The sequence below is a fragment of the Schistocerca cancellata genome, chromosome 3, assembly GCF_023864275.1.
Source record: "Schistocerca cancellata isolate TAMUIC-IGC-003103 chromosome 3, iqSchCanc2.1, whole genome shotgun sequence".
NCBI lineage: Eukaryota > Metazoa > Arthropoda > Insecta > Orthoptera > Acrididae > Schistocerca > Schistocerca cancellata.
Genome location: NC_064628.1, coordinates 128,236,909 through 128,381,087, shown reverse-complemented (window position 1 = coordinate 128,381,087; position 144,179 = coordinate 128,236,909). Strand labels below are relative to the sequence as shown.

At 41.3% G+C, this 144,179-nt stretch overlaps 1 protein-coding gene and 1 non-coding gene across 2 annotated transcripts; both read right to left on the bottom strand.

Moving 5' to 3' along the window:
- Positions 1 to 23,779: 23,779 nt before the first annotated feature.
- Positions 23,780 to 70,970, bottom strand: LOC126174744 (nuclear hormone receptor HR96). Its single transcript, XM_049921064.1, has 8 exons — positions 70,883 to 70,970; positions 70,588 to 70,768; positions 70,211 to 70,389; positions 69,095 to 69,951; positions 68,747 to 68,984; positions 63,235 to 63,441; positions 54,974 to 55,183; positions 23,780 to 26,777 (listed from the first exon to the last, which is right to left on the bottom strand). The coding sequence occupies exons 3-8, from the start codon at positions 70,370 to 70,372 to the stop codon at positions 26,577 to 26,579; spliced, it is 1,875 nt and encodes a 624-aa protein (XP_049777021.1). The 5' UTR covers positions 70,373 to 70,389; positions 70,588 to 70,768; positions 70,883 to 70,970; the 3' UTR covers positions 23,780 to 26,576.
- Trnas-cga (transfer RNA serine (anticodon CGA)) lies at positions 66,053 to 66,127 on the bottom strand. The gene has a single exon. It is a non-coding gene; the product is annotated as a tRNA-Ser (tRNA).
- Positions 70,971 to 144,179: the final 73,209 nt, after the last annotated feature.

The following is a 144,179-nucleotide window of genomic DNA, read 5'->3' as shown; positions in this document are numbered from 1 at the left end:
CACCTCTAAAAATGTCTCAAATGGTTCAAATGGCTCTGAGCACTATGAGACTTAACTTCTAAGGTCATCAGTCCCCTAGAACTTCGAACTACTTAAAACTAACTAACCTAAGGACATCACACACATTCATGCCCGAGGCAGGAGTCAAACCTGCGACCGTAGCGGTCATGCGGTTCCAGACTATAGTGCCTAGAACCGCTCAACCACTCCGGCCAGCAAAAATGTCTCACACATATTCACAAAACAGAAGGCGAATGGCTGAAACAAAAGAACACCCAAGCACCCACACTGAACAGCCTACTAAAGCTCCACAAGGAGGGCATTCTGATACACCCCATTGTCAATTTCAGAAGTGCACCCACATATCACTTAGCCAGAGAAATGCAAACATACTTACAGAAACATTACATATATACAAATAACAGAAGCATACACAACACCAAAGAGCTGATACAAAAAAATCAAGGACATCAATGTGCCCACAACAGCCACACTCACACTATTTGACATCTCATCCATGTACACCAATATCCCCACCACATAAACCATCAACATCATCAAAGAACAATTAGAAGTACAAGCAGAAATTCCCAAACCCCTCATAAAAGAAACAGCATTCTAAAACTAATCACCGAGCAAAACTATTTCTCATTTGACAATCAGTTCTATTCACAAGCAGACAGCCTTCAGTGGGATCACCAAGCAGTGGACTTATAGCCAACATTTTTGTTAATCACATTGAAAATAAAATATTTGAATCAATAGTAGGGCCCAAACAATACCTGATAATATATTGGTATCATTATGTAGATGACATCTTATACCTTCTAGATGAAACACCTAGTCGCATCCAACAACGCCATAGTGATATGTACGAAGTCCATCCAACAATAAAATTCACCTTAGAAACAGAAAACAACAAAATGTAAAATTTCCTTGACCTCACAATACATAGACACAACAACCAACACCAATTCTCCATATTCAGAAAAGCAACCACCACCAGCACAGCCATTCACAAATATTCCAGTCATCTGCCTACAAACAAACTAGCTGGTTTCCAATATACACTACACAGACTGAACAAAAATTCCACTCACTGAAAGCAACTATAACAATGAATTACAGACAATCAGGCAAATAGCTGTGGAGAATGGATATGACACAAACACTACAGATAAACTGAACCACAAAACCAAAAAAGACACCCAACACACAAAACCACCGACTTACAAACACACAGAACATACAAACGAACACACGTGAACAAGAAACACCCACAACAACAAACAGGTGGTTCACTCTAACCTAGAACAATAAAGCAGAATGCTGAATGGGCAACATACTCAAAAAACAAGGGCTGAAAATAGCCTAAAGGACAGACAACACAACATATAGGAAACTAAGGGCTACCAACACCAGCACAGGCAAACACAACACATCTGGTATTTAACAACTAATGTGTCAGGACTGAAAATCAGTTTATATAGGACAGACAAGTAGAAACTTTAATACCAGTTGCACAGAACACAGAAGAGCATTAAAAAGTAACAGCTGTCATTCCACATTTGTTGAACACCTGAAGGACAAAAAACATAGCCCAACACACATCAACACTGATCTGAAAATTCTCAAATGCAGCAACACAAACATTAATAATTGAAGAAAATCATCAAATCCAAAAAGCCATGATAAATCCGCAAACATACTCTCTCTCTCTCTCTCTCTCTCTCTCTCTCTCTCTCTCTCTCTCTGTCTCTCCCTCCCCCCCCCCCCCCACCCTTTCTCTTTTCGCTCATGCACTCGCTCACGCTCACACACACACACACACACACACACACACACACACACACACACACACACACACAGTGGTGAGTACAGGGCATAAGTCGTGCTTGGATAGCTCAGTTAGTTAGAGCACTTGCCCGCGAAAGGCAAAGGTCTAGGTCCGGCAGAGTTTTGATCTGCCAGGAAGTTTCATATCAGTGCACACTCCGCTGCAGAGTGAAAATCTCATTCTGGAAACATTCCTTACGTTTAACAGCCATAATAATCAAAAAACCACTGATGATGCTGCAATTGCAGTGAAACATGTCTGGGACCAAAAACAAAATTGTGTTTTGCTAAAGGTGGACTCCACTCAAAACATATGTTACTTTACACAAATTGAAGCTCTGTTGTTGTGTATTAGTTGCCAATGGCAACAAATTAATTTTTCTTAATATCTTGTCGAAATACTTGAAATTTTTTATTTTATTTTATCCAGTAAACGGTGGTCTTCTCAGTGTCATTCTTTCGTTTCACTGGTCAGCTGTCACATATAGTGAAAACAATGGGTTTGCAGTGGTGTACTGCACCTTCTGACTTCTGGTTGGTTGGTTTGGGGTATAAAGGGGCCAAACTACAACGTTATCAGTCCCTTTTTCTACAGGCAAACAGGTCTTAAGGTAAAACAACTCCCAAAAGGAGTTGGGGAGAGTAAGAGGGCGTAAAACAAATGGGGAACCACACCAAACGAGGAAACAAAGGAAATGAAACAAAAGGGGTAAATGTACACTAAAAGGAAAAATAGAGGAAAGTATTAAAATCATATAGCAGATGGCCTGGGCTGACTGATCACAAGAATAAAAGAGGATTAGCCAGCCACTCTGTAACACACTAAAATCTCCAGCCTCAAAGATAAGGCAAGATGAGCACCAAGGTAAAAAAAGTGCAAAGAATGAGTGACAAAGAGGTAAAATGGAGGGAGGGTGGAGGTCTGGGAGAGAAGGCCAGATGCTCACCCTTAGATAGTATGATAAAAATCCCCCTCACAGATAAAACTTAAAACTATGTCAGCTATTGAGGCATTGTTGCCCAACATAGTAGGTAAGGTGCTGTGAAGGTTAAAAGCCCTCCGTACAGTGGCTAAAAGTGGGCAGTCCAACAAGATGTGGACGAAAGTCATATGGGGCCACACCGAGGTGGGTCCTTGTGATGGAGGAGATGACCATAGCAAAGTATGGCCAATGTGGCACCGGCAAGAAACAACAGAAGTCCTGCGAGTGTTTTTCATTGATGACCACCACACATTTGTTGTCTCCTCGATAACATGGAGTTTATTTGGGGTACTGAGGGTGTGCCATTCTGTATCCCAAATCACGAAAACTTTATGCAAGGCTTTTGAGAGTTTGTAAGAGTCACTACAGACGATGAAGGACTCACTGGCACAGGAGTGGATATGCTCAAGAGCGTAATAGATGGCTATCTACTCTGCAGGGAAAACACTGCAGCCTTCCAGCAAGGAGTGCTGATGGGGAAACCAAGTTAAGCAGGCATCAAAGACCAGTCCCCAAAACCAGTAAGTCTTCAGTTCTTCAACTAATTGGTCATTGAGGCAAAGTTCTGGATGGGGGTGGACAGTACAATGACAACAGAAGTGCACAACTGAAAACAAAGCTGTGAGTGAGGGCCAACAACTGAGACATCCATATGGTGCTGCAGCCAGTGTTCAGCCACACCAATAGAAGAGGATCAGAAGGAAATACAAAACTCGTCAGCATATAGGAGGGGAAATACTGAGAACCCTACTGTTATTGCGAGACAGTTGACGGCAATTAAAGAGTGTTGGACACTCAGGATTAAGCCCTGCAGGACCCCATTCTCTGTTATATGGGGGTGCACTGTGGGAAGCACTGAGACGAACTTGGAAAGCGGGGAGCAACAATACGTTCCATACCAAAATCAGGAGCAGGCCCTGAAGATCCTATTCCCACAGAGTAGTGAGGATATGGTGTCACCAAGTGGTATCGTAGGCCTTCATCAGGTCAAAAAAAAAAAAAAAAAAAAGCAATATAGTGTTGCCGCTGCAAAAAAGGCCAATCAAATGGCAGACTCCAGGTGAACCAAATTGTCGATGGTGGAGCGCCCTGACGAAAACCGCCCTGGAACAGAGCCAGAAGGCTGTGAGACTCAAGGAGGCAACACAGCCACCAGCTCACCATACGTTCGAGCATCTTGCACAGAACACTGGCGAGGCTCATAGGATGATAGCTATCCACATATAGTGGGTTGTTCCCAGGCCTTAGCATTGTACCAAAAATAATTTTCCGCCATTGTGACAGGAATTCACCATCGCTCCAGATGCGGTTGAAGGCAGCAAGGAGATGGTGGTGGTGGGAATCTCCTGACAGATGTTTAAGCATTTGGGAATGGATCCAGTCTAGGCTAGAGTATGTTTCAGGACAGTCGGCAAGGGCAATGAGAAATCCCCACTCACTGAAGGGAGCATTATATGGCTCAGGGTGGTGTGGAGCAAAAGGCAGGTGTTGTCATTCCACCCATTGTTTGAGGAGACAAAAGGCAGGGCTGTAATTCTCAGACACAGAGGTGCAAGCATAATGCTCAGCAAGACACTCTGCGATTCCATCTGGATCGGCATATACAGCTCCATGTGTAGAAATTCCAGGTACAGCTGTAGGGGTCTGATAGCTGTTAAGTCATTGGGGTACCTGTATTTAGGAGGTAAAGGTCGAGTTGAGTTAATAGGTCCTCAACATCTTTACCATGCCGAGTAACCATGGTTCCACCCCATAAAGGGTTATGGTCTTTAAAATCATCCAGAAATAGAAAAGGTGACAGAGTTGGGAAACTGATGCAGACAATACACAGGGCAGTGCTTCACCATCTGGAGAGAAGTAGATGTTACAGATGGTAATTTCCTGTGTTGTCATCACCCTGACAGCCACAGCTTCTAAAGGTGTTTAAAGGGGCACAGCTTTGCTACAGACACAGGTAAGGACATAGATACAAACTCACCTGACAGACAGTATGGTTTTTTTTAGTACCCCTGATAGCCATGAAGATCTGGGTTCCACATTGTCAAGAAAACAGGTATCCTGAAGGGCAATGAAAAAGCAGCTGTAACACTTAAGAATTGTTGTAACTCAGCCAGGTGGGAGAAAAAACCACCGCATTCCCAGTGGAAAATGATGCTTTCTGGAGTCAGAGAAGGCATGTAGTGACCAAAGAGGCAGGCTGCACCTCAGCATCACCTGCTGCCACCAGTTGCGTATTTGTATCCATTGCCACCGTGGATGAGGCGTCAGCGAGATCCAGGTCCCGGGGATGCTAAAATCTCCACCCTATCCTCAGGAGCAGAACCAGTATGGAGTGCTGGTGTTGGGGCCACCTGAGAGTCCTGTTTCTTAGCAGGCTTCTTCTCCATTTGCTTGCCCTCTCGCTTCTCTTTCAGGGTTTTCTGGGTGGGCTTCTCTGAAGTAGCTTCAGGCACAGAATAAGACTGTGAAGCCCTTTGTCCAGCAGCTTGTGGCTCCTTCCGCCACTGGCAAGTGTCCACTGTGGCATTAGTGAAGACCTAGGAAGGGAGAGTCCCAAGGGACTCCTTCTGAGAGAGAGTGAGAGAGAGGAGCCAGAGGAAGCTGTGGCCTCTCTGGCTTTGGGGAGGGGACTGATGTCCCCGAAGTAGGTGCTTTGGGAGCAACAGAAGAAGACGTGCACCAACCACCAAGGGAGCGGGTGTATTCAGGTGGCCTGGAGGGCCCAGAGCATGCAGCAGAGATTGTGGAACTTCCGTCACAAGTGAGGGTGATGTTAACGTAGGTGCAGTATATGTAGATGTCAAGTGAATGGGGTGCAACTGTACAAATTTACGTCTAGCCTCTTGGTAAGTCAGCCAGTCCAGTCTTGTACTCCATAATTTTCTGCTCCTTTTGGAGTACTGTGCAGTCTGGGGAGCAGGGGTAGTGGTGCTCTACACAGCTGACACAAGTGAGAGAAGGTGCACATGGAATATTTGGATGCAGTGGGCGTTTGTAGTCTGGACATGTGGCACTGGAACTGCACAGGGGAGGCATGTCTGAATTTCCAGCAATTAATGCACCGCAGAGGGAGAGGGATGTATGGTTTTAGGTCGCATCGATAAACCATCACCCTGACATTTTCGGGCAATCAATCACCCTCAAAGACCAAGGTGAAGGCACCAGTGGAAATCCTATTGTCTTTGGGTCCCCTATAAATGAGCCAGATGAAGTGAACACCCCGCCGTTCTAAATTGGCACGGAGCTCCCCGTCAGACTGTAAGAGGTCACAATGGAAAATAATCCCCCGAGCCATGTTGAGGCTTTTATGGGGAGTGACAGAAATGGGAATATCACCCCATTGGTTACAGGCAAGCAAAGCCCGGGAGTGACCTGGGGACACTGAAATGGACTGCCCACTTCTCATTTTCAACAGCACAGCCACTTCCCCAGACTTCTCCTCCAGGTTTTGACAAAAAATTGAGGCTTTGCAGCCAGAAAGGAGCCCCCATCCATCCCACTGCAGACCAAATACCTTGATGAATAACTCTCTGTCTTGTTGATGGATCTATATTCCCCCAGTGGTGTGGCTAGGGAAGGGAATGATTTGGAGTCGTGTCTCTCAATATTAATGTCAACTTTTCCTGTTTTAGAAACTCCGGGGGCCATTCGGTCACCAGAAAAAATGACGTGGTCCTCTTCATTGTGGGTCATCCACCCGATCCCACCCACTCCCATCAGGGGCTCTCCCCACAGACTCCAACCAGCCACAGCAAAGGGCCACCTAGCGCAATGGCCATTGCCGGGAGTCCCGATGCCCCAAGAAGATGGGCATCTACTCCTTGGCATACATAGGGCGTTTGCAGCTCAGGCATCCGTAGTCTGATCCGTGTGTTGTTAGGGGGCTACCACCAAATGGGTACATGTTGGCTCCACCACAACAGATGCTGGATGCTGAGAAATCCAATATTGTTGTGGGGGCAAAAGAGGGCAGCAAATTATGGAAGTAGATGATGTACCCTGTAAGGCGTCCTTGCCCAGATGACTGGATGGCAGGTGGAGTAGCAGATCCAGGACAATATGTGGTGCAGAAGGTCTAATTGCACACTGGATATATGGCACACCATGTAAGCTGTCCTCCTCCAAACAGTCCACACTTCGAATAATTTGGAAAGAAGTGTAAGTCAAACCCTAAAAAGAGGACCATAACTGATTAGTCCGAAAAGTGAGAGACTCCTTTTAGTCAGCTCTTATGACAGGCAGGAATACCTCGGGACTCTTCTAGCCCCCAGACCCACAGGGGGACCTTCCGATTGCGCTTGGTATGTTTTCACCATGTCAAATCTGTCAGTTACATGTTATAAATCTTTTTGATGAATGGTCGCATTCAGAAATAGTTCTGATGGCCAAGCTACTCCATCGCACTATCGTGTATGAACTTCCTTCTCGTCCGGACTTTGATCCTTGCTAGGTGATGCCGAAATGTTAGATCTCCACAACTATGTTGAGCCACTAAATAAACTCCAAACTCTCATTTTAATTCTCTGTATTGAAAGTCTTCCTGTCTAACAACGACAAATCCCAATGACTGCAATGCAAAACAGATTAACCAAACATTAACCCATCCTGATACATAATGTCTGACCCACGGGCCGTACATGAAAGGTTTTTTTATGTTAAGGTGATTGACTTGTTTTGGGTCCCCATTGACATTATTGACTTACTCCAAGCCATCCATGACACTGCCAACTCTGAGTACCAAGCATGCATATAGCCTTGTACAGCAAGGGAACGTCAAGCATCACACAACTGCTCACCACTGCTCCTGTTATGGTGCATGCATCCTCTGTATGGACACAGACCAGAGTGCACAATGTCTGCTCCTTCCTTACACTCTACTTAACAAATATCCATTATCGTCATGATCTTTAAGTGGTACGAATACCCATAGTGGACCAGGCTACTTGATAACTCGCACTGTTATTATCTATAAAGGTACTGCAATAGACTGAAACAGAGCTCACAAATGTGTTTTATAGATAATAATGGCATGTCACCTCTAGTGCTTTTTAAGTTTAAAAATGGAATTTGGTCCAAAGCTTTTGTATAATGAGTCAATATATAACACTTATCATAACTTAGATCATGACTTAGAGGACAGACTTAATACACTGGACCATAACCTAGACCTCCAGCTGCCCGGCACACATCAGCTGATCACTGAAGATACTTCAATATACGAGACCCTACACTCGCAAGTAGTAAAGACACACAACACCGTTTCCATGTTTTAATCACTATATACCAAGAATTTATAATTGTAACGTTACTAGTTTACCAATTATGCACCTGATAACAATGACCATAACACTGATGTACAGTATTCTAATAATATTTTTATGTTTGGAAAATCATATAATCCTTTCACTTTTATGAATTACAGACATAATGAATACAAAAAAATTAAAAATATTAAATTCTTTACACTGTATTTTGAAGGTATAATTGTATGTTGTGAAAGACTGCTGCCACTTCAAAATACAATGTATACCGCTGAATGGCTCGTAACAGTTTCCTACTGGATGTCAACAATGATACAACATGAAAACATTTTGTACACATCTTATGTACTTTATTTGTAACAACTGCGCACTTTTGCACAGCTACTCTCTTACTGTATGACAAGACATGGCACTGTCAAGTGACATCCTCTATAAGATATTTTTACTTTGAATTTTTATGCACATATGTTGGTCTGACATTAGAATTTTCCATAACTCTACCTTCATGTATGTTACAGCAATGACCATTCATGTGAACAGTTGAGAAAATGGATTAGTCCTGTAAAAATTTGTTCTATACAATAGATCTAAAGATGGTGATTTAATTTCACCAAAACTAGTAATCATTTTGTATTTACATGCAATCTGGGTGAATAAACTTCTGTCATAAGAATAATCACCACGTACAGAAAATAATTTTATTGCAATAATGAAATTTGATGCAAAAAGACCGCTCTGTGTCGTACTACCAAACACAAAGTTCACCTTGAGTTCTTATGTGATTTTGCAAGATCATGTTGAAATGAGAAGCTTTTTTCTTTATGGTCACTGCACTCCTAGAAAGAAAATAATATGGCATAGTTGTACCCTTAATCATAATACAGGGGATGGGTTTTTGAAGGCAAAAATGAAAATATGATATTCTACATCTACAGCCATACTCCGCAAGCCACCCGACGGTGTGTGGCGGAGGGTACTTTGTGTATCTCTGTCGGTTCTCCCTTCTATTCCAGTCTCGTATTGTTCGCAGAAAGAAAGATTGTTGGTATGCCTCTGTGTGGGCTCTAATCTCTCTTGATTTTATCCTCATGGTCTCTTCACAAGATATATGTAGGAGGGAGCAATATACTGCTTGACTCCTCGGTGAAAGTATGTTCACGAAACTTTAACAAAAGCCCATACCGAACTACTGAGTGTTTCTCTTGCAGAGTCTTCCACTGCAGTTTATCTATCATCTCCGTAATGCTTTCGCGATTACTAAATGATCCAGTAACGAAGCGCGCTACTCTCCGTTGGATCTTCTCCATCTCTTCTATCGACCCAATCTGGTACGGATCTCACACCCGTGAGCAGTATTCAAGCAGTGGGCGAACAAGTGTACTGTAACCAACTTCCTTTGTTTTCGGACGGATTTCCTTAGGATTCTTCCAATGAATCTCATTCTGGCATCTGCTTTACCGATGATTAATTTTATATGGTCATTCCATTTTAAATCACTCCTAATGTCTACTCCCAGATAATTTATGGAATTAACTGCTTCCAGTTGCTGACCTATATTGTAGCTAAATGATAAAGGATCTTTCTTTCTATGTATTCGCAGTACATTACACTTGTCTACATTGAGATTCAATTGCCATTCCCTGCACATTTGTCAAGTCGTTGCAGATCCTCCTCCATTTCAGTACAATTTTCCACTGTTACAACCTTTCGATATACTACAGCATCATCAGCAAAAAGCTTCAGTGAACTTCCAATGTTATCCACAAGGTCATTTGTATATACTGTGAATGTCCTATGACACTCCGCTGTGGCTCACCTGAAATCACTCTTACTTCGTAAGACTTCTCTCCATTGAGAATGATATGCTGCGTTCTGTTATCTAGGAACTCATCACTCCAATCACACAATTGGTCTGATAGTCCGTATGCTCTTACTTTGTTCATTAAATGACTGTGGGGAACTGTATTGAATGCCTTGCAGAAGTCAAGAAACACGGCATCTACCCGAGAACCCATGTCTATGACCCTCTGAGTCTCGTGGACGTATAGCGTGACCTGGGTTTCACGCAATCGTCTTTTTCGAAATCCATGCTGATTCCTACAGAGTACATTTCTAGTCTCCAGAAAAGTCATTATACTCTAACATAAGTGTTCCAAAATTCTACAACTGATCGACATTAGAGATATAGGTCTATAGTTCTGTACATCTGTTCGACGTCCCTTCTTGAAAACGGGGATGACCTGTGCCCTTTTCCAATCCTTTGGAACGCTATGATCTTCTAGAGACCTACGGTACACTGCTGCAAGAAGGGGGAAAGTTCCTTCGCGTACTCTGTGTAAAATCGAACTGGTATCCCATCATGTCCAGCGACCTTTCCTCTTTTGAGCGATTTTAATTGTTTCTCTATCCCTCTGTCACCTATTTCGGTATCTACCATTTTGTCATCTGTGCGACAATCTAGAGAAGGAACTACAGTGCAGTCTTCCTCTGTGAAACAGCTTTGGAAAAGACATTTAGTATTTCGGCCTTTAGTCTGTCATCCTCTGCTTCAGTACCATTTTGGTCACAGAGTGTCTGGGCATTTTGTTTTGATCCACCTACCGCTTTGACATAAGACCAAACTTTCTTAGGATTTTCTGCCAAGTCAGTACATAGAACTTTACTTTCGAATTCATTGAAAGCCTCTTGCATAGCCCTCCTCACACTACATTTTGCTTCGCGTAATTTTTGTTTGTCTGCAAGGCTTTGGCTATGTTTATGTTTGCTGTGAAGTTCCCTTTGCTTCTGCAGCAGTTTTCTAACTCAGTTGTTGTAACACGGTGGCTCTTTTCCATCTCTTATGATCTTGCTTGGCACATACTCATCTAATGCATACTGTACGATGGTTTTGAACTTTTTCCACTGATCCTCAACACCATCTGTACTTGAGACAAAACTTGTGTGTTGTGCCGTCAAGTACTCTGAAATCTGCTTTTTGTCACTTGGGATAAACAGAAAAATCTTCCTACCTTTTTTAATATTTATATTTACGTCTGAAATCATCGATGCAGTAACCGCTTTACAATCGCCGATTCCTTGTTCTGTGTTAACTGTTTCAAATAGTCTGAGTCTGTTTGTCACCAGGTCTAATATGTTATTGCCACAAGTCGGTTCTCTGGTTAACTGCTCAAGGTAGTTTTCAGATAATGCACTTAACCTTTCTATAGACACTCCTGCAGTTTACTATTAGCACATTAATATTGTTATTCCCCGTTGCGTTTAGCCTACTACTACCTCGTCGCATCTCAAGAGGGGTCTTGTCGGGACCACATGTGCACTCCACACGTACTCCGCTACCCTTGTAGCCGCTTCCTGCGTGTAGTGCACACTTCACCTATTCAGGGGGACCTTACATTTCTCCACCAGATAGCGGAGGTCGAGAAATTTGCACCCCAGATCTCCGCAGAATTGTCTGAGCCTCTGGTTTAAGCCTTCCACTCGGCTCCAAACCAGAAGACCGCGATCAGTTCTGGGAACGATACTACAAATAGTTAGCTCAGATTCCACCCCGCAAGCAAGGCTTTCCGCCTTCACCAACTCCACCAACAGCCTGTACGAACTGAGGATGACCTCTGAAGCCAGATGGCAGGAGTCATTGGTGCTGACATGAGCAACTATTTGCAGTAGAGTGCACCCAGTGCTCTCTATCGCCACTGGCAGGGCCTCCTCCACATCTCGGATGAGACCCCCCAGCAAGCAGACAGAGTGAACACTGGCCTTCTTCCCTGACCTTTCCGCTATCTCCCTAGGGGGCTCCATCACCCGCCTAATGTTGGAGCTCCCAATCACTAACAAACCCCTACCCCCTTTGTACCTGCTCGGTCCTTGCTGAAGGAGCGGCCACATGTCCATTCACAGGCAGAGCGGGATGCCACACGGCCAGCCTCCACGTTGACCCTCTGCCTCGTGCGCCGCGAACCCACCAGTCCCCTTGGGAAGAGGGTGGCCCAACCGCAGCCGGTACCCGCGAAGATATCTCAACAGCAGGGACCATGAGCGAAGCATGTAACACCTGGGGTGTACCATGCGACGCACCGGACTCCTCACTGCCGCTACACTCCAAGGCAGCAGCGTGAACACGGGTTCAGCTGTTCGCGAACAGTGGCTAGCTCCTCCTGCGTCTGTACACAGCAGTCACACATCCTATCCATCCTAAGAAATCAATTTACTGTATAGAGTTAATCAACTTATAACTACACTGCTAATTCACTAAAGGCGGCTGATAGCTGACTGAACTGTGGTTACTAGACACTTCTTGTTGAAAACAATGAAAATAAGCACTACCTGTCTCTAGACTGTATTCAAAACAAACGTTAGCACTACTGGCATTACAGCTGACTAAAGGGACTCTCTGACTGTATTCAAAACAAACACGAAATCTAAGGAACACTATTACTAGTAATTGAAAATTAAAGCTTCCTAAAAAAAAATTTAAAAAAATAAAAAACACCGAAGATGAAGTGACAAGTGAGAAAAATACAGTTAATACTTAAATTAACGTAGCTCACTGCACAGCGGATGTGAAGCAGACGGCAGTTTACCAATGTATTTCAAAGTCTGGAGAATGTTACAACATGGTCACTTCTCAAAAAACTCATCACAAAGTTATGTCAAGAACACTAGTTTCAAGTCATGGAAATGCTTGAAAATATCTGTCCAAGCCGAGAACTGGTTAGGTGTTCTTTCATAATGACAGTGATTCAGCATATCAACAAATATTTTTGGTGCTTTCTTAACAGTTGTGTCCTTTAAAATTTTTTGTGTACCATTGCTTTATAGTATCCTTTGGAACTTTTAATGAAAGTTCCTTGTCAGCTCCAATTTATTCAAAGTATCCATTTATGTTAAATTTTTGACGTGGCATGTGCACATTTGGAGTTATCTTGCACCAGAATTCTACATTTTCGAAATAATTATGAGAGCTAATACATTATCTTTTCAGGGATAAGATGACTCATTCTTACAATTAACACAAAATGGCCAAGAATGATATTGCATGTAATGGATGTGAGTAAATTATCACAAAATATGCTGCAGTTAAAATGTTTCTGCAAAGATCCATTGTGCCACAAAGCAATTATGGCATTGTTTGCAGAATACCTTGTTTTTGGATGGTACAAGTGGGGTTGAAACCTATTATTTTTTAATGTAAGTCCAGTATCTTAGCCACTGTCACACCTGTTTCCACATTCCAACCTCAAAACATATGAATTTGATAATGAAAACAATCAATTATTGATAAAATTATTTATGAAAAAGCTACTCAAGAAGTGACGGCAGAACACATATAGAAAAAGATTGTTGTGATTGGCAAGCTTTCGGAGCCAGTCGCTCCTTCTTCAGGCAGAAGGGTCAAAGGGGAAGGAAGAAGGGTGAAGAATAAGGATTGGAGAGGTCTAGGAAAAGCTTTTTTCACTGTAACTACTCTTTGCTTCACTCCATTTTAGTTCTCTACATCTTTCACCGTCTTTCCCATCTATTTTTCACCACCCTCTCCCACTTCAGTTAAGTGCAATGCACTTAGCTTCTCATTCTTATTAACTTGTGCACAATGTTTTAGTAGTAATATCTGTCTTGCATATTACCCAGTCCTCCACTTTTATGCTCTCAGGTTTTCAAATCTCATCCAATGCAGTCCCCAATGACCAGTCTTTCCTTCTCGTCTCATACGATAAGTCTCCCCTGATCCCTCAGTTCTGGGTGACTTTCCCAAAATTTACCCTTTCTCCTTCACCCTTCTTCCTTCCTCTTCAACCCTTCTGCCTGAAGAAGGAGCCACTCGTTCCAAAAGCTTGCCAATCACAAGAGTCTTTTATGAGTGTTCTGCTGCAGGTTGGTGAGTGAATTTTATACATTGAAACTGCACATACCAGTACATACTCTCACACGCATGCACTGTCATCATGCAGAGTGCATTTAGTGGGAAGTCTATATATTTCAAGCAACTTAGTGTGGAAGGGGCAGTCAAATTAAAATGAGACAGGTGGAAAAATAGTAAGTTAACTGTTTATTATTTCAAAAGTAATTGCCAAAACTGTTCACTCATTTATCTCACTGTGAACAAGATTGCCAATGACTTCATGGGAAAATGTTTCGCAGTTGGCTGCACAGTCAAAATTGTACCCAGACATGCACCTCCTCACCTGAAGCAAATCAACTGCCATGAGTGTTTCTCCACGGCTCCTCAAATAAGGAAATTGCATGGGGAGAGATCAGGACTGTATGGAGGACATGCAAGAGCTCCTCAGAAAAAACTTCTGCACTTCAGTCAAATGAAACTTTGACAAAATGTGGATGAGCATTAGCCTGCAACAGAATGATGCCGTCTGTCAACAGTCTGCAGCATTTGGACTGTGTTGCAGAAGTTCCACTGGGAAGCCTTTACACAACCCCCGCAGAGTCCCTATCTCTTACCATGTAATTTCCGTTTTTTTTTAGCCCTCATAAATGAAATCTGTGGCCATCAATTTGCTTTGGACGAAGAGGCGCACGAGTAGGTACAATCACGGTTACACAGGACACCACAAATATTTTTCCCTGAAGCTAATGACCATCTCATCTCACAATGGGATAAATGTATTAACAGTTATGGTGATTACTTCTGAAAGAATAAACAATTTACTTAAACAATGGAAAATTGAGGACGGAATGTACAAATGTTGTTTTGCACTGCAAGGATTACCTCGCAGAACAACTCCACCAGCTGTCGTCAATTAATCCATCTACATGCCCTGCCACAGTGGCCCCATTCCAGAAAGCCAACAGAATCTCCAGTCTTTCCTCAAATCCTTAGGCCTATCCCAAAATCTCTCCCTTGAGTCCATCTCTCTCCTAACTGCTATCACTCCCAGCACTCCTACCTTCTACATGCTTCCTAAGATCCATAAACCCAACCACCCAGGACACCCCATTGTGGCTGGTTTCTGTGCCCTCACTGAGAGAAGCTCTGTTTTCGTAGACCGACACCTTCATCCTATCACCCCAACCTACCCTCCTACATAAAAGATACAACCATTTCATTCACCTACTCTCCACAGTTCCTGTTCCTTTATGACACGGTGCCTTGCTCATCACTATAGATGCCACCTCCCTTTACACTAACATCCCTAATGCTCATGGTCTTACCGCTATTGAACACTACCTTTCTCAGTGGCCAATGGATTCCAAACCTACAACCTCCTTTCTAGTCACCATGACAACTATATCCTCACCCACAATTACTTCTCCTTTGAAGGCATTGCCTACAAACAGATCCAAGGTACAGCTAATGGGCACCCACATGGCACCATCCTATGCGAAACTATTCATGGGCCATCTAGAGGAATCCTTCCTAAACACCCAGGATTCCAAACCCCACATCTGGTTCAGATTCACTGCTGACATCTTCATGATCTGGATAGGGGGTTAGGACACACTACCCACATTCCTCCAGAACCTCAACACCTTCTCCCCCATTTGCTTCACATAGTCCTGCTCAGCCCAGCAAGCCACCCTCTTTGAAGTTGATATCCACTTCAAAGATGGTTACATCAGTCCCTCCAACCATATCAAACCTACCAGCCATCAGCAATACCTACACTTTGACAGCTACCATTCATTCCACACCAATAAGTCCCTTCCACACAGCCAAGCCATACGTGGCCTTCACATCTGTAGTGACAAGCAGTTCCTCTCAAAATATACCAAGTGTCTCACTGAGGCCTTCACAGACTGTAATTACCTTCCCAATCTTGTACAAAAATAGATCTCCCATGCCTTATCATTCCAGTCACCTACCACCTCCCGAAGTCCCACCATCCGGCCACAGAGGAGCATTCCCCTAATGATCCAATACCACCCAGAACTGGAGCAACCGATCACATTCTCCACCAGAGCTTTGGCTAGCTCTCATCATGCCCTGAAATGAGGAATGTCCGACCCACTATCCTTCCTAATCCCGTGCACTCTGTGGTATTATGCTACCCGCTGAAACCTACACAATATCCTCCTCCATCCCTACACAACCCCTGCTCCCAACCCCTTCTGTCTTGGCTCATATTCCCTTAATATGACTTAGATGCAAGACCTGTCCCTTACACCTCTCACCACCACCTACTCCAGTCCGGTCACAAGTGAGACCTACCCTTTCAAAGGCAGAGCTACCTGTTAAACCAGTCATATTCTCAAGCTAAGCTGCTACCACTGAGCTTCATTTTACAGGGGCATGGCAACCAACAAGCTGTTTGCATGAATGGACACTGACAAACTGTAGCCAAAAAACAGATGAACCAAACCATTACTGATCACACCACACTACACAGTGTTCTCCATTTCAATGGCTGCTTCAAAGTCTATGCCATCCGGATCCTTCCCCCTAACACCAGTTTTTCTGAATTGCAGAGGTGGGAACTCTCCCTTCAATATATCCTACGTTGCTATATCACTCCTGGCCTCAACCTTTGTTACTTCTTACCCTTATCTATCTAGCCCCTTCCCTTTTCCCATTCCAACACTACACAGCCCTCAATCCCACCAACTCACCCAGTCTTTTTTTACTTCTTTTCCACTAACTCCACTCCTCTGCTCTCCGTCTAACCTCCCAACTGCACCTAGCTGCCCTTTCCTCTATCCACCTCACACACTCCCACAAGCAGCACTTCACCATCGCCCACCCCTATCCTGCTATCCCTACTCCTCCCCCCCCCCCCCCAATCACCCAGTTGCTTCTCCCATCACGCACAGCTGCTCACAGGCTGGCTTCAGCAGAGAGAGAGACTGTGGTCATGTGTGTATGAGTTGCGTGTGTGTGTGTGTGTGTGTGTGTGTGTGTGTGTGTGTGTGTGTGTGTGTGTATGTGGCATCTATATTTCCGATGAAGGCCTAGTTGGCTGAAAGCTCACTTTCTACATAAACTTTTCTGTGAATTACCTAGTTTGTTATTACCAAATAGAAAGTCACTTCTCCAGTGTACAGCTTGTCAGTTTATAAATCACACTGTTCGACATGGGTTCTATTTCTTATATTAAAGTATGTGCTTCTAGACGATATTATCGTGGGAAATTCAAATATGTAAACAAAATATTGTTGCCAGGGATACTTTTTATGTAATATGTATATACATATGTATATTCACAATTCATGGCAAACACAGAGACGTTATAGAGAAATACGGGTATGTTGCCGCATCCAGTAGTGATAGAATGCGATAATTTCTTGTGCAACAGCAGGTGGGAAGAATCTGACATCATTAGGTTATCCCCCGCCACACCTATGTCATTAAGACCACCTCAAACATCTCATTAACTCTAACAGCGACAGGCGGTCGCTGCCTCGGCAGTAAACCTTCACGCCTCCTAGGGGCAGGTGCATCAAGTTTACAACAGTGGTGTTAGCCGCAATTTGTGTCAGTCTTAACGAGTGGGTGTTTTGGCTGACAAGTAACTGTCTGTCATATTTCCGAGCACGGTTGAATTTTTTAGTTCCTGTGTGTAAACTGATTGAGCCTGGTGCTGAAGGTAAAACAACTGCTTGTTTTTACACATCAGCGTTCCTCTAGTTCCCTACTATTAATTTAATACAGGTGTATTACCAAAGTGGTATTTTTAAATTTGCAGAAATGCCACGTCGTCGTGGATGTCGATATAAGCCGGACAACTTCTGCTACATCTGTGGGAAGTTCACTTTTGCCAGAAATAGGAAGAAAATTTCTTCAGTCATAAAGAAAGCATACAAACATTACTTTGGAGTAGAGGTAGGAGACCAAGATAAAGAATGGGCACCACATTTCTGTTGTGCTATACGTTACTGCAAACTAATTCAGTGGTGGAAAGGTAAAGAGAATGTGGTGTTGTTTGCTGTTCCCATGGTGTGGAGGGAGCCTAAGGACCATGTTACTGATTGTTATTTCTGTCTAACAAAAATTCAGGGTTCTACAAACAAAAAGTCGAAGAGGCACATTGTTTACCCAGATCTGCCTTCAGCGAGAATGCTAGTGCAGCATTCCGACAACCTTTCAGTACCTTCAAGAGCTCGAGGTCAAATTCTGAGTGATAGTGAAATAAGTAGTACTGAAGAAATCACAGATGATGATTCTTTATATCACCGCACAAGTGAGTCATCACCACATTTGTTAACACAGGAAGATTTAAATGATTTAGTATGTGATCTAGGACTAAGTAAACAAAAGGCGCAGCTGCTTGGTTCAAGATTACTGCACCAAAGTACTAAAATCAGTGTGTTCAGGCACAGAGAACATGCCTTCATTTCTTATTTTTCAACTGATGAAGCACTGACATTTTGCAATGACATTGCTGGCCTGATGAAAGTGCTGAACTTCACTTATATTTCACAGGAGTGGAGACTTTTCATAGATGCATCAAAAACAAGTCCAAAGGGTGTTTTGCTTCATAACGGAAATAAAATACCCTCTGTTCCAGTAGCTTACGCTAGTTTGACAAAAGAGAATTACGAATTCGTACAAAGGATGCTAAATTAATTAAAATACAATGAACACAAATGGAAAATATGTGCAGATTTCAAGGTAATTGCTATGGTACTGGGAATGCAACAAGGCTACACAAAGTTTTGACTAAAGTTCAGTCTTGATCACTCATGTATGTTTTAATGATACAGGTAACCGGTTTCGGTTCTTTCTACAGAACCATCATCAGACCTGTGGATAAATTTTAAGAAATACTAGATACCAATCTTTAAATAAAATGAAAGTGTCTAATGATGTCAAAATTTAACAAGATAAAATTAATTATACCCATGGCTCCCTTAGGATGGTAGGCGGAGCTCTCCTCGCTGCTACGCAGTCAACTGATGGTTTGAGTGCTAAGCACGAGCTTAAATATACAGAGGCTCCGCCTACTTCCTATCACATTACTTCACAACTGCCGATCAGCGTTCGTAATATGACGCCATCGTCAAAGTATAAAAGTAGGAAGTACACTAATAACATAAAATAGATTCATTTAAATGTCTGATTAAAAGATAGTTAGTATATCTACAGCTTATTTATATTTTAGATAATACTTTACAACAAAAATTAAGACATACAGTAAGTAAAGACAATGGAAAATCTACCAGATCAGGAGGGTACAAGATCCAATGTAGAGACTGTGAGAAAATATATATCGGCCAAACAGGTCGAAATTTTGCAGTAAGGTACAAAGAACATACGTCGGGTACCTCACGAACAAAGTCTGTATTTGGCCATCATATAGCATTCAATAATCATGCTGAGGGGACAGTAGAACAGAATTTACAAGTTCTGCATTATGCAAATAAAGGATTACTTATGAATATCCTAGAAGAAATCGAGATATATGCTCATTTGAAAACCAAACCATCAGTGCTGCTCAATGAACAATTAGATTTTCGCGAAAAATATTATTACGACCTTTTTGACGAAATTTTATAGTAAAAGCATCTACTCTTTTGTTCTTTATAAAATATAAGACTAGTTATACCCATGGCAAAAGTAATGTATGTAAAATATACAGCATAACATAAAAATATATATATATATATATATATATTAAATTGACATTGATTATTATAAGAACTTTTAGATCGATGTTTAAAAAAAAAATTTTTAATCAGCAGTCTCATCAGTTATTTAGATATACATAATGTGGAATGTACTCTTGGCTGCTACCCTACAACTATAAAGAATATTGCTATAAAAACTGCAGTTAAAGTAAGACGATTATGCAACATCCAACAAAGATGTAATTATGATGCAGGCAACTCGGTATAATCGATATATACCACAACGCCAAAGACTTTCACATCTTTGATGTAACCGGCACTGTAATAGTACTAAGGTGGCCCATAGAGGGCACAACTATTACACATCATAGTTCACTGTTTTTATCTAAAATATAAATAAGCTGTAGATATACTAACTATCTTTTAATCAGACATTTAAATGAATCTATTTTATGTTATTAGTGTACTTCCTACTTTTATACTTTGACGATGGCGTCATATTACGAACGCTGATCGGCAGTTGTGAAGTAATGTGATAGGAAGTAGGCGGAGCCTCTGTATATTTAAGCTCGTGCTTAGCACTCAAACCATCAGTTGACTGCGTAGCAGCGAGGAGAGCTCCGCCTACCATCCTAAGGGAGCCATGGGTATAATTAATTTTATCTTATCTTGTTAAATTTTGACATCATTAGACACTTTCATTTTATTTAAAGATTGGTATCTAGTATTTCTTAAAATTTATCCACAGGTCTGATGATGGTTCTGTAGAAAGAACCGAATCCGGTTACCTGTATCATTAAAACATAAATGAGTGATCAAGACTGAACTTTAGTCAAAACATAATAATTAATTGATCACTGTTTCCAAAAATGTTTACCAAAATTGTACACAAAGTATGCCTGTTTTCTTTGCGAGTGGGATAGTCGAGACCAAAATTCTCACTACGTGAAAAAGAAATGGCCTAGGCGAAGATGGGAAGTTGGTGAAAAGAATGTACAACGTGAAAGTCTGGTAGCTCCTGAATATATACTACTTCCACCGCTTCACATCAAACTTGGACTGATGAAACAGTTCGTGAAGGCCATGGATACAACAGGCTGTGGGTTTGCATATCTAGCTACCCAATTCCCCCGTCTTTCAGCTGCAAAAATAAAGGAAGGGGTATTTGTGGGCCCACAGATCAGGGAGCTGCAGAAAGATGCAGCATGTTTAACTGATAAAGAAAAAACTACATGGGACTGTTTCAAGATGGTGTCGGAAAATTTCCTCGGAAGAAGAAGAGCTACTAACTACAAAGCAATGGTGAAGGATATGATCAAAGCATATCAGGATTTGGGGTGCAATATGTCTTTGAAGAGTTGTAGTGACGTATCGGGTGAACATGGGGAAAGATTCCATAAAGACATTTCTACCATAGAAAGGCACTATGAAGGGAAGTGGGTACCTCTTATGTTAGCATATTATTGCTGGAATATCATTCGAGAGAAGAAAGATTCACAATACAAGAGAAAAACGTGATGTGCATTACAAGGCAGTGACTCTTTGTTTGTCAATTACTGTAATTTCTCATGTCAAATAAATGCTTCAAAGTGTATACACAAAGGTTACTGTGTTATATGTTAGATCCCACCCTCCATTAATGTGATGAACTTATAACATCATAAAGATGTGTATTTGTTTGTCGAATTTCACCTCACGTTTGCTGCACTATATCAGAAACTGAAAAAAGAAATAAAGTTGCGATTACTCATAAACTATCCCCGACAGAAAAAAACCAAAAACAGTTTTCAATTCAGCACTCAAAATACAACTAGGATCACAATATTTTTTATCAGAAATAGAAAAAAAGGTTTTTTTTGTAGAACAGTGTCATTTCACATATTCTTTGTGGGCAATATATCATGATCACAAGAATGTGTGTAGTACAGCAGCGTACAAAGGAAAAACATAGTCTCTACCATAACTATACTATGAATGTATGTATGATTACCAGCAGAAGTAGAATGAAACTATGGATATTCATTTCCGAACTACTGGCAACTGAGTAATTTTAATACAAACTATACTTAGTGAGGAGTTCTTTCAGTTATTATTTACATTGTGTGACCCAGTAAGCAGCCACGCCAACTGCACCAGGAGGTGGCTTGCTGAGTAGTAGAATTGCAGGTGACTTCATTTATTCTCCTTCCTTAAATAAAATTGTGAATTTAGGACCTCAAATGATTGCAGTGTGAATGTACTAATTTGAAAGTTGTCGTCAAGCTAGGTGCAGTTGGGAGGTTAGACGGAGAGCAGAGGAGTGGGGGTAGTGGAAAAGATGTAAAAAAGACCGGGTGAGTTGGTCCGATAGAGGGCTGTGTAGTGTTGGAATGGGAAAAGGGAAGGGGCTAGATAGATAAGGATAATAAGTAATAACAGGATGGTCCGCAGTATGCTGTCCAAGATGTTACTGTGCATCTGTTGAAAATGATCTTAAATTTATCATCCAGAGCTGTCACTAATACATAGGAGGTGACAAAAATCATGAGATAGCAATATGCACATGTGAAGATGGCAATAGTATCGCACACACAAGGTATAACAAAGGGCGGTGCATTGGCAGAGCTGTCGTTTGTATTCAGGGGACTTGTGTCAAAAGGTTTCCAATATGATTACGGTCACATGATGCGAATTAACAGGCTTGAAACTAGATGCATGGGACATTCCATTTTGGAAATTGTTAGGTAATTCATTATTCCCAGATCCACAGTGTCAAGAGTGTGATGTGAGTACCAAATATATAGCATTACCTCTCACCATCAACAACGGAGTGGCCGATAGCCTTCACTTAATTACCGAGAGCTGCAATGTTCGTATAGAATTGTCAGTGCTGACAGACAAGCAACACTGCCTGAAATAAGTGTAGGAATCAACATGGGATATACAACAAATGTTAATCGGAGAAGGAACTTACCAGCAACATCAGTCTGTAAATAAGGAAACGTATCATGAAAGGTGTTGTTTGGAGTGTGGCCGTATATGGATGTGAAACTTTGAATGCTAGAGGCCCTGGAGATGTGGTTTTATAGAAGGATGATGAAGATCAGCTGGAGAGACAAAGTAACAAATGAAGAGGTGCTTAGAAGAGTACGGGATACCAGATCTCTGTGGAGGCATATCCAGACAAGAAGAGACAAACATGTAGGGCATATCCTATGACACAACAACATCACTGGAACAATAGCAGAAGGAGCTACCAAGGGAAGGAATCGGCAGGGGAGACCAAGGATATCATACACGCAACAAATCATGAATGACGCTGGATGTAACACGTACATGGAAATGAAGAGGAAGGCATACAGGAGAGAGGAATGGCGCTCTGCTGCAAATCAACCTCAGGGTTGAACACTAAAAGAAGAAAAGAATACAACAAATGTATCCGCTAGGACAGTGCGGTGAAATCTGGAGTAAAGGTGCTACAACATCAGACGACTGACACAGGTGGCTTTGGTAACAGAATTACATTAACTTCAGCACCTCTCCTGGGCTCGTGACATCAGTTGGATACTGTATGACTGGAAAATTGTGGCCTGATCAGATGAGCCCAAATTTCAGTTGGTAAGAGCTCACGGTAGGTTACGAGTGCGGTGCAGACCCCACGAAGCCATGGAGCTAAGTTGTCAACAAAGCACTGTGCAAGCTGGTGGTGTCTCCCTAACGGTGTGGACTGTGCTTATATGGAATGAACTGGATCCTCTGGTCCAACTGAACCGGTCACTGACTGGTAACAGTTCAGCTACCTGGAGACCGTTTGCTGACACTCATGAACTTCATGTTCCCAAACACGTCACCGGACCACAACTGTTCGTAATCAGTTTGAAGAACATTTTGGACAATTCAAGTGAATGATTTGGCCATCCAGATCTTGTCACATAAATCCCATTGAATACTTATGGGATGAAATCGAGAGGTCAGTTCACACACAAAATCTTGTACCCCTAACACTTTCACAATTATGGATGGCTACAGAGGCAGCATGGTTCAGTATTTCTGCAGGGGACTTCCAACGATTTGTAGAGTCCATGCCACAGAGTTGCTGCACTATGTCGGGCAAAAAGAGGTCCACACAATATTACGAAGAATCCTGTGATTTTTGCCACCTCAGTGTACTTTCACTAAAATTCTCTTTCTGAAGACAACAGTACATGAACAAGAAATGTATATTTGTTTTTCATTACTACATGAGCCAGTTTTAACTTCACTAGCATACTTGCAAAATATTTAAAGGCAATATCCATAGTTACATTGATGAATATGATTCAAGCCACAAATATGTAACTGAGACATGTTTAATTAACTCAAACACAATCTGTGATGATAATGTGGACATACATGCTAGTCATAAAACTGTGAAGATAATCTTCATTTAACGTGATCACTTAAACACACAAACTTAACACAATCACACAATATACACTTCATTTATACCTCTTAGATTGTCGTCACCTATAAATCTCATGAATTTTTCTGTAGATATTGTACATGAAACTGTGATACATTAGAACACCAGCACTGTAATGTGATACATTCCCACAGCGAAAAATTGAGAAAATATGAAAGAAAGAACTCAGAATGCTATCACTTTTTTTTAGTTTTGTGAAATTGCACATTGTAGGTGCTACAAAACTTAACTAGGTAGTCAAAGAAATAATTAAGTGTGTTAACTATGAAAAATTATTTCTCAATTTTCTTCTCAAGGTCTGTGGGATGGTCTGACACATATAAAATGCACTACTTCAAGGTACGTTTAACTATTTTTTTCTTTTTAATACAAAGCAGAATATGATTCAATAAGAAATAATTGTACTTGCACTGTTGCAGGTTAAGAAGATTGTGGTGGAGGCACAATTGAAACTGAACCACCATAAATTGATGGGAGTCCATAATGTAGTTTAACAGATTAAAAACTGTAGCACTTGTACCTGACAGTAAAAATTTAAATCTTAAAAGGCTATAAAGGCATGGTACACGATGAACAAAATAATCTTTCAAAATATTTATCATGATCAAAATGGTGCCATCGTGAAGTTCTTTGCAGTTTTCTAATACCTACGATAGAGATTATTTTCATAAAGAAACAGTAAGCGAGCAGCTAGGAAAGCAACTTCCATGATAATGGAAAAGCTAGAAAGTTTCAACTTATCAAGGCATTCCAAACAAAGAAGCTGTAATTCACAATTAGAACAATGTGCTAGGGTTCACACTCTCACCTGTGGAAATCTTTCCACAATTCTGTTCACAAACTACGTAAATCTATATATATATACAGTAAATAACTTTATAAAAATACCAGGTACAATGAATCAAGAACATTAGAAACATATTACTATTTCTATGTAGATATGTACACAGTCACATGATTGATACATTAGAAAAAACTAGATGGCACATACTGATCACCGATATCTTTCAAAAAGATAACTATCAAAAAGATAACTATCTATTAAATAACAAATATTCATAGCTACCTTTCTAGTAACATTATATACAAACATTGGCATTCTAAGAAAATATTTTGCAAAGCATTCTAAATATTGCTCTTCATATACAAGATCAACTTTTATTCCATAAAAATAGTGCACTCTATAATGTCAGATTTCATGTTTGGCATATGTATAGGCTCCAGGAGAAAAATGCTTTCTTCAAGCCTAAAACCCTTTCAATTATAAAAATGTGTACATTCTTAATGTTTTATCAAAATATGTTACACATCATTTTTAAAACAAGTTCATAAAGTATGTTCTAATGTCAACAGCACAAAAAGCACACACATTCAGTTATAAAGTGTCAAACTTTCATTTGCAGGTATGTGGAACACCACATACACTGAACAGTTTGCAAAATACCTTTCTACAAAATTGCCAAACTTTATAAAAGAAAAATATTCTTATACAGCTACAGAGTGAGTATGAATCTGTCCCCTTTAGCCAGAGTCCACAGAAACAGACACTGCAAACCCACAATTTACTCACAGTAATGTTCATGCTGCTCCACATCATGCTAAGATGCTAACACCACTGCCTGCAATGGCTTAACATCTGCAGTCAAGGAGTGTCGTCACTTTTACTCACAAAAGCTGTGTGCAATGTCCAATGCAGTAGGGTGATGTGGTTATCGAGTTTCATATGAGAAGAGAGAGAGAGAGAGAGAGAGAGAGAGAGAGAGAGAGAGAGAGAGAGAGACAATCCACTGAAATTGAGGGGAATTGCAACTGACATGAAAATATGAAGGGCAGGAGAGATCAGTACCAATGATGTCAGATGGATGAGGCAGGAATGTGTCACGGAACCATCATCAGGCTGTGGTCCTCACAAGAGTTTCATACATACAATGGATAGTGTAAATCGAACTTTGTTCTGAATTTAGCAATCCTTCAACAGAGTTTGGAGTCCAACAACATCGTCATGTGAGTTGGGCATAAACTTGTCAGGAAAAATCAATACTTTCCCAATGAAGTGATATAATTATTTATATAATTCACACTCTGTTTAGGATCTCTTGTGTTCAGTAATTAAAGCTCGAGTCTTGCCACTTAATCCAGAGTTCGCTAGGTGCTTGGAATGTGGCAAAATGTTCGAGACAGATTATAAATAAAATTTTCATACATACATAACAAAAACAAATACAAACAATATATAACAAATTCCACAAAATTCTCTATACACACATTTTCAAATGTTCAGCTCATACATTTCATTTCATGTGCTAAATCTTTTAATATATCTTAAGTGAAAGCTAATCACTGAGTAACAATACCTGTTTTGACTTCAATATATTAAAAATTGTACTGTATCCACAAAGGCAACATCTATTTATAATATAGGAACTACATAATATTATCATGTGATATTATGTCAATGACATTAGCCTGCAAAATAAAAAAAGTGTACCATCTGAGTAGACTATTAGCAGTAACAAGAAGAATCTTCCCACAAATTTGTATTCAGTGTGGTTTCAGATCAAATATCTCTATCAGCAGTGGCTCAACATCACGTGGATTTACATCCAAGTACACTCTAACTAATTCATCATTTAGTCTATGCAACTCAGCAATCTTTTGTATGAGCTTCAGAAATGTAGATCGGGCTTCACATCCTGGATACTGGCTCTCTAGATACCGCCGCAACAAGTAATAGTATGAATTCTGTAAATAAGAGAAAACAGAAATTTTCAACAAACAATATTTTCACATGAAATAAACAAATACAAAGGAGTTAGTTTACAACCACATGTTCCATATAAGATTAATGCCACCTGAAAATTGGAATTATTAGAAGAAGGGCAATAGAACCATCTGTATTCAAAAATCTGATTCAGAATGATTAAAATAGGATTTCAGCCACAATTCTCTCACAATGGAATGGTCCAATTCGACATGTTGAAACCTGCCCTGACATTTTTCACACAGCCCAAACAACACTTATAAACAGCAGTTTGTATTGCCTATCCTGCCTAGTATGCAATCAAATAAGCAGACACAGCTGTGATGAGAATGTGGTGCCACATAACATGAAGTTCAAAGTGCATCCAAGCGAATTTTAAGCACTTAAACCATACCAAAATTGTCTCAAATCATTAATTTTTTCGAATAACTTGCAGTTCATATTGGCACTTAAACTGCTGCAGATGCACTTGTTACACAAGTGACTGGCAGAGGAAACAAAATCAAGAAGTCTACTATGTTACATTACAAACATCTTCCATCAGTCGGGGCTTCAATTTGTTGACAAGAAATATTTTGTAAAAATTCCAGTAGTACACTTCTTATGACAATTTTTTAAATGAATAAGGTATATTTTACAACAATGAAACAGTTCCTTTTTTAATCACTGCAGTTGTGACAATCTGTGAAGTATGTACTGCATGACAAAAACAAACATTTTCCTTACAAGACACACTTAATAAAAGAAAAATTAATGCATTCAGGCAGTTCACAGTAATTAACAGTTTTATTTAGACAGAAACAGGATGGATAAGAACTGGTCACAACCATTATTCTGCATTCTGTGCTGCATACCAGGAATACTTGCTCAAATCCACAACACATGATGATGCAAACTGACAATGCACAAATGACTGAAGTTTAACAACACTGTTACGCTAATAAATGTGAAATCACAAAGAGCTATTGGACATTACACCATCCATCAATTTTCTGAAAACTGCTTTATACTGTCAATTTTTTATTTTTTATTGAGGGGCTGAATCACATTATTAGTCCCACGTGGAACCCAAATTATATTGACCGTCCTTTCATCATCCTAAAGACAGACAGGTGGTGTACGTTGAGGCCAAGAGTCCAACAAAAGCAATAAATTACTTTCTGCAACTGGTAAGAAGATATTTTGGATGTGGTATTTGGTACTGAAGGTTATTCCATTCCATTTTTTCCAGATTTTGCTACATCAACTGCAAGAATTTTGTAATTAAACAGTGCTTTTTGTAATTTTTTGCCCTAATTTGCCTTGAGGTTTCTGAAGACAGATATAACGCTGTGGAAACAGTAATCCACTGATACTTCTCACTAGCACTGTTATATATGAATGTTTCCTAGCATTCATCAACTGCACAAGCAACTCGTCTTTTCTTGCTCGAAATGATAAAGTGCAGTTTGCATGCAATTCTTGCATGAAATCTGACTGACTGTCTCTATTCACAGCATTTTAGGGAAGCTTTGAATTTGTCTTTAGTGCTACCTATCAGTGACATCTCCTGTACACATTTACTTGAAGTATACTTCACAGTTTTGCAATTTCCTTTTCCATATAGTTATCTGACTGCTTAATTAGATCAAGGTAACCTGGTAATCAGTAATTTTCATCTCACAATTCAGAGGGCCCAATCTCATAGATTTCTCTCAGTAATGGTGCACTGACTCTCACAGTTTTCCAACAGTTTTTCCTTCACACTTTTGAGTGTCTAATTTTGGCACATATTTCATACTCCGTGTAAATCTTTCTTGCAATTATACAATTCACATTCAGATTTTACAAATAGAAACTAGCTTCACAGACACTTTAAATTTATGCATTTTCTCTTGTCACTGAAAGCTATTACCCTGCATGTCTTCTTTTGTCTTGGAAGGAACTGTACTTTAGGTCTGGACTTTAATTAGCACAGTAATCATTGTATCATCAGAGTTACTTCCTCTTTTTTCTAACGTATCCACAATTTCTAATGAAATATTGACACCATTTGAATGAATGTCCAAGAAATTAACTAACAAATAACACTTATGCAGGACTTCAGGAGAAGTAGGTGATTTTGATTGTATACCACATTTTCATATTTCATCTTCCCATGGTTAAAAACATCAACTGGATGTCATATTACTATGAAACTCTGGAACCTGCACCTAGACAGATGCTATTAGCATGAATTTATGAAGAAAACAAAGGTAATTAATTCAGTTTCATCTCCACCGTTAACACTTAGCAATATTGCAAAGGCAACTGCTAATTATTACAGATATTACATGACTTGCAAATAATATCTGTGAATAATTATGTCACAGAAACAATCAACAGATACTAAAATTCACTTTACTAATTATGACTGCATCGTGCTGTGTGATCTATTTACAATTTCAGGGTGGATTTAGATGATTCCCTTGTCAGTCACGAGATTGCTGTCTGATACAACTGGGAGACTGGAATTCTTTAGCAGAGGAGGGAAGCTACAAAGAATTACTGAAGAATTTCACCAAAGTGAAAGAAATAAGGATTCTGCAATAGGTTTTAAATGGTTGCAGTGAACACGGTTCTTCAAACTCAAGAAAATGTAAAATAAGACAGCATGTTCTTGCAGTGACATAAATTTATAAAATCTTCCTTGGCCTCCATCCACATCGTTGTTAAATTTCCACTTTATTCTGGCAAAACTATCAATAACAACAACAAAATTGGGAAACCCATTAAAGGTGGAAACAGCTAACATAACAGGGCATTTAAGGGTGACAGGGCCACAATGCTGCAATCACAAGTAATAGTCATCACTTACAATGCCAGTCACATAAGGCAAGGGTTACAGATATTCCTGACTTGAGTGTGTTGATTAATTTATCCATGATGTAATCGTGCCAAAAAATATTTATCAGGCAGTTCAGTATGAAACTAACCAACCACCAACAGAGAAAGTACTAAATGTAGCTCAGGAATTGAACTTAGAAAATGCATTAGTCAGTCAGCTAGAACAACAAATCAAAATTGCAGCAGTGAACTCAGTGAGAACCCACTAAGATTTGCTACCATCAGAATCCAGTGAAACTCTGTTAAGATATCTTGCAGCCTCAAAACTGTCAATATCAGTGGTGGTGGTGGTGGTGGTTAGTGTTTAACGTCCCGTCGACAACGAGGTCATTAGAGACGGAGCGCAAGCTCGGGGTAGGGAAGGATTGGGAAGGAAATCGGCCGTGCCCTTTCAAAGGAACCATCCCGGCATTTGCCTGAAACGATTTAGGGAAATCACGGAAAACCTAAATCAGGATGGCCGGAGACGGGATTGAACCGTCGTCCTCCCGAATGCGAGTCCAGTGTGCTAACCACTGCGCCACCTCGCTCGGTGTCAATATCAGTGGCCACCACCTTGCCAACTAGGGACATATTATGGAAATTGTGAGCCCTCTCGACAGCAATCAACAGACACATTCCACAACTTTAAGCATCAAGCAAACATCTGATATCATTCAGCAAGCAAAGCATTGAAATAAAATGCAAGTTTGTTTCCAAAGCAACATACAGACAAGTATCACACACAATCTTAATCTCAGTAGTGGCACAACTAGCACACAGGACATTTTATCAATTTTCAGATTTAAAATCCAAGATACAATATTTCTGATTTCAACAGCAACACCTTTCAAAACCTTTAGGCAGCTCATGCAGTGAATTTTCCACACTTTTCACATCGGCCCTGGGATGTACTAACAAGACTGGCACCTGCATGTTTTTAAACCAACAGCAGTACCTAAATTTCACAAAGCCAAACAGATAATACATCTGCATCTATGAATACATCTACCTATATATTCTGAAAGCCAAAGCTACATCATATTCCATAACCATGTAATTGTGTGTGACAGAGGCAGTGCTTTCTGGTACTAACATTCCTCCTGTCCAGTTTCACTTGTTAATGGTGTGTGGAAAGAACAATTGTCACTAAGCCTATGTACTGTCTCCAATTTCTTGAATTTTCTTGTTGGGGTCATTACGCTATATGTGGGAGGAAGTAATATGTTGCCATCTCTTCCCAGAAAGTGCTTCCTCGAAATTTCAATAGCAAATCACTCCATGAAGCACACCATCTCTGCTGTAACATTTGTCAATGGAGTTCGTTGGGGATCTCAGTAATGCTCTTGTGCCATCTAGATGATCCCCTGATGAAAAAAGTCTCTCTCTCTCTCTCTCTCTCTCTCTCTCTCTCTCTCTCTCTCTCTCTCTCCCTCCCACAACAGTCCTACCTTTTAAAGATCCCATTTTGATGTTCACCACTTGCAAATCTATCGAAAAGGCACATTATAAACCACTTCCTTTGTGGATGAATTACGATTCCTTAAGATTCTTCCAATTAATCACAGTCTGGCATCTGTTTTTCATACTATTTGTTATATGTGGTCATTCCACTTAAGGCTGCTCTGGATAGTTTCTCCTACATATTTGACAGTAAATACTGGTTCCAGAAGTTCCTCATCAATAATTTAAATTGTACAGTGGTGACTTTCTTTTCCTAAGTATGCACAATATGTTATATATATTTACTTTCAGGGTCAACCGGAAGAGCCTGCACCATTCATCAATCCTCTGCAAGTCATTCTGTAAATCAATAGTGTCTTCTGGTGTTGCTATTTTGTTAAGACAAACGCATCATCTACAAACAGTCTTAAGAAGCATCCAACTATTTCTACTAGATCATTTACATACCCAGTAACCAATGAAGATTCTACACTCTTCTTTGGGGTACTCCAGAAATTACCTTCACATCTGTCAATTTTGAACTGTTAAGAGCGAAGTGTTGAGCTCTATCTGCAGTAACGTCTATAATTCAGTCGCAAATCTCGTCTGATACACAATAAGCTCATTTTTTTCACTAAACGGCAGTGCAAGATGGTGTCAAATGCCTTCTTGAGGTCAAGTAACACGGCATCAATCTGAGCACTGTTGTCTACAGCACTAAGGACCTCATAAAGGAACAGAGCAAGCCAAGTTTCACAAAATCTTTGTTTGCAGAATCCATGTTTGCTTTTATAGGAGACTTTCGTTCTTGTACATCATAATTCTTGAGCATAAAACATGTTCCTTGATTCTACAACAGACTGATGAGGCCTGTACTTGGGTTAACCTGTCCTGTGGCCCTTCTAGAAACAAGGGATGACTTGCACTTTTTTCCACTTGCTGGATACTCTCTGTTGCTCCAGTGATCTACAATAAACTGCTGTAGAAGGGGACCAAGTTCTTTTGTACAATCTTTGTAAAATCTTATAGCTATTTCATCTAGTCCTGATGCCTTTCCACTACTACGGAAATGTAGTTGTTTTTCAGTTTCATGACGGTTATCTCAATACCTGCCATTTTAACACTTGTAGGATGGTTGAAAGATGGGTCTCAGTTATAATCTTCCGCAGTGAAACAATTCTGGATGACCGAATACAGTATTTTAGCCTTCTCTCTGTTCTCTTCCATTTTGGTGTCAGAATGGTCTCCAAGTGAATGAAAAGATTATTTTGAATCACTTTTTGCTTTACAGTTTTTGCTCAAATCAGTTGGCAATATTTTACTTTCAAAGTCGCTGAATGCTTCTCTCATTGCTCTCTTACTGTTCACTTTCATTTCATTCAGCTTTTGCTTGTCAGCTAAGTTTTGACTTCTCCTGAATCTGACATGAAGCTCTCGCTGTTTATGGAGCAGTTTTCTAACAACCCTACCAAATCACAGTAGGTCTTTCTCACCCTTTAAGACTTTGTTCAGAAAATACTTATCTATAGGACGAGGAATTCTGCCTTATGCAAGACACCTTTCCAATTTCGTTTTACCCATTGAAAAGGTGTCTTGCATAAGGCGGAATTGCTAGTCCTATTTTCATAGCAAGCATGGACAATAGGATTATACTTATCTAATACATACTGAATGATGCTTTTGACCTTTTTTTCATTTGTGCTCCTCACCATCAACATTGAATATTTGATGCTGACAACTCAGTCTGCAATTTGTAGCCTGTCACTCTTGCGAAGCAAAAAATATCTTCCTACCTTTCTTAACATCCCTTGCAAAACCTGTAGTTTTAGTTGCTATCACAGCCTTATCATCACCGATACCTTCCTCTACATTAACTGATTCAATAAATTCAGCTCTGTTTGCTGCTAGGTGGTCCAAGATATTATCTTTACGAGTTGGCTCTGTATCTGCCCAAAGTTAATTTTCAAACGAGACATTCAGAATAATGTCACATGAATCCCCATCTCTGGCACTAGTTTTGAACGCATGACTCTCCCAATCTATTACTGCCAAGTTGAAATCATTCTCAAGATAACAGCATGAACAGGAAAATTATAACAATATTCTGTAGGTTCTCCATGGGCTGCTCTACCACTACAGCTCCTGACCCAGGCGATCTAATTACCATTTTTGACCAATTTGATGCTTAACTGCTCCCTGATTAATTCAATTCAGGATCTGTGATAATATTGCTAGATATTATCAAGTTCTTTATTGCACCAAATTTGCCATCACCAATGGCAACTAGCCTATCATTATGACAAATATTCCAAACTGAAAATTCGCTTTTCATTTCAACCAACTTTCTTTCCCTGCTACTATCTCAGCATTATAACCTTCAAAAAGCAATATTAATTCTAGGACCTTCCCTCAGATACTCCTGCTATTTATTAATATCATACTAACCTTTTCTATAGCCCATCTGCAAAGACAAGTATCACCTGAGAACACTGCGGCTGATGTAACTTTGATTTTGGCAGGTAATTCATCTCTCATTGTAAGGGGGGGGGGGGGTGTTCTCTAACCTAAAACACCCATATGCAAGTCACATGTGTCCTGCTATCCTAGTAGCTGCTTCCTGCATGTAGTGCATGGCTGACCTTTTAAGGGGAACCCTAAAATTTTCCATCCGATAGCAGAGGTCAAGAAATTCCTGTGTAATACAATTGCAGAATCACCTGAGCCTCTGGTTTAGACCATCCACTCTGGTCCAAACCAGATCACAATAAACCCTGAGTTTGATGCTACAAATAGACAGCTTAGCCTGCACCCAATGCTTGTTGCCTTCTCCAAATCAGCCATTCACTGAAATAAGCTGACAATGACATCAGAAGCCAAGTGGCAGGCATCATTCATGCTGACATGTGCCATTATTTGCAGCGGTTACACCCAGCACTCTCAACAGCTGCAGGCAGAACAGCCTCCATGTCATGGAGATGACCCGCAGAAATTACCGAGTGCACACTGGCATTCTCTCCTGCCCTGCATGCTATTTCCCTGGGATTCTATCACCCACCTATCAATGTAACTCCCAACAGCTAACATACCCATCCTCTACATTTGTCCAGATTAGATAGGAGAATCAGCCGCTGGCCCAACAGGAGAGGGCAACCTATTCTCCCTGTGTCCACTCATTACAAGCACACTCCCTATCCATATCGTACTGTCTAAAAAAAATTATATACAATCTCAAAATATACAAACAAAGCGGTAAAGAGTAACTTTGAAATTACTGTCTGACCCTGCAAAAGAGTAAATTACCCGACTGGTGCCACCGAGGTTGAAATGTACACAAAATCTAATGAGGAGAATAAACACTAAACTCTGTTCTTCAGGGTTCTCACTATAGCCTAGGACGACAAGATCCGCAAACTCTTAAAACAGATAAAAATTTGTCTACTGAAAATGGATGTATCAACAGTTAATTTTTACTAGACACTCTGCTTACCCGAAAGCTACTGCAGGAACTAAATATATAAACTCCAGTGCACCAATCTAAACTATATGCTTTGTGCTAACATGAGATTTAAACAGAGACATGGCATGGTGCTTCTGGCAGCACAAAATTGCACAAAGAATCAACTCACATAAAGATATGCACCAATACAGGGCTTAACACCTCACTGATTTTGAGCTTAAGCACTCAAGCCCGCTCACACTCTTGCTCACTAGCAAAGCAGTTGCGGCATGGTGGGGAGCGAGGAAAATGTGCACAAATCACATGGTCATGACAACACAGCAGCAGCACCAGCTATGGAATAGACGAGGATCAGTTTTCACAGTGGAGCCATCTAATAAGCAATGGCGAGTTGGCATTGTGTAGCACCGACGATGTCTTCGCACGTCAGTCCACTGTGTGAGGAGTCTTTATGATTTCCCACAAAAAGATGGGTTTGCAAAATTTTTTGTGTATCATAAGATGCTGTATACTTTCAGGATGTCCAATTTACAAAGGTGCTACATACCTTGGCATGTCACAGAGTACGGAAACAGAAAATGTGAGGGAGCTGAACATGTGTAAGAGATACTGAAACTTAAAAGAAGGCCCTCTGAACAGAGAGAAGAAGAGAAAGAAACTTCAAGTCAGTGTGATGTTCCAATGAGCTACAAAATTGCACTACTTTTGGCAAAGTCCATGCACCCTTTCACAAATGATAATTTAATAAAAGAATACTTTGCTACTGCAGCTGAAGATTTATGTCCATTTCAGGCAGAACAATTTCATGTGATGCCATTATTAAACATGACACTCATGCATCCCACACAGATTATGGCAGAAGTTGTTCAGAGCCAGCTTCAAAAATATTTGTAAACGATTTTTTTTCCATTGCCTTTAGCACTCTATGAAAGTGTAGTTACCACAGACACATAGTTAACATGACATTCTTAGCTGTATTCAAGAAAGCATAGAACATGCAGTTTTGTGTGTGTGTGTGTGTGTGTGTGTGTGTGTGACCTCAGGGAGTCACACCTAGTGATACGTGGCTGGCAACCACGGGGCCCCGAGCTGAGTCCTGGCATTGCTTCCACTTACTTATGCCAGGCTCCTCACTTTTATCTTTCCTATCTGGCCACCCTCGGCCAGCTCTTGTTCTTTTCCGACCCTGACACTATTAGGTTTCGAGGGCTAGGGGTCTTTCATTTTCCAACCTATACTTCTCAAGCAGCGGCTGACCCGGAGCGGGCGGCTGCAAAAGGCGTCTGTATCCCATGTTAGGGGCGGCCTCCAGAACTGCGGAAGGCAACGGAATACCACCGCAGATTATCTTCCCTGCATAATGCAGTCTCCATTTTATGCACAAAAAAAATGGCTTCCTCTCATGTTAAATCAGTGTCCGGAGGTAAAATGGTTCCCCATTCGGATCTCCGGGGGGAGGACAACTTGAAAGGAGGCAAAAAATCAAAACGAGAATTGGTACCTGGAATGTCAGAACTCTGCTACAAGCAGGAAAACTAGAAAACCTTAAAAGAGAGATGGAAAAGAATCATATGGACCTCTTAGGAGTTGCTGAGTTAAGATGGAATGGACAGGGAGAGTTGCAGTCAGATGAATATGTATTCTACTACTCAGGAGGAGAAGTAAAAGGAATTAATGGAGTAGGAATGATTATGACAAAGGAATTGGCTAAATGTGTGGAATATGTAGACTATGCAAATGACCGGGTTATTGGTGTAAGGCTGAAAGGAGCACAAAAAGATTTACTGATTGTCCAGGTGTATATGCCAACTTCAGAACATGATGACCAAAATTGTAGAGGAAACGTACAATGTAATAGAGAGAATAATGGACAAAAATAAAAAATGCTGCAAAATAGTAATGGGAGACTGGAACGCCATTGTGGGAGAAGGGAAAGAGGGAAACATAGTAGGCAGTCATGGTCTTGGAAAGAGAAATGACAGAGGTGAATGGTTAATTGACTTCTGCAGGGAAAGGCAGCTGATAGCGGCAAACACATGGTTCAAGAACCACAAGAGGAGGCTCTACACTTGGAAATCACCAGGGGATAAATACAGAAACCAAATCGATTTTATACTGGTAGAAGAAAGATACAGGTGCAGATATTAATAGTTACCACAACTTACTTATGGCAGAAATAGAAATAAGAATGAAAAAACTGAAAAAGGCGACAATGGTGAAGAAGTGGGATCTAGAGAAGATAATGTTCAACAAAGAACAAATTACAGAAATGCTGTCTCGGGACTTTCTAAACACATTACGAGACAAAGAAGCACCTGATAATGCCAACGAGTACTGGAATATGCTGAAAGAAGGAATCATTAAAGCAGGACAGCAAAATATAGGATATGTAAAAGGGAAAAGGTCAAAAAAAAAAAAAAAAAAAAAAAAAAAAAAAAAAACCATGGGTCACACAAGAAATGATTTCCAAGATGGAAGAGAGAAGAAAATTGAAAAACAAGAACACTGAAGATGCAAGAAAGATATACTGAAGGTTAAATAACGAACTGCGAAGAGAAACAGAGCAGGCTAGGAAAAAATGGCTAAAAGAGGAATGTGATGAAATTGAAGAACTGGACAGGAAGGGAAGATACGACTTACTATACAACAGAGTAAAGACTATGACATGGGAACAAAACAGAGCAGGAAGTGCTACTATGGAAATTTTGAGTAAAGACGAAGAGGTAGTGTACAAAGATCGTGTCGATGACCTCCAGAGATGGGAAGAATATATAAAAGCGCTATATGACACAAATAGCAAACCAGAAACTCTGGAACTTGAATCACACAACAGTGTAAGTGATGAAGAGAAAGGATCGACCATCATAATGGAAGAAGTAAAGTCTGCCATTGCTGCAATGAAAAATAGCAAAGCAGTAGGTACAGATACAATACCGGGAGAAATACTAAAATGCTTGAACCACAATGGAATAAGAGAAATATTGAGGTTATGTAATAAAATATATGACAGTGGTGAATGGCCTGAGGACTTTTTGACACCAGTACTGACTCCATTACCGAAAAAACAAGGAACCAAGAAATGCAGCGAGCACAGGACAATCAGCCTCATTTCACATGCAGCCAAAGTGATGTTAAGAATAATTAATAAAAGACTTGAAAAAGTAATAGACGAGAATCTCGGCGAGGAGCAGTTTGGCTTTAGACGGAATACGGGCACCAGAGATGCAATAGGGCTCCTACGAATCTTGGGAGAAAGGTTTATTGAAAAAGGAAGAGACCTATATATGTGCTTCATCGATTTAGAAAAGGCATTTGACAATGTGGTTTGGGACAAGCTGGCGACTATTATGAGGGAAAAGATTGGACTGGAAAACCAGAAGACTTATAAACTCATTATACCTTAATCAAAAATTTTCAGTTAAAGTGAGAGGAGAAAGTACAAACTGGATCAGGCTAGGGAAAGGAGTAAGACAAGGATGGTGTTTATCACCCACTCTTTTCAACCTGTACTTGGAAAATATGACTGACCAATGCTCATTAGATGACAAAGGAGTAGAAATTGGAGGAAGAAGAGTAGGGTGCTTGAGATTTGCTGATGACATGGTCCTTCTAGCCACAGGGGAAAAAGAATTACAGGATTTGGTGGACACCATTGCAACTAACGGAAAAAAATATGGAATGAAAATTAACACAAATAAAACAAAAGTATTGGCAATAGGAGGAAATAAGGAAATAAAAATTGTGCTGAATGGAGAAACACTAGAACAGGTGCAAAATTTTAAGTATCTTGGAAGCAGGATAGACACCGACTGGAAGTGCACCACAGAAATTAAAACAAGGACAGCAATGGCAAAAGAGGCGTTTTATAAGAAAAGGAGAATCTTCTGCAGCGGTCTGGACAGAGAACTCAGAAAGAGACTCATAAAATGTCTTGTATGGAGTGTTCTTCTATATGGCGCTGAAACATGGACTATGAGGAAAAAAGACAGAGAAAGGCTGGAGGCTTTTGACATCTGGACATGGCGGAAGATGGAAAGAATAAGTTGGATGGACAGAGTAAAAAATGAAGAGGTACTGAGAAGAGTGGGAGAGAAAAGACAGTTACTAGATGTAATAAAGAGAAGAAAAAGAAACTGGATTGGGCATATATTAAGAAAGAATGACGGACTGATAAAAACAGTTTTAGAAGGTTATGTAGAAGGGAAAAGGAAGCGAGGAAGGAAGAGATTCCAGATACTGGATGACATGATGGACGGTACAACATACAGCAGCCTTAAGAAGTAAGCAATGGATCGCATAAAATGGAGAGGCAAAGGACCTGCTAATATAGCAGATAACGGATGATGATGATGATGATGATGATGATGCTGTGTGTGTGTGTGTGTGTGTGTGTGTGTGTGTGTGTGGGCGCGCGCGCGTTGTGGGAGGGGGGAGGGGCGGGGGGGATCAGGATTCCCAACACAGCAGAATGGGAAAATGAAAAGGCTTCCAACACACCATTTGCACTGATCTGCAGCTTGAAGTAGCTGATCTGTAATGTGACACGGAATATAAATACAATCTATATTTCTTCAGCATTTCCTTCACAGGTCTTCACTTGGCTCCCCACCCCATTCGTTGTGACAATGCAGAGGGCACAGCGCTCACTGCTCACAGGCCTGTGTGCACCATCTGCTCACAGAGCACAGTTTCTCTGAGGTCCTACACTAAGATTTATGCAAAAACAAAAACCTAAGAGTGATTTGCTAAATGTTATCTAAACACTAAAATATACAGATATAGTTCACTTCTTACCAGAAGTACGTGCAAAAAAATCACAAACTAAACTGAACTGCTACTGTTGCTGCTGCTACCACTACTCCAGGCACATCCACTTGTCTCAACGTCTCCTACTGGACTTACTGTCAGTGCCCTGTAGTCAACGGTCACTCTGCAGTGCATGGTTGAAGATACTTGATACCTGTATTACATATTTCATGTCCTATTTTATTGGTGCAATGAGTGAGGAAAACCTGACAGTCTATTTGCCTCTCCACGCACCCTTGTCTACTTATTTTCTTCTCATTATCCCTACCTGATATATACAATGGTGGCAGCATAAGTGCTGCACAGTCTATTTCAAACACAGGTTTAATAATTGCTTCTAACATTAATTAATTTCAAAGAAACTGGACAGATTTCCTTCCACAATTCACAAATTCACTCTTGAGCCCAGACTGGGACTTAGCTCAATACAGCACAACAGGTGTCATTGCAGAAGAGGGGCAAATCGAAAAATTTTAACTTTGCATCGGTGCCACACAGGAAAAATAATAAGTAATCTGTAAAATAATAAATGGTGTTTCTAAGATCACCCCATCATGATATAATGGTCACATTTTATATGGTCTCTGTATTTTCACGTGTTCCCATCAAAGATTAGTCCTTTGACAGAGCAATTCCAGACAGTTAAGCACATACTGACATCACTGTATTTATTACATGACACACAGTATTTCGACAAGATGGACAGTGACATGATGGGAAGCTATTTAGTATATCCATAGGAAACCTTTATAAGAAGCAGATTAAACATGAAACCAATATAGACTAATTATTTTTATCGTTATATCAATAACATCTTTGTTATCTCACTCCATGTGTAAAAAAGTGGTTGAGACTTCGAACACCTGAACCACATTCATGAATACTTGTCGAATTCACAACGGAGGGCTAGAGAGAACACATTCTTGTTCCTTGATGTTGTCAGCCACTTGAACATAACTGGTTGTCTCAGACAGAGCATTTATAAGTAACTCCCTTCCCAATCACACAAAATATAATCTGCATGTTTCCTGCCATCAGCAACTGGTACAGAAAAGCACTGTTCTGAAGACACTAATGCACCACGAAAAAGCTGTCTCAAATATTAAAAGTCTGTGACAAGAAATGAGGCTCCTTTCTGGTTTTCTGTTAGTGGTAGGCCTAAGTTTGTCAATTCAAACCACTGATACAGTTTTGGCATGAATAATCCATTTGCTTCACACAGCTAGAAGCCCAAGAAGATTTTATAAAGAGAACAGTGTTTGACAAAGAGGCAAACAGTTTCAGTAGACTTCCAAAAAGCCTTGAATAGTGTATAAAGGGGATTAACATGCATAATATCCTGAACTAAAACATGCACATGACCTTCAATAGCTACAAATCCAACATTTTAGAAATAAAAATGAAATATCAAGCAATCTTGGTTACAGTGAAGGGAAGTGTAGTAGGCAGTTGCACTATGTTGTCATTGTACTGCAACTTTCATGACATGAAGCAATAACTCAAGTGAAATTGTTGTAGAAAGTAAGGCATGATTATGCACAGTAAATTTAGCAAAGAAAACAACAGGAGACTAGTCCAAGCAAAATAGAATTTTCTTCAACAAAACAACTCGCACAAAAATGAATAATTTTTCTTAAACACTTAGTGTGGAACACAATAACGCATAGGAAGTGTAACAAGCAGCATTGGAAGGACCATACGTGTGCTCAACAGTGAGGTTATCAGTGCTGCAGCACGGGATCTCCAGAGAAGCTTACTAGGTGTTCCAGAAGTATAATGAGAATTGAGTTGACAGACAAAGTAGTAAATGTTGGGTTACTGGAAGGAGGAGGCAAAGAACGAAATCTTTGGAAGAAATCAGATAAGCCACCCATGAATATTTATTTTGGCACTGGGAAGAGGAGCAGAATGGTACAGTTGTAGCAGCAGACAAAAAATAGAGTATGCTAAACAGTTAATTGATGACTTTGGTCATAGAATGAATGCAAAGTAAAAATATTACCAGAAGACAACATGACATTATGATGAAGCAAGCTGAGATCCTTTTTACTTCCCCTCTTCTTTAGCCATCTGCCTCCTTAATTTTTTTTTTTTTTTCATTTTTAACTAATTACCATTAACATACATGAGTATAATCTGCATTTTCATAAAAGAGAAAGGTTGGCCCTCAGTTTTAAAGAATATAATACCAGATCTAATTTTGTGCTTAGTTTTATGTGTGTAATTGATTTTCTAATTTATTTTGACTATTCCTAGTTAGTATCTTTTCTTCTAGGATGAAATCAGTAATTGTTTTGTAACTTAAATTCTATTGTTGAATTATAAACAAATATAAATTCTGTACTAATTATAAACATTTGGAGGAGAAACTAATATCATTCTTTAAGTATTTATTTGGCTCTATTCAAAAACATGTTAGTGAAGCCAGCTCTTAATTAATTACAAGTAATTACTAGTTTTGTCCAAAGTATTGTTTGCGTAACTATATCTGTTTATTTCACCATTTAAACAAATAATTCAGCCTAATTCTTGAAGCAGAAGAAACTGTTAAAAAGACGGAATTTTTCGATGTATTCAGTTAATTTAATTTGTGATTTCTGTAAATTATACATCAAACAATGTGTAATTTCAGTGCCTATTATTGTGATGATATATAAGGGCTCAATTTTTGGTGCTGAGACAGGCAGTCCACAGCTGAGTTTCAGACGAGGACCCCGTCTTGGTTAGATCAACAAAAATGCATCAACTTAACTGTGAAATAAGTGTAAGACAAATAGGCTGTGTGTTAAAACAATGATAGTGTCTGTTCAATATGTATCGTATTATTCTGCAAGAACTGTGAACTCTGTGGTTAGGTTTTTTCTGCTCATGGATATTCCAACAGTAAACTATTGTAGCAGTAAATTGATTCCAACCCCCCCCCCCCCCCCCCCCATTTTTCAGCCAGTATAGCAATGCAATATGTCGACACCGAGGACAATCAATGAGGAAATAAAGCAGGCGAATGTCAAAACATGGAGGAGACCATCGAGCTATAAAAAAAGTAAACCAACAGACTATTATGCTATGTTTTGGCTTTCCAAATAACATTGTCCTTCAAAACCAGAGTGGAAAAGAGTTTATCACAAAAAAGTTAGGGAATGTAGTAAGGAAAGCTCTGGCAGAATGTAAATACTTTAACAGTCCTGGAACCCATTCATACATGGCTAGCAAAGTTTTTATTCTTTTCTGTATGCCTGCTGGCAATTCTGTGCTTCTACTATTCAGTGAGTAAATGGTAAAACAGAATAATTTGTCCAAAATAATGTACCAAAATGTACAAAGCATCCATAGAATAAAACAGGGGTCTCCTAATTATTACACCATGAGGGTCACATATCAAGTTCTGAAACTCAGTGTGACCAGGTAAAACATTTTCTCAGAAGTTCAAGAAGATAATTATAATGAAATTTACTGTAATTAATGCAAACTCACTATTCAGTGAAAATCTCAAGTACACTTTATTACTCTTTAGTAAACTTAATGAGATATATGCAGTTTATCTTTTCAATCCAAAATTTTCTCAGACTGTAGCTCTAACGCACTCTGTTGTGTAAATAAAATAGTCTGTAAATATTCAACGGTATTTAGATTCTGTGAATTTCAGCAATGAAAATGTTTGTTCACATTTGTAGGTCACGGAAAACCCAGGTAACAAACTTTGTGCAAAGTCTTTGATCTAGGTGTAGTTGTCTTCTAAATTTGTACTTCATTGTGTCATAAGCTTGCACAGCAATGAGTTCCATTTGCTGTACTGCCTGAACATCTACTAGTCCACAAGAAAAGAGGTCCTGGAAAATTTGTAGTTTCTTGGAAATAGTATCTAAATCTGAGAACCATGACAGCAACTCTTTCTTCAGATAACCAAGATGTTCCATTGCAAATAAAAGCGGAAAACTTGAACCACACCCACCATTCAGTGACTGACAAATGGTGATGTGTAAGAAAATTTTCTGTCTGACATTGTGTCTAAAATGCATCTGTTTCTGTTTGAAAGCTTTAACATGTGTGTAAAGATCACAAGTAATACTGTCCTCCCCTTGGAGTTTTTTATTCATTTCATTCAAATGGAAAGAAACATTAGCCAAGAAAGCTAATTTCCATAGCCATTCTTTGTCTGACAGGACTTCCATAGGATTGTTCTTCTCACATATAAATATTTCAAACTCTGTTCTCAAAGAAGAGAAGCTCGACAAAATTTTACCACAGTTAACCACCTTACAGCTGTGTGGTATGAGAGATCAATTGACAAAGATTCTACATCTTCTAGCAAAGACTTGAATTGGATTCCATGACATCGAATGAAATTGACATCATATATTATGGGCTTCATTACGCAGGACACATCCACTGACTTTGCACAAAGTGTTTCCTGATGAACTACACAGTACATTCTGAAGTGTTTGGTAACATCATTGGCTTCATATTCTGAGTTTAGTCTTCCAGTGAAACCTGAATATTTGCCACACACGTGGGGATGGATGAAAATATAAAACACAAAAAGAAAACAACACAATGCCATGACTAATACAATGAAGGAAAACTGTTAGCATTCAAAACAGTTTCCAGTCATCTCAGAATGGATAAATACAGGTCCTGTACGGTTGTCAAGGTTATCTTATACCATTCATCTTACAAAATACTGCCACATTCAGGTAAGAGTGATGGAGGGGCATAGCGACCACGCATCTTCTCTCCATAACAGACCACAAAGGCTCAATAATATTGAGATCTTGTGACTGTGGTGGCCCACAGAGATGTTCACAAAACCAGTCCTGTACAATGTGAGCTGTCTGAAAAGGGGCCGTGTCATCTTGGAACACAACATCCCCACTGTGGAACAAACACTGTAGGATGCGATGGATCTGAGCAGCCAAAATGCTCACACGATCGTCGGCTGTAATGTGACCTTGCAGAGCAAGAATGGGGGTCATGAAACACCACAATATGACTGCTCAAATCATCAGCAAACCAAACCCCCGCACCCTCACCATGTTTCATTCTTGGTACATAAAATCACCCAGAAATTGGGAACCGTGTGAAAGAAGTCACATGCAATCAAATGACTTTGTTCCATTACACCACAGTCTAGGGCTTATGGCTTCATTCTCCTGTTACCGGCATTTGCATCACTGATGAGTGATTTTGGAATTCCAGCTTGTCCTACAAGTCTCTGCTTCGGGAGCTCCCTTCATAATTTTTTTTTTTTTTTTTTTTTTTTTTTTTTTGTGCTGACAGAATGTGCGAGTGCAACATTCAGTTTTCCAGTGACTTGTAGCTGTTGTCTTCTTATTTTTTCGTCACAGTCATCTTCAGTGATCATCTACCATGCTCACTTAACACACACTTCCATCCACATTGTGACTTAGCCTCTTGAATCACCAAACTGTTTGGCTACTTTGGTTACATAAGCATCCATCATACGAGCATCAAAAATTTTCCCATGTTTGAAATCATGTATCTCTGACATGAGGTGCTCACAACTATGCAAAACACTTATGATCACAACTGACATAACATACTGAGGACATTGCAAATGTGCCGTTTGTGGTCAAAGAACAGCACAACCTGCAGGCTTGGCTAGCAGAAACAATTCTACAGCTGTAATTGAAAGGCAGCTTTTAATCAAACTGTGTAACTTGTGTTTCTTTGTAGTGGTGTTAAGTATTGTATTCCTTCAAAACATCAATAACTTTGTTGTACATAACACATACTGGTTTGTTGTCTTCCTCTATAATGAAATATTAAATGGCCCATGTTGTGTTTAAGATAAGGCCACCACCTATTCATTGTTCTATTTTGAGTTTATACATACTTAAAAGAAAGATAACTGGAAATAAGAAAAGATACAAACGAGCTGGAGGAATTGCATTTTATTTTTTAAAAAAAATTGCTTTGTGAGCCAAATCTGGCCTGCAGGTCATATTTTGGAGACCCCTGGAATGAACTATGGATACTATTAACAAGGCAAAATTTTTGTCTCATCTAAATATTCACACTTGAAATGATTGCCGTCTGATATATTTCAACGTTTCGATTCCATGAACAACAATCACTCGTCTGTTAATCAAAATCCCATACTTCAAACAGGAAAAAGGTTATTGACAACCAAAAAATTTGCTTCAAAAAATGTATCTGGGAAATGTATAATGTTAACACTGTTGAAAGTTTTGAAGATCCTATATTATTGTATGCAAAAGAAAAGAATCAATTAAACAGCAAATAGTAGTCAAAGAAAAAACAGTATGTACACATGGTACTGAGGATAAAAAATTACATGATTAAAGTAAATGTGTACTGAACAGGGTCAAAAATATACAAAAACAAAAACCTTCACATTTTTCAATAGCAAAAATGCACTGTTAAAAATGTTTTCAGAACATTTGTCAACTTTCTTAATTTTGACTGAAACATTATAACCTTACTTTTTTCCTAGGCATACAGTACAATACTCTGAAATGACTTTGCACACAGTTTCATTATGAATATTCTACAATGAACCTTGGTTTTAAGAACTTCAGACAAAATCTCGAATTCATCCGATAAACCTGATTGATGATAAACAGAAATAAATGTCATACAGTTGTAGATACACAGGGTGAGTGACGTAAGACGTAACGCCAGTTTTACTTCGCAAGTGATTCCAGATATCGAAACAAGGTTGTTGGCATGATTGTATACTAAGAGGAATAGACTTTTCTTATGCGATAAATAGTTAATTATTGTATCAATCAAATTAGTGAAGCTAGCATGATTTTTTAAAGAGAACAATACACTTTTTAACAGCATCTGAAAGTGCTCAAATAGACAGGTGTACCAACATAATCTTGTTGATTTTGAGGCTGAACTCTTCACAAAAGAATCTGAAAAATATTCTAAAACTGAAAGGCAGGTCAGCCAGAATCACCTATTGTGTTTTAAACATGCTCATGCCATGCTGTGTTGCATCACATGCCTGTTACATGCCTGAACTGCAGAACTAGCAGAAATGGTGTTGTCTATCAGGGTGTTGTCTATCAGCAGGTCATTTCTGCTTCAACATTACTTGCATGCCAAAATATACACCAATGACAAGAAGTTAGACATGCTATTTTTATATGATGAATGTCAAAGAAATGCTGTACAAATGGTACAGTGGTAAATAGACATCTATCCTGAACACTGCTCTCCGTCGCACCAGGCACTTGCGTGAATTATTAGGTCACTAGTGCAAACAAGCAGCTTCAATGTCTGACAGAGCAAATGAAGAAGCTTTTCTGGCTACATTGCTTACCAATCTGCATGACAGTGAGAGATGTACTGCCAAGGAATGTGTGATCAGCCAGAGAAGTGTCATTCGCATTTTGTGTTGACATAAATTCCATCCTTATAATCTGTCACTACATCAGGCACTCAGAGGATGTGAATTTTGAATGTCCACATGCTCTGCATCAACTGGGAGTTGACACTACATTTTTCCAACATGTGCTCTTTACTGGAACAGCTACGTTTACAAATCATGATAATGTAAATTTTCAACAATAGCTTTGTTGAACATCAATGACTATAGAGCAAAACAATATGGTGCAGCATTATACAAAATTCCATTGTGGGACCTTACTTTACCCCAGAGATTTTAAATGCAAATAAGACTGCACAGTTGCTTATGAACATTATACCTGTTCTCCTACAAAAGGTACCACTGGAAAAGCAACAGTGTATGTGGTTCCAACACAATGGCTGTCCAGTGCAGTCTTCCTGTGCTACAATGCAAATACTGAATGAAGAGTTTCCTGGATGTTGGTTAGAACAGAAAACAGCAGTACAATAGCCAAGCAGGTGCCCTGATTTGACTCCTCTCGATTTCTTTTTCAGTGAGTGCTGAAAGCTGCAGTCTTCTCTTGATTTCTTTGAAAGCTGCAGTCTATCATGAAGCTCCATCTACATTACACAGCATACAACATGCGCTGTCGAACTACCACAACATGCAATGGTTTAACATAAAGAGATATCCACCTGTGAAATCACACATGCCATATACCAGCTGTTAGGTAATCATTGTTCAACCTTTTATATCATGCCAAGTTATCAGTTAGGATGAATGGATATCCTTTGAGTCAATGTTCGCCAAGTTATCAGTTAGGATGAATGGATATCCTTTGAGTCAATGTTAAACTGCTTCAGCACAGGTTTAAGTGACTTGTAAAACTATATTTCATAAACAAAAATATTTATTTTGTGGGTAAAATGTCAGTCATTCTGAATAAAATGATAGTTAAAAAAGTGTATTCCATCTAATTACAATGCCGAGTAGTATCTACAGATATCTGTCTGAAAGCAGGTGTTTTACATTTGAGAAGCACTCAGGAATTTCCACGTAAAGACAGGTGTATTATTATTATCATCATCATCATCAAATCTAAGGAATTAAAACAGTACTTTCTTCCTATCATCTATCATTATGAAGTACAAATAACCAACACTTGTTCCAGCTTTGACAAGTAAGCAGCAAAAGCTGAGGGTTTAAATGGGAAACTACCTGACTAATTGCTTCCACAAAAACCTGAAAGCCCCATCTGATGCTCCAGAAGCTAGCATGTGCTATAGATCATGTAGTTGGATAGGTAATCTACTCACCAAGTGGCAGCAAGGGAACACACATGTAAGAGGTATTAAAGTTTGCAAACTTTCAAAGCCAGTGGCTCTTTCTTCTGACAGAAGGGTTCAAGGGTAAGGAAGAAGAGTGAAGGAAAAGAACTGGTGAGGTTTAGGACAAGGATCAGAGTTTGGGAAAGTTGCACAGAAACCCAGTTTGGGAAGACTTACCAGACAGGATGAGAAAGAAAGGCTGATTGTTGGGGACTGCACTGGACGAGATTTAAAAACCTTAGAGCTTAAAGGTGGGAGATAGGATAAGATGCAAGATAGAGATTACTGTGTGAACATCATGTGTAAGTTAATAAGAGCCAAAAGCTAAGAGCATTTTATGTACAAAGGTGGGAGATGGTGGCGAAAAATAGACAGTCAGAAAATAAAAGATGTAGAAAACTAAAAGGAAGTGAACAAAGGAATCATTACTGTGAAGAAATGCTAAATGGTAGAAATTAATGTAAATTAAGGCCAGATGGATGGCAAGAACCGAGGAGTTGTAGCACCAGTCCCTACCTACGGAGTTCTGAGAAACTAGTGTCTGGGGGAAGTATCCAGATGGCAAGTGTGATGAAACAGGTGCCGAGGTCACAACTGTCACGTGAGAGCACACACTGCAATGGGATATTGTGTGTTGCTTACACCCAATCATCCTTACTGATAACTTGGTGGTAGTCATGCCAATATAAAAGGCTGAACAGTGTTTACCTAACATCTGGTACACGACATATGGCATTTTACAAGTGAATCTCCCTTTGGTACTATTATGTTTTGGCACTTACAGGGTTGGTATAGGTGGTGGTAGGACGATGTATAGTGTAAGTCTTACAGCGGGGTTATCATGGGGGGGGGGGGGGGGGGGTAGGAGCCATAGGATAGGGAGATGGGTGAAGAAGGGACATATGGTCTGACGATGCTACTGCAGAGATTGGAAGTGCAATCAGAAGGGAGCTGCAGAGGAGCAGGAAGGGAAATGTCACTGTTGAGTTAGGTTTAGGAAGAGGTGGGATAGCTTTTGAGGTGAAGCAGTAGTTTAGGAGAAGGTGGGATAGCTAGGTAGTTTATGACAGTAGTGTTTCCCTTCCTGTCCCTCTACAGTTTCCTAAACAGTTTCACCATCAGCCACCACTCCTCTCCTACAACAGAGCTTGGCCAAGCTCCGTAACATCCACCAGCCTTCACCATTGCCTCCCAGACCAATAATAACTCGTGATCACAAGAACCAGCCACAACTGTACAGTGTTCTCAACCTCTCATCTAAAGCACTCACCCCTCCTGAATTATCTGTATTATCTGAGGGTCTCACTTTCAGCCCTAAACTTTCATTTAATCATGCTGCTTTGGTGAAGAATCTACTTTCCTTCACACACAATGTCAACAGTAAATATGACTTTACAACTCAATCTCAAAATCATTCCAATGGCAAACCTGACATTGAACCCTGCCTTTAACAGTCCCAACCACGATCCCAACTAGATCCATCACCACTACCTCAAAATCGTCCCTTACAAGCCTTCCAACAATTCCTCACATCCATAATTGCTTCACAACCCTTCCTCAGGTTCTTACAAAATGACCCTCCAGGCTCTTCAGTCCCTAAAAGCTGATGACTCCATCATTATGCTCCCAGCACCCAAAGGATCTAACACTATTGTGATACTTGACTAATGGGAGTATGTATGTGAAAGTCTACACCAGCTGTCAGACAACTGCTATCAAGATCCCATCCCTGCGGTTCAAACCCACCTGCAGTCACTCATTAAAATCTCAGTCCTTTTGAGGGACCTAATACCTCAGTCCACAGAACTTCTTATCCCACACAAACCATGCACTTCCACCTTTCACCTTCTTCCTAAGATCCAAACACCCAATCGTCCTAACCATCCCACAGTTGCTGGCTTCAAAGCACTACCAAATGTATATCTGCCTTAGTTGATTAGCACCTGCAACCCTCCTATAATCAAAGACATCAACCATTTCCTAGATCGTCTGAAATCTCTGTCCGTCCCACTCCCATCACACACTTGCTTGTCACCATTGATGCCACACCACTTACATCTCCGTGTACATGTTCTGTCTCCTGTTGAAAATTTCCTCAATCAGCACGCACCTGATTTCAGTCCTATGACACCCTTCCTGCTCACCTTAATCAACTTTGATGGCTTCTTCCTATGTTAATATTTCCATGGGCTGCAGTGGGGGCTCTACTGAGATCCATAAGCCTTTGGCCTCTGGTTTAGATACACTGATGACACCTTTGCTGAAGGGACTCAAGGTGAGGCTGACCTATTAAAATTCTTGGAATCTCTAAATACATTCTCCTAATTAAATTTCACATGGTCGTATTCCAAATCTCAAGCCACTTTCCTTGACGTTGATCTCATCCTTAATGGAGGTCAAATACACACTACTGTTCACATTGAACCTACAAACATATGACAAAACTTACATCTTGACAGTTGCCATCCTCTCCATGTCAGCGTGCCCTCCCATACAGTCTTGGCATTCGAGGCAAATTATCTGTTCAGATGCAGACACGTTTCAGCAATGCAACACCATTCTCACCTCAGCGTTCACTGGATGTAATTGCCCCAGAAGCCTAGTTCAAAAGCAGATTTCCCAGCCCATCACATCCAATCTTGGTACTACTGAGCCCTTCAAAAAACATCTTAGGCATACACTTCCTGTCACTCAGTATTATCCTGGCCTTGCAAGTATTAAACAGCTGCTTTGACAAGGCTATGACTTCCTAAAATCCTATCTTGAAATGAGGTCCATTCTGTCCCGACATTTTGCCCACTACACTTAGAATACTTTTTTGTCCCCTTCCAATCTTCACAACATCCTTGTCAAACACTATGCCCCTTCTTCACCCAACTCCATACCTTACCTCTATGATCATCCTACTGTAAGACTTGCCCTATGCCCCCTCTCATCACCAGCTATACCAGCCCTGTAACTGGTAAAACACATGCTATCAAAAGGCGAGCCACCTTGAAATTAAACGTGTCGTATACAGCTGTTGGGTAAACACTGTTCGGCCTTTTACATTGGCAAGACTACCACTAAGTTATCAGTTAGGATGAATGGGCACAGGCAGAGAGTGTATACTGGCAACACACAACATCGTCTTGCAGAGTATGTTCTGCAACATGACCTCATGGCCCATTTCACCACACATGCCATCTGGTTTCTTCCCCCTGGCACTAGTTTCACAGAACTCCGTGGGTGGGAACTAGCAATACAACATATACTTGGTTCTTGCCACCGACCTGGCCTTAATTTATGTTGATTTCTTCAGTCTCAGTATTTCCTCCACACTAACTATTCCTTTCTTCACTCCCATTTAGTTTTCTACAACTTTCATTTTCTTACCTGTCCATTTTTTGCCACTCTCTCCAACCTCTTCTCACATACAATGCACTTAGTTTTTTGCTTTTACTAACTTGTGAACAATATTTTGGCAGTAATCCCTGTCTTGCTTATTAGTGTATCTTCCACCTTTAAGCTTTCAGATTTTCAAATCTCATCCAGTGCAGTTCCCAACAATCAGTTTTTCCTTCTATCTCCATCCAGTTAAGTCTCCCCTGATGTGGGGTTCTGGACGACTTTTCCAAACTCTAATCCTTTTCCTAAATCTCAGCAACCCTTGTCTTTCACCCCTCTTGCTTCCCCATGGACCCTTCTATCAGATAAAGGAACCACTGGCTCGAAAAGCTTGCAAACTTTAATACCTTTTATATGTGTGCTTAACGAGTACATTTTCAAGCTATCAAATTACATTACATGGTCAAAAAATGATTATTTTCATTGATATATGCCACAGAGCCCTCCACACACATCATCATAGCTGACCCTGTATCCATGTCACACAGGAACTGAGGTTTTATCTATGTAGTGTAGGCCTGGCTTGCTGACTATAGCAATATAGCTTTGCAAAAGAGCTCTGCTTGGAGTGTTTACACTGCAGTGGCTAACTCTGGCCACATCACTTTCCAATTATAGTACATTTCTTGGAGTCTTTCCAAGAGCTATTGAGTTGTTCCAATACCTCAGTTGATACAAGAGTTCCAGTCAAAACATTACATGCTCCACAGCAAACTATTAACTGCAGAAAACCTGGAACTATTCTATTCACAAAATGAAAGGGGTGTTATGTCTTACATGACTCACCTGGTATTGTTGCTTTACAGGAAATTATCTTTACTGTGGTCTAATAACAAAGCATTGTCTTATTCAAAGCATAATTTTTGCGGCCATTCCAAGTCTCATTGTGGAGTAGAGCTCTTTTGGCAGTATTATCTACAGAGATGAAATGGAATAGTGCCCCCCCCCCCCCAATCCCAAAATCCTCCTTTACACACACACACACACACACACACACACACACACACACACACACACACACACACACACACACACACACACACACACAGTCTCTCCCCAAAACTTGTGAATTAATTAACTCAATGATTTGTTTGTAATCAAACAGAAAGAAAGAACAATAATGTTACGTGAAAAAGATTATTGGTATGATGAATGATAGACAAATATTTGAAGTGAGATGTGAACAGAGAAAATCGACTGGGTGCTTTTAATTCTACTGTACAGCTGCAAACCATACCACCGCTGTGAATTTCATTCAATCATTCATTCAGGAGAATCAAACCACCCATTAATTAGTAAACAAATAACTTCTAACAATCCTTTCCCTGTGTGTCAACTCTTGTATTTGAATACAACAACTCAGAGTTAATCATGAAACATTAATTTTTCATTTGAATAATAAATAAATAAAGGTAATTTTATGCCTTCTGTTTACTGATAAATGTTTTAATCTCAGATCACCCAATATAGACCTACTGATATTCCTTACAATGCTTTCTCTTCGGTGTTCATGACTAATTCTGGAATGTGCTTTTCAAAGAAACTGATCAGAGTCCACTCGTGGGTTTGCTAGTAACTGGATTATATCGGGCATTAAGATTTCCTGTATGAATATAAAAAGGTTTAGTTCTCAAATGAGAAGACTTTTAAGAAAATATATCAGCATCTAACTGCAAAGGCAAAACTGCCTGAAAATGATAGCATAATAGATTAAAATTGGTATGGGAAATTACAAAAAGTTAACCTGGTAAAGACTTGATGAGAAGGAAATCACATTTACAAATATTGATAACATCAATATTGGCAAAAAAGGCCTACCAAAATCATAAATGATTACTTTATAAATGCTTCCAAAACACTAATCTCACATTTTACACAGTATGATAACCTAAGGATTAGGTTAGTTTCACCATGAGGTAGTTTCAGTTTCAACATGAGGTAGTAAATGCAATTAAAAGCCACAAATGCAAAATGTTAGAAGGTGTAGATGACACACCAATGACAGCCCTTGGCTCACATTGCAAATTTTTCATTGACTGAGGGTGTTTTCCATCAAAGATCTAAAATTTTGGAAGTGGTGCCTTTATTCAAGAGTGGTAATAGGCATAAATTTGAAAATTATTTATCACTTATTTGACATCCATTTTGGAAGTTAGTGTGATGACTGTGTCACTGTGGATGGCCTGAGGATGCTTAATGTGTACTAAAACTGGCAGCCATTACATAAAATAAATATAATGTGACTAAAGAGTAAAACAAATACTTTTTATCTCACATTCCTAAATTGTTGTGTTGAATGGCCAAAGGACAAATTAAGAAATACAAGGGAATGAAAACTTACACCAAATAAAAATACAAGAACATATTATACATAAAGCCTCGTACAATGCTTTACCACAAATATATTACTTCTCCAATTCATGAAAGATGAACTATTAATTTATACAGGCCGACTTTATAATTTGCCTCATTATAGAAACATTGCCATAAATTTCTGGAAAATTGTGTTAATTTTAAACTACTACCCTATCTATAAGCTGCAATTTTGTGTAAGTGAATTACAGTACTCATTTTCAAGATGTCTGTACATTAAACATGTGATTATTGAGTGTTGTGTTATGAGCTGAATAAGACAATTAACTATTCACTCCTTCTATGCCCATCACAGTTTTTATGTCTTCAAGTCTACCATCTATTGTCGATTATATTAATTTTGTAATTTCCTACAGGGATCTTGAAGGTGAATAAATGCTGCAGTACATGCAGGATGCTAACATTTTCATGTTTTCTTTGCTGTGTGTATCCTTACAGAGGTGCTAACAAAAAAAGCATATGCACTTCAACGAACAGCAATAATCAGCTTTACTCGATCACTGAAGTCAGAAAACTGGCAATAATTAAGATTTTAAGATTATAACAGTTGCTAGCACTGTCAATTTTACATACAATTTGCATCAAATTTACTAAGACTTAATTTAATCATTTCCCTCATTATGTAATTATTTTCAATGAGGTACTTCGAAAGTGCCATAAGAGCAAACTGGTATGATAATACAGAAAAATTGATGGTTGCAGACAGTGGAGACATTAAAAAAAGGAAGTTTGGACAACAGCACACATGTCACAATATCCACTTTACATTTTCACTAGTCTGTTAATAAAAACCATTGAGGATGCCTCAAAAATAAAAGAAACAAAACATGTACAGCAGAAAAGAGAGCTTTATATACTTTGAAGATAATAAAAAAATAGTTTATGAAATTCTGTTAGAATCCTTACACCAAGAATTTCAACTTTCAGGAGAATCTGATGGGAAGTAAGGTAGATTAGGGTTTAATGTCATATAAATGATGAAGTGATTTGTGGTGTACAGAAATATGGATGGAAGTTTGCGATGTCTCTTCCAAAACAATTATCCCAGCATTCACCTTAACTTTTTATTTCCAGAAACCCTGGAAAACTGGGATCTGGTTGAGTTGATATGGATTTGAATCCCTGGCCTCCAAAATGCAATACCAGTGTCTTAACCCCTGCATCACCTCATCTGTTCTAAGAAAACAAGTCTTACTATACCTGTTCCAGTCGGATAACATCATCATGAACAACCCTTGGCCGGTCAGGTGTGAACAGTGTAATTGCACTCAAAATAAGCATTATATTTTCATCTGTGCGCCATTCTGGGTCAAATGTTCGAAGAAATCTCTGATGCTCCTCATATATGTTTCCATTTGCTTCTTTCAGCACATCAACTTTAACATTAAAAGCCTCTTTTGAGTGTGGTATCTGCAAACCAAATTAAAATATATCTGTTAAATTAAATTAATTATTTAAATTACATAATTTGTGAAATTCTTTTTACAAATACCTGTCTCATAATATTTCTATTTTCAAAACTGCATACAGAGAACATACACAATGGTTCATGAGACATTGAAGATACTGGGTGATCAAAAAGTCAGTATAAATTTGAAAACTTAATAAACCACGGAATAATGTAGACAGAGAGGTAAAAATTGACACACATGCTTGGAATGGCATGGGGTTTAATATCTCTTGCGCGCATCGTTTGGTGTGCTCAAGCCGCCACTTTCATCATGCTTGGCCTCCCAGGTCCCCAGACCTCAGTCCGTGCAATTATTGGCTTTGGAGTTACCTGAAGTCACAAGTGTATCATGATCATCTCTAGGGATGCTGAAAGACAACATCTGCCCATGCCTCACCATAACTCCGGACATGCTTTACAGTGCTGCTCACAACATTATTCCTCGACTACAGCTATTGTTGAGGAATGATGGTGGACATATTGACCATTTCCTGTAAAGAACATTATCTTTGCTTTGTCTTACTTTGTTATGCTAATTATTGCTATTCTGATCAGATGAAGCGCCATCTGTAGGACATTTTTTGAACGTTTGTACTTTTTTTGGTTCTAATAAAACCTCATGTCATTCCAAGCATGTGTGTCAATTTGTACCTCTCTGTCAACATTATTCCGTGATTTATTCAGTTTTCAAATTTATACTGACTTTTTGATCACCCAGTATATTAAACAATACATTGTCCGTAACTGAAACAAAAGAATGGTGAAAATATTGCCATCACTATGTTACTCATGTGTAGATTTCTATTGCTGTATCTCTGAAACTCAAAATTTTGGCTGTGATGTTTTGCTACATATGAAATACACAGGTTTCCCAAAAGCACTAACAATGTTTTGCATCTTGTGGTTGCTTCTGCACAGATTTTTTTTCATCATCAGTCTTCTCACTGTTCTGATGTGGCCTGCCACAAATTCCTCTCTTGTGCCAACCTCGAGGTCTCAGAGTAGCACCTGCAATGTACGTCCTCAATTATTTCCTGGATGTATTCCAATCTCTGTCTTCCTCTACAGTTTTTACCCTCCACAGCTCCCTCTATGCCACTGAAGTTATTCTGTGATGTCTTAAAAAAGATGGCCTATCTTCTGTCCCTTCTTGTCAGTGTTTTCAATATCTGAAAATGCATATTACTCACAGATAACTATCAACTTCTGAACTACAGTGTTTACTAAAATTATAGAAGTTATTGCGAACATCAATATAAAAGAATTAGTAGCAGAAGATGGACTCAGAATTTCCTCATTATATATTTCAGAGAGAAAAGAAAGAATCTGAAAGATTTGCAAATTTAAAAACTGTGCAACAAGTATACCAATCTAAAACTATGCGGGTAACTTATTTTCTCCCTTCACAGTATCTTGGGGCTTCCTTTTTTAGCAATGCACAACACTACTTGTAACTTTTCCAATGTGCATCAGCATGAGTACAAGTCTCCATATTTTACTCTGAAATTATCAGCTGTTGTTGTTGTCGTCGTCGTCGTCTTCAGTCCTGACACTGGTTTGATGCAGCTCTCCATGCTACTCTATCCTGTGCAAGATTCTTGATCTCCCAGTAATTACTGCAACCTACATCCTTCTGAATCTGCTTAGTGTATTCACCTCTTGGTCTCCCTCTATGATTTTTACCCTCCACTCTATCCTCCAAAGCTAAATTTGTGATCCCTTGATGCCTCAGACCATGTCCTACCAACCAGTCCCTTCTTCTTGTCAAGTTTTGCCACAAACTCCTCTTCCTCCCATTTCTTATCAATATCTCCTCATTAGTTATGTGATCTAACAATCTAATCTTCAGCATTCTTCTGTAGCACCACATTTCAAAAGCTTCTATTCTCTTTTTGTCCAAACTATTGATCGTCCATGTTACACTTTTCTTTTGTTTCCTTTACTGCTTGCTCAATATACAGATTGAATAACATCGGGGAGATGCTACAACCCTATCTCACTCCCTTCCCAACCGCTGGCTTCCCTTTCATGCCCCTCGACTATTATAACTGCCATCTGGTTTCTGTACAAATTGTAAATATCCTTTCGCTCCCTGTATTTTACCCCTGCCACCTTTAGAATTTGAAAGAGAGTATTCCAGTCAACATTGCCAAAAGCTTTCTCTAAGTCTACAAATGCTAGAAAAGTTGGTTTGACTTTCCTTAATCTATTTTCTAAGATAAGTCGTAGGGTCAGTATTGCCTCACGTGTTCCAACATTTCTACGGAATCCAAACTGATCTTCACAGAGGTCGGCTTCTACCAGTTTTTCCATTCGTCTGTAAATAATTTGCATTAGTATTTTGCAGATGTAACTTATTAAACTGATAGTTCGGTAATTTTCACATCTGTCAACACCTGCTTTCTTTGGGATTGGAATTATTATATTCTTCTTGAAGTCTGAGGGTATTCGCCTGTCTCATACATCTTGCTCACCAGATGGTAGAGTTTTGTCAGGACTGGCTCTCCCAAGGCCGTCAGTAGTTCCAATGGAATGTTGTCTACTCCCGAAGCCTTGTTTCGACTCAGGTCTTTCAGTGCTCAGTCAAACTCTTCACACAGTATCATAACTCCCATTTCATCTTCATCTACATCCTCTTCCATTTCCATAATATTGTCCTCAATTACATCGCCCTTGTATAGACCCTCTATATACTCCTTCCACCTTTCTCCTTTCCCTTGTTTGCTGAGAACTGGGTTCCCATCTGAGCTCTTGATATTCATACAAGCAGCTCTCTTTTCTCCAAAGGTCTCTTTAATTTTTCTGTAGGCAGTATCTATCTTACCCCTAGTGAGATAAGCCTCTACATCCTAACATTTGTCCTCTAGCCATCTCTGCTTAGCCGTTTTGCACTTCCTGTCGACCTCATTTTTGAGATGTTTGTATTCCTTTTTGCCTGCTTCATTTATTGCATTTTTATATTTTCTCCTTTCATCAATTAAATTCAATATTTCTTCTGTTACCCAAGGATTTCTACTAGCCCTCGTCTTTTTACCTACTTGATCCTCTGCTGCCTTCACTACTTTATCCCTCAGAGCTACCCATTCTTCTTCTACTGTATTTCTTTCCCCCATTCCTGTCAATTGTTCCCTTATGCTCTCCCTGTAACTCTGTATAACCTCTGGTTTAGTCAGTTTATCCAGGTCCCATCTCCTTAAATTCCCACCTTTTAGCAGTTTCTTCAGTTTTAATCTACAGTTCATAACCAATAGATTGTGCCCCTGGAAATGTCTTACAATTTAAAACCTGGTTCCTAAATCTCTGTCTTACCATTATATAATCTATCTGATACCTGTTAGTATCTCCAGGCTTCTTCCATGTATACAGCCTTCTTTTATGATTTTTGAACCAAGTGTTAGCTATGATTAAGTAATGCTCTGTGCAAAATTCTACCAGACGGCTTCCTCTTTCATTTCTTAGCCCCAATCTATATTCACCTACTATGATTCTTTCTCACCCTTTTCCTACTCTCGAATTCCAGTCACCTATGACTATTAAATTTTCGTCTCCCTTCACTACCTGAATAATTATCAGCTAAAATGTTCTAAATTAGTATTAAGCTGGAAGTCCAGTCCCTTCTAATTGGCTATAACCATGAAAAGTAATAATGTGTATAACAGATCCTATTAATACACAGTTTAGGATCTTCCATGATAGGTATAAAAATGACTAAGGGATTGGGATCTCTGCACAACTGAATGGTGAACACAAATTTTACTATAGTCAAAAACTTGGCACATTCACTGCCATTCCTTCACTGTTCTTTCGACTGTTACCTTTCCAAAACCGATCAATTTTTCTTTCATAATCAGAACTCACTCACATTATGTCATGAATACAAAAGCATTATCTCCAGAAGATGAATCCAGATAGACATATGTATCAATAAATATGGAGACAATTTCACTTTCCCTACAAAATCTTGATCTCTACCTACTGCTGCCCTCAGTAACATGATGATAATCATTTACAGCATGTGCCTTAAGGTATGATTTTCTTCCTCCTTTCTCATTATTTAATTGACCAAGGAGGAAACATAAAAAGGCAACAAATGAAGCAGACAAATGAGAATAAAGCTACATAAAAAAAGAGATAGACAGTACCAAGCAAATAAGGGTAAGGTGGGAACAATATATAGAAGGGCTATACAGCACACATGAACTTTAAGCCAATATTATAGGAAAGGAACAAGGAGCAACTGAAAATGAGATGGGAGATATGGTACTGGGAGAATAATTTGAAGAGCACTGAAAGACCTACACAGAAACAAGGTCCCTGGAATAGATGACATTCGCCCAGAATTATTGAGTACCTTGAGAGAGGTATTCCAACTGTTGTGCAAGATATATGGGACACGTAAAATACCCTTACACTTCAAGAGTTAGACAGTCTCATGTTCCATGGATCATTTTCCACAATAAATCGTAATGATGTGAAATGAGTCATTTTAAATTCACATCGCAAATTAATTTGTAAATATGGCTACATGTTGAACATTCATAAGATGTTTTTTTTATTTTTTATTTACAGTTGTGAGTTAGTAAATTCTACTCACCATCTTTTACACATTACAATAGCAGAAATTCTCCTTTGCAACAGGAGTTGTCACAGAGAACCTTTGTTTTCAAATTTTACTTGCTGTCTGCCCAAGATTTTATATCACTGGGTACGTGATAAAAAATTTTAGTTGCAGCATTGTGCACCTCTTCTTGCGACAACATTAATGTGGAGTAATGAAAGTCTTTTTCCCTTCTGGCATTGTAATTATGTACATTACTGTTCATTTTGAATTGTGGTGGATTATTTACAGCAAACTTCAAGATGGAATAAATATACTGTGAAGCACTAGTCAGAATGCCAAACTCTTTAAACAGTTGTTTACAACATTATCAAGCATGAGCACCACATATTATTTCTTACAGTGCTTTTCTGCATGGACTTTGAACAGAGTGCTTCCTGATGAATGAGAATTTCTCTATCAGAGCATCTGTGAATAGGAGATTTTTATAAGAAAGAGGTAGAGCACTGTGAAACAGTTATAACTGGTGCATTCTCACCACATCTACTTGTAGTATTTCATAACCCTTTGATAGCATAATTTACGGGAATAAGTGTTTGAACAAGCTGTGTATGTTATACGTATTACTCTGTTTCATTAAAAGTACAAAAAGACTGACATTAAGTTCAAACATCAAGTTCAATAATCACGCAGCAGAACACATATACGACATTCTCTCTATGTGAATTGTATGCAACACTGCTGGACAGACCAGCAGAAAGTACAGTTTTTATTATTTCGTTTGGCATCAAGGATACATTACTTGAATTGAACAGCAATGATGTTACTGGTAACACAATATGCATATACTACAAATAAAATAGATTACATTCATTTATGGTAATAAAAGTCTTAGATTAGATCAATAAATCAATAATATACATATGGATAAAAACACTAGGATGCGTTTCATGTAAAAGAGAAAATGTGGTTTTTATAAACAGTAATATTGACAAACAGAGCTTCAAGTTGTAATAAAAACTATAGGTTAATATCTAAAGTATCCAGCCAGGAGATTGCTTCCTCAGAGACCTCATGTATGCTGGACAGAGTTCCAGCATATTTCCGTAGGGGACACTCTGTGACTATGTGGTGTATTGTTTGTCACTGGTGTCCGCAGTCACACTTGGCACTTTCAGCGATTCCCCACTTATGCTTCAAGTCCTGGCATCTTCCGTGCTTGGTGCGTATGCAATTTAGGGTGGTCCACGACCTCCTAGGTAGGTGGAATCAAGGAGGGACTCGCGTAGGATCAGCAATGAGACCTGCAGAATCGGGATTGGCTGCGAACCATTCTTCCCGCCATGCTGTTTCTAGTTGGAATCCTTCAGAAGTAAGCCTTTTTCCAAGTCTCCAGGAGGGTTTCCTGGACTTAAGACGTTGCCTTTGAGTGGCATCACAGTCCTGGTGTAGCAGTAACTCGGGATTCTTGGAGCATTTCTCCCATTCCCTTTTCAACGCTGCTTGACGTCGTAACTTTGGTGGTGCAATATTATACAGAACAGGTAGCCATTCTGTGGGTGTGGATTTTATTGTCCCGGATACGCTTCTCATGGCTACATTCAGCTGCGTGTCTACCATGGCTGTATGAGCGCTGTTCAGCCATACTGGGCTGCAATATTCCCTAACAGAGTATACAAGTGAGAGGGCAGTTGTTTTGAGTACTGGTGCCTTAGCTCCCCAGCTTGTTCCAGAGAGTTTGTGTAATATATTGTTTCTGGTTCTCATTTTTAAAGCTGTTTCAGTTAGGTGTTTTCTATATGTTAGCGAACGATCCAAGGTCACGCCGAGATATTTTGGGAATGGGTTATATAACAGCAACTGATTTTTAAAGGAAATTTGCAGTTTATAGCGAGCATGCCTATTATTCAGATGGAAGGTGGAGGATTCAGTTTTATTTCTGTTTACTTTGAGTCGCCATCCATTAAAAAATTCATCTAGAAACAAAGGAGACTAGCCTCCAAGTGGTGTACCCCGGGCAACGTAACTAAGTTACGGCTAAATAGTCTACAGATATAGGCTGCTGGACCTCTGGTGGTTGTAAATTACCTTAGGATATCCCAGCTGTTAGAGGATACATAGCAATGAAGGAAGTACAGTGTTTGTACAGATACAATCTTCTTTCTTTTGTGTCTTTCATAACTTAAATATGTCATATATTTTATGAATAATGATTCTTGATTTAACAGTGCCTCTCCATTAATCAGTTACAATAAAATCAGTTTATGCATGTCCTATTTAGTTTTCCCACCTTACACTTTGTGCAATTCAGAAAATGTGTTAAATATTTGTTGCCTAAAGCAGTTTAGGGAAAACGAAGAAAAACCTACTTTTGAATGGTTGGATGGGGATTTGAACCACCTGTCTTTTCAAATTTGAGTCGTGTCTTTGATGAAGACACTGAACATCTAACTTGCTGTTTCATTGAACAATGAAGTTTCAACAAGATTTTCAATGCAGAGTATATGTAATAATAATGTTTTGGTATGGTAAACTTCCTGGCAGATTAAAACTATGTGCCAGACCGAGACCCTAACTCAAGAGCTTTGTCCTTCATAGGCCAGTGCTCTACCAACTGAGCTACCCAAATATGATTCATGACCCACCTCACTTTACTTTGCCAGTACTTCAACTCTTACCTTCCAAACTTCACAGAAGTTCTGCAAAACCTGTGGGTCTAGCACCCCTGGAAGAAAGGATATAGCAGAGATATGGCTTAGCCACAGCCTGGGGGATGTTTCCAGATTGAAATTTTCACCCTGCAGCAGACTGTGCGCTGATATGAAACTAAAACTGTAAGCTGGAACGAGACTCAAACTCAAGACCTTTGCCTTTCACGGGCAAGTGCTCTAGCAACTGCGTTACCCAAGCATGACTCACAACCAATCCTCACAATTTTACTTCCATCACTACCTCTGTTGGTAGAGCACTTGCTCATGAAAGGCAAAGGTCCGGAATTCAAGTCTCGGTCCAGCACACAGTTTCAAACTGCCAGGCAAAGGTCCGGAATTCAAGTCTCGGTCCAGCACACAGTTTCAATCTGCCAGGAAGTTTCATATCAGTGCACATGTTTTGGTATGTGTTCTCAAATAACTCTTTAAGAAAAAACACTGCAATAAACCTGTTATTCTGGAGTAAGATGCACTTAAAGAAATTGAAAATATTTAATACTCGAGAAAGGAAGAAGAAGCAATATATGATCTGCTAAACATAGCTGACAGAGGTACCATGCACATTTGTTTACTTTTGGCACATCTAAATGTAACTGTACCAGTTACATGCTTGTAAATTCAAATTTTAACCTGTAGCCTGTTTAAGATAACCGTCTTTTTGTAATCTAATGCTACAATAGATATCAATTGTCTATGTAAAAATATGTTTTATGGATTCCTACTAACTTAAGAAAGTACTTACCTTCCAAATATGATTGTCTGGATCATAAGACATGGCACTACGTAGCATTAGTATTTCTGTGCAGCCTCCTTTCAGCAGAGCCACTTGATCTTCCTGACACATATTTTTAAATGCATTTATTTTCTTTGCCGTTTTTATCAGTCGACGTATGGCAACAGCAGTTAAATTTATCACATCAAGTAAAACTGGGGCTTCATTCACACTGGCCTTTAAAATAACAGAGAATGTTTAGTTGTACTCTCTCCACATGGCAGTGACTAAATTTCAGCATCTTTGAAATGCCATAATATTAAATAAAAGTAAAAATACTGAATTTGATATTGCTAAATTGTTTTAATACAGCAGACCATAATATCATTCCTCCCTCCAATCATTGTACAAATTTCGAAATTGAAAATTGACAATGGTGATAGCAGAATAACAAATCAACTAAAATTTTTCAAAAGTGGAAAAGCATCTGGATCGGATGAAATACCTATATGATCATACAGAGATTACATGAAAGAACTTGCTCCCTTTCTAGCAGTAGTTTGTTGTAAGTAGCTGGAATACTAAAGGATACCTAGCAACTGGAAAAAAAATCACACCATTCCCATTTTCAAGAGGATCATAGGTCATACACATACAGTTAAAGACATGTAGCACTGAGGTGTGACTTGTTAAATTATGGAACATGTTCTATGCTCACATAATATGACATTTTTGAAGAATGAAAATCTTGTGCAAATCCACATGAATTCTGCAATGGATTCTGCAAACTGTGATAACTGTGCAACTCGGCTCAAATTGCTTGTCAATGAGGTCCAAAGTGCCATAGGCAAAGATGCCCAGGTTGTGTTGTGTTGTGTTGTATTCCTCAAATTCTAAAAGGCATTCAGTATAGTTTTGCACTGTTGTTTAGTGAACAAAATACAAGCGTACCTAGTATAACCAGATTTGTGATCGATAGATGTAATTTCTGTGGTACCCCAAGGGAAAGTTACAGGACCATTACCGTTTCGAAAATATATAAATGATCTAGTGCATAATTTTGGAAGCTCCATGAGGCTTTTTGTAGATGATCCTGCTGTCTACAGGTAGGGTAAAACAATAGACGATTTTACCAAAATGCAGGAAGATCTTTGGAAGATTGATCACTGGTGCGGCAACTGGCAGTTAACCCTGAAACATAAATAAATATAACATACTGCACGTAAATAGATGAAGAAATCCAATGTCACTAAATAACATTATTGGCAACAAATCACTGTTAACAGTCATTAACTGTAAAATACATAGACATAACCACCTGGAGTCACCTAAAGTGGAATGACCCTACAAAACAAATTGTAGGAAAAGCAAATACCATGCTCAGATTTAACTGGAAGAATGTAATTCATCCATGAAAGAAGTGTCATACAAAGCAGTTGCCCGATGTGTTCTTGAGTACTGCTTATCAGTCGGGGACTTTCACCAGGTTAAGTTAATAGAGGAGGCAGAGAAACTCAAACAGAGAATGGTGCATTTTCTCAGATCAACAAAGTCCAGTATCAGATGCTACAAGAGACGTGTTGCACATCACAGATAAGAGGTTCATTACTGACATTCCGAGAAAGCATTTTCAAGAAAAAGGCAGGCAACATATCACTTCTGCCCACAATTTCTTACAACATGACAACAATGAGAAAAATCAGAGAAATTACAGATCATAGTAACTGTTCTTCCCACACATCATCTGAGAATGGTGTAAGCAAGAGGAGCACAGATAGTGGCACCAGAAGTACCTTCCACCACAGACCGTATGGTGGTTTGCGGAGTACAGATGCAGGGGTTTCCTTTTAAATCTATAAATCAGAAGCACTTTCCACAAAATTAAGGAATAGAAAGCACAAATTGGGCAAAGCACAAATTCAATGATGATCCAACATGAAATTGTTTGTGATGTTACACTGACTTCTGTTCCACTTTATCAGCTCTCCATTCTCAAAGAAACTGTTCTCTCAGCAGTGATATACACTTAGGAAAACATTTGAAGCAACCTTCTCTTTTATTACATGAGAAAGAAGAAAACTTGCTTCTGGCTCCAGCCACAAATCACTGTCCATTTGACACTTCAGATTACAAAATATTTCTTTTACACAGGAAAATAAATCGGGCAATTTTAACTGAACTATTTAATTGTCAACCCTGGTTTCACTCTCTGTTCTCAAAGTGTGCACAGATAGCATACAAGCCCCATTAACAAATATAATAAACAAGCTCTTTAATGCATTACTTTTCCAGAGTACCTAAAGCACACACAAGTTGTGCCCTTACTAAAGAAAGTGGAGAGTATTGAAAACTAACACCAGTTTCACTACTGCTTACATTCTCAAAAACAACTGAATAGGTTGTTGAAGGTAGACTAATGAGTTACACAGATAAACATAATCTTTTTAATGAAGCAAAGCTTGGTTCCTGAAGTGGGAGGAATACAATATCACTATTACATAGTTCACAAAAGGTCATAACAACAATGACTATGTGTTACAGCCTTGTTCTTAGACTTGTCCAAGGCTGCTACGTGTCAGAGGAATAGCAAGCACGTAATTTTTAGTAAGTCAACTGTCAGACAATAAACATATAAAAATAGGTCTTCCTCAGGGTACTGTTTTGGGTGTAGTTCTGTTTTTAACATGTATCACTTATTTTCCAGACAGTATAAGATATGAAGAAAAAGTTTTCTTTGCTGATGGCAGCAATGTCACATTCATTGATAAAACATCAGAACTCCTGAATGAGATTTCCACTCTGCAGCAGAGTGTGTGCTGATATGAAACTTCCTGGCAGATTAAAACAGTGTGCCGGACCGAGACTCGAACTCGGGACCTTTGCCTTTCGAGGGCAAGTGCTCTACCAACTGAGCTACCCAGTCACGACTCGCACCCCATCCTCACAGCACACAATCCACTGCAGAGTGGAAATCCCATTCTGGAAACATTCCCAAGGCTGTGGCTAAGCCATGTCTCCGCAATATCCTTTCTTTCAGGAGCGCTAGTTCTGCAAGGTTCGCAGGAGAGCTTCTGTTAAGTTTGGAAGGTAGGAGACGAGGTACTGGCAGAATTAAAGCTGTGAGGATGGGGCGTGAGTCGTGCTTGGGTAGCTCAGTTGGTAGAGCACTTGCCTGCGAAAGGTAAAGGTCCCGAGTTCGAGTCTCGGTCCGGCACACTGTTTTAATCTGCCAGGAACTCTCATCAGAATTCCTGTTAAAGGAAGCCAATAGATAACTCTCAAGGACATGGACAGTGTGTGATAAATAATTATTAACACTGAACATAAAAAAAAAAAAAAAAAAAAAAAAAAAAAAAAAAAAAAACGCACAGCATGTACTTCAGCTTAAAGAAGGAACAAAGTTGTCGCTTGGCACAAGTGATAAATTTATAGATTGAGCAACACAATTTTTAGGAATGAATACTGATTGTGAGTTAACATGGAATAAATGCACAAATATTCTGGCAAGAGGAACCTAATCAGCATGTTTTTCTCATAAGGTTCTAGTATATGTTTGCAACAGCCAATGTCATGTGGTGACATACTATTGCTTCATACACTAAATTCTAAGCAATGGGATTCTTTTCTGGGGAGTGAAGACACAAAATATGGATACAATGTTTACACTGCAGAAAAGAGCCATACGAATAAGAACTAGAAGGGTATTAATTGCCAGGCACATTGTAAAGAACTGTTTAAAAAACTGGTTATCTTTACAGCACCAAGTGAGTTGTACATATCGGGGAAAACATTATTAAGTACTTCACTAATAATTCTGTACATAATCACTGACTAGAGCCAGTTTGGATTGACAGTTAGCAGGGAAAAACAACCAAAAAGCTCTAAACAGCATTTTCTATGAGGGAACAAAATTGTATTGTAAATTGCTTGAGGAGATGGAAGAAATTACTAAAACACATTGCTCACAATTAATGCATACCACACAATCAAGGACAGCTTAGAGGATTCAGAATAGTGGTTAATAATGTAAGGGGATGACTACAACACCTTATCACACGACATTAGTGTGGGGCTTTTGCAAGAGTATCATGTCCAAACATCTATAGTGCATGATAATAATATCGTATCATTCTTCCGAATTCAACATCTCACTGATCATGAGGGTATGCTAGCTCAGTTTTCCAGGGAGACTGAAACAAGGACATGGTGATGTGCATGACACATGATAGCATGTTGTGATCCTGGAATCAATTTTATGATCATATTGAAAGGAGTGCAAAGAGGCATAGCAGCACTTTTGGTCCGGAAGTCGGCAGCAGGTGCCTGCAGTGTGTGCAATGACAGTGTAGCGATTATTTTGTCTCGGGCTTGCGGCATGATGGATGTCTTGTAATGATACTGTAATAATAGTGTTGCACCAAAATGATTTTTGTGAAAGGAAAAATTGTTTAAGGCAGTGACATCAAGTAAATAAAATAAGATAATTTTCCATCCACCATCTCAGATTTGGGTGAAACTTGGCTTATTTATTTTTCCCTACAGATATAAGTAACCATACCGAATTTTAACATTTTATCCCTCTCCATTTTAATTTTATGATCTGTTAAAGCTTGAAAGTTATGACACTTTTACTGCAATGTTACAAAATGACACTGCCAACACTTTAAAATAAATTGCAGTATTTTGATCATCCAGTCTCTGGAGTATTTGGGGATTAAGTACCTACTCTGAAGTATAATGAATAAACAGATTCATCTAACATCTTTGAGTAAACCCGCCAAGGCACAAAAAAACATACTTATTAATTTGATATTTACTTTGGGAAAAAATAAAATAAAAAATAAGCACTTTAGCATTACACTGAACATCACGTAAAGGAAATGGTTTGGTCCCAGTAATACATTTTTTTTCAAAATAATTCTCTAAGCTTCGACTATCTCATGGGAAAATAAAATTAGGTCTTTTGGTTCCTTTGGAATATTTTTCCTGCTACACTGGATATTTTAAATCTTTTTTTAGTCATCTCCAAAATCTATTATTGTTCACTCAACTGTAAAATCCAATTTTTGAGAATTTTTAGTAATTGTTTCGGTGTAATTCAAACATCTACATTTTCTGGTCTCCTTTCATTATGTGGATGAAGATAAAGCAATAATTGTTTGCAGTAAATTGTTGCAACAGTATCTGAAGCACCGATTGGTTTACTTTGTAGGCTTTGATATTTAATTTTGATTATCTTATTTCCAAGTGTGCAAAACCCCACCAATAACATACAAACACATAAGTAAAATCTTAATTTTAAGAAGTTAGTCACCTGTTGTGGAACAAGATATTGAACAAATATCAGAATGTTATTGATGTCTGTGAAGTCATCTTTATGTGTAAGTAACAGTTATTAAACAGGTGCTTCCATCTTTTACAGGCAGCAGAAAATTCCATGTGAAATACCAAAGGTACTAACATGCTTGCAGTAATAAAACAACAAAAAATACTTGTAGAATTTATGTAAGTTACTTGGTGATACAAAAAACTTCAAACTAACCTTAAATCGGCAATCATCTCCCACCAGAGCAGAAATATCATCATCCAGTGGATCATGCAGTGCCTTGTTGGCAACTATGAGCTCATTTAGCTTGGCTCTTTCAGCATCATTAAGTTCACGAGAATTTTGGTGGGTCTTTGCCAGTGAACTATAGGCTTCAAATTCCAATTTAATCGCTTCACTGAGTATTGATGCATATGAATTTGAGGATGGATAAGAATTTGGGATACCTGGTACTCTGAAATATAGAGTTTTCAACTGAATTACATGACTGCTTAGAACGCTAAAAAGAACTACTTACTTAACACTAAAATTGTCAATATTTGTTTTAGGTACAAGAAATATTACCTCTGTACATCCTGTAAGATTTCTTTAGCAGCTTCTGATATTGATGAGGCTCCACTCGCTTTCCAGATTTTTTCATGTTCACGGTAATGATCTTGTTCTCGATCTCTCCACTCACCCGACTCACGTCTCTTCACATTTTCGCTGTTTGGTGTAACTGTGGTTGGAGCGGAAGCTGCATATTGTTTTGACAGTAGTTCATCCACCTTGTGGTTATTTATAAGAGAGGATAACAATGGCATTTCCTTATTTCTTCCAATATTTTTCAAAGAGTTTTTGTACACTGCTTGTGATGACGAAAGTCTGTGAGATTGAGGGGACTGATGCACTACACCACTATTGCTATCTGCATGTCTGCTCTCTGAGTCACAAAGCATGTCAGGTGTTCTTGAACCATTAATAGTAGTATTTTCTGGAGGTGATGTGGGGCTAGATGCACTTGTTGCTGAACTTGGGGATGGATAAGGTTCAGCTACATGCTGGCTCCTCAAAGGTGAAAGTTGTAGCCTCTCATCAGATGGGCTGCCAATCCACATCTTTGCGGGAGGTGGGCTTCCCTCAGGTCCACCGTCTTTCGAATGCGACGAACTCTCTGGAGACAGCAGTGACACACCATGATCAACATACTCGAACGAGTCTTGAGAAGGTTCTGGTTTGAATTTATTTTGATTTGAGGTGAATGGACGTTTCCGGGCTCTATTTTGTTCTATCTTCTGTCGTTTCATTACTTTATCTTCCTCTGACATTATATAATCTTTCCTCATTCCAACTGCAAAACATTTCTTTAATCTACAGCGCTGACAGAACCTTCTTGTGACTATTGTTATTTCGCAGTTCTCATTAAAGGGGCATCTAAATTCCTGAAAATGAGTGGCAATGAAATTTCTATTTATGTAGCATTATAATTTACTATTCTATACATCGAATTTTGCAGATACATTACGTTATTCGCTCTGTTTACATGATAATCACATTACGCTTTGCAACACAGACCTAAGAAGCATTAACTATTTTTTCTGTACTTACAGTCATTTATTATACACGGATACTGACATAGGCTTCATACTGTGTTACAGTAGTTGTACTACATAGCAATAAAGGAATGACTCGCTAATTTACCTTATTTTTCGGAGCGTTTCTCCTGAAAAATGCTTTGCACGATTCACAGGTAACTGCACCAAAATTGTATCCTAAGGCTTTGTCACCACAAACACCGCAAATCTTTGTATCAGACTTCGTTGTAGCATTTTCTATGGCTACTTCTTTCGGTTCAGTAGCCATTGGGATGGTCTGTAAAACTACATAGACAAAGACCACATATCAATTAATGGAACATCAAACAATGTCTCCATAATTGTACATTAAACTGGTTAACAATACGTGTACAAATCATCATAGTGAAAATTAACAGTAGGTGATTAGTAACAATTAGCACTGTGTTAGCAAATAACGTACAAATCTTGGGCAACGCGCTATTTACACTTAAATATACTTACGTGAAACACGGTGGCACAGAAAACCCGCTTCAGTTACGCCCCCGTGACGTAGTGACACATTATTCCATCAACAGAAAGCGAACGCTTCTGGGCCTCTTCACTGTCACTTTATCAGCTGCCTGCGTTCGCCATGTTACTGACGCATAATAAACACAAGCAGGTTCAAGTTCACACACGGAATCTGAAAATAGGAGTACTCGTTACGTGCAGCATTGGCTGTGGCAGTTCTTACTAACAGTAACATTTATGTGAAATTTGTTTCCACTAGGACATCAGCCTAAAGCCCAATTCATACATTTTACGAGTAAATATCGTGATAACTGTTTCTTTTTATGGGTGGCGTAGTTACGTCACACGGTGACTGGAGTTGCCGACTGCCTATTGCTCATTGAATACTGTTGTACGTGATTGGAGTAAAAATGATTAAAGAAAGAGTGAACGCCTCCTAAAGTAATTATAAACAGGCAGTTACCTTCGGCTGCCATTACATTCATTTTAATGACATACTTTAATTGCAAACGATGAATGAGGCGCATTTCGCGGTGAATGACATAAAGAGTCGAAATCGTTTAATTTACTGAATTTTTCTGACGTACATGAAATGGTTCATATTGCAACCATGTGGTTTCGAAGCAAACGTACCAGAGTTGTTTCAAGCCAGTGCGTTAGCGGTAACAACCCTCAATAGTTTATAAAAATAAGTTAACATTCATAAAACAATTGTATAGAATAACGTTGGTTTTCTTTCTTTTTTCCCCCGCCACGAATTCCTCTCCTGTGCCAATGTGCCAACATCTTCATCTCAGAGTAGCACATGTAGCCTACGTCCTCAATTATGTGCTGGATGTATTCCAATCTCTGTCTTCCTCAACAGTTTTTGCCTTCTACAGCTCTCTCTAGTACCATAGATGTCTTAACAGATGTCTTATAATCCTATCCTTTGTCAGTGTTTTCCACATATTCCTTTCCTCTCCAATTCTCTGTAGAACCTCCTCATTCCTTACCTTAACAGTCCACCTAATTTTCAACATTCGTAAGTAGCATCACGTCTCAGATGCTTCGATTCTCTTCTGTTCTGGTTTTTCCATAGTCCATATTTCACTACCATGCAACGCTGTCCTCCAAACGTACTTTCTTAGAAATTTCTTTCTCAGATTAAGGCCTATGTTTGATACTAATAGACTTCTGCCCATTTTTGCAGTGCTAGTCTGCATTTGATGTCCTCCTTACCCCATCTGTCATGACAATTAATCCTGATATTAAGTTTCTCACTGTTCTCATTTCTGCTACTTCTCATTACTTTCGTCTTTCTTCGATTTTCTCTCAGTCCATACTCTGTACTCATTAGATTGCTCATTCCACTCAGCAGATCATGTAATTCTTCTTCACATTCACTCAGGATAGCAATGTCATCAGTGAATTGTATCACTGGGACAACAGTAGGTAGTGTCATGTGTCTCCTCTCTCCTGTCTCAAGGCAGACTCCAATGGATTCTCAGTCAGGTAACAGCACTAATAGAATGAAAAAGCAAGAGGAAGGCATCTCTTTCTTTCATCAAAACATAAGAGGCCTCTTAAACAAAACAGATCAACTCCTTATTAACATTAGTGAAAAGGACAGTATAAATAATGCCCAGATTTTGTGCCTAACTGAGCACCATGTTACTGATAAATGTGCCTTGCCATCTATAGTAAGTTATACTTTAGTAACATACTACTGTAGGGAAAGTAAAGATAAAGGTGGAGTAGCAATTTATGTTAAGGATAGTGTAGCATACAAAGCTATGGATATTAAGAAATATTGTGTGGAACAACAATTTGAGGCATGTGCCACAGAAATAACAACTAAATTCTACCCAATAATAGTGTTGGCTGTCTACAGGGCTCCTTCAGGTGACATAAAAACTTTTCTGCATTCAATGGAACTCCTACTGTCAAGGTTACTTTCAAAAGCGAAGGATATTGTAGTATTAGGTGATTTCAATATAAACTTTTTGACAGAAAATAAGAATAAAATAGACTTTGAGATTGTGATGACCTTACACCATCTGACATCAGTAATAAACTTCCCAACAAGAATTACATCCGAGTGCCAAACTATGATAGACAACATTTTTTTAGATGTAAATAGACATCAGAATTATATTGTCAGGCAGGTTATAAGTGGGCTTTCAGATCATGATGGACAAATTCTCACTATTTATGACGTTAATCTGTTCAAAAAAGAATTTCCTCGATGGAAATTCATAAGAGTAATTAATGAAGAGGCGAAAGGAACTTTCAACCACAGGTTGCAGCAAATGGATTGGTCTTTAGTATATAGCCATGATGATGTTGATATTAAATTTAACTGTTTTATAAATGAATTCTGTGCTCTTTTTGAAGAAATATTTCCCGAGAAATGGGTCAGAAACAGGGCTTCCAATTCTGTAAGCAAGCCTTGGATTACAAAAGGTATAAAACAATCATGTAAAACCAAAAGGGAAACTTATGCTGCAATAAGATTCTGTAAAGATGTAGAAAAATGGGAACACTATAGAATATACTATAAAATTTTGAAGAAACTAATACAGAAATCAAAAGCCCTTTATTATGAGAAGAAAATAGATAATTCTAATAATAAAATAAAAGCAATTTGGAGCATTGTAAAAAAAGAAACAGGAAGAGATACAACAAGTAAAGAAGATATAAATAATATCAGATATGAAGGTATCCTAGTAGATAACCCCAAAACGGTGGCTGAGATTTTTAATAAACACTTCCTATCAGTAACTCAACAGATTGGTTGCAAGCCCGATGTTGATGAAGCTGTAACTCTTTGTCAAGCCGTATATTCAAACACAATTTCAGAAATGCACTTTAATCCTGTCACTGTAGAAGAAATTCAAAAAATCATCATGTCTCTAAAAAGTACGAATTCTGCAGGGGTTGATAATATATCTAGTAATTTATTGAAATATTCTTGTGTGTGGATAAGGGACATTCTCTGTCATATTTTCAATGCCTCCCTTCAGAAAGGTGTTGTTTCCAGTAGACTTAAGTATGCCATTGTGAAGCCCCTGTACAAAAAGGGTGATAAAGCTGAACTAACTAACTATCGACCTATCTCTTTGCTGACAGCTTTCTCCAAAATTCTAGAAAAGCTAATACATGTAAGAATTACTGATCATCTCATGAAGAACGAAGTTCTCAGTAAGAGCCAGTTTGGCTTTCAAAAGGGCCGTTCAACAGAAGATGCAGTCTACGCACTTGCAAATGAAGTCCTAGAAACTCTTAATGAAAAAATGCTAGCACTTGGTGTCTTCTGTGATTTATCCAAAGCGTTTGACTGCGTTGATCACCAGATTCTCTTGCAAAAAGCAAAATTAGTAGGAATAAGTGGTGTTGCAGGCAATTGGCTACAGTCGTACCTCCAAGACAGAAAACAAAAAGTTGTGTTGAACAGCTCGGGTGGAGTATGTGACACTTCCTCAGATTCTGAATGGAGTTCCATTACATGTGGAGTGCCCCAGGGCTCAATTCTTGGGCCACTATTATTCCTGATTTTTATAAATGATCTACCATCATGTACAAGCCTGCCGTGTAAATTTACATTATTTGCTGATGATACCACAATTTTTATGAGCAGTAGAACAGACAACACTCTTGAGGAACTCATTAATCACATACTCTCAGATATGGTTAATTGGTTCAAGGTGAATGGTCTCTCATTAAATTCCAGTAAGACCAGCTTTATTCAGTTCTGTACAAAAACAGAAAAAGAGAGAGAGATAAGTGTGACATGTGGTAATCAACCAATAGTTAGAATGGAAACAACAAAATTTCTTGGAGTGCACATTGACAAGAAAATGAACTGGTCTTCACATATTATTGATCTCTGTAAGAGGCTTAGCTCTGCTACCTATGCTTTACGGGTTGTCACTACATGTGTTGAACCTAACACTGCAAAAGTGGCACATTATGGCTATTTTCATTGTCTCATTGAGTACGGAATTATTTTTTGGGGCAACCAGCCATTAGCAAGGAAAGTGTTCATTGCACAGAAGCGAGCTTTAAGAATTATATGTGGATTGCGCCCAAGAGACTCTTGTAGAAATAGTTTTCGAAATCTTAAAATATACACAACTACATGCCAATATATTTTTTCTCTCGTGTGTTTTGTTTGTAAAAATATAGATATATTTCAACCAAACAGTAATTATCATGAGCATAACACACGGAGGAAGAATGACATACACAGTGAACTCAGAAATTTGAGCTTGGCACAAAAGGGTGTCCACTACACTGGAGCAAAACTCTTCAAATGCTCTTCCTCCCGAAATAAAGACAAAGATTCATAACAATAGTGAGTTTAAGAAAGCTCTAAAAATATTTTTGCTAGAAAAAGCTTTTTACAGTCTAGATGAATTTTCACTAAATAAATTTTAATATTTTAATACTATATAATACAAGTTGACATAATGCCACTATGAATTTTATTTAACCTGAGCTCTGTAACTGTGTGTGCTCCATATCTGCTTTCTGTAGTGTTTTAATGATTCTAAGAAAATATGTATTTTCTTTTTCTGTATTGCTGCCCAAAGAATTTACTGTATAAATGTTTATATAATTATGTACTCAAATTTCTGTATATGCTATAAGATTATCAGATTGTATTTGTAAAAAACTGACTCGTTCCACGTCGTCGTGTGCCCAACACAGTTGGACCTATGGAACACGAAATAAATCAAATCAAATCAACTCACTGATATCCTTTCACCTTGAATTTTAATCCCACTCCTGAACCTTTCTTTTCTTTCCATCATTGCTTCTTCGATGTACATTTTGAACAGTAGGGGTGAAAGAGTACATCCCTGCCTTACAACCTTTTTAATCTGAGCACCTCATTCTTGGTCATCCATTCTTATTATTTTCTCTTGGCTCTTGTACATATTGTATATTGCCTGTTTATCCCTGTAGCTTACCCCTAGTTTTCTCAAAATTTAAGTATCTTTCTTCATTTTACATTGTCGAACACTTTTTCCAGGTTGACAAATCTTATGAACGTGTCTTGATTTTTCATTAGCCTTGTTTCCATTATCAAACACAATATCAGAATTGCCTTTACCTTCCCGGGCAAACTGATCATCATCTAACTGGTGAAGAATTAATTTTACAAAGCTAAGGAATTGGCCTACTATGATGTCAGAGATGTAATAGAGGAGTGTTGTAACAAATAAAGGATGTTGTGTGCGTCCAACAAAATGTGATTTTTAGGAAAACTGCTAAAGTGCAGCCTCATCATATTTACAATTAAACTTTTTCTTGTGTACATAAAAAAAAAAAAAATTAGAGAAGGTCTCTCTAAAGAAGTGTATTTTTGAAGCATGTGTGCTTCCAGTCTGCTCTCATTGTCACTTAATGTACACAGTATACTACATCTGCTTCATTTATCAGTCGCAACTGAATGGAGTGTGTCAAAATTACATACACACGTGGGCTGTTTACAGTTTTCATATAATATATAAAAAACTGTATACAATAAGGACAAATGTAACAAATGAAAACAACGTTGTGTTGTCCAGTCACTGTTGAAAAATTCTCCAATAGAGTAGAAAGGGTACAATTTCAAGTCCTTTGTAATTTTCCTTTTGAATAACAACATACTTCTCAAGGCTGTGTGTAGAACATTCCAGACTGTTGACTGCTGATACTTCAATGTTCCTCTTGTCCCTTCTGTATTTCCTGCCTCATACTGAAAGCCTCCTGCTTGTCTTTGACATTAATGAGGCATACAAATACATATTGGTTGAAAACTAATTACTCCTAACCAAGTGAATATGGGCTTGTAGTGCTCCAACCTTTTTCTAGGAGTGATGATTCTGAAAGTGTCTGTTTTGTTTTAGCATTAACACATACTTGCAACCTGAAGTGTCCCCCCATAAGAGCAGGCTGAAATTAATGTAGCTATGAAATAGTGCATACTACACTGTTATAAGGTATTGGTCAATTAATACACCTTCTAATCTCCTCAAAAGGTGTATTACACATGGGAGCTTGGAGCGCGCACGTCAATCATGAAACCTAGTAGTCTGACAGCCACCATATTATCCTGGCATCTAATGTTACTGAGGCTGCATACCACATGACAGGTCGTTTTATTTGTTAATTTTAATTTTATTTTTTTATGACCACCTGTGATGTTTTCAGAGAATACATCTGTTGCTTGTATAGCAGTTTTCCCTTTGGATAAAGGATGATGTCATCACCAAACTTTAACATGGGGTTGTTAAAACCTACATCATTGACATAAAAGAGGAACATAAAAGGTCTTATGATAGATCCCTGTGGTACATCATGTTCCAGTGTTTGTTTATGGAAGATTGCTCCAGAGGCTGACACTACTTCCTTTTGATTTTGAAGATACAATTGAAGAGCTGCCGGAACACCACCTCCAATACCATAACATTTTAGCTTACCAAGGAGTATCTTGTGTGAGATGCAGCCAAATGCCTTGCTGAGATCACAGAGTGTATGTATTACACTTTCTCTGTCCTGAAACCCATGTCTTTTCTTTATAATTAAGTCCTGTGCTTTTGTAACGACTGACTTTCCTTTGTGAAAGCCATACTGTGTCCTGGAAGAGTTTATTGTCTTCAAAGTAACTTTGTATCTGGTTATCACAGACTCCATAACTTTTAGCCAAAACTGGGGTTATTGAAATTGGTCTAAAACTGGACACGTCAGATAGGTCACCTTTTTTGTAGACTGGTAATGTCCGTGCCAGTTCCAGGAACTCTGGGAAGAGACCAAAGGTGCCCCCCAACCAACTTCTCCCCCTAAGTATTTCACAGTTGAGGTACAGTTTATGTATGTACACAGTATGCACCAAAATTCTTGTTGAGGATTTTACAAAATGAAAGAACATAGTACCCTATGACTACAATATCAAGCAACAGCAGACTGATTCAGTCCATGCAAATATGAGGGTGTAACAGTTTGTTGGGATAATGGAATGATCACATAGTTTGTCATAAATCAGGTAGGTGGCAGACTGCAGTTCATTGCAGAGAAAGCAAATGAAGCTCTCAACGAAGTTTACGATTGGTCAATAAGCAACAAAGTGACATTGAACATAAAGAAAACTAATGTAATGAATTTCAGTTTGAAGAGGGAACATGACAATCTTAAATTAGATGTAGATGGCACCTATAGAGGCTGCGTAACAAATGCAAAATTTCTAGGAATGAATATTGATTCTCAGTTGAAGTGGTGTGAACACACAAAGGTATTTGCAAACAGAATGTCATCAGCATGTTATGCCCTTAGAATTCTATCATCAGTGTGTAACATTCAGTATATTTTAGCTACATACTATGCATATGTGCACTCAGTTTTTAGCTATGGCATTCTTTTTGGGGGAACAAATGCACAAAACATGAACACAGTTTTCAAACTCCAGAAAATAACCATAAGAATCATAATCAAAAACGGTATTTGAGCTCATTATAAAGATCTGTTCAAAAAACTGGGGTTTTAACTGCTCTGTGTGAAGACATTTACCAGTCAATTGTAAACATCAAAAATAACATTGGTAATTACTGCATAAACAGTTCTGTCCATGACCACGGAACAAGAGCTAGACTCAACTTATATTTGCCAAGAAAAAATAAACATAAAACAGCATTTTCTACCAAGGAATAGAACTGTACAGTAAATTACCAAAGGCAATTAAAGAAATTGTAAAAATACACTTATTTAAAAAGGCAACTAAAAATACCTGTTATGCAATACATTTTATACATGGAAGGATTACTTAGATAAAACAGTAGGGTTTGGTAAAAAAATGTTATACAAATAAATAATAATAATGATTATAAAACATCCAAAATTCCACACAACACCTTCACACTGTTTTTCCCCCTTGTTTTTTCCTTTTCTAGAAAAAATTACCCCCAAGATATGCATTGTACAATACTAATACCTCTTCCTGTTTCTGAGCTCAACATCTCACTCATTATAAAGAGATGCTGACTCAGTTTTTCAGGATAGCAAATGGGAAGTTGTGGTACAGAAAATGGCCCAGAGATCACCAGTGTGTGTGTGTGTGTGTGTGTGTGTGTGTGTGTGTGTGTGTGTGTAGTGAGTGAAGTGTTATGAAACAATGTGTGTATAGTGTGTGCAGCGAATGATAGTGAGATATGACTGAATAGTGTGGCATTACATTATTTAATAAGTTATTTGGGGAAAAAGTATTGTATACCAGGAGTAAATTAATGACTGTCTCTAACTAGAGGTCTGTAAATGTATGTGTGTATGAATTAGCTTATTTTAAATTGGTCTAAACTTGTAAATACTTTGACATGCCTTACATTCTTGTAAAAAGGGATCTGTGGATGAATAAAGCTACTACTACTACTACTAATACTACTACTGAACATAACAAATATGTGGTTAGACAAATGAGAAATAGACAGTTGAAAAAAATGACCTGTCAGAGGACAGAATAAACTACAAAAACAATATCAATTTTGAGATGCTAAAGATGATAGCACAGTACTTGACATTTAGACTACATGTGATATGAGCACTAAGATGTCACACATTAGCAACCAGTGACAGTAAAAATGTCCCTTTTAATGACCGCATGACCTTCACAGCAGAATACGTTGTAATCAGAACAACCGATGCTCAAAGCGACCTCCCTGTAAACTCAAACATTGTGCAACCCGCTGTATCATACAGCACTGGACCCTTCACAGCAAAGCTGTATCCAAAATAACAAGAGTAGCATGAACACTTGCTACCAATTCCTTCACATTTGTCTGCGGAGTAGAGTACAAGTGTTCCTTCAGGTGTCCCCACAGGAAGAAATCCCGGGATTTACTTCCGGTGAAGCCGGTGGTCATACAACTTGACCTCCACGTCCAAGCCATTTCCCTGGAAATATTTTGTCCAACCACTGTTGCACATTAAATCCAGAGTGTGAAGGTGCACCATCATGTTGGAACCATATCCTCTGCCGAACATGTAGTGGAACATCTTCCAGCACATCAGGCAGATAGTTTGAGAGGAACACATGATACTTTCGTGCAGTCAACCGGTCAGGCAACATGTAGGGGCCCAAACACCTGTCGTCCAATATTCTGGCCCAGATGTTGATACCAAAGCAAACTTGATATCCACAGTTGCAGGTGACGTGCAGGTTAACCTCACACCAATAGTGGGCATTCTGAATTTTGAAGACACCCTCACGAGTGAATGTTGCTTCATCTGACCATATTACAGTGTTCGTGAAGTCATCGTTGGCTTCCTGTTGTTTTTGGAACCAATCACAGAATTGCATCCACTGATGGAAATCTGCAGGATGCAGGTGTTGCATGAAAGCATAATGATATGGTGTAGCCCATGCTCATGCAGCACGTTAATGACCATGCCTTGCCTGATACGCAGCTGCCCTGCTACGCTACGTGTACTTCGCTGAGGTTCTTGGCATATGACCTCCAGAATAGCTTCCTCAGTAGCAGGAGTAGGGCAAGTCTGTGGACGACCACTGTCACATGATGCTGGAAGGAGAGAACCTGACTCCCAAAGGTGCAGCTCCAGACAACGAAATACATTTTTATCCGGATGACGTCGACGAGAATATTTAGCAGCATATTCTTGCGTGGCAACACCAGCCTGGTTATCAGATACACCAAGGACCAGAAGCATGTCCACATATTCATAGTTTGCGTATGCCATATATCTGCCACACTAGTTTGGAGGTTTACAATGAGAAAATTTGATACATGTACACTGGAGACTGTCACAGGCATGTTACTCCACTTGCAACTAGTCCCTGTCTGATGGACAGTGCATACAGTAGAAACATGCTGTCAGTCCTGCACACTGTTCCACCTAAAGCGCATTACCGTTCTGACACATATTGCTCTGCTTGATTCATCCCAACACTGCTAATTGTGAAATGTTCGGTTTTGAATTACATGTTTTCCTAACGGTAATAGACATGATGTTTCCACAATCCCATTGATTAATAATAATAATAATAATAATAATAATAATAATAATAATAACAATGCATCAAGATACATACTAAACAGCATGCAGTTACCAGATTCAATGTCAAAAGGCGTAATTAGTGGGATCATGGTGATAACACATACAAATAATAACCGAGTTTGGACATGATTCACAAAGTACATTGCTAGTCCTACTGTTAACGTAAGGCCCTAACGAAATGTAATGGACCTGAACAAGGCAAGAATAATAGTTCTAATCCATGGGACCATTGGAGGAGTGCACAGAGAAAACAGATTTTGCATCTGGTAAATGAAGTGGTGTGAATAAATTCACTCCCACAATGTGGAAAGGGCATCTTTCAAAGCTGACCAATCCTCCATTTCTCCGATTGTAGTATGTAAGTGCAAATGTTTTCTAGAAGACCAGCTGCAATCACTGTTGACAATTAAGATGCCAGATACCCTACCACCTGGACTACATTTACCAAATAAAAAACATACACCTCAGCCCAGGATCGAACGATCGACCTCCTGCGTGCTATCACAAAACTCTATCCACTGCACCAACTGTACAGCACAACTGTCCGCAGCTCGTGATCGTGCGGTAGTGTTCTCGCTTCCCACACCCGGGTTCGATTCCTGGCGGGGTCAGGGACTTTCTCTGCCTCGTGATGACTGGGTGTTGTGTGACGTCCTTAGGTTAGTTAGGTTTAAGTAGTTCTAAGTTCTAGGGGACTGATGACCATAGATGTTAAGTCCCATAGTGCTCAGAGCCATTTTTTTGTACAGCACAACTAATATGTATTGACAGAGGTAGCTACCATGCATGTGGTTATAGTGTTGCCAGATTGCCATTCTTTAATGTCCTTTTTCTGCTGGATGTACTCGCTGGACGCAAATTTTTGTGAGAGACATTTTTTTATTGCTAGCATGTGGGGAGCTGCGCTATGAAGCCTGAGTGCACAAATTTCGCTTCATTATATATATTTTTAAAATATAAAAAACAAACTACAGATCAGGGAGGTATTGAATGTCGTGTGACGAGGGCCTCCCGTTGGGTAGACCGCTCGTCTGGTGCAAGTCTTTCGATTTGACGCCACTTTGGCGACCTGCACGTCAATGAGGATGAAATGATGATGATTAGGACAACACAACACCCAGTCCCTGAGCGGAGAAAATCTCCGACCCAGCCGGGAATCGAACCCAGGCCCTTAGGATTGACAGTCTGTCGCGCTGACCACTCAGCTACCGGGGGCGGACATCAGGGAGGTTAGAAAATTTAAAAAGGAAAATGGATACATTAAAGTTAAATATAGTGGGAATTAGTGAAGTTGGGTGGAGGTGCACCTTACTTCTAGTAAGATGAGTACAGGATTATAAATCCAAAATAAAATAGGGGTAAGACAGAAGTAGGTTTAATAATGAACAAGAAAGTAGGAATGTGGGTAAGTTACTGGAGTGAACACCTTATTGTAGCCAAGAGAGGCATGGGGCCCACAGCTACCACAGTAGTACCAGTTTATATGACAACTAGTTCTGCAGATGATGAAATGACTGGAGAAATGTATGATGAGATAAAAGAAATTATTCAGATGTTAAGGGAGATGAACATTTAATAGTGATAGTGGACTGGAATTCAATAGTAGCTAAGGGAAATGAAGGAAAAGTAGTGGTGAATATGGACTGGGGGAAAGTGGAAGCCACCTGGTAGAATTTTGCACAGGGCATAGCATTGCTAACACTTTGTTTAAGAATCATGAAAGAAGGCTGTATACTCTAAGAGACCTGGAGACACTGGAAGGTTTCAGAATGTTTACACAGGGTGTCTACACCAAAATTCCCTATTTTGTGAGGTCATTTAAAAATAGTAAATCTTTCTTCATTTCAGGTCTGACTTGTCCTTTGGGTGCAGAAGAACTTAAAGTTGCTACCTAAATTTTTCAACATCTGGTGCAGAAGTGGAAATGGTGTCAGTTCAGGAGAAGGCACAAACAGTGCTTTGGTATGCAGAATTTAAATCCCTTGTGATGGTGCAAAGGCAGTTTCATGGTGTTTACAGGAAAGCAGCACCAGATGCCAAGGGCACAAAAGCATGACACAGTTGGTTTCTGAAAACTGGCAGCATTACAAAGGGACATGGACGAAGTTGGTGGGTCTCTGAAGAATAAGCTGAGAATATCCGGCAAACATTCTTGCGAACTTCATGAAAATCAGTTTGTCAAGCTTCATAAGAACTTCAGATGCCTCATGCAACTGTTCATAAAATCCTCAGAAAGCTGTTGCATCTGTATTCATATGAGGTGCAGATACAGCAGACCATAAAAGCCTGATAACAAGCAGTGATGATACAAATTTGCATGTGAAATGCTTAACCGAATCAACCAGAATTATGTATTCCTGTCAAGTGTAATGTTTTCTGATGAGGCCACATTCCATGTCTCTAGACTGTGAACAAGCATAACACTCGAATTTGGGGGTTGCAGAATCCACACAGTGTCAAGGAAAAACTACAAGATAGCCCAAAAGTGAATGTTTGGTACGGCCTCAGGTGTGACAAGATAATTGGACCATTCTTCTTTGCTGAAACAACTGTCACAGGAATGATATACCTACAGATGCTAGAGATCATTGTCTTTCTCCAGGTTGAAGACTTGCAACCAAACGTTTGGTTTCAGCAAGATGGTGCTCCACCTCACTGGTCACATGGATGTTCAAAAAACTCTAAATACAACATTTCCAGTTTTCTGGATTGGATGAAGTGCACCTATGAATTGGTCTCCACATTCCCCTGACATCACATCGTTGGATATTTTCTATGGGGTAACATCAAGGACAGGGTAGCCGTTAGAATAGAAGATGAAGTCTGCTATTTGGGCAGCAACATAAATGATGATGGCTGAAATAGAGAAAATATAAAATGTAGTCTGGCAATGCAAGAAAAATGTTTCTGAATAAAAGAAATCTGTTAACACAGAATATACAGGGTGTCAGTTATTGAATTATATGAAAAGACATAAATTAGTTACAAATTATGACAGGCACACACTTTATCCAGAATGTAAACATCACTATAGAGACTCAGATTTAATTTATGACATGTTCAATATGCTTGCCATCATTGGCAATGATGTGGCACAGACGAGTAGTGAAATTCTGCATGAACCACTGAAGTTTTGGAACATTGATGCTATCAGTGACCTCCTGAATGGCTGTTTTCATCTCAGCAATGATTTTAGGGTTGTTTCTGTACACCTTGTCTTTAACACTGCTCCACAAAAAGGAGACGCATGTTTTCAGATCCGGAGAATATTGTGCCAATCAAGGCTCATGCCAGTGATGTCTGGGTCCATGAAGTGCTCCCCCAGGATATCAAACATTCTCCTGCTTTGATGGGGTCAAACTCCATCTTGCATGATTCACATCTTGTCAAAATCATGGTTACTTTGGATAATGGGGATGAAATCATCTCTCAAACCTTCACGTACCATTCAGTAGTCACCATCCATCAAGGAATATTGCACCAATTATTCTGTGACTGGAAATTGCACACCACACAGTCACCCGTTGAGGGTGAAGAGACTTCCCAATCATGAAATGTGGATTCTCAGTCCCCCAAATGTGATAGTTTTGCTCATTGACGAACCTATCCAAATGAAAGAGGGCTTCATTGCTAAATTAAACCAAACCATGTGCATACTAATTCCCATCATGCCCTGCAGCCAACCATGCAGTTTGAACATCCTAACACAGACTGTTCAGAAGTCATGATGATTTTATTTCTTATAGTTCAATAACTGTCACCCTGTAAATTTAAGAGTTAGGAAATCTTGTCTGAAACTATTTGTATAGAGTATAGCCATGTCTGGAAGTGAAACATAGGCAATAAACAGTATTGGAGGGAAGTGTGGATGGGGAGGGGGAAAGAGGGGGAGGTGGGGAATCATAGAGGGAGACCGAGAAATGAGTACAGCAAGAGTAGTTTCAGAAGAATGTTGGTTGCAGTAGTTACTTGGAGATGAAGAGGATTGCACAGGATAGAGTAGCATGGAGAACTGCATCAAACCAGTCTTTGGGCTAAAGACTACAACAAAAACATGGTATATAAATGTATATACCTACACTACTATACAGGGTGTTACAAAAAGGTATGGCCAAACTTTCAGGAAACATTCCTCACACACAAATAAAGAAAAGATGTTATGTGGACATGTGTCCGGAAACGCTTAATTTCCATGTTAGAGCTCATTTTAGTTTTGTCAGTATGTACTGTACTTCCTCGATTCACCGCCATGATTTGATACGGGATACACTACCTGTGCTGCTAGAACATGTGCCTTTACAAGTAATTTTTTCAATACTATGTTTGAGATCAGAATTTGTTCTAAGATTCTACAGCAAATCAGTGTCAAGGATATTGGACAGTAGTTTTGTGGACCACTTCTACTACCCTTTCTTGTAGATGGGTGTGACCTCTGCTTTTTTCCAAGAACTGGGCACAGTTCTCTGTTTGAGGGATCTATGATACACTATGTGATCAAAAGTATCTGGACACTTGGCTGAAAATGACTTACAAGTTTGTGGCACACTCCATCGATAATGCTGGAATTCAGTATGGTGTTGGCCCACTCTCAGCCTTGATGACAGCTTCCACTCTCACAGGCATACATTCAATCAGGTGCTGGAAAGTTTTTTGAGGAATGGCAGCCCATTCTTAAAGGAGTGCTGCACTGAGGAGAGGTATTGATGTCAGTTGGTGAGGCTTGGCATGAAGTCGGAGTTCCAAAACATGCCAAAGGTGTCCTATAGGATTGTGATCAGAACTCTATGCAGTACCATCCGTTACAGGGATGTTATTGTCATGTAACCAACCCACCACAGGCCACGCATTACGAATCATGTTGAAAGATGCAATCACCATCCCCAAATTGCTCTATAACAGTGGGAAGCAAAAAAGTGCTTAAAACATCAATTTAGGCTTGTGCTGTGCAAGTGCCATGCGAAACAATAGGGGGTGCAAGCCCTCTCCATGAAAAACGTGACCACACTATAACACCACCACCTCCAAATTTTACTGTTGGCACTACACTCGCTGGCAAATGACATGTCCCTTCACATTCCCACTTCAGTATCACATTAGAAAAAATGGACCTAGGGATGTTTAGGAGTGTGGAAATCTCATGTACAGACCTGTGACACAAGTGACATCCAATTACCTGACCACGTTCGAAGTCCATGAGTTCTGCGGAGTGCCCCATTCTGCTCTCCCATGATGTCTAATGACTACTGAGGTCGCTGATATGGAGAACCTGGCAGTAGGTGGCAGCACAATGCACCTAATATGAAAAACGTATGTTTTTGTGGGTGTCTGGATACTTTTGATCATATGGTGTAGATTATTGCTAGAAGAAGAGCTAACTCAGCCGCAGATGCAGTATCCTCCTACGACTAGACCCAATTCAACTAAATTTGATACATATATCACTTACTGTCTGGAGTTCAAACACTGGGAAATCCAGGATGGAATTTGACAATTATGAGAAGAAAAGTTGCTACTCACCATATAGCGGAAATGCAGAGTCACATATAGGCACAACAAAAAGACTCTCGCAATTAAAGCTTTCGGTCCTTAAGTAAGGCCTTCATCAACACTAGACACACACACACACACACACACACACACACACACACACACACACACTCTCTCTCTCTCTCTCTCTCTCTCTCTCTCTCTCTCTCTCTCTCTCGCAAATGCAACTCTCACTCACGACTGCAGTCTCAGGCAACTGAAATCACCAAAAGTGTGTGTGTGTGTGTGTGTGTGTGTGTGTGTGTGTGTGTGTGTGTGTGTGTGTGTGTCTAGTGTCTAGTGTTGACAAATGCCTTAGTGGCCAAAAGCATTATTTGTGAGAGTCTTTTTGTTTTGCCTATCTGCGACCCAGTATTTCTGCTATATGGTGAGTAGCAACTTTCCTTCTCACAACTGCCTGGAATGCATTACTTTGGGGTAAAAATGACCTATCTATCAAAGAGGTGTGGGTGGGGGTGAAAGAAGAGTAGTCCATGGAACATGAATGCCCCTACTTTAGTCATCCACTATTCATGGAATAGTCCACTTAGTGAGTTCCAACAAACTTTAAACATAATTTCAAACTTCTATGGCACTTTTTCTTGTTGATGATTTTTCTTGTTGACAACCCTCACAAAAATATGAAAGGAAAAAAGTTTGTCACTTACTACATTCTAGCTGCTCATGCAGTGAAACTTCTGCAGGAAGCACTATGTTTCAATGTACTTCCTGTCTACTACTATATTCTGTACTACTATATGCTGTATTCATGGCACGTTTTGCAGGCAGTATTCACATATAGCGCTGAATGAACCAGAAAAATGGTATCATTGTTTGACAAGTAGTTCAGTTCATCATAAACACAGATGCATGAAAAACTGCTACATAATACAAGATGTTTTAATTTATTACTTCTTTACTACTAACTCTATTCACAGCACATTTTGCAGATAGTAACCACACATGGACCTGCAAAATTTTATCATGTTCAGCACATAATTCATGAGGTACAATGTCAAACATTGAGCTACATGAAAATGAAATTGCAGGGCAAAATTTGCTAGATATACTAGTGATATATGTGTGATTTATTTTAAATATATCTGCAATGTGCATACATGGGCAGAGCTACAGGTAGAAAGCTCACCCTAAACCCCTGGAAAGACATAAACCAAATTGGTACAGATATTAGTTACAATCTGGAAAACATACTGTAGTGGGAAGAACTACCTGCCTCCTACTGGGGTGAATGTGATAACATTGAGAGAGAAGGGGGGAGGAGGAATAGACAGGCAGAGGGGAGGTGGAAAAGTAAACAGCTAGGGAAGAGGAGGAGATGGACAGAGAAGGAAAAGAGGAGGAGATGAACAGGAAGAGGACTGCAATTCCAACTGACAAACAGCACACTGACATCAAAACAGGTAACATTTCACATTCTGACTGCTTTCAGCACTATGTTTTCACCTGGTGGCAGAAAGTGGAACTACGTTTTTAGCATACTCCACATACCTACTATGTTTCAGCATCCTGCGATGTATAAAGTCAGAACACCATCAGTTTACTTATAACCACCTAGTAAATTTCTCAACAACAATAAAAAATCCTGCAGCAAAATAATGAACAACCACTTTATTATCTGGAGACTTTTATGAGCTACACAATCAAACAACTTGGCAATATTACAGAAAATTCCCAACTTCATAAAATATTTTTACTGCACTATAGAACAAATAATTGTTGACTTCAGCAATGCAAGTCATCAGACAGGATGCTTACGTATGTTTCACCTGTCAGATTCGTATCTAGATGTATCAGGGGTCCCACATCACTCCAACTGCACATGCCCCTCACCATTACAGAGACTTCACCAGCATGAACAGTCCACTGCTGACATGCAGGGTTCATTGATTCATGAGGTTGTCTCCATACCTGTACACGTCCATCTGTTCGACAGAATTTGAAACAAGACTCGTCCGACGAGGCTACATGTTTCCTGTTATCAAGAGCCCAATGTCTGTGTTGATGGGCCCAGGTGAGGCGTAAAGCTTTGTGTCGTGCAGTCATCAAGGGTACATGTGTGGGCCTTCAGCTCTGAATGCCCATATCAATGATGTTTCATTGAATGATTCACAAGCTTGTTGATGGCCCAACATTGAAATATGCATCAATTTGCAGAAGGGTTGCAATTCTGTCACGTTGAACGATTCTCTTCAGTCGTCTTTCTTGCAGGACTTTTTCCAGCCGCAGAGATGTGAGAGATTTGATGCTTTACCGGATTCCTGATATTCAAGGTACACTCATGAAATGGTCGTATGGGAAAATCCTCACTTCATGGCTACTTTGGAGATGCTGTGTTCCATCGCTCGTGCGCCGGTGATAACGCCATGTTCAAACTCATTTAAATCGTGATAACCTGCCATTATAGCAGCAGTAACCGATCCAAAAACTGCGTCAGACACTTGTCTTCCATAGGCGCTGCCGACTGCGGCGCCGTATTCTGTCTTTTTACGTATCTCTGTATTTGGTTACGCATACTTATACCAGTTTCTTTGGCGCCTCAGTGTATATCACACAGCAGGAAATAATGTTCTTGTGTTCAAATTTCCCAAACACGATGTAATGAGGCAGAAATGGCACCATTCAATTCCAAGGCAGGATTTCCCATGTACTAATTATTCAGTGGTAACTTTTGTTTTGGATGTAATTTAGTGATGCAGTTTTTAGATTATGGTGTATTATTGTTTGCCGGATCACTTGGCTTGAATATATTACATTTAATGTATCTCACTGCTCATTTTTGAAGGGTGTCACAGGAATTTTAAAGCCTGCGACATTATCTGGGAAGTGTTACCACAAATGGAAAAACCCTAACTGTTGTATTTTCAAAACTGCGGCTTGATTCAAATGCCAAGTATTTTTCTAATTTGTCCAGCCTACCTATTTTCAGCTGCACGACCATCCAAGAAAAGAAGCAGAAGAGAAAGTTCATTGGAAGCAGCAGCATTGCAGGAATGCTTCAAGATTAGTGTAGCCAGCCATAGTGAGTATTTTAGAAGGATTGCATGTAACAGCCACCAAGAACTGAAAGATAAAGTTTATGGAGAAGAATCGAGTGAAAATTATGAAAGAAGAGTGCATTGCTTTTATGTTTATCGATCTATCTGTGCAGTCTCACTACTTAGCATATATTGTGATTAATAAGCATTTGGAAGTGGATATCTATTCAAAATGAGTGTCATTAAACAACATTCTAGGAACTCAATTTCTTCTTGAAATTGTCTGAGTACAAACGACTGTGAAGTCCAAGTTTCAGTGTATGGTATAAAAATGTTATTTGGAAATGTGTGTGTTTTTTTACTAAACCACTACTGCAGCTTTAAGAATGCCCCCAGATGTTCCTAACATATCATACCCACGAAAATAGCGAATTTTTCAAAGAGGTCGACGGCTTTTCTAGCAAACGTGCAAGTCATGTTGTATATGTTATGCACGAAATTAATTGATGATGAGGATGATGTTTGGTTTGTGGGGGCGCTCAACTGCGTGGTTATCAGCGCCCGTACAATTACCCAATCTTTGCTCAGTCCAATTTCGCCACTTTCCTGGATGATGATGAAATGATGAGGACAACACAAACACCCCAGTCATCTCGAGGCAGGTGAAAATCCCTGACCCCGCCGGGAATCGAACCCGTGACCCCGTGCTCGGGAAGCGAGAACGCTACCGCGAGACCACGAGCGGCGGACGAAATTAATTGCAGTTACGCGTTCTTAATTATTTTAGCCTCGTTTCCACATAAATAACTATAAGCGTTTTCTCTGTTAACTAACATCATTCAAATATCAATTAAAAATCGCTAATTTTACGGGCCACACAATTCTCTCGATATTGACTGATATTAAGATTGCCGCTTGGGTATGTTGTCGCGGTACCGCTGTTTGATTTTGTCTCTAGGTGGTGTTGTGTGAGCACGGTTTACCGCATTCAGCAGTTTCCGTCTGTCAGACATTTGTATTTAAAATATTGAATGAGGAAAGATGGGACATCAATGCAGATTTACAAGCCTATAAAATTTAGGCCATTACTTACTGTCATATCGAATATCAGAAGCCATCAATATAGCATAACGGGCTGCCAGCCTGAATTACAAGGATATTTACAGTCTCTTGCCATCCTGAATGACTGCAGTTGTCGAATGCAATGTGTTCGTGAAGATGTCCCCACTCTATTACAGGGAAAATGAAATGCTAAACATCCCAGGTGCCATTTAGATGCGAGGAAGCAGTGTTACTCGGGACAGTAGCATCTAATTGACGACCAATAAAAACTGAACATTCTGATCAATAATGTGAATTCATTTCTCACCTAGTCTTCTGATGTGGCAAATGAGAGAACAACACGCCAAAAGTAAACACAGTTACCATGACAAATGACACATAATCGCTTTGGTTGCAACAGTTCGGTACCGTACGAATGAAACGTCGATTTTTGCTAAGGTGATCATACACACATAAATTTACTGGAACTGGCTTCCATTGTATAAAACCTATACTAGCATATGTTTCTCTACGAAGTTCTGTTGTATTCACAATTGCCACTGTTGAATCTTGTACCACTGGAATCAATGGAAAGGATGTTGTTTTGTGGCCGGTATCCTCTTCCTTGATTCCAGTGGTACAAGACTCAACACTGGCTACGATAATACAACAATGGTGGCGAAAACAGAACAGATGCTACGAGAATACAAGAGTGTCGACGAGGATAATTCAGCGCAGATCGAATTTAATCAACTTCGCCAAAGATTTTTCTTGCTTCTCTTGTATTTTAGCTTGCAGGAGTGCTCATTTTTATTTGCTCAGTTGTTGTGTTCTTGCATGTATTACAGGAGGAGTACCGCAAAGCTAATCAAATTTCTCTTTTAAGACGCTTTGTTTGCTTTTTGCTATAACGCAAAGCCCCCTCCACTCCCTACCCCCTACCACAGCCGGAAACGCCTGACGTGATGGATCTAACACAAGTTTTTCAGTTTCAGCATCAACAAATTGCTGCCCTACTGGCTGCACAACCTGTGTCGGCCGCACAACGGCTCAACCAACCAGCCCAAAAGTGCCACCCACCAGCATACCGCCGTTCCGGCAGTTTAATGACACAGAAGAGGAATGACTCGAATACCTGACTCAGTTCCAAGTGCATTGTCGAGTTCATCATGTTCAAGGCACTGTAAACCTACAATACTTTATTTTGATTGTGGGGTCCACAGTGCTCAGGTTAACACAAAAACTATTCCGAACCGCACCTCCTGATGAAATCGGCTATGACCAAGTTGACACCTGCATTAACTCAGTACTGTGACCAGTAAGTCCAAGTAGCTGCAACCAGAGATCAATTCTTTCGTTTGCAGAAAAAACCGGAACAGATGTACCATCAGTGATACACAGAACTAATGGGCAAGACTCTGAAGTGTAAGTTGTGGCAACTTTTACAGTGATTTAATGATATGGGATACTATAACATTCAACGTCCCAAATTGTAGAATAAGGGAACAGATCTTAAAGTACTCCAATCCATCACTTCCCCAAGTGTTGCAAACTTAAAGCAATATGATTCAGGAGCCAGAGCAGCCGATAAGTTTGACCAGGCCCCAATTTGCCGGGCCGAGTCGCCCCTTGTTCAAAATGATTCAGGTCATCAGTCCCCTAGAACTTAGAACTACTTAAACCTAACTAACCTAAGGACATCACACACATCCATGCCCGAGGCAGGATTTGAACCTGCGACCGTAGCGGTCTCGCGGTTCCAGACTGTAGCGCCTAGAACCGCACGACCACGTCGGCCGGCGCCCCTTGTTCGCAATTGCCCCAAGCAGCCACAACAAAGAGCGCATACACAGCCGCGTGGCCGGTCACGTAGACATGTAAACATTCCTGTGAATTTAGTGAAGTCTTGCCCTAGATATTTTGCTCGCCATAAAGGACAGCATTGCCCACCACGTAATGCAACGTGTTATACAAGTGGAAAAAGAGGCCATGTCCAAGCAGTTTGCAATTATACAAAAACGCCAATTTTGCCGCTCCCAGAGAAAACAGCTTCGTGTACATGCAGTGTATGCTGTGTTTTCTAAACCTACAACAGGTTCTGACGTTGTGCCGCCGCCTCGCCCTATTGCTGTGCAACAACGTTCTAATAAACTATTTGTGCATTACGAATTGCTGGTCGTCGTGTGAACTTTAACTGACACAGGTGCATCAGTAACTTTGCTTAATCGTGCCATGTATGAACAGTCAGGTTCACCACACCTTTTAAATCTAGCAAGCACCTCATTGCTTACAACGGACAGGAAATTCTAGTCCTTGGACAATGTAGTTTGTCTTTGTAATCTGATCCTACCACACATCACCATTAAAATTCTCATTTTTTGCACAAATTTCGAAAACTTCGAGAGCAGTAGGATTAAAAAAGAAGAAGTTTTTATTTATCTTGGTTGTGTTGTTGTTGTTGCTGGCTCAAAATCTTGTTGTATCTAGACAGGAGTACATTCTTGCTGCTGGAAAATTTTGATTTGACATTGACGTTGGTGTTGATTAAGTGTTGCCTGGTGCTATGGATATCTTTTTATTTTATCGCATTCTTCTAAAGCGCACCGACTTTATAATTTCCACATTCAAAAAACCAGTAATTACATTGTTGGTGAGAAACTTATAAAAAGTCTACTTCCATCTAAGGCATGCCCACTACTATCTACATTCTGCAGTACTCACAATTTCCAAAGAGTTTACAAAGCTAAAGAGTTTACAAACTTTCTCAACACGAGGAGAATCTTTACTAAATTATATTATTATTTCATAAATAAATCCAGAAACAAATTTAATAATCAGTGTTTGATTGCACAATTAATAATATGAAGTTTAGGTATACCAGAAATTTTGTAATTTCAGTTATTCTTAAAAGAAGAGTAATTTTAAGTGTTAGAACATATCGATTGTGACACCTTAATTTCTTTTTTAAATACATTTTAGCCTGAAATATAATACATTGTACACAAAATTGTATGAATTATTTTAACCTATGCAAGAATCGATAGTATTCATAGTATCGGTTATTTCTATAAAAAGAAGGGTACTTTTAGAGGAGGATGATTCATTATACCTGCCAGTAACAAATCTCGCAGTTGGACAGTGAATTTTACTGTGTTTAAATCAAGAGCCAGTGAGAACATTTTCGGTTTAGATGCTTTTATTTGTTTGGAGAATGTACTTTCCATATCAGCTTTTGCACCAAAAAACAGTGTCGCTAGATTGCTTAAAGAATTTCCTGAACTACACTCCTGGAAATGGAAAAAAGAACACATTGACACCGGTGTGTCAGACCCACCATACTTGCTCCGGACACTACGAGAGGGCTGTACAAGCAATGATCACACGCACGGCACAGCGGACACACCAGGAACCGCGGTGTTGGCCGTCGAATGGCGCTAGCTGCGCAGCATTTGTGCACCGCCGCCGTCAGTGTCAGCCAGTTTGCCGTGGCATACGGAGCTCCATCGCAGTCTTTAACACTGGTAGCATGCCGCGACAGTGTGGACGTGAACCGTATGTGCAGTTGACGGACTTTGAGCGAGGGCGTATAGTGGGCATGCGGGAGGCCGGGTGGACGTACCGCCGAATTGCTCAACACGTGGGGCGTGAGGTCTCCACAGTACATCGATGTTGTCGCCAGTGGTCGGCGGAAGGTGCACGTGCCCGTCGACCAGGGACCGGACCGCAGCAACGCACGGATGCACGCCAAGACCGTAGGATCCTACGCAGTGCCGTAGGGGACCGCACCGCCACTTCCCAGCAAATTAGGGACACTGTTGCTCCTGGGGTATCGGCGAGGACCATTCGCAACCGTCTCCATGAAGCTGGGCTACGGTCCCGCACACCGTTAGGCCGTCTTCCGCTCACGCCCCAACATCGTGCAGCCCGCCTCCAGTGGTGTCGCGACAGGCGTGAATGGAGGGACGAATGGAGATGTGTCGTCTTCAGTGATGAGAGTCGCTTCTGCCTTGGTGCCAATGATGGTCGTATGCGTGTTTGGCGCCGTGCAGGTGAGCGCCACAATCAGGACTGCATACGACCGAGGCACACAGGGCCAACACCCGGCATCATGGTGTGGGGAGCGATCTCCTACACTGGCCGTACACCACTGGTGATCGTCGAGGGGACACTGAATAGTGCACGGTACATCCAAACCGTCATCGAACCCATCGTTCTACCATTCCTAGACCGGCAAGGGAACTTGCTGTTCCAACAGGACAATGCACGTCCGCATGTATCCCGTGCCACCCAACGTGCTCTAGAAGGTGTAAGTCAACTACCCTGGCCAGCAAGATCTCCGGATCTGTCCCCCATTGAGCATGTTTGGGACTGGATGAAGCGTCGTCTCACGCGGTCTGCACGTCCAGCACGAACGCTGGTCCAACTGAGGCGCCAGGTGGAAATGGCATGGCAAGCCGTTCCACAGGACTACATCCAGCATCTCTACGATCGTCTCCATGGGAGAATAGCAGCCTGCATTGCTGCGAAAGGTGGATATACACTGTACTAGTGCCGACATTGTGCATGCTCTGTTGCCTGTTGAAAGGTGGCTACACTGAGCCACAGCGCCAAAGATCGCGCCAGAGAGTATTGTTCCGCCGCCTCCACTGGCAGTGCTTATTGAGACGTAGCGGCAGGCAGTTCTTGCCGAGAAGTTGTGGTGGACACTGCTTGTAGCTGAAGTTGGAGTGAGATGGGGTAGTAGTGAGTGTTTGTTCCATGTTTTATGCAGCTATGTGATGGGAGAGATAGCAGATGTTATTCTAATGGAGACATTGTAATGATCAGAGTGCATTTCGTCAATATAAATTAAGGTAACAAACTACTTTTATTCTTCTCTCGCATTATTTCAGTGACCTGAATAATGTGTCATTACAGGTTCAGTCAACAAAGCATCTGGCGTGTGTTCTTGTATTAGAGTGTAATTCTGATTTTCTTGCACAATTATAGTATTTCTAATTTTCTTTTATCACGTCAGTATAATTGGTATTTAAAAATTCGTGTCTTGTTGAAGAAGAACCGTGCCAGATGTGCGTTGAGTCATACTACCACATACAGAACAGCTACACTTGTGCTTTGTTGGTTTCGTAGGTTTTATAGTTGCTGGGGACTTAATTAATTAACTGTGTTGACGAAAATTTTCTTACATTCTTTGTTGTCATTCTAAGCAGTCAGATTGCGTACTAAAACTAGTCAGGGCCAGCCGTTTACGAGACTTGCGTAATCGGACTTACAGCTACTAAAAATATTTGCATTTTTTTTATTTATTTAACTAAGCCCCCATGCACTGTGTCTATGTGCCTGTGGTTCTGTCAGTGTGATCATGTGATGTATCTGACCCCAGGAATGTGTCAATAAAGTTTCCCCTTCCTGGGACAATGAATTCACGGTGTTCTTATTTCAATTTCCAGGAGTGTATTTTCAGAAGGAATGGGAAAAGCTAATAACTTGGTAGCGCGTATTATATTGAAAGACAATCACGGCCTAAGTTTTTCTGGGTGAAATGCAACGAGTGTACATTGGCTTTGCAGGACCGTTTTCCAAGACTCGTTGGCTCATAGTTGGGTTGAGTTGTTTGGGGAAGGAGACTAGACACCGAGGTCATCGGTCTCATCGGATTAGGGAAGGACGGGGAAGGACGTCGGCCGTGCCCTTTGAAAGCAACCATCCTGGCATTTGCCTGGAGCGATGTAGGGAAATCACGGAAAACCTAAATCGGGATGGCCGGATGCGGGATTGAACTGTCGTCCTCCCGAATGCGAGTACAGTGTGCTAACCACTGCGCCACCTCGCTCGGTGGCTCATAGTGGTAGACTCTTTCAGCAGGTTGTCATTTGCGGTGCCTTTAGCTTCTACCACATCACGTAGAACCATTCAAACGTCGCCTTTCATATTTTTCATAGAAGGTTTGCAAGAGGTACTTGTGTCGGACAAAGGACCACAGTTCACCTCAGTTTTGTGAACAAAATGGCATTCGTCATCTAACAAGTGTTCCGTTTCACCCCCAGTCCAATGGAGAAACATAATTCTTCGTATGCACTTTTAAGCAACAGATGGCCAAGCTTCACACCACCCACACGCAGGAACAGGCGCTGCAACTCTTTCTCGCCTCCTATCGTCCCCACCCACGAGACGGACCATCGCCGGCGGTGCTTCTGTACGGCTGCTGCCATCGGATGCTGCTACACTTGCTAAAACCACCGCAGTGTTCCGCAAGTATCGCTCTGCGCTGCGCGATCTCGTTCCTTTCAGGGTTTACGGCAACCGCGGGCGGTGGGAAAGATGTATCATCCAGAAACGCATTGGCTCTTTTATGTAGGTGATTGCAGGTCCCGACGGTTGCAGCGCCACCACCAGAACCAAATTCGTGCATGTCATTTGCCCCGTGATTCTGCTGCATTTCTTCTCCCAGATCCACAGCCTCACAGCACTGTGCGGTCTTCGCAGCAGCCCTCTGGTGCCACCAGGGCACCCCAGAGGAGCGGATGGATGGGGTGCCCTCGCCCCCACCGTCCCCACTCGCTGACCCAATGTACCTGGACTCGCCATCACCGTCACTGTCACTACCATTGCACCAGGACATGCCCTCAGGCCTGGATGTATGACGTGGCAGCAGTTTTCCACAGGATGTTCCTGTTGCCTCGCAAGCTAGATGGCAGGGTACGGTTGGGAGTACGCCATCCTCCACAGCCACGGCTCCAGCTCATCTCTATGTCCAGCATCCTACCCACCTCGCCGTTGTCATTCGCAACGTACCTACACTGCTACATTTCATTTCATAGGGAGGGGGGGGGGGAGCTATGTGCTAGTGTAAGCTGTCGCCAGCACACTGGTCGGTTTTCCAACGGTTCTTTCCGCCAGCACATCTGCTCGTTATAGCTTTGGTATTCTACGGCTGCCAACGCAATTGTTGTTTCTGTTTGTTGTCCATAAATATTGTGACGTTCTCGTCAGTTCCTAAATGTATATTTTCCCTGTGTATTTTCAATCGGAAATACTTTATAGGGTCATTCACTCATTGCTTTACTGCAAGTTTTTAATTTACACAATTTTTTCGTTCAAAAAATGCAATCAGAGACGTTAATGATCATCTAAAGCGGTACTGACATCTTTAAAAATAAACATATGATGTAAACAGCGCTTTTTTTCTAAAAAAAAAGTTTGAGGGTACTCCGACATTGGATATAATGCAGTAAAAATTACTTATAACTGAAGCATGAGATAGCACCCGTCTGCTTTTAGCCATGACCTCATCAACATGTTGAAAAAAAAGTGGTAACGAACTCTTCAGTTGACTTTACAGCTCAAATGAAGCAGGCGATACCGAGAAATACCCAAACACAAGAGAATGTGGTATCGAACACTTCACTTTACAATACCTCAAATGAACCATGCGATTCCCATCAACCCCTGAACAATAAAAGAAAATTGTATCGCACACTTCAACTGACCTATAATACACCTCAAACGAAACAGGTGAGTCCAATCAACCCTCCGACATACAAAACAATACAAGGAAATATTACCGAACACATATTTTAACCTATAAAACACCACTAAAAGACACAATACAACAAAAACCATCCACACCTATCATCAACAACAATAGAAACAACACTACAAAAATCTTTTGTAACCTTGTTTGGCTCCCGAAATGACATAGATGATGGGTGGTTCCCGTGCTTCGACTGACCCAATTTTTAATACAGCTGAAAATTTATTTAACTACAAAACTTACATCAATAGCATTACAACAGTTTCCAAACTGACTAGTTCATGGCTGCTGTAGTCTTCATGCCTTCTTACTTTACTCTTGCTATCAGTAGCAAGATGTCAGTTCAGCGTTTGAGCGTACGCATATCTGTTTAGCACCACCATCGCCCACTATTAGCGAGCGAGGGCACTACATGCTTGTTGAACGGGTTGCCAGCGATTCAGTTGCCGAGAACGGTTGCCGCAGCTTCGAAATGCTTGAAACAGTCAATGACATAGCTTTTCCCCACAGAAAACTGCACTGGTATCGTTCGTATTGCAATTACCAACACGAAAAAATGAAATAAAAAATTTACGTCCGTGAAATATATCTTTGGCTGTCTTCCAAGTTCTCAACATCATAAAAAAATTACTTTGTCGACGAAAAAGTTTAGGGGTTCGCATCCCCCAGCGTTCCCCCCAGAAAAACAGCACTGGATGTAAATACACTCCTGGAAATGGAAAAAAAGAACACATTGACACCGGTGTGTCAGACCCACCATACTTGCTCCGGACACTGCGAGAGGGCTGTACAAGCAATGATCACACGCACGGCACAGCGGACACACCAGGAACCGCGGTGTTGGCCGTCGAATGGCGCTAGCTGCGCAACATTTGTGCACCGCCGCCGTCAGTGTCAGCCAGTTTGCCGTGGGATACGGAGCTCCATCGCAGTCTTTAACACCGGTAGCATGCCGCGACAGCGTGGACGTGAACCGTATGTGCAGTTGACGGACTTTGAGCGAGGGCGTATAGTGGGCATGCGGGAGGCCGGGTGGACGTACCGCCGAATTGCTCAACACGTGGGGCGTGGGGTCTCCACAGTACATCGATGTTGTCGCCAGTGGTCGGCGGAAGGTGCACGTGCCCGTCGACCTGGGACCGGACCGCAGCGACGCACGGATGCACGCCAAGACCGTAGGATCCTACGCAGTGCCGTAGGGGACCGCACCGCCACTTCCCAGCAAATTAGGGACACTGTTGCTCCTGGGGTATCGGCGAGGACCATTCGCAACCGTCTCCATGAAGCTGGGCTACGGTCCCGCACACCGTTAGGCCGTCTTCCGCTCACGCCCCAACATCGTGCAGCCCGCCTCCAGTGGTGTCGCGACAGGCGTGAATGGAGGGACGAATGGAGACGTGTCGTCTTCAGCGATGAGAGTCGCTTCTGCCTTGGTGCCAATAATGGTCGTATGCGTGTTTGGCGCCGTGCAGGTGAGCGCCACAATCAGGACTGCATACGACCGAGGCACACAGGGCCAACACCCGGCATCATGGTGTGGGGAGCGATCTCCTACACTGGCCGTACACCACTGGTGATCGTCGAGGGGACACTGAATAGTGCACGGTACATCCAAACCGTCATCGAACCCATCGTTCCACCATTCCTAGACCGGCAAGGGAACTTGCTGTTCCAACAGGACAATGCACGTCCGCATGTATCCCGTGCCACCCAACGTGCTCTAGAAGGTGTAAGTCAACTACCCTGGCCAGCAAGATCTCCGGATCTGTCCCCCATTGAGCATGTTTGGGACTGGATGAAGCGTCGTCTCACGCGGTCTGCACGTCCAGCACGAACGCTGGTCCAACTGAGGCGCCAGGTGGAAATGGCATGGCAAGCCGTTCCACAGGACTACATCCAGCATCTCTACGATCGTCTCCATGGGAGAATAGCAGCCTGCATTGCTGCGAAAGGTGGATATACACTGTACTAGTGCCGACATTGTGCATGCTCTGTTGCCTGTGTCTATGTGCCTGTGGTTCTGTCAGTGTGATAATGTGATGTATCTGACCCCAGGAATGTGTCAATAAAGTTTCCCCTTCCTGGGACAATGAATTCACGGTGTTCTTATTTCAATTTCCAGGAGTGTAACTAAAACATACAGAAGTGACAATGTGAACAAGAACGGTTCTATTACACAGTCCTACGATTCTCTCTTTGTGTGAATGGCTCGCCGTTCACTGCGAAGTGCTGCTTACCGCCTTGCTTAGGCTCTCAGTGATCTAACCAATATGATAATGTGACAATGCCTTGAAAAAAACAAATCAAGTAAAGATGCTATACCGCCTTTTCGCCAGTTTCATGAACAAGAAGAGGAATGGCTCGAGTGGCTGAAACAGCTTGAAGCCCACGTAATTACTCACAAAATATCAGGTACAGTGAAACTCCCCTATTTATTGTCCACGGTGGGAAGTGCAGCGTTTAGACTCGTTCAGAAGTTGTTCCCTAACGCCACTCTGAGTGAACTTTTCTATGAAAAGCTTGTAGATTCGCGAGTTAACTATTATGACCAACAAGTGAATGTGGTAGCAGCTAGGTATCAATTCTTTAATTGCAAGAACCAGACAGAACAAACTTACCACGAGTGGGTAACAAATTTACAGGCCTGACGAGGAAATGCAAATTCAAAAGTGCTTGTGGTGCTTTGTATTCAGATGTTATGTTGCATGATGCGATCGTGTACAGTGTAACTGATGTCAAACTTAGAGAACGGATTTTGAAACAGTCCGATCCATCATTTCAGCACGTAGTGCAAATACTAGATCAGTAGTATTCAGGTGCTGTGTGGACCGATAAGTTTGAGCAGCCAACAATTTATCGGGTCGCGTCGCCCCTTGCTTCCGATTGGGCCATTAGGCAGCAACAGCTTGCGCGCGACACGCCACGTGAACAAGTCTCCAAGCCGCTTTTTTTTTCATTTTGTTCGTTTTCGGTCGTTGCATCTGATCGGGGCGGACGTCGTACACCCTTTTAAGTTCGTTGTTGATCTATTAACTCAGTTTTTTGTTTTTTAATTATTACAGAGGGCAGCTAAACCTCTGACCGAACACACTGAGCTACCGTGCCGGCTTAAACAGCTCTCTACACAGGCGAACAGAATTAAGTCATCCCCTCGGTGCTATTCGTGGCACAAATGCCAACACTGCCCACCCAGGCAACCGCAGTGTTAACGTTTGTCGTAATAAAGGACATGTACAATCTGTGTGTTTACAACAGAACAAACATAAGAATTCTGCCCACTTCCCCAAAACCGAGTCACAAGGCCCATGTAATCAATGCACTGTATTCCAAGCCTATTGCAGGCATTAGCAAAACTAACAACCGAACAGTTTCTTCAGTGCTATGCCAGTCAAAGAAACTTTTTGTTCATTTGCTTCTTTGTGGAAAACATGTGAAATTTCTGTTGCACACGGGTGTCTCTGTAACATTGCTGAATCTTAACACAAATGAACTGTTAGGCTGCCCACACATGACTAAAACTAGCAAGCACCTGACAGCTTATATAAGAGACAAGACATTCCCATTCTCGGAAAATGTACTTCGCCTGCCATGTGTCGCTCGCATATGCGAACAGTGACTTTTATGTTGCTACAATCATTTGATTCATTTGATTTGTTTGGCTTTAACATTCAGGACAATGTGTTGTCAGTGTCTGCATTCAATGCAAAAGACCGTGTAGCTAGCTTGCTGAAAGAATTCCTTGAACTCTTTTCATATTACTATGAAAGACAAAGCTCAGCCGCAATTTTGCCGGGCCAGAAATGTTCCCATTGCATTACGGGACAAAGTGGCTGCTGAACTTACAGAATTGCAAGATAGCGGAGCTATTGCGCCCATAAGCTAGTCAGTGTTTTTTGGTTTTGCTCCCCAAACCTTCAGGTCGCATTTGCCTCGTGTTGACTTTAAGTCTACAGTCTACCCACAAACCGTGATTGATACTTACCTATCGCCACGCCCAGAGTATCTCATGGACAGATTAGGCGCTGGTCGCTACTTTTCTAAAATTGATTTGCGCGACGCATATCTTCATATACCATTAGACGAAGAATCTCAAAAAGTGTGTGTTGTGAACACTCATTTGGGCCTGTTTAAATATTTGCACTTGCTTCCGCACCCGCCATTTTCCAATGGTATTTGGAACAGCTGACTGCTGAAGTACCAAACTGTTCAAACTATTTGGACGACATTGCAAATTTGCGTGGTTTGTTTCGTGTGTTATCTGATGCAGGACTAAAGCGTAGACTGGACAAGTATGATTTTTTTTTAAACCTGAGTTGCAGTATCTTGGTCATGTCATAAACAGTCAATGTTTACATTCTCTTCAGTCGCATTTGTGAGCCATACGAGACTTGCCAGTTCCTCGCAATGTCACAGAATTTCAGTCAGTTTTAGGGAAATGAACTATTATATTCGGTTCATACCGAAGGCTGCACAAATCGCAGTTCCATTGCGTCGCTTGCGTCGCAAGTATGTCCCCTTCGTTTGGGTTGTTGAGTGCTAAGGAGCTTTTCAAAAACTTAAAGTTGCATAGCTCAGTGATCGCTCTTAGTTCACTTTGATCCTGACAAACCAGTTGTGTTACAAGTTGACGCTTCCTCTTACGGAATCGGTGCAGTGCTTTAGCATAGAACTGGTGATAAATACAGGCATATTGCTTTCGCATCAAAAGTGTTGTCCAAAGCTCAGTGTAACTATTCATAAATAGAGAAAGAGGCATTGGCTATTCTGTATAGTCTCACCAAATTCCACCACTACTTCTATGGCAGAAAATTTTATTTAGTAACTGATCACAACCATTGCAGTCTTTGATTCATCCGACGAAGATGGTTCCTGTACGAACTGCCCAAATATTGCAACGATGGGCTTTGTTGTTGTCTCAAAACCAGTACGAGATTGTGTATCATCCGACGGCTAAACATTGTAATGCGGACGCACTTTCATGTCTTCCGATTGGCCCTGATGCAGACTTTGACGTTTCTGCTACGTCTTGTTGTCACATGGATGCTCAGGATTCTGAATTGCGTCAATCCTTTCCTCTGAACTATAGGAAAATTGCACAGGCCACGGAAGCTGATTCAGATTTCAACTTTTTGCTACAATACATCTGCACCTTTTGCCCTCGCTCACTGCATAGCATAAAGAACTCTGTAGTGCGCTGATACTTTGCACGTCGGCATAGCCTCGCTATACGGTAAGGTGTGATTCTTGTTCATAGTGACACGGACATCACGTGTGTGAATCCCCGAAGCTTTGCAAAAGGAAGTGTTGCAAATTCAAATGGCTCTGAGCACTATGAGACTTAACTGCTGAGGTCATCAGTCCCCTAGAACTTGGAGCTACTTAAACCTACCTAACATGAGGGCATCACACACATCCATGCCCGAGGCAGGATTCGAACCTGCGACCGTAGCGGTCGCGCGGTTCCAGACTGTAGCGCCTAGAACCGCTCGGTCACCCGGCCGGGTGTAAGTGTTGCACTTACTTGTCGAAGGACACTGGGGGATAGTTCGTATGAAAGTCGGCGAATCGACACTGTACTTGGCAGGATGTGGACACCCAAATATAACAGATGACGTCACAGTGTTACGCATGTGCGGAAAATCAATCCGCTCCGCCACAAAAATTCTCTGCTTGGCCTAAGTCGCAATCACCGTTGCGAGATGTGCACATAGGCTTTGCTGAACCTTTTTGGAAGACTCGTTGGTTGATTGTGGTAGACTCGTATAGCAAGTTTCCTTTCGCTGTGCCAATGAACTCGAAAACGACACGTACCACAATTCAGGTGTTTCCAGAATGAGATTTTCACTCTGCAGCGGAATGTGCGCTGATATGAAACTTCCTGACAGATTAAAACTGTGTGCCCGACCGAGACTCGAACTCGGGACCTTTGCCTTTCGCGGGCAAGTGCTCTACCATCTGAGCTACCGAAGCACGACTCACGCCCGGTACTCACAGCTTTACTTCTGGCGGTACCTCGTCTCCTACCTTCCAAACTTAACAGAAGCTCTCCTGCAGAGTGAAAATCTCATTCTGGAAACATCCCCCAGGCTGTGGCTAAGCCATGTCTCCGCAATATCCTTTCTTTCAGGAGTGCTAGTTCTGCAAGGTTCGCAGGAGAGCTTCTGTTAAGTTTGGAAGGTAGGAGACGAGGTACTGGCAGAAGTAAAGCTGTGAGTACCGGCCGTGAGTCGTGCTTCGGTAGCTCAGATGGTAGAGCACTTGCCCGCGAAAGGCAAAGGTCCCGAGTTCGAGTCTCGGTCGGGCACACAGTTTTAATCTGCCAGGAAGTTTCAATTCAGGTGTTGTCCTCTATTTTTTGCGCCGAAGATTTACCTGAAGTAATAGCGTCGGACAACCGCCCTCAGTTCACGTCACATGAATTTGAAACATTCTGTGAACGCAATGGCATACAAAATCTAACTAGTGCACCGTTCCAGCCACAGTCAAACGGTGAAGCGGCACGTTTTGTCAGAACCTTCAAGCAGCAGAAGGCCAAACTTAGCACCGCACACACCAGGGATCAAGCACTGCAACTGTTTCTCGCCTCCTATCGTTCGCATCCACGAGATGGACCATCGCCGGCGGAATTGCTTCACGGCCGCCGCCATCGGACACTGCTCCACCCTCCTCAGCATCCGGCGCCGAAGGAAGGACGCCACTATCGCTTCGCGCCGCTTGATGTTGTGTTTTTCAGGGTTTTTAGCGGCAGCAGACGGTGGACGCGACGCGAGATCCTTCGTCGACTTGGCGCATGCACGTATCTGGTTTCAGGCCCACAAGGACTGCAGTGCCAACATCACAATCAAATTCACCACTCTCGTGTTCATGGTGATCCTTCTGTGTCTCTTCCCCCAGATGCACGGATCCCGAGGACATCGGCCACAACAGCCACCAGAAGGGGTCATCACGACACCACGGGACGACGCCATGGAGACGGAGCCTTCGCCTCCTCCGCCTGCTCTAGTCCTACCGACGGAGCTGGAGCCGCCCACACAGTAGCAGCCGACGCCTTCTACATCTGTGGGTCTCAGGAGGTGGACGCGTACCCTTCTGGTCGTTTCCCGGGGAACCTTTCTGCCAGAGGGAAGACCGGATGGCGGGGTACGACCGGAAGCCTGACGTCCCTTGCAGCCACAGCTTCCGGTCCAGCGCAGCATCCCCACTCCTGCCTCCCCCGCAGTTGTCGAGCACCCTATACGACACCGGTCCGTCGCTCTGGGTGTGTGTGTGGGGACGGGGGGGGGGGGGATGGGAGGAATGTTCCGGCGTAATGTCAAGCGCCGGCACGCCGGCCAGGAACATTACAGCAGAGAGGGCTGTGAAGAAAACGTCAGCCAATACTACGCTGACCGACCCCTTTCTAGGATGACAATGAGACAGCAGCGGCATCTACACCAAGAGAACATAAGCGCCGCGACCCAGTTGAAAATTAGCCGTTCTACGAGCTCTGCATCAGCGATTTAGGAACTGTATTGTTTCACTTGTATTAGGAGTTGTGTATACGGAAGAGATTTTGTTTTTTTGTCTGTCGTCCATTGCTTGCGACACATCGTTGTAAACTCTCAAAGGATTGTCATTTATCTTACTGTAATAAAAATTCATTAATACGATTTGCTTGAATTATTGTCTAGCGAGCCGAGAAAGCATGTTTCCTAGGCATCCCATGTTCGACGAGTAGGCCGGACGCAACAACAGATCTCCACGTATTCGATCATAAGATCTTCTGGCGACGTATGTATACCGTTTGTAAAGTGTGTCGCATAAATATAAAAATCTTCATTGTTTTTTCGAAAACCCTGGAATTGTTTTTCAAATTCTTGCAACATATCGAAAAGTATGGTTGAGTATTCCATTCAGTCTTTAGGATTATGTTCGACCAATATAATGAAATGAGAAAAAAGTGTTTGCATTTGCTTACTTGCCACAAAGTCAGTTTCATTTGCAATGCGTTTATTGTTTGAAACATTGTACTGATAAGAAGGTTTCTAGCGTGAAGACACCAGTTTAAGTCACCTAAATGAGCAGTCAAATCTACCAAAAATACTGATTCTGCCACCCAGTTGGCACCGTCAAATTCTGGCACAGATTTTGCTTTTGATATCATGAACGACTTGATTTCATTAATTATGCTATAAAATCTTTTTAACATCTGGCCTCAACTGAGCTACCTTACTTCTGTAAAACATACGGTATCACCATACTGAGCATCCTAATTTGTGATGAATTCGTGGAACTGGTGATTTTTCGATCCCCTGACTCTCATAAAATTCACAGTCTTGACGACGATTTGCATAACGCGATACATTTTTAAAGCTTTTGCGCATAAAATTTTTTGGTGCATTATGCAATGTTATTTCATCAAATGAGAGTTTCCGACATTAATAGCATCATCTTCTATTAATTTTACAAGTCTTCTTTTTTACTCTATCATAGCCGGGACAAAATCCGGAACTACGGCAGATATATTGGCAAGAGACAAAGAAAACCGCTTTTTCTCCACCTCTTCATATAAATCTCTTGGTGTTGTCATGTCTTTCTAATGGTATTAATAAAGCTATTTCTTCAGAAACACAATATTAGTCGTTAATAACTCTAATAACCATGCAAATTGGGCCGTATCAGTAGCATCAAATTGCTTCTGAATAAAATCTGAAACTTCAAGTTTTACTTTTCATATTTTTTTCAATAGATTTCTCAAGTTCATCTGTTCTCCTCACAAGTTTGATGAGATAACCAAATTTGAAAAATATCTCCTTTCTTGTAACAGGAATTGTATCTTCCACTCTGTGTAACCATTCCTTAATAAATTCGCGTCAGATTTCAGACAGGTACCGACCACTTTATAAAGAATTATCTCCACTGTGGGTGGGTTGTTAAAGCAATGAGCATGATGACCGCTGCAGGGCGGCGAATGGCAAGGGAAGCAGCTCCTGCCGTCACGACACATTTTGATTTGTACCGACCATCTCCTTTGTTAGAAATTTCACAAGAAAGTAAAAATATATCGTGAAACCCCAGTATAGATACGATCATGTACTAATGTGCCTCTTATTGTAGCAACGAAAACGATATATCACATTAAACATGTTGTAACACATTTACGGTCCTGTTACATACCAAACATTGGCAGTAATTTCAATACACGTGAAGACCACCAATATCTACCGACTTGTAGTGATCAGAACTACGATGAAAAAGGTTCTTTACCTGAGTACTAGAAGGTATCAGATAGATTATATAATGGTAAGACAGAGATTTAGGAACCAAGTATTAAATTGTAAGACATTTCCAGGGGCAGATGTGGACTCTGAGCACTATCTATTGGTTATAAACTGTAGATTAAAACTGAAGAAACTGCAAAAAGGTGGGAATTTAAGAAGATGGGACCTGGATAAACTGAAAGAACCAGAGGTTCTAGAGAGTTTGAGGGTGAGTGTAAGGGAACAATTGACAGGAATGGGGGGAAGAAATACGGTAGAAGAAGAATGGGTAGCTTTGAGGGATGAAATAGTGACGGTAGCAGAGGCTCAAGTAGGTAAAAAGACGAGAGTTAATAGAAATCCTTGGGTAACAGAAGAAATATGGAATTTAATCGATGAAAGGAGAAAATATACAAACTCTGTAAACGAAGCAGGCAAAAAGGAATACAAACGTCTCAGAAATGAGATCGACAGGAAGTGGAAAATGGCTAAGCAGGGATGGCTAGAGGACAAATGTAAGGATGTAGAGGCTTATCTCACTAGGGGTAAGATAGATACTGCCTACAGGAAAATTAAAGAGACCTTTGGAGAAAAGAGCCACTTGTATGAATATCAAGAGCTCAGATGGAAACCCAGTTCTAAGCAAAGAAGGGAAAGCAGAAAGGTGGAAGGAGTATATAGAGGGTCTATACAAGGGCGATATACTTGAGAACAATATTATGGAAATGGAAGAGGATGTAGATGAAGATGAAAGGGGAGATACGATACTGCGTGAAGAGTTTGACAGAGCACTGAAAGACCTGAGTCGAAACAAGGCCCCGGGAGTAGACAACATTCCATTGAAACTACTGACGGCCTTGGGAGAGCCAGTCCTGACAAAAGTCTACCATCTGGTGAGCAAGATGTATGAGACAGGCGAAATACCCTCAGACTTCAAGAAGAATATAATAATTCCAATCCCAAAGAAAGCAGGTGTTGACAGATGTGAAAATTACTGAAATATCAGTTTAATAAGTCACAGCTGCAAAATACTAACACGAATTCTTTACAGATGAATGGAAAAACTGGTAGAAGCCGGCCGACCTCGGCGAAGATCAGTTTGGATTCCGCAGAAATGTTGGAACACGTGAGGCAATACTGACCCTACGAATTATCTTAGAAAATAGATTAAGGAAACGCAAACCTACATTTCTAGCATTTGTAGACTTAGAGGAAGCTTTTGACAATGTTGACTGGAATACTCTCTTTCAAATTCTAAAGGTGGCAGGGGTAAAATACAGGGAGCGAAAGGCTATTTACAATTTGTACAGGAACCAGATGGCAGTTATAAGAGTCGAGGGGCATGAAAGGGAAGCAGTGGTTGGGAAGGGAGTAAGACAGGGTTGTAGCCTCTCCCCGATGTTATTCAATCTGTATATTGAGCAAGCAGTAAAGGAAACAAAAGAAAAATTCGGAGTAGATATTAAAGTTCATGGAGAAGAAATAAAAACGTTGAGGTTCGCCGATGACATTGTAATTCTGTCTGAGACAGCAAAGGATTTGGAAGAGTAGTTGAACGGAATGGACAGTGTCTTGAAAGGAGGATATAAGATGAACATCAACAAAAGCAAAACGAGGATAATGGAATGTAGTCGAATTAAGCAGGGTGATGCTGAGGGAATTAGATTAGGAAATGAGACACTTAAAGTAGTAAAGGAGTTTTGCTACTTGTGGAGCAAAATAACTGATGATGGTCGAAGTAGAGAGCATATAAAATGTAGACTGGCAATGGCAAGGAGAGCGTTTCGGAAGAAGAGAAATTTGTTAACATCGAGTATAGATTTAAGGGTCAGGAAGTCGTTTCTGAAAGTATTTGTATGGAGTGTAGCCATGTATGGAAGTGAAACATGGACGATAAATAGTTTGGACAAGAAGAGAATAGGAGCTTTCGAAATGTGGTGCTACAGAAGAATGCTGAAGTTTAGATGGGTAAATCACATAACTAATGTGGAGGTATTGAATAGAACTGGGGAGAATAGGAGTTTGTGGCACAACTTGACAAGAAGAAGGGACCGGTTGGTAGGACATGTTCTGAGGCATCAAGGGATCACAAATTTAACATTGGAGGGCAGCGTGGAGGGTAAAAAACGTAGAGGGAGACCAAGAGATGAATACACTAAGCAGATTCAGAAGGATGTAGGTTGCAGTAAGTACTTGGAGATGAAGAAGCTGGCACATGATAGAGTAGCATGGAGAGCTGAATCAAACCAGTCTCAGGACTGAAGACAACAACAACAACAACAACCTGAGTTCTACAGAAGTACCATAGAATTTCCTTGTATTTACAGAAATTGGTTACATTATGCATCTCTAATCTCTGATTTCGCAGTTGCAACTAAAGAGCCGTAAGATAACAGATTACTGCTTCTGACGGATTGGTTGGTTAATAAGAACGAGGAGGTTTGTGTGATACACGCTCATTTCTTGGGTTGCATTGATAGTTGCTATGGGCCGAACACCGCCCGCTGGCCGTGGGTTGGACAACAATGGTCTAGCTACTAATTCAGAATCGCAGCCTTGGTTTTCATTTCTTTAGGGCTTGTAAAGTTCGTCAGAGACGATTTGAAGTCACTCAGAGAGTTTCACAAACATGTACATCTACATCCTCTGCAAAATGGCTCTGAGCACTATGGGACTTAACATCTATGGTCATCAGTCCCCTAGAACTTAGAACTACTTAAACCTAACTAACCTAAGGACATCACACAACACCCAGTCATCACGAGGCAGAGAAAATCCCTGACCCCGCCGGGAATCGAACCCGGGAACTTCTGCGCATGCTGTACTGTTAGTCTAATCTTGCTTCGCAGCTGTGTGGAAGCGATGTGATAATTTTTCTCTGTGATGCCCTGCAGGTGCAGGTGTTTACTCAGCTGTGTGAAATATCAAGTTATGTGACTCAGTCAGTCGTAACCCTTTATCGCTACCACAAGAAAGTGTGAAATATCAAATTATGTGACTCAGTCTGTCGTAACCCTTTATCGCTACCAAATCTTATACCGAGTACACTAAGAGCGGAGTAGGGAAAAAGTCTGTCATTTCCACGTCGGATTCAGTTGTCGGCGTGTGCACATATCTTTCCTGGAAAGCTAACTGTCCGTATCACAAGGCCAAAATCGTCCTGCAACGGTTTGAGGAGCATGATAGTGCACTCATGCTGATGTTTTGGCCATAAAATTCGGCTTATCTGAATCCGATGAAACCCAACTGCGACGCTATCGGGCGCCAGCTTCGCGCCCACAAAGAAACCGCCCGTAAATTACGGAAGGTGTGTGACCTGTGCGTTGGCATCTGCTGCCACACACCTCTGGAAACCTATCAAGTACTTGTCAAATCCACGGCACGCAGAATCATTGCTGAACTGCGTTCCAGAAGTGGACCAAAACGCTTTTAACTAGGATGTCATAAAGTTTTGGCTCACCATTGTATCAGTGAACGGCTGATGCGGGGCACAGTCTGAGTTCCAGGTTACCTTTCTAAAAGCGTCCAGGTCAACAAAAATTTGGTTTCTAATACAGTTATTGACAGATCTTAAGGCAGTGTAAATGATGGCGCGCAAATTACCAAGATTATGTTCACCCCGTACATCCACACTTACATCTACATGGTTACTCTGCAATGCAGACTTAAGTGCCTGACTGAGGGTTTGAGGGTTCATCGAACCATTTTCATACTACTACTCTATCATTCCATTCTCGAATGGCGCGTGGGAAAAAGGAACACCTAAATCTTTCCGTTCGAGCTCTGATTTCTCTTATTTTATTATGATGATCATTTCTCCCTACATAGATGGTTGTCAACAAAATATTTTCGCATTCGGAAGAGAAAGTTGGCCATTGAAATTTCGTAAATAGATCTCGCCGCAAAGAAAACCGCCTTTGTTTCCAGTGACTGTCACCCCAACTCGCTTATCATATCATATTGCGCGATAACACGAAACGAGCTGCCCTTCTTTGCACTTTTTCGATGTCCTCCGTCAATCCTACCTGCTAAGGATCCCATATCGAGCAGCAATATCCCAGCAGAGGACGGACAAGTGTAATGTAGGCTGTCTCTTTAGTGGGTTTGTCGCATCTTCTAAGCTTTCTGCCAACAAAGCGTAGTCTTTGTTTCACCTTCCCCACAATATTATCTATGTGGTCTTTCCAATTTAAGTTTCTCGTAACTGTAATTCCTACGTATTTAGTCGAATTGACAGCCCTTAGATTTGTGCGATTCATAGTATACCCAAAATTTATCGGATTTCTTTTAGTACCCATGTGGATGACCTCGCACTTTTCTTTGTTTAGTGCCAATTGCCACTTTTCGCACCATACAGAAATTCCCTCTAGATCATTTTGTACTTGGAATTGATCGTCTGATGATTTTACTAGACGGAAAATTACAGTGACATCTGCAAAAACTAAGGGGGCTGCTCAGATTATCGCCTAGATCATTTACGTAAATCAGGAACAGCAGAGGGCCTATGACACTATCACTTCCGTTCTACTCGATGATTTACCGTCTATCACTACGAACGGTGACCTCTCTGAGAGGAAATCAAGAATTCATTCACACAACTGAGACGAGACTCCATATGCACGCAATTAGATTAATAGTCGCCTGTGGGGAACGGTATCCAAAAGTATTTGACAATGCAACCACTTAGCGACTTCCAACAAACGTTACACGTAATTTCAAAGCTTTATGAAACATTTTCTCGCTGACAGTCCCACAAAATGATAAAAGGAGAAAGTTTGTCGCTTATTAAATTATTATTGCCTCTCTGTAGCAGTTCTGGACTTCGGAATGCACAATGGACATGAATGGATGCAGGTGATGAGACAGGATGCTCACGCACGTGTCACCTGTCAGAGTCGTATCTAGACGTTTAATTCGTCCCATATCGCTCCAACTTCACGCGCCCCACACCATTTCAGAGACTCCTCCAGTCTGAACAGTCCCGTGCTGACATGCAACGCCCATGGATTCACGAGACTGTTCCATAGCCATATACGTCCATCCGCTCGAAACAATTTGAAACGAGTCTTGTCTAACCAGGCAATGTGTTTCCAGTCATCAACAGTCCAATGTCGGTTTTGACGGGCCCACGCTAGGCGTAAAGCTTTGTGTCGTGCAGTCATCAAGAGTACACGAGTGGGCTCCGACAGCCCATATCGATTATGTTTCGTTGAATGATTGGCACGCTGACGCTTTTTGATGACCCAGCATTGAAATCTGCAGCAATTTGCGGAAGGGTTGCACTTCCGTCACGTTGAACGGTTATCTTCAGTCGTCGTTGGTCCCGTTCTTGCAGAATATTCTTCTGGCCACAGCGATGTCGGAGATCTGATGTTTTACCGGATTCCTGATATTCACGGTACACTCGTGAAATGGACGTATGGGAAAATCCCCACTTCATCGCTACCTCGGAGGCGCTATGTCCCATCGCTTGTGCTTCGACTATAACACCACGTTCAAACTCCCTTAAGTCTTGATGAACTGCCATTGTAGCAGCAGTAACCGATGTAACAACTGCGCCAGACATTTGTTGTCCTGTAAAGGCGTTGCCGATCCCAGCCGCATTCTGCCTGTTTGCATCTCTCTGTGTTTGAAACGCGTGCCTATACCAGTCTCTTTGGGGCTTCAGTGTATTATTTATTATTCATGTCTTTTTTTGCGAGTGATGTATAATTCTTAGTATATAAATGTTTTTTAAAATATATATTTGAATGTAGGAGGTTGATTACCTCTGTACACGGCATACGAGAAATAAAATAAAAACGCTACATATACACAAGCAGAGCAAGGAATTGTTTTAAATTACAACACAACTCGATGTTCTATTAAATTAAGGATAACAAAGCCACTTGTGTAGTCGCCTTTAGTCACAAGCTAAAACAGTGAAGTACCATGGAACTCAAAGTCGAACACAGGCATTATGTTGCGGAGCGGTACGTGCACGTCACACTAACTGTCGGAAAACTTCATCCTATGATGTTCTTCGGCCTTGTTGGCTAAACAACCTACAGTATAATAGTTTTAATGTGCCGTGGATACACAGAACAGAAAACACACTCCTGTAGTTACAGGAGTTTGAATAATGGATAAGGCCGTCAATTTTTAGAGTTCCGTACCTCGATCTGTAAAATCGGAACTCTTATACTTATAGGATCACTTTGTTGTCCGTCTGTCTAACTGTTAAGACACCTTATCTCGGGAACGGGTAGACATATCAAGTTGACACTCATGTCACATACTAAGGTCTACGGTATCTTGGTACTGTAATAAATGTAAGTTCCTAAGTCAATGCAATAGAAAGATACGGTCATTTATGTCACATACTTTGCTACTCAAACTCACTCATCAAAACCCTGTTGACCTAGAACCATGAAATTTGGCAAGAATCAAGAACATAGGGAACAAGTAAAGGAAAAAACATCCGAAAACTGTAAATCTGTAATTATCTCACACGAAAAATTTTTTTTGTCATTTGTCATCTGACTGTCTGTAACTATCTCTCTGTAATTATCTCGCATGGAAAAAATTGTTTTGTCATTTGTTATCTGATGGCAACGGCCTTGACGCAGTGGATACACCGGTTAAGCGCTGTCGGGCGTGGTCGGCACTTGGATGGGTGACCATCCAGGCTGCCATGCGCTGTTGCCATTTTTCGGGGTGCACTCAGCCTCTTGATGCCAATTGAGGAGCTACTCGACCGAATAGTAGGGCTTCGGTCAAGAATACCATCTTACGACCAGGAGAACGGTGTGCTGAGCCCACGCCCCTCCTATCCGCCTCCTCCACCGAGGATGACACGGCGGTCGGATGGTCCCGGTAGGCCTCTCGTGGCCTGAAGACGGAGTGATTAGATTTATTATCTGATTGTCTGTCCGTTCATTTGTTACGTCCCCTTTTTCCTAGGAACGGATAGAGATATCAGGTTGAGGTTTACGTCACACACAAAGGCCTATAGTCTCTTGGCAGAGTAATAAATGTAAGCTTCTTAGTCCATGCAGTCAAAAGATACGGCCATGTATGTTACATATTTTGATATTCGCAAACTGTCTCATCAAACCGTATAGGATGCTTCCCGTTTACCTAGTATCATGAAAATTGGCGAACAGCAAGCTTTGACAGTAGCAATAAGGAGAAAAATACTAGAATTGTTAATTTTTAAATATATAATACCAAAGAAATATTTTTTATCATGCGTTATCCGACCGACTGTCTGTTCACGTGTTAGCAAGTCTTTTTTTCTCAAGAACGGATAGACATATCAAGTTGAAATTTATGTCACATACTAAGATCTATAGTACATTCATGCCGCAGAAATGTTAAGATTCTAAACCAATGCAGTCAAAAGATGTGGCCATTTATGTAAACTCATTCATCAAAACCTGTAGGGTACTTCCCGTCCCCTAGAATCATGCAATTTGCCAAGAAGCGATATTCCACAGTACAAGTAAAGGAAAAATCCGTAAATTGTTAATCTGTAATTATATCACACAAAAATATTTCTTTTTTCATTTGTTATCAGACTTCCAACTTAATTGCAACATTCTCGACAGCCTTGGAATTCCTGGGATCGATATTTTGCCAGTCTCAATGTCGATAGCAGGTAAAAATCGTCGAGACTCTCTATTCCCTGGATCGATGAATTGTCTGTACATATGGCTAATGGAGTTTACCCTCACAACGCGAGTCCCACTCGCGCCTGGCCAATTTGTTTCATTTAGACGTCTTCTTAGACTTCTTCTGAAACTCCGCCATAGCCGGTCCCAAGCGATTGAGAAAGCAGGAGGAGGAGCGGTGACACCTCGTTAAAAAACCTTGATTCACCTGACTCCGGGTGACAGTACCTAGTAATGGCCCCTTGTGAGGGTTACAACGAAGACCTCAGTAACTGTGACGGCGGAAGAGGCAATCCTACTTAGTTGATGAAGGGGACTAAATCCGGGACAGATGAGAGTCGGAGACTGTCAAGAAAGCAACTCTTCTGGAAGAAGAAAGTCTCAAATAAAACTAGACAGATCTTGAGGTCTCAAAGTGGCAGCTCTATCACATACCCACAAGACTTACTTTGCTAAAGGCTAGTAACCTAATCAGAGGGCACCTATAATTACTTGTAAAATTTTCTTCCTTTTCCTCTTCTCTGGAACAGTATAGTTTCATCTTTTCTTGTCTGGTCTGACAGTTCAATATTTCTGTGTCAAACCATTCAAAATGGCTCTGAGCACTATGGGACTTAACATCTGAGGTCATCAGTCCCTTAGAACTTAGAACTACTTAAACCTAACTAACCTAAGGACATCACACACATCCATGCCCGAGGCAGCATTCGAACCTGCGACCGTAGTGGTCGCGCGGTTCCAGACTGAAGCGCCTAGAACCGCTCGGCCACTCCGGCCGGCGTCAAACCATTAATCGTGACAATAATGTACAGGGTCAGGCATAATAAAGCTGTGAGGACGGGGTGTGAGTCGTGTTAGCTCAGTTGGTAGAACACTTGCCCGCGAAAGGCAAAGATCCCGAGTTCGAGTCTCGGTCTGGCACACAGTTTTAATCTGCCAGGAAGTTTCATATCAGCGCACACTCCACTACAGAGTGAAAATCTCATTCTGGAAACATCCCCCAGGCTGTGACTAAGCCATGTCTCCACAATATCCTTTCTTTCAGGAGTGCTAGTTATGCATGGTTTGAAGGCGAGCTTCTGTAAAGTTTGGAAGGTAGGAGACGAGGTACTGGCAGAAGTAAAGCTGTGAGGACGAGGCGTGAGTCGTGCTTGGGTAGCTCAGCTCAGCTTGCCCGCGAAAGGCAAAGGTCCCGAGTTCGAGTCTCGGTCCGGCACACAGTTTTAATCTGCCAGGAAGTTTCATATCAGCGTACACTCCGCTGCAGAGTGAAAATCTCATTCTGATAATAAAGAGCGATTTTTAAAATGCTGTTAAGTAAAAATAGTTCGTTAAATTTATTTATTTCATTATCTTAAAATACATGTGAAAAAAGCAGTTTTTGTAACAGTAAAACATCGGTTAATTTTTGAAGATAACTCCGATAAGATGGCGCCCGCTTAGACGCACACATTCCTCCAGCCGGACCTTGAAGTGACTCATCACACTGCGCAGTACTGATGGTGTAATCTGAACATCTTTCTGTCGGATCCGCTCTTCCACGGCTTCAATTGTTCGAGGAGGGTTATCTTGGTAAGCTTTGCTTTTCAGATAACCCCACAAAAAAAGGTCACCCATTGTGAGGTTCAGTGAACGAGACGACCACGCAATATCCCCATTTCGGGAGATATATGATTTGGAAACAAAAGATTGACAATATTCTTGCTTACTCGAGCAATGTGGGAAGTTGCTCCGTCCTGCTGGAAAAACTCTCATCGTTCACTTCGTAGTGTGCAAGTTGTGGAGTAAAAAAGTTTTCCAACATATCTGCGTATCTCTGCGAAGTCACTGTTACAGCATTTCCACGGCCATCTTCAAGAAAAGTAGGCCCTATGGTCCCTAATGAAGACATGGCGCACCACACACTGACATTTGCGGATCGCAGTGGTGGCTGATGCATTTCTTTAGGAATTACGTCACTCTAAAATCGAGATTTCTGCTTGTTCACATAACCGGAGAGATGGAAGTGAGCTTCATCACTCATCCACAAACGGTTTACCATGTCGTCGTCTTGATTTATCACGTCCAAAAATTCTACGCAGAACCGGCATCGGGTCCCTAAGGGCCTAAGGGCCTGAACCATTTGGATTTTGTACGGGTGAAAGTGCAAATCTTGGTGTAAAATTCTTCTTCTGTTCTATTTGAAATCCCAAGTGTAGCGCTGTGTCGGCGAGCTGAGCGACGAAGGCTTCTTGCAGTGGCAAATCTTAACACATTACATGTTTTCAGGTGTGCGCACAGTTTTTGGTCTCCCAGTTTTCTTCTTTGTCGTTGACGCCGTCTCCTCAAAGTTCTCAACCCACTTTTTAATCGCACAGGCAGATGGCACCAACCGATTGCGATTAATACTGAATTGATTGCGGAATGCACGACGTGCGAGCTGGTACGAACTACCGTTTTGATAAAATGCTTTGACAGCGTACGCACGATGGTGTGGGGTCCAGCGCTCCATTATCACTAAATGCTATTTCGCGCCAAACGTAACTGACGCTATCCCTTCGACCTCTCTCTGACACAGCTTGATTCGCGCGCTTTTTAAAGTCGCTCAGTATTATGCCTCACCCTGTATATTGGCGGTACGCCACTGTTTGACCAACTATTATATGAGTATCATAACGTAACTACACATATCAAAAAAAGTTTTGCACCACCTCGGTTCAGAGAGATCCGGAATTTGTGTAGAAAATTGGAATAGAGTCAACATAAACATCATTTCCGCCCTTTCTATTGCTCATGAAAACCACACAATGCATGTTGTACCACCATACAGCGAGACCTTCAGAGGTGGTGGTCCAGATTTCTGTACACACCGGTACCTCTAATACCCAGTAGTACGTCCTCTTGCATTGATACGTGACTGTATTCGTCATGGCATACTACCCAAAAGTTTGTCAAGGCACTGTTGGTTCAGATTGTCCCACTCCTCAACGGCGATTCGGCGTAGATCCCTCAGAGTGACTGATATGTCATGTAGACCGTAAACAGCCCTTTTCAATCTATCCCAGGCATGTCCGATAGGGTTCATGTCTGGAGAACATACTGGCCACTCCAGTCGAGCGATATCGTTATCCTGAATGAAGTCATTCATAAGACGTGCACGATGGGGGCGCGAATTGCCGTCCATGAAGAATGCCTCGCCAATATGCTGCCGATATGGTTGCACTATTGGTCGGAGGATGGCATTCAGGTATCGTACAGCCGTTACGGCGCCTTCCATGACCACCAGCGGCGTACGTCGGCCCCACATAGTACCACCCCAAAACAGCAGGGAACCTCCACCTTGCTGCACTCGCTGGACAGTGTGTCTAATGCATTCAGCCTGACCGGGTTGCCTCCAAACACGTCTCCGACGATTGTCTGGTTGAAGGCATATGCGACACTCATCGGGGAAGAGAACTTGATGTCAGTCCTGAGCGGTCCGTTGGGCATGTTGTTGTGCCTACCTGTACCGCGCTGCATGGTGTCGCGATTGCGAAGATGGACCTCGCCATGGACGTCGGGAGTGAAGTTGCGCATCATGCAACATACTGCGCACAGTTTGAGTCGTAACACGACGTCCTGTTGCTGCACGCAAAAGCATTATTCAACACGGTGGCGTTGCTGTAAGGGTTCCTCCGAGCCGTAATCCGTAGGTAGTGGTCTTCCACTGCAGTAGTAGCCCTTGGGCGGCCTGAGAGAGGCCTGTCATCGACAGTTCCTGTCTCTCTGTATCTCCTCCATGTCCGAACAACATCGCTTTGGTTCACTCCGAGACGCCTGGACACTTCCCTTGTTGAGAACCCTTCCTGGCACAAAGTAACAATGCGGACGCTATCGAACCGATTGAACCGCAGGCAACACGAGCCATGTACCTCCTCCTGGTGGAACGACTGGAACTGATCGTCTGTCGGACCTCCTCCGTATAATAGGCGCTGCTCATGCATGGCTGTTCACATCTTTGAGCGGGTTTAGTGACATCCCTGAACAGTCAAAGGGACTGTGTCTCTGATACAATATCCACAGTCAGCTTCTATCTTCAAGAGTTCTGGGAATCGGGGTGATGCAAAACGTTTTTTTGATGTGTGTATAAATGCGATCTGCGTGCTGGTTATTCTTTGGTATTAATTATTATGACATATCCATGTGTTGAACAAAGTTGTGGGTTTTCTCTCTTGTCAGTGCGGATAAGTTGTGAAGAGAGTTGATAACGAGCGATTAATAGTCTTTTACCATTACATTTTAATTGAGTGGAAATGAATTCTCAAGAGGACGGAGTCCAATAAAAGGCTGCTGGTGAGACTCAAATTACATCGGATACTTTTTTATGAATCAGTCATCAAGGTTTCAGTTACGATGGCACGGGCTTAATAGGAATATCGGACGCTGCGAACGAGCCTGCTACAGGGTCAACACTAGTTCACGCCTCCGCTACGAGAGCTTCAATACTCAGGCCGGTATAGCAGACTGAGGAGTCCCTCTAATCTGTGTTCACAGGAGCTGCTACCTCACCTGGATCTCCTGTATAGATTTGTGAGCTAAATCACAGACTAATTCTGAAAATTTAACTTTAATACTGAAACTAATTAATAACCAGAATAGCAAAAAAAAAAAAAAAAATATCGTAAGAAATAATTCAACAGGCATTTTGCCTAAATGATGAAGTGCAGAAGAGGAAAGACTTCTTTTGGTAATCTGTATGTTGTGACAGTACCGTGTACGACAGGCCGATACGATCGATTGTGTGATTGGATTGAAGAGTTCGTGGATAACAGAACGCAGCATGTCATTCTCAATGGAGAGAAGTCTTCCGAAGTAAGAGTGATTTCAGGTGTGCCGCAGGGGAGTGTCGTAGGACCGTTGCTATTCACAGTATACATAAATGACCTTGTGGAAAACATCGGAAGTTCACTGAGGCTTTTTACGGATGATGCTGTGGTATATCGAGAGGTTGTAACAATGGAAAATTGTACTGAAATGCAGGAGGATCTGCAGCGAATTGACGCATGGTGCAGGGAATGGCAGTTGAATCTCAATGTAGACAAGTGTAATGTGCTGCGAATACATAGAAAGAAAGATCTCATATTATTTAGCTACAATATAGCAGGTCAGCAACTGGAAGCAGTTAATTCCATAAATTATCTGGGAGTACGCTTTAGGAGTGATTTAAAATGGAATGACGATATAAAATTAATCGCCAGTAAAGCAGAGGCCTGACTGAGATTCATTGGAAGAATCCTAAGGAAATGCAGTCTGAAAACAAAGGAAGTAGGTTACAGTACACTTGCTCGCCCACTTCTTGAATACTGCTCAGCAGTGTGGTATCCGTTCCAGATAGGGTTGATGGAAGATATAGAGAAGATCCAACGGAGAGCAGCGCGCTTCGTTACAGGATCATTTAGTAATCGCGAAAGCGTTACGGAGATGATAGATAAACTCCAGTGGAAGACTTTGCAGGAGAGTCGCTCAGTAGCTCGGTACGGGCTTTTGTTGAAGTTTCGAGAACATACCTTCACCTAGGAATCAAGCAGTATATTGCTCCCTCCAACGTACATCTCGCGAAGAGACCATGAGGATAAAATCAGAGAGATTAGAGCCCGCACAGAGGCATACCGACAATCTTTCTTTCCACGAACAATACGAGACTGGAATAGAAGGGAGAACCGACAGAGGTACTCAAGGTACCCTCCGCTACACACCTTCATGTGGCTTGCGGAGTATGGATGTAGATGTAGATGCAGACGGAATACACTATCAAAGAACTGTTTAACTGTTTCTACACACAGTTTTTTGCACACAGTCTCAAAGATTGTTGCATTACGGCAGTCAATATTTACTCGTTGGTAAGGAAAGCCATAAAGAGACAAAGGTTAGAGCTTATAAACCGCCACGACGTAAATGTCCCAACATTTTGTTGAAATTATTTTGGAGAAACGTCATGAAACATAAGTTTTGGAAGGCTGCCAACGATTTTTACCAGCTCATTGCGAATAGGAGTCGCTACCAAGTGCGTAGGGCACACTAAATCAGAAGCGTACTGTTACGTGCGACTGTGTCGAGGATTCCAGTTCGGCCAAACTCGTGCGTGTTTACTGTGATTTATCTCTTAGTCAGTCCGATGGAATGCCGTGCGCTTATCTCGAAGAAGGCACCAGTGGTTCCCTCCGATGCTGAAACTAGCGTTCCGCCTGTAATAACATCCACGCAGACAGGATGTTAGACGGAACTGAGCGCTGGCGTGACGGACGAGGCGAGCGCGCGGTGTGTCAGAGAGCTGCCAGAACAGCTGCTGTTGCGACGAGCTACGTGTCCCTTCCTGGTAGCCACGCCCATTGAAGCTGGCTCACTGCCAGAAGACTGATATCTGCGGCCTATTACGCGTCGGGTGTTCAAGACACTCGGCCCAAGCGTCCATCGAGGCGGAAGAGCTGATATCCTCGCTGTCAACACAAATGTATTCAAGGCGTCTACGGTGACCAAATGAACTGTTATCGACATGGCAAAATGGGATCCGCTCGTGACACATTTTGAAGAAACTGGGTACGCCATAGTTCATAAAATCACTGGGATAGTTACTAGATTATGTCTCAAAAGAATACTGCCAATACCCATAATTTTAATATTCATTTGTAAATGTCTTGATGTATTATTGCCCGGAAGACAAAGGATCCATTCAATTAGTGTTAGCTCTAAAATTTTACAGATAACATTTTAAGTTAAGCTACGAACTTGTAATGTTAAAATGTAATGAAATATGTTGAAGAAAGAAGCAACAATAACAACACAAATCGATATAAAGCTAACGTTAAAAGGCAAGAAATGACTGAATTGTGCGAATGGTTCGTCACTATCGAAAATAAAAGACAGGTCATACACGTCGAATGTACATTAAAAACCGCTCCAATCACTTTCTATATTTGCCTAAAACAGAATCGTCTTTCTACTTTTTTTACGTAGAAACACATGTTCTCTAACTGAGTCATGGTAGTGGTGCATAACAGTACAATGTGTTCGTTTGCGATCGATCGTCCCTTGATGCAGTGTCTTTCCCTCATTTATCTGGCCTCTAATTGCACCTCAAGGCTCAACAGAACAACACTTCCTTTTCTGGCGTTGTAATGCGTCTAGAGTGTCTTGTATCCAAAAGTTGAAATTGTGGAGAATATACGTTTGCTGAATTGCCTCAAGGGTGCATAGGAATTCAGAGAAAATTCTTCCATTGACCACGTTAGCATCAACGCATCTAGGATCGCAAGAGATCTACGGCCAAGACTGTAAATTCGTCTGGAAAGCTAATCCGAAAATCAGTATCAAGGAAAACTGTTGAGCAGTTTACTGCGTTACTTTGCTCGGACCCACCAGTGTAAATAATTAAAAAGTCAAAATGCTCATTGAAAATTGCAGAAAACGTGAAACGTCTAGGTTTAAAAATAGAGTGCGCTTCGTTAGTTATCAACTTCGATATTTACTCTAACACTGAGTTGAAACCTCCAGATCCTTTACTCGGACGCCAAAAACTCCATGTAGTCTTTTGTAATTTAGCAACATACGATCTTCTGATGGTCGAGGTACCAGACCTAACTCTGGGACTCCAGGATCGACCGAAAATAATACGCGTGTCAAACAACGAGAATCTACAGAGCGGCGGGTCTGGCTTCCCGGCCTCTGCACGGAGGCTGCTGTAGTGCTGACGTAAAGCCCCTTGGGGCCAATCTAATGCCTTCACTGTCGACAGAATGATCATGAAAAACTATATATAGTACAGCTGTAGTCCAGTCATCAATAAAGACCACGTAAATCAACAAATCGGTCAAGCATTTAAGCTTTCAGGGCCTACAGGTATCCTTCAAGTTCTGAGTGAGTTTACCATGAAGATGAGACCAGCTTTAATTTACCGATTTTTTTAAACTAAGAGTCTAATTTTTGTATTTATTAAAAATATGACGTGCACTATTAAAATTGAAACACTAAACGCACAATTTCAATCTGTGGCATCCACTCGCAATGCTACCTGACGTCTGCTGCAGCTGTCGAGCTGTGGTAGCAAGATTACATAATGAGCAAGATGTCGCAAAATCGACCCTGTAGAGAACAAGTTTCATGACTATGGAGCTATATTGTTAATTACAAGCAATTACTCTTCTTCTCTTTTTACCTCTCTCTCGATTCACCCTATCTCCTCCTCTTTTTTTTTTCTTCGTAAAGTAGCATAATGCTGGAATATACTTCTACATTTAAAACTTTTTGTGGATACAGTTTTACGTGCAACATAGTATTTGTTTTAGAATCTAGGTGCCGATTAAAAGAAAACAGCAAACGAATAAATACATAATAACAAATATCTAATAAATATGTAATTAATAGCTATTGCAAAAATGATAACAAAGAACTATAATGAGAACACCGTTTATGTGAAAACGCTGGTCGAAGAGCGAACTGCCAAATATAAACGCAAAATTTTCTTCAGAATTGTATCGCGAGATCTTTTCCTTGGGAAAGCTGACTGCATGCGAAAACCGGCTTTCTGGTTTCTGGGAAGTCAGGTTATGGAGGATGGGGTGAACCTACCGAAACCACACTGCGGGCGACACAGAAGCGTTTTGGGTTCTTGGTCACTGATCATTCCTTCTCAGGTCTTCTGAGGTAACTAATGAGTGCAACACTGTGATAATCAGTTGTTGCGATACTTTTCTGATTTTAGATAGGGAATCGTGATTGATTCCTTTCAGAACTTAGATACTGTCTGTGATCAAAATTCTGATAAAAATGCGAAATGGTCCTCGTATGTCAGGTTCAAGTGAAACATGTCTTAGACCACTACTTCTGATCCTCGTGCTGTTTTGCAAACCACCTCCATGATGCCGGCCGGAGTGGACGAGCGGTTCTAGGCGCTTCAGTTCGGAACAGCGCGACTGCTACGGTCGCAGGTTCGAATCCTGCCTCTGGCATGGATGTGTGTGATGTCCTTAGGTTAGTTTGGTTTAAGTAGTTCTAAGTTCTAGGGGACTGATGACCTCAGATGTTAAGTCCCATAGTGCTCAGAGCCATTTGAACCAACCTCCATGATATACTCCATTTCTCTCATACAAATGGTAGGAATATACTTTTCGGCGTCACTGAAGCCCTTTGCCATTCTGGTAAAGCACAAGGTGTTTCAAAAGGAATATACGTATTGGTAAGTATTATGTTGTCAAAACTGCCGATAGCTGCGCTGCGGCTCGGTTATTAGAGTAACGAATATGTTGTCTAGTTTATATTGACTACCGCTAGATGGCGGTTGTCTTCTGTTTGGTTGATTACCACCATATGCTGCAAAATGACTGCTCCGCATGAGAAATAATTTTGTATTCTCGAGATTTCGAAATATAATGCCGCGAATAGAGTACAAAGATCTTGAGGTTGAGGTACCAAACTGATCCTCCGAATGGATGGACAGTTTGTAGACACGGGATGTGTATTTAAAGGGAAGAGTGCTGGCCGTCCTCTTGTTTCCGACGAAAATATCGCAAGAATTCAAATCTCTTTCCAACGCACTCCTGCAAAATCAACTCGTCGTGGCAGTCGGGAGTTACAACTGCGTACAACAACAACAGTCGTGTTTTGAGGCGTCGGTTCGTTATGAAGCCGTACAAGGTACAGCTGTTACAGACTCTACGTCTTGACGACAAACACAGTGTGGCATTTTCTGACGAGCTTCAGAATGTTACTGACAATGACAACACTTTAACAACGCAATGTGTTCAGCGATGAAGCGACTTTCCACCTTAGTGGGAAAATAAACAAACACAGTGTTAAATTTTGAGACCTACAGAACGCACATGCACACTCTGAATACACTCCTGGAAATTGAAATAAGAACACCGTGAATTCATTGTCCCAGGAAGGGGAAACTTTATTGACACATTCCTGGGGTCAGATACATCACATGATCACACTGACAGAACCACAGGCACATAGACACAGGCAACAGAGCATGCACAATGTCGGCACTAGTACAGTGTATATCCACCTTTCGCAGCAATGCAGGCTGCTATTCTCCCATGGAGACGATCGTAGAGATGCTGGATGTAGTCCTGTGGAACGGCTTGCCATGTCATTTCCACCTGGCGCCTCAGTTGGACCAGCGTTCGTGCTGGACGTGCAGACCGCGTGAGACGACGCTTCATCCAGTTCCAAACATGCTCAATGGGGGACAGATGCGGAGATCTTGCTGGCCAGGGTAGTTGACTTACACCTTCTAGAGCACGTTGGGTGGCACGGGATACATGCGGACGTGCACTGTCCTGTTGGAACAACAAGTTCCCTTGCCGGTCTAGGAATGGTGGAACGATGGGTTCGATGACGGTTTGGATGTACCGTGCACTATTCAGTGTCCCCTCGACGATCACCAGTGGTGTACGGCCAGTGTAGGAGATCGCTCCCCACACCATGATGCCGGGTGTTGGCCCTGTGTGCCTCGGTCGTATGCAGTCCTGATTGTGGCGCTCACCTGCACGCGCCAAACACGCATACGACCATCATTGGCACCAAGGCAGAAGCGACTCTCATCGCTGAAGACGACACGTCTCCATTCGTCCTTCCATTCACGCCTGTCGCGACACCACTGGAGGCGGGCTGCACGATGTTGGGGCGTGAGCGGAAGACGGCCTAACGGTGTGCGGGACCGTAGCCCAGCTTCATGGAGACGGTTGCAAATGGTCCTTGCCGATACCCCAGGACCAATAGTGTCCCTAATTTGCTGGGAAGTGGCGGTGCGGTCCCCTACGGCACTGCGTAGGATCCTACCGTCTTGACGTGCATCCGTGCGTCGCTGCGGTCCGGTCCCAGGTCGACGGGCACGTGCACCTTCCGCCGACCACTGGCGACAACATCGATGTACTGTGGAGACCTCACGCCCCACGTGTTGAGCAATTCGGCGGTACGTCCACCCGGCCTCCCGCATGCCCACTATACGCCCTCGCTCAAAGTCCGTCAGCTGCACATACGGTTCACGTCCACGCTGTCGCGGCATGCTACCAGTGTTAAAGACTGCGATGGAGCTCCGTACGCCACGGCAAACTGGCTGACACTGACGGCGGCGGTGCACAAATGCTGCGCAGCTAGCGCCATTCGACGGCCAACACCGCGGTTCCTGGTGTGTCGACTGTGCCGTGCGTGTGATCATTGCTTGTACAGCCCTCTCGCAGTGTCCGGAGCAAGTATGGTGGGTCTGACACACCGGTGTCAATGTGTTCTTTTTTCCATTTCCAGGAGTGCATATACGAGATTCACCAAAGTCAATGAGTTGGGTGCGATATCCCACTAACCTGTTTGTGTCCCTTTCTTCTGTGATGGAAGTAGGCTAACAGTCAGCAGCGTCTTGCTATGTTACGAAATGGGTTGTTTCCGAGGCTGAAAGAGTCGCTGGAGTCACCGAGTGTGTGAACATCTGAATGAAACCTAACCGAGCAAACAGCCGGCGTCTTAGTTCTTCTCATCTGGCCTTCACTGTCACAGGATATGAAGTCCTGTGACTTCTTGCTTTGAGATTTCATTAAGGACAACGTTTATGCATCAACACTACCACAGAACCTAGAAGAGTTGAAAAATCCGAGCCGGCCGCGGTGGCCGAGCGGTTCTAGGCGCTTCAGTGTGGAATCGCGCGACTGCTACGGTAGAGGTTCGAATCCTGCCTCGGGCATGGATGTGTGTGATGTCCATAGGTTAGTTAGGTTTAAGTAATTCTAAGTTATAGGGGACTGATGACCTCAGATGTTAAGTCCCATAGTGCTCAGAGCTATTTGAACCATTAGAAAAATCCGATTCGTACTCTCATAGCATCAGTGACGATGGACATGCTCATCCGAGTATGGGAGGAATTCTAGAATCGATGTGATATTGTTCGTGTCGCTGGTGGAGGACATATTGAAGACCTGTAATCTCAACTTGAGAGATTCGTATGTATGTGCCCCAAGATTCATAGTTTAATAGGTATATGCTCTCGAAATACGTATATTCTTTTTAAAACACCCTACATTTCAACAGTGCATAGGATACTGTTTCGAATTAATTACTTAGAACTACATAAGTTATAGGCCATTGCAGTGCGTATGATATTGTTTCCCGAATACGACTCCCGTGTCTCGACCACAGTAGCAGGTTGCTAGTTCTAGTGGCACTGTATCAGTACCGAGAAAGGCATCTCTGTCCTCAACACATGGAAGGCGACTTTTGCCACCTCGTAGTAAAGTAAGACGGTTATCCCGAAACAACACGCTTTGTAATCTCCGGGTAACAACAAGCTTTGAGAACTCCGAAGAAGGCTATTTGATTGCATCGTCGATTTCACCATAGATATTTTTCATTTTATCGTTGTCCTTTCGCACAACTGTGGTTGTTTTCAGCGAATGCCACTGATGTATCGTGATATATCATTCAGGGTGGGAATGGAATATGTGATGAGACATCTACAGAGTTGTGTAACGTCTACAATGAAATCTGCAGGTGTGGCATTACACTGCGTCTTTACTTTTTAACGATTGTTAATGGCACAGAGTGAAGAACAATATTCTGCCGGAAAACAAACAGTGGCACGAACACGGCAGTACGAGGCTAATAGTACCCGGACCCCCACTGAAATCACAGTCCAGATTCTCTCAGTGGACCTTCTCATATAGCCGCGCCTGGTCAGCGGTTCGGTCTATCTAACCCATGTTAATTTAGGCAAGTATTTCACCCATTTCTGAAAAAAACTATTTGATGCAGAACCTTAATATTTTTACTGTATGTTACATGATGCTAATAGAGTCAATTGTACTAAAATCTACTTTATCCATTTTATAGTTTTTAAGAAATACTTTAAATTTATTAACAAAAAATATGAAGTTTTTTCTGCAGAAAATATTTTTGTCAACTTCCTAATGGGGGAATATTAATGAATGTAGTACCAGAGGTGGCTTTTTATGTTATGCAGAGTCTGAGAATTTCATTCATTTATCTATGATAGTTTCTGATATAATGGGGCATATGTACTGAAAATTTTAGTTTGCGGGAAATTGACTTTAAAGAAAAAACTTTTGAAATTTGTTACTTACAGTTAATTAAAACTGTCCTGCTGCATATAATGGTCCTTCTTTGGCCTCTAGTAGGTTTTCCAGCTTTTTTTCACCTTCCTAGATGTTTGTCTTGCTTTCTTGGCCATATTAGCTGCAGACCGATCTGCATTGGCTATCCTCATTTTATCGCAATGTTGCAGCCCAGTGATCATATTTTCACCAGGATTAATTCCCAGCTTTTTCAGTACCCAACACTTTCCAATATTACCACAATTGAATGTAATAACAGCATCATGAACTCATAGTTTCATTGTATGAATGCCTACAAATGCAGTTTTAGGAAGGCGGTTCCAAATTATGCTGTTGAAACATTCATTTGGGTTCTGTTTCTGCTCATGCAGACATTTCCTTAGAAGGTCAGGATGAGCCAAGTCTCTGAAAATTGCTGTAATAACAACAGCAGGAAGAGAATGCTGGTGAGAATAAGATGCTCCAGTTGCCTGAGCCCTCGTATTTGCACCACGAATTTTCTCCTGATGGACACAATCCATGACATGGCTTATCATCGGTAGAGGACGTTAGGTATAGGCTTGCAGGAGCTTCTACATAAATAGCTGTGAAAGAGGTGAGTGCATTTGTAAACAAGCACTGCAAACGTAAGTATAACAACTTCTCACAATCACAATTGAACAAAACTAACCGCGTGTTTGAAAGCGTGTTGTTTACAAACAGCAGAAAAAAAGAATACCAACTTTTGCATTCCAAGAATAACCAACACATTCGGCAGTAAAAAAAATCCCTAACGTGCAATGTAGGGGATATAAAGATCTAAAATACGTGCAGAAAAGTGGGTGACAGAAAAGTGGGCATGGCACATAAACACACATGGTAGGAAAATGCTCTTTAAATGCTAGAAAAAAAATTTTCAGCAAAATCCTTTTCAGAGCACTTAAATAAAACCTTAATCTATCGAAATATGATGAAAATCTAAAATGGATTTTTTTCGACCTGATCCACGGTGTGGTCCCCTTAAAGCTTTTGTGAGGCCTCGGTATCGGAAGGTGACATATTCCGTCCGAAGACTCGTCGCAGCGCTTGAGGCATCAATTTAGTGCAGCTTATGAGGTGAAAGCACTTCATCAAATTTTGCCCGGTTACTAAGCAACCTTTCCATCTCCACACATCTAACGATAACGTGGGTATCTCGGCCACACAGAATGAGTCGAGTTATCGGCGCTGATAAGCGCTCGAGCTATAAGAATTGGTGAGAAACCGGCTGGGTTCGTCTAAAGCAATAAAACAGTACGCTGCAGTGGCGGTTTGTGTTGGAGCTTTCCCAGGATCATAAATTTTTCAGCGTTGCTTAGCGATGAGCGACCGTTTGAATTTAATTGGTCTTGTTTCGTACCTCAGCATTCGCTCTTAGAATTGGTGGGTGAACTGAGTCAGATCCTAAGTAATTCCTTGTGTTATAAACTGATGATATATCTCTCATTGCGAAGTATTTACTGTAGCTTTTTCCTGATTATTTTCGTCCCCAGAAAAGATTATAAAAGGATATAAAATTGAAAGGAAAGATAACTTAGTAAGCAACGCAGAAACAATTTTTTGGTAGGCTCAAAAAATGTGGTATAACTTTAACAAAATCATTATACCTCTACTACTGAACTCAATGGAAAGCGTTATCGTACCCTGTATACATTTTTTTGCTTTATCTTACATTACAATTAACAAGCTTCAATGTGAGAGTTGATTTTGAGCCTTGAATACGACCTCGCAAACTCTAGTATGCTCTCTAGAGCGTATTTCGTGAAGATAACCCGAGAAAGGGACGTCCTGACCAGATAGCAGAACACGTTAGCACGCCGCTTCCAAGATTCGGGGAGGCGCGCCGGTCCCGGATCAAACCGACCGGCGGATAAACGACGGTGGTCGATGTGCTGGCCAGACTGGATGTGGCCTTTAGTCGTTTTCCCACAACCGAATACGTGAGTACCAGGCTGGTATCCATGTCCCGCTTCAGTTATACGATTCGCAAACACGTCGAAAATTTTCGTACAATTCCACATGAACAACACTAAACGCTGACGGATGTAGACACGAGGGTGGCGACGCGATCTTCAGAATGTGTGACAATAAACACAAAATATGCCATCCAATCACAAAAATAGTTGGCACACTACACGGGCAAACAGTTCAGTGCTAGATATACCTCTTCGCCAAAGCGGGAAACCCAACAGAGAGTAGAACTATTTATATTCGTGAATTCCAGTTTCGCCTGTGATATCCCTCTATTGCGAATAATACGCACTGAAGAGATACAATTATTACGAAATTGTATTTCAAAGCATCGTACGCGTCCAATACAGAATTACTTAGAATTTTAGTGGAAAAGTGACCAATGTGTGGTTGGGTAGCTGTGGCGTTTGCCACAGTACACTATAAGGCCCTTCTGAGGTGCCCTCGCGAGAGTTGACGGTGGTCATTCAGACAAAAATAGTGGCGACATACCTCCGTATACGTGACTCGCCGGTGTGATCCGTCCGAGAGCTTCCACTCCACGACGCGACGCTACACGACACACAGTGTTCCTCGCCCAACCGCTGTGCTACTGCCAACAGGGTCGTGGTGCGCATGCGTCGGGTTTCGTTCTCCGTTATCGGGAAGGCGACAGCTGACGAACGCCGAACCGCAGCTCTGTGACGGATGCGACACAGGGGACACAGATTATAGCTCAGCTGAGCTCGACAGTTGTCTGGATACCCTCTGATTAGCGTAAGACGTTCCGCCATTTTATTTCCTGAACCAGGGGTTCACGAACTTTCTGAGACCATTAGTTATTAATTCCGCCTCTCCTCCCACCGTTATCAGCACCTGACTAAACTTTAGCCTGAGAAAGAATTTTCTTTGAACACTTTCATTTTTAAGTGACGAATAATTAACGCTATTTAGTGTTTGCAGCTGTTACGTTAAGCTACGAACTGTTGATTCAATGTGACAACTGCTACAGCTTGTGCCTAACTATATTTTTTTATAGAATGATGAACCAATTTTCAGTGCATTGCGAGTGCTACCAACAACTTCTTCTCAGAAAAGAAAGCTAACTAACCACATTGAGGATAAACACTTGCTACAAAACAAGTTTCTCTGCAACACTCCTCTCCTTAGCAGAACTTGCTTTATCCACACGCTGCACCCCTATTTAAAAACTAGAAAATTAAGATATGCGCACTATACAGGGTGTTACAAAAAGGTACGGACAAACTTTCAGGAAACATTCCTCACACACAAAGAAAGAAAACATGTTATGTGGACATGTGTCCGGAAACGCTTACTTTCCATGTTAGAGCTCATTTTATTACTTCTCTTCAAATCACATTAATCATGGAATGGAAACACACAGCACCAGAACGTACCAGCATGACTTCAAACACTTCGTTACCGGAAATGTTCAAAATATCCTCCGTTAGCGAGGATACATGCCTCCACCCTCCGTCGCATGGAATCCCTGATGCGATGATGCAGCCCTGGAGAATGGCGTATTGTATCACAGCCGTTCACAATACGAGCACGTAGAGTCTCTACATTTGGTACCGGGGTTGCGTAGACAAGATCTTTCAATTGCCCCCATAAATGAAAGTCAAGAGGGTTGAGGTCAGGAGAGCGTGGAGGCCATGGAATTGGTCCGCCTCTACCAATCTATCGGTCACCGAATCTGTTGTTGAGAAGCGTACGAACACTTCGACTGAAATGTGCAGGAGCTCCATCATGCATGAAGCACATGTTGCGTCGTACTTGTAAAGGCACAGTTTCTAGCAGCACAGGTAGAGTATCCCGTATGAAATCACAATAACGTGCTCCATTGAGCGTAGGTGGACGAAACTAAAATGAGCTCTAACATGGAAATTAAGCGTTTCCGGACACATGTCCACATAACGTCTTTTCCTTATTTGTTTGTGAGGAATGTTTCCTGAAAGTTTGGCCTTACCTTTTTGTAACACCCTGTATTTATGGCCACTGTTTGTAAATCACATAACTGTTAGTCGCCTTACTTCTAACTGGCAGAAACTGGAAGAATTCTGGCTGCCAATGCTTTGTGTCTTACCACTGCCACTAAATATAACAACAACTAGCTGTCAAACCGGGCATTGCCCGGGTATTCATTTTGCCACTGTTCTATTACAAACAAAAACAAAAAAATGAACTGTTTTTGTACTGTAATATCGAAAACATTTCATTTTCATGTATTCGTGAAAACATCATTCAAATTATGAAACAATTTCTGTATGCTGTATGCAGCTTTTTCGCATATCTACAATGCGATTCTGTAAACGTCTCCATGGTAATGCCTCCTGACAGCTCTACAGACGGCTTTTGTTTTGGACTACAACCGTTTGCGCTTCGTAGTTGAAAGCTGTCAACAGCGCTGCCAGGTGTCAGGGTTTTCCTTAAGTTGCCGCGACTGTAGGCGTGTCTTAATAGTACCGGATAAATGTATTAAAGCGTCGTGAATGATGCTGTATTTTTTCATGTATGTCAGTGTTTGTGACCTTATATTCCTGAACTACGGGTAGTACGAGTAAACACTCGTTCGACCTATACTTGAGTATTGCTCATCAGTGTGGGATCCGTACCAGATCGGGTTGACGGAGGAGATAGAGAAGATCCAAAGAAGAGCGGCGCGTTTCGTCACAGGGTTATTTGGTAACCGTGATAGCGTTACGGAGATGTTTAACAAACTCAAGTGGCAGACTCTGCAAGAGAGGCGCTCTGCATCGCGGTGTAGCTTGCTCGCCAGGTTTCGAGAGGGTGCGTTTCTGGATGAGGTATCGAATATATTGCTTCCCCCTACTTACACCTCCCGAGGAGATCACGAATGTAAAATTAGAGAGATTAGAGCGCGCACAGAGGCTTTCAGACAGTCGTTCTTCCCGCGAACCATACGCAACTGGAACAGGAAAGGGAGATAATGACAGTGGCACGTAAAGTGCCCTCCGCCACACACCGTTGGGTGGCTTGCGGAGTATAAATGTAGATGTAGATGTAGATTATGATATAATTGCGTGGGTGCATTTAGCACCGTATGTGGATACTGTCTGCCAGATTTATTGCGAATAGAGTTAGTAGCACAGAAGTAATAAATTTAAACATCACGCATGATGCGGTAGTTTTTTATGCTTTCCAGTATTTATGACGCCATATCTCTTGAACTACGAAAGGTAGGTAGGTCTCAGCCCTACAGTGATGGTTGCGTGACAGTAAGGGATGTGGGTACCAAGTTTGGTTGGAATCGGTCTAGTGGCTTAGCATTTTTGTAATATTGTGGAGAAGACATTTCATAAGATATTTAAACACATGTGATGTGTGTGAGTCAATTTTACTGTCACAGAAGCAGGGTGCAAAGAACAAAGGATGTGTATAATGGGTGGACTATGCGAGGGAGATGTTCAAACAGTCGTTTCACAAGCTGTAACAGCACCTACCGAGGTGCGCCAATATCTGGCAGACAGTTCACAGAGACATGCGTCATGTTGGAAGAGTATTTATGGTACAGATGAAAACGGGCACCGTGAAACTGTCTCATGCGAGATAACACACGATGACGCAGGATGTCCGTGATATACCGACAGTCGTGAACTGAAGTCATTCCCCATGGCTCCCCACATCATGACTCCAGGAATAACGCTGTTCCACGTGACGAAAACCTTGCAAGAATGGGACCTAGGCACAGGCTGCCTCCACACTCGCCAACGATGATCATCACGGCCTGTGCAGAAACTCTGCTTATCGCTGGACTCAATACGACGCCATTCCTTAACAGTCATGCTTCCAGGTCACGGCACCACTCCAAAACATCTACATCTACATCTTCATCTACGTAGATACTCCGCAAGCCACCGTACGGCGCCTGGCAGAGGGTATCCTGTACCACTACTTGTTATGTCCTTTCCTGTTCCACTCGCAAATACACTCCTGGAAATTGAAATAAGAACACCGTGAATTCATTGTCCCAGGAAGGGGAAACTTTATTGACACATTCCTGAGGTCAGATACATCACATGATCACACTGACAGAACCACAGGCACATAGACACAGGCAACAGAGCATGCACAATGTCGGCACTAGTACAGTGTATATCCACCTTTCGCAGCAATGCAGGCTGCTATTCTCCCATGGAGACGATCGTAGAGATGCTGGATGTAGTCCTGTGGAACGGCTTGCCATGCCATTTCCACCTGGCGCCTCAGTTGGACCAGCGTTCGTGCTGGACGTGCAGACCGCGTGAGACGACGCTTCATCCAGTCCCAAACATGCTCAATGGGGGACAGATCCGGAGATCTTGCTGGCCAGGGTAGTTGACTTACACCTTCTAGAGCACGTTGGGTGGCACGGGATACATGCGGACGTGCATTGTCCTGTTGGAACAGCAAGTTCCCTTGCCGGTCTAGGAATGGTAGAACGATGGGTTCGATGACGGTTTGGATGTACCGTGCACTATTCAGTGTCCCCTCGACGATCACCAGTGGTGTACGGCCAGTGTAGGAGATCGCTCCCCACACCATGATGCCGGGTGTCGGCCCTGTGTGCCTCGGTCGTATGCAGTCCTGATTGTGGCGCTCACCTGCACGGCGCCAAACACGCATACGACCATCATTGGCACCAAGGCAGAAGCGACTCTCATCGCTGAAGACGACACGTCTCCATTCGTCCCTCCATTCACGCCTGTCGCGACACCACTGGAGGCGGGCTGCACGATGTTGGGGCGTGAGCGGAAGACGGCCTAACGGTGTGCGGGACCGTAGCCCAGCTTCATGGAGACGGTTGCGAATGGTCCTCGCCGATACCCCAGGAGCAACAGTGTCCCTAATTTGCTGGGAAGTGGCGGTGCGGTCCCCTACGGCACTGCGTAGGATCCTACGGTCTTGGCGTGCATCCGTGCGTCGCTGCGGTCCGGTCCCAGGTCGACGGGCACGTGCACCTTCCGCCGACCACTGGCGACAACATCGATGCACTGTGGAGACCTGACGCCCCACGTGTTGAGCAATTCGGCGGTACGTCCACCCGGCCTCCCGCATGCCCACTATACGCCCTCGCTCAAAGTCCGTCAACTGCACATACGGTTCACGTCCACGCTGTCGCGGCATGCTACCAGTGTTAAAGACTGCGATGGAGCTCCGTATGCCACGGCAAACTGGCTGACACTGACGGCGGCGGTGCACAAATGCTGCGCAGCTAGCGCCATTCGACGGCCAACACCGCGGTTCCTGGTGTGTCCGCTGTGCCGTGCGTGTGATCATTGCTCGTACAGCCCTCTCGCAGTGTCCGGAGCAAGTATGGTGGGTCTGACACACCGGTGTCAATGTGTTCTTTTTTCCATTTCCAGGAGTGTAGAACGAGGGAGAAACGACTGTCTGTATGCCTCCATATCAGCCCTAATTTCTCGTATCTTATCTTCGTGGTCCTTACGCTCAATGTATGTTGGCGGCAGTCAGCTTCAAATGCCGGTTCTCTACATTTTCTCAATAGCGTTTCCCGAATAGCGTTTCACTCCAGGGATTCCCATTTGAGTTCCCGATGTGTCTCCGTAACACTTACATGTTGTTCGATCCTACCGTTAACAAATCTAGCAGCCGACCGGAGTGGCCGAGCGGTTCTAGGCACTACAGTCTGGAACTGCACGACCGCTACGGTCGCAGGTTCGAATCCTGTCTCGGGCATGGATGTTTGTGATGTCCTTAGGTTAGTTCGGTTTAAGTAGTTCTAAGTTCTAGGGGGCTGCTGACCTCAGAAGTTAAGTCCCATAGTGCTCAGAGCCATTTGAACCATTTTTGAACAAATATAGCAGCACACCTCTGAACTGCTTCGATGTCTTTCTTCAGTCAGACCAGGTACGTATCCTAAACATTCGAGTAGTACTCAAGAATACATTATGTGATCAAAAGTGTCCGGACACTTGGCTGAAAATGACTTACAAGTTCGTGGAACCCTCCATCGGTAATGCTGGAATTCAATACGGTCTTGGCCCACCCTTAGCCTTGATAATAGCTTCCACTCTCGCAGTCATACGTTCAGTCAGGTGCTGGAAGTTTCCTTGGGAAATGGCAGGCCATTCTTCACGGAGTGCTGCGCTGAGGAGAGGTATCGATGTCGGTCGGTGAGGCCTGGCACGAAGTCGGCGTTCCAAAACGTCCCAAAGGTATTCTGTAAGATTCAGGTCAGGACTCTGTGCAGGCCAGTCCATTACAGGGATGTTATTGTCATGTAACCACTCCACCAAAGGCCATGTATTATGAACAGGTGCTCGATCGAGTTGAAAGATGCAGTCGCCATCCCCGAACTGCTCTTCAACAGTGGGAAGCAAGAAGGTGCTTAAAACATCAATGTAGGCCTGTGCTGTGATAGTGCCACGCAACGCAACAAGGGGTGAAAGCCCCCTCCATGAAAAACGCGACCACACCATAACACCACCGCCTCCGAATTTCCCTGTTGGCACTACACACGCTGGCAGATGACGTTGACCGGGCATTCGCCATACCCACACCCTGCCATCGGATCGCTACATTGTGCACCATGATTCGTCACTCCATACTACTTTTTTCCAATGTCCAATCGTCCAATGTTTACGCTCCTTACACCAAACGAGGCGTCGTTTGGCATTTACTGGCGTGATGTGTGGCTTATGTGCAGCGGCTCGACCATGAAATCCAAGTTTTCTCATCTCCCGTCTAACTGTCATAGTACTTGCAGTGGATCCTGACGCAGTTTGGAATTCATGTGTGGTAGTGTGAATAGATGCCTGCCTATTACACATTACGACCCTCTTCAATTGTCGGCGGTCTCTGTCAGTCAAGAGACGAGGTCGGCCTGCACGCTTTTGTGCTGTACGTGTCTCTTCACGTTTCCACTTCACTATCACATCGGAAACAGTGGACCTAGGAATGTTTAGGAGTGTGGAAATCTCACGTACAGACGTATGATGCAAGTGGCACCCAATCACCTGACCACGTTCGAAGTCCGTGAGTTCTGCGGAGCGCCCCATTCTGCTCTCTCATGATGTCGACGACTAATGAGGTCGCTGATATGGAGTACATTGCAGTATGTGGCAGCACAATGTACCTCATATAAAAAGCGTATGTATCTGGGGGTGTCCGTATATCTTCGATCACACAGTGTAGGTCGCACCTGCGTCCTACATGCGATCTCCGTTTGTGCTTTGGTGATAACGGCAATCTGCGCATCGGACGGTAATTCTCTACTCTGACTCGTGCTAATCTCCACCAATTGTGCAGGATGACACAGAAAATTGCAGGGAGTTCTCTACTTGTTCTCCGATGGTTGGGAAATTTGTGGTAAGGTACTATGGGACCAAACTGCTGAGGTCATCGGTCCCTAGGCTTACTCATTACTTAGTCTAAATTAAATTAAATTACGCTAACGATAACACACACACCGATGACCGAGTGAGGACTCGAACCTCCGACGGGGGAAACTGCGCGAACCGTGACAAAATGCCTGAGACCGCGCGGCCACCCCGCGCGGCGATGGTAGGGCAACTGCGAAGCGTTACACTGTGGTTGATGCACAAGACGGCGATCCTGCCTTGTTGCGATCGGACGACGGATATGGCTACCTTCGCGTTCTCATGCAATCCAGCATCGGGCCACTGCCACATCCGAGTGCTCCACAATCCTTGACGCTGCACACTTCGACCAACCGTCCGAATGTACACCCGCAATGAGACCCCTTTAAATCCCTGCCAGGTGTTGATAACGCTCTCTCACACGAGTACGAGGCCTTAAATTCACGGTGATCACTCCGTACCTGACGTATATATCCTACTAGGTCTGGTAACAACAGTAACGCACTCTATGGCTGTTCACCCTGTCACAGGGAATTGCAACTCGAATAATTTAGATACCCGCCGAAGGTGTGCACATGTAAAAAATTACATTGACAACCGACCATGTGTTACGGGTGCCTGATTTTTTTTTTCGTCGTCCAGTGTAGATACAGGGTGAGTTACGATTGGAACCATATGCTGATGTCCAGTCTACCACGAGGGGTATAGGAAAACTATTTCAAATGAGTGTAAGTACTCAAGTTTAAGTGAATAGCTTCTGTGTAAACAAACAATCGAGAGGCTTCATACGATGACGAGGTCTGGCAAGAGCGCCCCACTTCACGGAGTTTACATCATATAGCCGATTGCGGCAGTGTTGCCTTTCAGTTTATGCTCTATTCTAGGATGTTACAGTTAATAATTTTAAAGCCTACATTAACAACCGCTGTATCACTGTACCCGTGCCTTCGAGATCTTTCGAATGCCGTTAGAAAAGTATATCGTTCCTTAAAAATTCGTGTAAGCGCGAGTAGGACTCGCTCACCGAGGGTTCCGTACAAAATTAATTATGTATACAGGTAGTACATATATCTCGGAAGTCGAGAACGACCATTTTGCCTGTTATCGATATCGATAGTGGCAAGATATCAAAATATGTGACATAATGACCGTATCTTTTGACTGCATTGAGCAGAAGCTTAAATGTTTTACAACGGTAACGGACCGTAGACTTTACCATGTGACATAAATTTCAGTTTGATACGTCAACCCGTTCCTGAGGAAAAGGGGTATTACAGACGGACAGTCGCATTACATGACATGTTTCTTTTTTGTTTTTTCGTGTGATGTTGTTGTGGTCTTCAGTCCGAACACTGGTTCGATGCAGCTCTCCACGCTACTGTGTTCTGTTCAAGCCTCTTCATCTCTGGGTAACTACTGCAACCTACATCTTTCTGAATCTGCTTACTGCATTCATCTCTTGCTCTCCCTCTACGATTTTTACCCCAAACGCTTCCCCCCAGTACTAAATTGGTGATACCTTGACGTCTCAGAATTTGCCCTATCAAACGACCCCTTCATCTCTTCAGATTGTGCCACAAATTTCTTTTCTTCCTAATTCTATTCATTACCTCCCCGTTAGTTTCGTGATGTACCCATCTAATCTTCAGCATTCTTTTGTAACACCATACTTCAAAAGTCGTTATCAGGAGAAAGAAAACTGGCGTTCTACGGATCGGAGCGTGGAATGTCAGATCCCTTAATCGGGCAGGTAGGTTAGAAAATTTAAAAAGGGAAATGGATAGGTTAAAGTTAGATATAGTGGGAATTAGTGAAGTTCGGTGGCAGGAGGAACAAGACTTTTGGTCAGGTGATTACAGGGTTATAAATACAAAATCAAATAGGGGTAATGCAGGAGTAGGTTTAATAATGAATAAAAAAATAGGAGTGCGGGTTAGCTACTACAAACAGCATAGTGAACGCATTATTGTGGTCAAGATAGACACAAAGCCCATGCCTACTACAGTAGTACAAGTTTATATGCCAACTACCTCTGTAGATGATGAAGAAATAGATGAAATGTATGACGAGATAAAAGAAATTATTCAGGTAGTGAAGGGAGACGAAAATTTAATAGTCATGGGTGACTGGAATTCGTCAGTAGGAAAAGGGAGAGAAGGAAACATAGTAGGTGAATATGGATTGGGGGGAAGGAATGAAAGAGGAAGCCGCCTTGTAGAATTTTGCACAGAGCATAACTTAATCATAGCCAACACTTGGTTCAAGAATCATAAAAGAAGGTTGTATACCTGGAAGAATCCTGGAGATACTAAAAGGTATCAGATAGATTATATAATGGTAAGACAGAGATTTAGGAACCAGGTTTTAAATTGTAAGACATTTCCTGGGGCAGATGTGGATTCTGACCACACTCTATTGGTTATGAACTGCAGATTGAAACTGAAGAAACTGCAAAAAGGTGGGAATTTAAGGAGATGGGACCTGGATAAACTGAAAGAACCAGAGGTTGTACAGAGTTTCAGGGAGAGCATACGGGAACAATTGACAGGAATGGGGGAAAGAAATACAGTAGAAGAAGAATGGGTAGCTCTGAGGGATGAAGTAGTGAAGGCAGCAGAGGATCAAGTAGGTAAAAAGACGAGGGCTAATAGAAATCCTTGGGTAACAGAAGAAATATTGAATTTAATTGATGAAAGGAGAAAATATAAAAATGCAGTAAATGAAGCAGGCAAATGTAAAGATGTAGAGGCTTATCTCACTAGGGGTAAGATAGATACTGCCTACAGGAAAATTAAAAAGACCTTTGGAGATAAGAGAACCACTTGTATGAACATCAAGAGCTCAGATGGAAACCCAGTTCTAAGCAAAGAAGGGAAGGCAGAAAGGTGGAAGGAGTATATAGAGGGTCTATACAAGGGCGATGTACTTGAGGACAATATTATGGAAATAGAAGAGGATGTAGATGAAGGTGAAATGGGAGATATGATACTGCGTGAAGAGTTTGACAGAGCACTGAAAGACCTAAGTTGAAACAAGGCCCCGGGAGTAGACAACATCCCATTAGAACTAATGATAGCCTTGGGAGAGCCAGTCCTAACAAAACTCCACCATCTAGTGAGCAAGATGTATGAGACAGGCGAAATACCCTCAGACCTCAAGAAAAACATAATAGTTCCAATCCCAAAGAAAGCAGGTGTTGACAGATGTGAAAATTCCCGAACTATCAGTTTAATAAGTCACAGCTGCAAAATACTAACGCGAATTCTTTACAGACGAATGGAAAAACTGGTAGAAGCCGACCTCGGGGAAGATCAGTTTGGATTCCGTAGAAATGTTGGAACACGTGAGGCAATACTGACCTTACGACTTATCTTAGAAGAAAGATTAAGAAAAGGCAAACCTACGTTTCTAGCATTTGTAGACTTAGAGAAAGCTTTTGACAATGTTAACTGGAATACTCTCTTTCAAATTCTAAAGGTGGCAGGGGTAAAATACAGGGAGCGAAAGGCTATTTACAGTTTGTACAGAAACCAGATGGCAGTTATAAGAGTCGAGGGGCATGAAAGGGAAGCAGTGGTTGGGAAAGGAGTAAGACAGGGTTGTAGCCTCTCCCCGATGTTATTCAATCTGTATATTGAGCAAGCAGTAAAGGAAACAAAAGAAAAATTCGGAGTAGGTATTAAAATTCATGGAGAAGAAGTAAAAACTTTGAGGTTCGCCGATGACATTGTAATTCTGTCAGAGACAGCAAAGGACTTGGAAGAGCAGTTGAACGGAATGGACAGTGACTTGAAAGGAGGATATACGATGAACATCAACAAAAGCAAAACGAGGATAATGGAATGTAGTCACATTAAGTCGGGTGATGCTGAGGGAATTAGATTAGGAAATGAGACACTTAAAGTAGTAAAGGAGTTTTGCTATTTAGGGAGTAAAATAATCGATGATGGTCGAAGTAGAGAGGATATAAAATGTAGACTGGCAGTGGCAAGGAAAGCGTTTCTCAAGAAGAGGAATTTGTTAACATCGAGTATAGATTTAAGTGTCAAAAAGTCGTTTCTGAAAGTATTTGTATGGAGTGTAGCCATGTATGGAAGTGAAACATGGACGATAACTAGTTTGGACAAGAAGAGAATAGAAGCTTTCGAAATGTGGTGCTACAGAAGAATGCTGAAGATAAGGTGGGTAGATCACGTAACTAACGAGGAGGTATTGAATAGGATTGGGGAGAAGAGAAGTTTGTGGCACAACTTGACTAGAAGAAGGGATCGGTTGGTAGTACATGTTTTGAGGCATCAAGGGATCACAAATTTAGCATTGGAGGGCAGTGTGGAGGGTAAAAATCGTAGAGGGAGACCAAGAGATGAATACACTAAGCAGATTCAGAAGGATGTAGGTTGCAGTAGATACTGGGAGATGAAGAAGCTTGCACAGGATAGAGTAGCATGGAGAGCTGCATCAAACCAGTCTCAGGACTGAAGACCACAACAACAACAACAACAACTTCAAAAGCTTCTATTCTCTTCTTGTCTAAAGTGTTTATCGTCGATACATGGCTACAACTCCATTCAAATACTTCCAGGGAAAGCTTCCTGACTCTTAAATCTATACTCGATGTTAACAAATTTATCTTCTTTACAAAAGCTGTTCTTGCCATTGCCAGTCTACATTTTATATTCTCTCTACTTCGGCCATCATCAGATATTTTGCTGACAAAATAGCAGACCTCATCTACTGTTCTATGTGTCTCACTTCCTAATCTAATTCCTTCAGCATCGCCTGATTTAATTCGACTACATTCCATTATCCTCGTTTTGCTTATGTTGACGTTCGTCTTATACCCTCCTTTCAAGAGCTGTCCATTCCGTTCAACTGCTCTTCCATGTCCATTGCTGTCTCTGACAGAATTACAATGTCATCGGAAAACCTCAAAGTTTTTATTTCTTCTCCCTGCACTGTAACTCCTACTCCGAATTTTTCTTTTGTTTCTCTAGTGCTTGCTCAGTACACAGACTGAATACCATCGGGGATAGGTTACAGCCCTGTCTCAGTCCATTCGCAACCACTGCTTCCCTTTCATGTCCCTCGACTCTTATAACTGCCATCTGGTTTCTGTACAAGTTGTAAACAGCCCTTCGCTCCCAGTATTTACCCCTGCTAACTCAGAATGTGAAAGAGAGTATTTCAGTCAGCATTGTCAAAAGCTTTCTCTAAGCCTCCAAATGCTACAAACGTAGGTTTGCCTTTCCTTAACCTATCTTTTATGGCTCTCCCAAGGCTAACGGAATGTTCTCTACTGCCGGGGCCTTGTTTCGACTTAGGTCTTTCAGTGCTCTGTCAAATTCTCATCTTCATCTACGTTCTCTTCCACCATTTCTATAATATTGCTCTCATGTACATCTCTCCTGTGCAGATCCTCTACATACTCCTTCCACCTTTCCGCTTTCCCCATCTTCTCTGGTTTTAAATCTGAGCTCATGATATTCTTTCAGGTGATTTTCTTTTCTCCAAAAGCCTATTTAATTTTCCTGTGGGCGGTATCTATTTTTCCCCTATTAATATATGCTTCTAAATGCTTTCATTTGTCCTCTAGTCATTGCTGCTTAGCCATTTTGCACTACCTATCAATCTCATTTTTTAGGTGTTTGTATTCCCTTTCTCCTGCGTCACTTACTACATTTTAATATTTTCTCCTGCCATTAATTAAATTCAGTATCTCTTGTGTTACCCATGGATTTCTACTCGTCATTTTAACTATTCGATTCTCTGCTGCCTTCACTATTTCATTTCTCAAAGCTACCCATTCTTCTTCTACAGTATCCCTTTCCCCTGCTCTTGTCAATCGTTCCCTAAATCTTCCTCTGAAACTCTCCACAACCGCTGCTTCTTTCTGTTTATCCGGGTTCCATCTTCCTAAATTACTGCCTTTTTGCAATTTCTTCAGTTTTAATCTACAGTTCATAATCAATTTATTGTGGTCGGAGTCCACATCTGCTCCTGGAAATGTCTTATAATTTAAAATATGTTTCCGAAATCTCTGTCTAACCCTTATATAATCAACCTGAAATGTTCCAGTGTCTCCAAGCGTCTTCCACGTATTCAACCTTTTCTTACGATTCTTAAACCAAGTGTAAAGGATGGTTAAATTACGCTCTGTGTAAAATTCTACCAGGCGGCTTCCTCTTTCATTCCTTTCCCTCAGTCCATATTCACCTACTATTTTTCCTTCTCCTCTCTTTCCTACTATCGAATTCCAGGACCCCAGTGGTCATTAAATTTTCGTCTCCCTTACCTATCTGAATAATTTCTTTTATCTCATTATACATTTGTTCAATGTCCTCATCATTTGCGGAGCTAGTTGACATATAAACTTTTACTACTGTGGTGGATGTGAGCTTCGTGTCTGTCTTGGCTACAATAATTTGTTCACTATACTGTTCACAGTAGCTTATCCGCATTCCTATTTTCTTATTCAATATTAAACCTAATCTTGGATTACCCTTATTTGATTTTGTATTTATAGCCCTTCAATCACCTGACCAGAAATCCTGTTCCTCCTGCCACTGAAGTTCACTAACTCCCACTATATCTAATTTTAACCTATCTGCCCGATAAGGGATCTGACATTCCACGCTCTGATCCGTAGAACGCCAGTTCGTTTCTTCTGATAACGACATCCTCCAGTGTAGTAACCGCCCGGATATCCGAATGGGGGACTATTTTACCTCCGGAATATTTTATCCAAGAGGATGCCATCATCATCTAACCATAAAGCAGAGCTGCATGCCCCCGAGAAAAATTACAGCTGTAGTTTCCCCTTGCCTTCAGCTGTTCGCAGCACCAGCGTTGCAAGCCCGTTTAGGTTGATGTTACAAGTTCAGATCAATCAGTCATCCAGACTATTGCCCCTGCAGCTACTGAAAAGGCTGCTGCCCCTCTTCAGGAACCACACGTTTGTCCGGCCTCTTAACAGATACCCCTCCGATGTGGTTGCACCTACGGTACGGCTATCTGTACCGCTGAGGAACGCAAGCCTCCCCACCCACGGCAAGGTTCATGGTTCATGAAGAGTGATTTAATTACAAATTAAAAATTTTAGTATTTTCTACTTTATTTGCTTGTAAAACGTTGCCTCTGGCCAAATTTCATGTT

Coding starts and splice junctions, on each gene's coding strand:
- LOC126174744 (XM_049921064.1), bottom strand. CDS start 70,372: ATGGCTACTGAACCGAAAGAAGTAGCCATAGAAAATGCTACAACGAAG. Junction 55,184..63,234: donor CAGACAATCATATTTGGAAG/GTAAGTACTTTC, acceptor TTTGGTTTGCAG/ATACCACACTCAAAAGAGGC. Junction 26,778..54,973: donor ATGTTATCCGACTGGAACAG/GTATAGTAAGAC, acceptor TCTTATTTACAG/AATTCATACTATTACTTGTT.